Consider the following 143,568-nt stretch of genomic DNA (forward strand, 5'->3'; position numbering starts at 1 on the left):
AAAAAAAAAATCAACCTCGTAGATGATATAACAAGTTTGCCATTTCGATACTCAGGCTCCTTAGCATTCATCAAATGGTACGAGATAGCCGAAACGACAATCTCCTCAATATAATTGCTGAGAACGATTGCATCCGCCAAACAAATCGAGCCCAAATCATCACAATCGAGGTCGTTAGCAGCTAATACCTCACTAATATGATTTCTATTGTCCCGATATTTAATCATCTTCATATCTTCCTCCAGCTGTGACTTCCAGCTCACGAGACGAGTTTCATCTTCCGGTGGTTTTATTTCGATGTTGTAACAGAATACGGATGAAATTTTCTCGTCTAGTAATCTGTAGTCTTTTTCAGGGTCAACGATTCTTGATCCGAGAATAAGTATCGATCCGGATAATTTTTTCAGCATTTTCTGGAACATTATATATATCCTCTGTGATCTGCAGAGCAGTTTCTCGACGTCTCTCAGGTATAGTATAATGGGATTGGTTTTCGATACTTCAACGAGAACCTGTATTGTTGAGGGTAAAACGGTCATTGAAAAAAAAATTAGAAATCCATGCGTTTGTTATACATCGACGGAAAAGTTGTATATTACCTTGTAAAGTGTCTGCATGAAAAGCTTGTCGTCGAAACACCAGCTGCTTGCGCGCTTAAGCGGAGCTGCAAAAGTTGATAAACTTGAGTTTCTAAAAGTTTTAAATTATTATTATTATTATTATTATTAATAATTGGGCAAATTACGCCCACCCCCTGAGTTAAGCTCAAATTACGAAAACCCCCTTCTATTTGGGTAATTACAGCCACCCGCTCAACTATGTATTATCTTAAAAAAAAACCCACCCTCTACAGGTAAATTTAGGGATGTTAATTCGGTAAAAAAACCAAACCGAAATTTCGGTACGCCGACATTTCATACCGTTTACCGAACTGAATATACGATTTGGTTCAGTAAATAACCGAATTACGTAAATTATATTGAAAATATTTTAGAGGGGGTCGTTGTAATTACCTAAACAAGAGGGTTTTTTTGTAATTTGACCATACCTCAGGGGGATGGCCGTAATTTGCCCTTATTTATATTTGAGGAAATTTGATTTAAAATCATTATTTTATTCAAAAACCTGAAGATGTAGGTGTACTTGTTGAAGCAAGATCGTCGATGTTTGCTGCGGCAGATGCATTTCTCCGCAGCTTTGAAGGATTATGTCCTTCTTGTCCCCTGCACATATACATACACATATATATATATATATATATATATATAAGCACGCTATCGCTGTCAAATTTTTCCGTTGATTTGTTTCATAATTTAGAAGTTTGTTATCCACTAATTTCGAAGGAACCATTTCTTGTGATAATTTATAAAATATATGCTTGTGAGCGTAGATATGAAAGAATCATCGAGCAATAAGCAAATACATTCAATAATGATTACTCACATTGATCCAAGATCGACTCCGCTGCTTTGCCTGCGTAGTGTTCCTGCAAAAAAAAAAAAAGATAAAGAGAAATATATGTGGAAAATGGTATAATTAACTGCACGCAATGGGGCCAAAAAAAAATTAATAAAAAAGAAAAGGAGAAATTCGATCATACCTATACTTTCCTCCTTAGGCTGAAGTATTGAAAATGATCCCAGTAATTCCGACATTCGGCCCAATGTTGTTTCAGATATAGACCTTTTAAAAGACTATTTACAAAAACATATTGTTAGCAAAAAAAAAAAGAAAAAAAAAGATAACCCGTACTAGTAGAAAATTGGCTTTTTACTACGACCATTAACCGTAGCAAAATGTACCAAATTCGTAGTAAAAAGGCTTTTGTTACGAATTTGCCCCGCAACATATACGGGCGTGACAAAAACATTGCTATGGTAAATGGCCGTAGCAAATATTTTTTTGCTACGGTAAATCCTAGCATTTACTACGACTCCAAGATTGTCCCGTAGTATAAGGTATCTTTTGTTACGGCTTTTTACCGTAGCAAAAAAATTCGTAGGAAAAAACCATTTTTCTACTAGTGCCGGTAAATAAAATGGCTCGAAAACGAAAGAAATTTGTTGCCTACTTACAGTTTCTTTAGAACATCCATACTTGCTCTGAATCTGTTCAAAACCAGCCAATCAGAATTCTTACTACAACGAATATACGAAAAAAATGACAGGAAAAATTGCACTACTTGTTGACTTGCCTTTAAAGAAAAATCGGTTACATCTAACAACAACAAATTGGCTTCAAAATAATGAGCTAAAGCCTTGGCAAGCATTTGTTGATACAGCTCTGCAAGAAACGTGAAACGTAACAAGTTATCGTAAAATCCATAAAACGTAAAACAAGACAAAACACGTTAAATAAGAACAACTTAAGCAACTTTACTACCTGCAGGACCAGAAAGCAAAATTGTTCGACTTGCAGGAGATAGATTCCTTGTGTGCTTACAGAAATCGCCTTTCTTCAAATGAACAAATGCAGCACTTGTTAACAGCACCCTCGTCTGTTCGCTGTTTTAATTTTGATAAATAAGAAATCAGTGATAATTATTTAAAAGAAATACACTGGTTTATTTAAAAAAAAAATAGTAATAATTATAAGCGCAAATTACGACCACTCCTAAGGTTATAAAGTCAAATTACGAAAAAACTCTCCTGTTTGCATAATTACAAACACACGTCAACTAGGTATTATCTTACGAACAAAATCCCATCAATTGATAAATTTAGGGGCGTTCATTGTTTAAAATTATACATAAATTGCGGTACGCCTAATTCATACCGCTTAGCATTTGGTTCGATAAATAACATAATTAACAAAATTTTATTAAAAATATTTAAAATTTGATTGTTTTGATTTTTATTAATTAATTTTAGTTTATATATATATATATATATATATATATATATATATATATATATATATATATATATATATATATATATATAAGATAAACCTGAATACCTCATGAAATTAACGGTTCGATAATCGGCGTATACGAATTTTCGTTAGGTTCGATTCGATTAGTTCACCGACTGAACAAACACCCCTACGTAAACTTGATATTGTAAGAGTGAACGTATTAAGATAATAGATAGTTGAGTTGAGAGGGGGTTTTGTAGTTATACAAATAAGAGGTTTTTTTTTTTAATTATATCTTCCATTAGGGGAGACCGTAATTTGGCTTAATTATAATGAACTTAATTAATTACCTTAGATAGTAAGGGAATTGATCGAAGGTGATATTGCTATCCCTTCCATTGGCGATCATGAGGCTTAGCATCTCCTCCTCCATCGTCTTAGCTGAAACGCCGCCGCCCATAATTGAAGCGCCGCCGCCGCCGGCCCATTTTCCGACGGCCTGTGTCCCCGTCGCCAATCCAAACCCCACTCCCACTCCTATCCCCACTCCCAACGCCGACATCAACATATGCTTTGATTCCATATATTTCTCCTCTTAATTAATTTATCTCTCGCGCGCGTGCGAAACTTTTCTGGCCGACGGTGGTTCAGGGCGGCGGAATCGTGAAACGAGAGCGGCGGTGGTCGGCGGTGATGGTTAATTGTTCTACTGCGCTGAGTTCCCTTCCCGCTTTATCCGGCCTCGTTTTGCTGAAATTTTTGAAGGGGCGGGGGACAGGAGTGGGGCCCACGGTAACTGCATGGACGACACGTGGCGTTATGGCGGCTTAGGGCGTAGGTAGGGCTTACCATGGGACCGCATGTACGGTAGTGATACTATGCGGCAGCTGCATAGTGGGGACTGGTGCGCCGAGAAGGGCAGCCAATCAGGTTTGAGTATTAACTCAGTGAGTGCAACTGGAAGTGCCCCTTAATTTGTTTAATGACGAATGTGTCCCTTATCTTTAACAAACATGGGGTTGTCTACGGTCCGAGAGGGTTGTACTTCTCGGACCGTAATCAACCAATAAGAATGTGCCACGTAGGATTAGTACGTACCTAGTAAAAAAAAGTACGACCCCTAGGATACACGTAAAATTACATAAAAACCCTTTTAATTAAACTTAAAATTTTAATTAGAAAATCAATAATTTAAAATTTAATTACAGATTAAAAAAATTAAAATCATATTACGTTTATTCTTCCTGAACTTTAAATCCTAATCTTCCCTAATTATTTTTTCTATTCATCATCGTCGATCTTCTGAAAAAAATTATCATCACCATCATCAAGTCTTTTAATATTCATCAAACGGAAATATTATATCTAGATAAATGAAAAAAGAACAATAATCCTTCCTTCGATCTAATCTTTATTCTTCTTCTTCGTTTAAACCCTTGGCTTTGTTCTCCTGGAATTCGTCCCACTATTTATTTTTTCTGGCAAAATTCTTAGGAGTAAATTATCCTGGGAACCCTTACCCTTCATACATGATCTACCGAGTCGAGGCGCGGCGTGTAAGTGTAAGTATCGTAATTTTGTATTACGATACTTGATTTCTAGCCCCACCCAGGTACTGTGATTGAGGCTCTGAATTCTATTGCAGAATTCATAACCTATGGTACTCGCATAATTTTAGTTGTGGCAAAATATTGCCAAGTGTGAAGTTAAAGTAAAGTTTTTGTTTATTTTTTATTTTTTATTTTTTATTTTTAACTATATTAAATCTTTCTCTTGCATTTTAAAATTTCAAGATACATATTTTTTATGCTTTGTTTATAGAATGTGAATGTGAATGCAATTATTTACTATTAATGTATCAATTATTTATATTCTGTTATGTAACTTACATAATATTTCCACAGTCCATGTTCAGAACACTCATGTTCAAGAAGGTTATGCCAAATTTGACGAGTCTCCTTCCTCGAAAAGACTTGGAATACGTTGATATGATAAAAAGTGACAACTTCTTTCAATTGGCCCGGTTAGAGCAATATTCTTGTGCTATAGAGTTGGAGAAAAAATCTCGATATATAGGACAATCCGATGATTTTTTCTGATATTAAAGCTCATTGTGAAGAAGCTAAATCAGCTTAAATCAGCAGAATATCTAAGCTGGAGCAGGGTGTGCTGCATTGGTATATTATCTAGTATTAGTAGACTAAATTTGATAGTGTTTCATAAGAATATCCATAAATCTTATATGACATCTTACACATATTTGCAAATCAAATAATAGGCGTACACATATTTATGAACATTCGATCCTTTTAACTACAATACATATCTATTATGATTAATAAACCACGACGAGCCTTCAGTAAAATCAGAGCTTTTAGAATTGAACAGAGTAGTTAAATCCATATATTTCTTCATCTATGAGAATAACAAAGTCTCAAACCTTCAACCATGTTACAAAGCTAATAAAAAAAACAAGCATGTTCTCTAATAAGGTATATGCTCTTAAATCTTAGCTAAATTTGAATTTTCACTGTAATATCTCACAATGCGTCATCTAACTCTGCCTCTTCCTCCCTCCAACTGTTACGCGTAAAAAATATATAGTATTAATTTCATTTAGTCTTCTATGTTCCAGTTTAAATCCTGATATATCATCAAGCTGCAATGGAAGATAGATTCTGATCTGAAATATCGAATAAAAAACAGACAATAAACTTAAATTTATGGCATTTGAAATCCATTTTTCAGTACTATCATGTTCGAAGGCAAAACATGATTTTCCAAAAATGAAGCATTAGATCCAAATGGGCGTCACGATAATAGAATATTCGTATGTACATAGTTACAACTGACTGATACAGTTACAACTGACTGATACAGTGCTACAAACTCGAGTAAATATTAAAATTAATAATTTTAGGTTGATAAGTCATAGCTGAAAGGCAACATTAACGACTTTACTTGGAACAAAGATGTAATTTCAATGAGACATTCCAATATCTCAATGAACACTATCACTGTGCGATCTCATCTTGAATGACAATAAGCTCTTCTTTATCATGCCAACAAGCCTTCATTTGAATCATTTTCATAAGGAACGCTATCTGCCGGTACTCCGCCTTTTCTTTCTGAACTGCATAGCAAATTACAACATTAAGGATGTTATTTTCAATGACTTGAGGGAATATATATATATATATATATATATATATATATATATATATATATATATAGAGAGAGAGAGAGAGAGAGAGAGAGAGAGAGAGAGAGAGATAAACAATGACACTACAACGTTAAGGATGTCAGATATTTCAAAGTGTAAAGACAAGAAAAACTTACTTTAAGATCAAAGTGAAATGGATTATGTCCAATGTTTACAGATACCCTGCCACAATGAGATCAACAATATCAACATTCAACCACAAGAATAAGTACTCAGTCCCTCAATCACGTATGACGATTATACCTATTTTCTACAGAAGAAACACTTTTTTCTAAATAAGAATCATATACTTTTTACACAAGTAAATCCTTTGGTTCATTAATCAGTGACAATTTCGTAATCTCTTGATCCCACGATGCAGGTTTCTTGCCGCTCTCCAGAGATCCTCAGGTATTGCCACACCGTCCTCCACCACAAAAGGCGGCGCCGGCGACCATTCTGCCCTGTTGGTAGATAGGGTTACAACTTTTCCGCCATTCCCACCTGAAGTGAGTAGTGGTAGATTGCGTTCCATTTATCCGGCCCACCCCGGCGAGAGATGAAGTCACGAAAACAAAAAATATTCTTCTTAATCTCGATCGGAAAGATTTTGGTCTTGGGGAAGAACATTTGGGAGGTTTTGATTTTATTTGGGGTATAATTTTGTTAATTGATTATGGTTATTGTAATATTTGTTTAATGGATATATTAATTTTAATTTATTGATTTGAGTTTATAAGGTTAATTTTGTAATTTACAGAAAATACGATGCGTGTACGATGGTGTACGATGTGTTTTTACTGTGTTCGTACTTTTATTTCAAACACCCTAGTGTCGTACTAGGTTGTATTGGATCGTACAAGAAAATCAATGGATGAGATTAAAATTTAATTATTTTGAACGCACAAGATTAAATATTTTACGGTCCGAGAAGTACAACCCTCTCGGACCCTAGACAACCCAAACAAACATTGCATTCCGGATCCGGACAGAAGATATTCTATTTCTGGGTAATTGTTCACTGAACTTCGTAGTTTGTGTTTCTTAAAATAGAATTTCTAATATTATTTTCTTATAAAATTATAAAAAAAAATTAGGTTGGGATCGAGATTAGTTATTATTAATTAAACAATAGGACTTCCAGACATGGTTGGACGTTGTAAGATTCAATGATACAATTGGATTTCATTATTCATTCTTGTATTGACTAATCTTATCACAAGATGAAACCTAAGAAAATTGATAGTGAAAAATTAATAAGAAGGGTTTTTATAGTCATTTTATTAGACATTTTTACTACTCCCTCTGTCCCATATTATATGTCTTTTTAGAGAGTTTTTCTTGTCCCAAATTATTTGTCATTTTAGATTTTCAATGCATCATTAATTGCACTATTTTCAATTTTACCCTTTATAACTCCTAATTAGTTAGTTGTAAAACAATTAATATCAAGGATATATTAGTATTTTCCTATACTTTTTACTATAATCGATACACATTTATTGATTTTCTTAATATGTGTGAAACAACCCAAAACGTCATTTAAATTGGGACGGAGGGAGTAACATTTATGCATAATTATTAACTTTCTTAATACATGTGCATTAGATGAAAACGGCAAATACAATAGGAAAGAATGAGTATAATTTTATGTTTTACTTTTTGGCTCTTTGGTAAATCAAAGGCGAGTCTTAAATGTGTGTCAGATGCTACACATGATTCTTTACAACGGATGTATTTAAACTGTAGATATGATTATTGAACTATCCACTAAACACATATACACATAGAGGTGTATATAATTATGTGATGATGCTAAAGATAGATCACTTATTGAGAGTTGAAATATGATAAGTTGGAAGAGCAGAGTGGATCACTGGTTCACGAGCTTAATGACCTTGAGATACTTGTGATCACAGAACACGTAAACTAAGCCGGGGGTTGATCCGGCGGAAGCCCCTCCGATGCTCCAGTCAGACGTACTGATAGTATAAATGGTCCAGGGAATACATGTTGTAGTATTGCTCAGTTAATAGGACGTACCTTAAGGAATGAGTTCAAACCTTTATTTATAGCTTAGTTGAGATTGTCGGGCCCAAACCTTACTTGAAGGTGATTGGGCCTCGGTGATAATGGTCTTCGATATTGGGCTCGTGGCCCAGTAGGTAAAGAAATTGTAGGCCCATTGGGTTGACCCAATTAGGCATATCATTAAGGCCCCCACTCTCGAGTCGATGTGGGGGCCATGTCGAAATGGGTTCTCGATCATGTCGAGAGTAAAAATTGTAGTGGTCGTTATTGGGCATATGGCCTGATGGTGTGCGAAAAGGCATTGGAGCGTGTGTCAGAGGGGCGTGAAGGCGCGTTGGTGCGTAGCGCGACCAAGTTGTCGCGTTGTAAGTTACTTGAGTTGTCAGTGTTATTCCGCGACGATGTAGTAGCAAATTATCTCCTCATGAGAGTTGTCTCGCGATAATGTAGTAGCACGGATCAAGTAATCTCCTAGTAGGAGTTATTATTTATTGACATTGTCAATGTTTCGACGCGTTGCTGGTATGTGTTTACATATAGCCTTGTGCGTGATGTACTTGAGGAGGGGATCAAGCTCTCAAGATTTTTTTATGGGAATCGTGTCCCTTGTTAGACCTCGTAGGTTGTAACTATGTTTGAACTGTGGCCACGTTTTAACGAAGGACCCGTCAAAAACAAGTAGAGAAATTTGAGTAATCAAGCTGGTCAGGCTATATAGATTCCCATAATATCTCTAAGTGTTTCTAAGGTTGTAATCGTGTTAACTTGAGCTTGCGATTGTGTAGTGAATTGCGAGCGAGTTGTCTCCTCGAGAGAGTTTTCTTGCAGCGAAGTTATAGGAGCATTGGATGACGCGCGACTGAGAAGCGTGCGGATTGAGGTCTCTCTGAGTGAGTTGCCTCCTCGTGGGAGTTGTCTCGCAGCGAGTCTTATTATCGAGCGATGTGGCTGCACGTGGGACTTGCCTTCCAACAAATTTGTAGTGCTGAGCGAGTTGGCTCCTCGTGGGATTTGTCTTGCTGCGGGTTGTGGTACCGAGTGAGTTGGCTCCTCGTGGCAGTTGTCTCGTTGCGGGTTCGTAGTACCGAACGAGTTGGCTCCTCGTGGGAGTTGTCTCGCTACGAGTTCGAAGTACCGAGCGGGTTGGCTCCTCGTGGAAGTTGTCTCGTTGCGGGTTCGTAATACCGAGGGAAGTGGCTCCTCGTGGGAGTTGTCTCGCCGCGGGTTTGTATCACCGTGGGAGTTGGCTCCTCGTGGGAGTTGCATCACAACGGAGGTATAGGAGCGTTGGATGACGCGCGACTGAGGAGCGTGCGGATTGAGGTCGCTCTGAGCGAGTTGTCTCCTCGTGGGAGTTGTCTCGCAGCGAAGTTGAAGGAGCGTTGGAATACGCTCGACTGAGGAGCGTGTGGATTGAGGTCGCTCTGAGCGAGTTGTCTCCTCGTGGGAGTTGTCTCGCAGCGAGTCTTATTATCGAGCGAGGTGGCTCCACGTGAGACTTGTCTTGCAACAGATTTGTAGTGCCGAGCGAGTTGTCTCCTCGTGGGAGTTGTCTCGCTGCGGTCTCGTAGTACCGAGGGAGTTGGCTCCTCGTGGGAGTTGTCTCGCAACGTGTTCGTCGGATCGAGCGAGTTGTCTCCTCGTACCCGCGGATCGAGGCGTGCCTTTTACAGATGTGCGATGCCCCAAGCGCGCATGTTGTGCACGCGCTGCATCCATTTTTCTTTTAGTTTTATTTTTTTTTCTCTTTTTTTCTCCCAGCGCGCGTGCTTTGTCAGCACTTTTTTTTTTTTATATTTCGACGCGCGCGCGCCCCGAGAATAAGGATGCGTGTGGCTTGGAGGGCGATGGCGCGGCTTGGCTTAATCATTCTCTTTTTTTTTTTTTTTTCTTCTTTTTCTTTTCGGGCTGACGTGCGCACGATTCTGGGCGTGTGTACGCCACGTGTGCGTGCTGTGCACGCGCTAGTCTTTTTTTTTTATTTTTTTTTATGTCTACCCTTTGGGATAATTTTCCATTTTGTTTTGGGGGCACTATAAACCCCCAGGGAGTTGATAACCCTTGGCGAACGAAATGTTTTGGGGCACTATAAACCCCTAGGGAGTCGATAACCCTTGGCGAATGAAATGTTTTGGGGGCACTGTAAACCCCTAGGGAGTCGATACCCCTTGGCGAACAAAATGTTTTGGGGGTACTATAAACCCCGAGGGAGTCGATAACCCTTGGCGAACGAAATGTTTTGGGGTACTATAAACCCCAGGGAGTCAATAACCCTTGGCGAAAGAAATGTTTTGGGGGCATTGTACACCCCTAGGGAGTCGATAACCCTTGGCGAAAGCAATGTTTTGGGAGCACTGTACACCCCTAGGGAGTCGATAACCCTTGGCGAACGAAATGTTTTGGGGGTACTATAAACCCAAGGGAGTCGATAACCCTTGGCGAAAGAAATGTTTTGGGGGCACTGTATACCCCAGGGAGTCGATAACCCTTCTAGTGTTGAAGGGCCTCCTCGGTTGTCTGAACCGATCGAGAGGCGGGAAGAAGTGAATCCTATTGAGGATCTAGTGGGACATCCGAGAAATTTCTCGTGGTGAATCCCGAGCACGAGGAGGAGGAAGTGGCAAACCAGAACCTCCAGTCTCAAGGTCATCGTGCGCGCTACGTGATTATGTCTGTCTTCCCACAAACGGCGCCAAAATGATGATGCTAAACATAGATCACCTTAGAGTGTTGAAATAGGATGAGGTGGAAGAGCAGAGTGGATCACTGGCTCACGAGCTTGATGACCTTGAGATACCTGCGATCACAGAACACGTAAACTAAGTCGGGGGTTGATTCGGCGGAAACCCCTCCGACGCTCAAGTCAGACGTGCGGATAGTATAAATGGTCCAGAGAATACATATTGTAGTATTGCTCAGTTAATAGGACGTACCTTAAGGAATGAGTTCAAACTTTTATTTATAACTTAGTTGAGATTGTCGGACCTAAACCTTACTTAAGGTGATTGGGCCTCGGTGATAATGGTCTTCGATATTGGGCTCGTGGTCCAGTAGGTAAAGAAATTATAGACCCATTGGATTGACCCAGTTAGACATATCATTATGTATACAATTCAAATTCACTAAATATAAATAACCAGGTGTAACATCTAATTTTCCTTCGTTTGAATAACTCGGTCTAGCGATATTAGTGGAGGATGGTGGAGGCAATGCATGGGCTTCAGTGACTCAATTTCCTTTTTCTTTTTCCTTTTCTTTTTCCCTGGAATTAAAAGGCAATATTACAGATCACACCATCTAAGTTGGCCTATTTTCAGTTCAGCCCCAATTTCTTTTTCACATTTCAGTCTAACAAGTCACTAACTTTCAAATACTTCAACATCTAGTCCAAAAAAATGCAAAACGCGAATAAATTCGGGCCAAACAAAATAAATGCCAACTTCGAGGGTAAAAATCTGCAATTTCTCCACAGAAGCAAAAAAAAAAAAACGACTACGAAAAATCGCAGTTTCAAATAATAAGGGTATATATGAAAAATCAGAGTACAAAACTTCTCATAAATGATAACAATTGCACAATATGTAATTTTTAGAGCACAAAAAAAATGGCTAGTAAATTTGCATCCGCTATAGACAAGATGACGACGACGAAGAAGAAGAATAACATGTACGATTTACTCCGGTTAGGTAAACGGGTAAATAAAAGAATCCACCATATTTAATTTCTATTTCCGGCGTCTATTTGTGACTATCTCCGGATTGCCTTTCCTCATCATTGCCACAAACTCGTCATAGTTTATCTTCCCATCCTGCCATACAAACATAACACATTCATTACAACAATTGCATCGGCTTAGTGTCTAGGGGGGGCCATGGCCCCCACCACCGCTTCTCATAAACCTAGTATCTTACACATAAATTTGCTACATTCAACTAGCATAAATTTTGCACCATTTTCTCTTCTTTCTTTTTCCTTTATAGTAGTTACGCACGCGTGTGTGTGTCTATATATATATATGGAGACTATATAAAGGGAAACGAAAGCATTTACATGGTCGGTGTCTACTTCAGCAAGGATTTCCTTAATCGTATTAGGGTCGCCGCCCATATTGTATTCCTTCAAGGCATGTTCCAATTCTTCCATTGTGATGTACCTAATTAAATTCCAACGGCAAATTTCGTAAGCAAGAAGCATGGAATATATATATAGGCAAATTAGGACCACCCCTGAGTTATGGTCAAATTACGAAAACCCCCCTCCTGTTTGGGTAATTACAGCCAAACCCCTCAACTATGTATTATCTTACGAAAAACCCCCTCCAAAGATAAATATAGGGATTTTAAGTCGGTAAAACCAAACCGAAATTTCGGCACGCCAACAGTTCATACCGTTAACCGAACTGAATATACGATTTGGTTCGGTAAATAACCGAACTACATAAATTTTATGTAAAAATATTTAAAATGAGGGGTGGCTATAATTACCCAAACACGAGGGGGTTTTCGTAATTTGGCCATGCCTCAGGGGGTGGCCGTAATTATATATATATATATATATATATATATATATATATATATATATATATATATATATATATATATATATATATATGTGTGTGTGTGTGTGTGTGTGTGTGTGTGTTTGCGCGAGCCCCAAAAAAAAGAAAGAAAGAAAAAACGAGTTGTACCCGCTCTTATCCTTGTCAAAATATTCAAAGGCTTTGTACAAATGGTCTTCTCTGTCCATTCGGTTCATGTGCATCGTAGCCGTTATAAATTCAATGTAATCGATTGTCCCGTTTCCATCCACATCAGCCTGCACAATTAACCAGATAAATATAGTAAACTACACATTTATAAATAAATAAAAATAAATATAATAACAATAATCGGGATCAAAAGGTATTATATTTAATTTGTACCGCATCCATTAATTGGCGCACTTCTGCTTCAGAAAGCTTGGTGCCGAGCTTCGGTAGGCCAGCTTTGAGCTCTTCGTACGTAATAGTTCCACTGTTATCCGTATCCATGGATTTGAACATTTCCTTCAATCCTATGATTTCTTCTTCAGACAGACTTTCCGCAATCACCTATTTAAAAACCCCCACAAAGTTATTAGAAGAATTCCGTTCCTTGAATAATTCCCGATTAAATATTATAAAAAAAGAAAAAGAAAATCTGACCTTAAGAGCAACTTTCTTGAGCTTATTCATTGCACGGAACTGCTTCATTCTAGTCAAGACAGCAATATCGAGAGGCTTATCCGAAGCATCTCCGTCTTCTCGCATCCATGGATGGTCTGAATATGAAAATATTGCATATAAGTGTGTGTGTGTGTGTGTGTGTGTGTGTGTGTGTGTGTGGCATAATATATTAGCCATACATGACATGGCTCTAACAAGAAACTAAAAAATCGAGACAAACATACTCAAGACTTCAACAGCAGTAAATCGATCTTTAGGGTTCGACTGAAGCATCTTCTTCACGAGATCTTTGGCGCTACTCGATATTGACGGCCAAGGATCAGAAGCAAAATCAAGGTGCCCACGAAGAACAGCATCAAATATTCCCTGCTCATTATCTGAAATTAATAAAGGAAATAAATAAATAAAGACTGTTATTAGCACATCATAATTCGATTATGGATCGTTACAAAATCGAGAGTTGCAAGATCAAGACAATACCTCCCCAGAAAGGCGGCACCCCACTGAGCAAAATGTACAAGATAACTCCAGCACTCCAAATATCGGCTTCGGCACTATAATTCCGACGCAATACTTCTGGAGCAACATAGTACGCACTGCCAACTAGATCTCGGAATACTTCTCCTGTAATAATATGTGAATCTGTGAGCATAGACAATCATTTCGTTCTCGAGACACTATACTTAGATACATCGGTCTTCCTAAGGTTAAATTCGTAATTATTCACAATGTCCAAACAAACAGCATACTAATACTCTATGTAGCACGGACACGGAAACGGTGATACGGGGAAACGGACACGGGGAAACAGCATATCCCAAAAATGGGGATACGGGAGTTTTGGGGTACCTGTAATTATTACAACTATAGGGGTGTTTTATGTAAATATGCTATATAAACATATATAAGTTTTTATTTATATATTTCCATACAAACATATTCAAAGTAAATTTTACTATCAATCGGTAATTGATCATTAAATTGTGCAAATAATTACGGAAGAAACAAAAATATTAGAAAATTTGCTATTCAAACATGTTTCTAACTTTTTTAGAAATTGCAAAATGGCCCTAAGGTGTCCGAAACACAGAAGCGTTAAGAAGTTGAAGTTTATGTGCTACATAGCTAATACTATTAGTTCTCGATTTGAATTAATACCAATGTTATTGTGATGGAACTTGAAATCCACTCTATCATTTGAAAACATTCAATCCATTAATTGCACACAAAATTTCGACAGTTTCCGCTTTTTATACCATGTCAAATATGTGAATTTCACATTAGGCGATACGAACATACACTAAACTATAGCCCGGTACAAAAGCGCAGAAAGGGCACGCTTTAGTTTATTGCATTTAACACAAAAACAAGAACCGTTTGAATCAAGAAACGAGAGTGACAAACGATATTGTTCTCCGATATTTATTTTCCTTATAATTAATCAGAAAAAAAAATGACACGAAATCTTATTCACATTTTCGGGTTTCGATGCCTCGATTCCTGCTTTAACCGTTATGATTTTCGACAACACGATTCAATCAATCACATGAAAGGGGAAAATAATGAAACACAGAAGAACAAAGTTGTCTCACAAATTTCAATTAATGATTTTTCAGACCAATTCCACACAAAAAAAAACATAAGAAATTCAATTAAAATATTAAAAGAACTAATTAATTAAAATAAAAAATAAATAAATTACCTGGCTTAAAAAACACAGACAATCCGAAATCAGTAGCCTTGAGCGGCGAATCCTCATCTTTACTGAGAAGCAAGAAATTCTCAGGCTTCAAATCCCTATGCATAACCCCCATCGAGTGACACGCGTGCACCACCGTCACAATCTGCCGGCACAAACCCGCCGCCGCCCGCTCCGAGTAATGCCCCTTGGCGATGATCCGATCGAAGAGCTCGCCGCCGGCGCAGAGCTCCATCACGAGGTGCACGTTGTTCCGATCCTCGAACACCTCCTTCAGCTCCACGATATTCCGGTGGCCGGTGAGGTGGTGCATGATCTGGACCTCGCGGCGGACGTCGGCGACGTCGTCGGCGGTCACGAGCTTCCGGGTGGCGATTGACTTGCACGCGAACGCCTCGCGCGTGGTGCGTCTGGTCACGAGGTGGGTCACGCCGAACTGGCCCCGGCCGAGCTCCCGCCCGAAGGTGTAGACGGAGTGGACATCGGCCATGGGGCGGCCGAGGATGCGGCCGTTGCCGGTGGGAAGTGGCCGTCGCGGCGGTGGATCCGCATCGGAGGGGAGGATGGTGATGTGGGACTCACCTCCACCAACACCTCCCCCGCCGCCGCCGTTGGGTTGAGAAGGGGGCGGAGGTCTGGTGGTGGTGGGTGGGGGATTCGAGGTATAGCCGCTGCTACAGTTACCCATTTTTTTGGTTTGGATTTCTTTCTTCTGACTGCAGAGTCAAAACTGTATGGGTTTTTTTTCTTTTTTTCTGTCTGAAAATAGAAAATGACTGAATTGACCTTCATGTGAAATGACCGTATTGACCTTGGACATGTGATTGTGTGTTGACTTGTGGTCAACATTGATTCGTATTCGTGATTCCCTTGTGATTATTTAAGACATTTATTGAAGAGTTAAGTATCAAATATCTCCCTTTATTAGTAAGCCAACAAATTGCTATTTATTTTAGATATCAAATATCTTCCTTTACTGGAGTAAGTTATGATTCAGTTACCTGAATTAATATATTACCTTGTAATATTTCTCAATATATAATTAATGTAAATCAACTCATGGATTATGGAGGTTTTCTATTACTTCTCGACTCTAATAATATGTATTCTAATTCTGTTCCAAACAATTAAAAAATTGGTAAATTATGGCCACCCTTTGAGGTAAGGTCAAATTACGTAAAAAATCATTTATATTTGGGTAATTGCAACCATCCCTCAACTATGAATCTTTTTACATGTCTACTATTGCGGTGTCAAATTTAGTAAAATCTTATAGATTATGTTGAATATTCTCCAATTTGTACTCTTTTACCCCATTCGAGCTCCATATTTTGAAATAAGATGCTCAATTGTGTCTTTTGGCTTGTAAATATCAGATTGTGGTGCATCAGAAATCGCATTTTTGCAACAAAAACGTAACGAGTACAAACTAGAGAATATTATGTTGGATTTGACACTACAAGGATGGAAGTGTAAGAAGATCATAGTTCAGGGGGTGATTGTAATTATTCAAACATGAGAGAATTTTTTCATAATTTGACATTAGGTCAGGAGATGGCCGTAATTTACCCATTGGAAAGTTAATATATATAGGCCATACATCTAGCTCATTGAATCATATCGATTTAAATTTATTAGTGTTTAAAAATAAGTTATTTATTAGTGTTTAAAAACAAGTTATTTATTAGTTAATTCTTTATGCTATACCAACTCTCATCATCATTAGAAGGGTTGGTACATATGCTCTACTATTAGATTCGAAGTCTAGGATTCGAATCCTCAATTATATTTCCGTCTTTGCCCTTTTCCTTTTTGTTTTTTCGTTTTTTCACTTTTCTTTTTCGTTTATAACTTTATGATATATATATATATATATATAAATGAGTTGGTTCCATATTTTGTCAATGTGCGAATATACAAAATATAATATAGCTGATTCTTTAATTACAGCCACTCTTCAATGAGTGTACTCAAAGCATAGTATCCTTTTATTATTTGACTATTGATGTAATCGCCTTTCTGCTCACGGTTAAGAAAACTTGCTAAGTGTCACCTTCAATGTGTAAGCATTTCTCGCAATGAAAAATTCCACTTATATTGAAGAAAACATGTACTAAACCCCCTATGTTACTAAAGCATTGTTAATTATTAATGAAATAAGGGTGCATTTGGATGGAGGGATTTGGGGGAGGGATTTCAAATCCATAATAACAAATCCATCGGACTTGTTTGGATTGAGGGATTTGGAGATGGATTTCAAATCCCCACCCCTTCTTTTTAGTTGATTTTGGAGCAATAGTGATGGATTTCAAATCACCCCAAAATTGGAGTCATTTCAAATCCATTCTCCAAATCAAATCCCTCCCCAAATCCCTCCATCCAAATGGACCCTAAGGGTTTCATGCAATATTAAATAAAACACAGGAGGATTTGGTGTTAATTATTAATGGAATAAGGGTCCATTTGGATGGAGGGATTTGGGGAGGGATTTGATTTGGAGAATGGATTTGAAATGACTCCAATTTTGGGGTGATTTGAAATCCATCACTATTGCTCCAAAATCAACTAAAAAGAAGGGGTGGGGATTTGAAATCCATCTCCAAATCCCTCAATCCAAACAAGTCCGAGGGATTTGTTATTATGGATTTGAAATCCCTCCCCCAAATCCCTCCATCCAAATGCACCCTAAGGGTTTCGTGCAATATTAAATAAAACACAAGAGGATTTGGTACATATTTTTCATAACACTGGTGTTTTTATGTAGACCTCATATGTACACCTCCTAATAAGATGCTTAAGAATGTAAAATTAAAAGTAAATTTCGATATTTTAATATTTATGTATAAGTCCCTGATAGACTGTCAGTAAAAGTGTGAAAAAAGGCCCATTTCAATTTCCAGATAAAGTAGGGGGCAGAAAGTAATAATGTATTTTTAAAGGGGTAAAAAGGCCCTCCTCAAGATTTGAGGCAAACAACAAAATTAAGATGCAAAAACAAAATTGCGTCTGCCGGGAGTCGAACCCGGGTCTATTGCTTGGAAGGCAATTATCCTAACCGTTGGACTACAAACGCTGATTGATAAGAAATTCTGAACATAATGTTTATATATTATTATTTTGGACTGTAGGTAATGTGATAAACTTGAGAGAGAATTACAACCACCCACGAGGTAAGGTCAAATTACGAAAAACTCCATTCTGTTTGGTTAATTACAGCCACCCCTCAACTATGAATCTTCTTACATGTCCACCCTTGCGGTGTCAAATTTAGGGGAATTTTCTAGATTATATAGAATATTCTCAAGTTTGTACCTATTTAATCACACTGGAGCTCAACATTTTGAATTAAGATGATCATAAGATGTGTTTTTCTTGGCTTGTAGCCTTATATATATATATATATATATATATATATATATATATATATATATATATATATATATATATATATATATATATATATATATATATATATCAAATTAAGATTATAATTTGGGTTTTTGACTAGGAAAGAAAAATCTATAGGACCTATGCCTATATATTTTCAAAACTAAGGGGTTATCCCTCATAAACTTCATTTTTGCACAAAATGAGTACAAACTAGAGAACATTCCACAAAATCCAGAAAATTATGTTGAATTTGATACTATAAGGATGGACGTGCAAAAAGATTCATAATGTAAGGATAGTAGTAATTATCTAAACATGTAGATTTTTTCATAATTTGACCTTATCTCAAAGGAGTGGCCGTAATTTACACTAAAATTAATTCATACATCTGTATAAGAAAAACATATGAATGTGGAGACATCCCAGGCTTCTTAAGAATTAATCAATTTATTCATAAACTAACTAACTAATATATATATATATATATATATATATATATATATATATATATATATATATATATATATATATATATATATATAATATATGTATGTATGTATATTCTTCCAAATGGTAAAACTGTATGCGTTGAAAAATTAAACCTAAACAATAAGAAAATTTCCATTTACAATGCAGGATGGATGGTGAAAAAGGTCTGAAGAAAAGTGAGACAAAGAAGAAAAGTAGCTGCAAGCAACGCAACAACAGTCCACGGGCTTCGAAATCGGGTGTGAATCAAATCAGCCATCCAAGTCTTGGCCTTGCTCCGACAATGCTCCTCGATTTCCCGCCTCACTTCTTTAAATATATCCAAATTATCGAGCCCAAAAGTGTCCACACCTTTAAATTCCTCCAAAAGTTGTTCGTGGTTTTGAAACTTATTGATCAAAATTCCCTTCTCTTGTAGCTCCTTCACATCCGCGGGGCTTTCAATTAACGATTTCATGAAATTTGCGTACGAAAGGACCTCGAATCCAGTTTCCGAACCCGGAGACATTTCGTACGCTATCATGTTGGATAGAAATACAAAGGAAATGGACGAAACTACCCTTGCCGGGATATGAAGCCGGCCTGATAAGGGACCGGACTCAAAATGTATGTCGGTGACGGAATACGAAGAACTGGCCTCGAATTCAACGCCCTTTTCTTTAAGCTCCGTCACCGAGCGAAATGTTTGGTTGAAGTTATGCTCGTCGTCGATTTGTGTGAATTTGATGCCTGAGAGTTTTGTTGGAGTGTAGTTTTGTTCTACTATAAGCAATTTGCGGCAAGCTTCGAGGAGGTGAAGAGGCTCTTCCTCCTCCTCGACTGCTGCCGCCAGCGGGGGAATGCAGCTTCTATCGCCAGTGCTGAATTCCCCCGCCATTAACCAATTCGAGAACTTGTGGAGTAGTTCTTCCCCTAATTCTTCCCCGTGCTGTACATTGATTATCATTTTTATAACCTGCAAACCATGACAGAAAAATTAAATCAATAAGATATAAAACTCAGTCCGAGCTCGAATCGATTAAATCAACATGAAGTTGATAAAATATCAAATTAATCGAGTTTAATACAGTTTGTTCTACCTGAATTTGTCAACTATTTGATTTTTTTTTATGTTTTTTGGTGTAACTTTAGCCGTATAATTTTTTTCTCATATTAAGGTGGTGTTTGCAAAAGTTTTTTCAAAGTGATTATGAGCTTTTTTTTGCTCATAATCTGTTTTCAGGTGTTTGCAAAATTAACTTTTGTTTTTTCTTCTCTTAATATAATCTGTTTTAAACTATTTTTTTAAAAGTAACCATAACCCTGTTTTTTCTATTTAAGTTCATTTTTTGGAATATTTACAAACACCTTCAACTTTTAAAAATAAGCATTTAAAACTGACTTAACTCACAATCACTAACTTCTACTTTTAAATAATCATTTGCAAATATCACTTTAGCATTTCTGGCCAAAATTAATTACTCTTTTTTCAAATATTAATGATAGATTAATGAAATGAGCAAGAAAAAAATGAACAATGTACAAAGGGTAATTTGGTCAAACAAATAATATTTTTCCCAAAACATCCAATTTAATGTTTTTTTTTAATTGGTGTGCGTCAACACCGCCAAAGAAACTAAATTCAAACGATCCAAACAATTTTATACATTTGACTCAATTTATTCAAAGCCTATTTGAAATGGGATTAACTTGAATTAGATTCGATTAAAACTCGTTCGAACTGCATTCGTATGCACTAATCAAATTAAATTCAAGAATTATCTCGATTTCGAATATTAATAGTACTCGATTTGAATACCTGAAGCGGGATTTGATTCTCGAGCAACATTACATCTCGAATTACGAACCACAGGCTGGCAAGGCCACGGCAAAGTTGCCAATCGGCGAAAAAGCTTTCGTCTCCGGCGAGGCCATCCACCAGAGATACTACGAAGCAAGCATCTAGAAGAATCATCAGAGCCAGTGCCCTATCATCGTACTTTTCGACGCAATTCAAATCGGCGTAGCAATCCCTAATTTCGTCGATCTTCTCGACAACTTTGTTGTAGAGAGAGGTTTTCTTCGCTGAGTCGCCGGAAGTCAGCCGGTCCAGGAATCTGTACTTGACCTCGTCGGCGGCGAGCAGATCCGGCCGGCCGTGGTGGTAAGGGCCGAGCGACACTATCGTTGGATCGTATGCGCTCCGCTGGAGCTGCAGTGGCCGTCTGTGGATCTGGCGGCGCCGCCGCCGTGAACCGTCGTATCTTTTGCATAGCTCCGGTATTTCTACAAACACCGCATTTTTAGATTCATCACTGTTCATTGTCAATTCTGGAAACGAAAACAGAAATCAGATTCTTTTATTATTTCAATAGATTTTTTACTATTTATTGGAGAGTTGAACTGTTGTCGGAATATAATATTGGCAGCGGCAATTTGGTAATTAAAAACGATCAAATATTGAATTAATTTACTGAACACCATCTAATTTGATACTTAATCTATGCATCACGGAAACTTCAAATTTGATACTAAAGAGCCTAACAATTGGAAGCCACAAAGTCCCAATGATCTCAATAGCTTTATGTTCGATATTAGTAGAGTAGAATAATTTGGTGAGTATTTGGAGTCAAACATATGCATGTAAGTATAATTTTTTTTCTATCTTTAATTTACAAATATTGGATGCTTGAAGCAATTGAATGATTTGTGGTTTTTGGCTATGGTCAGTGACTAAGTGCTTTTGAATTTTGAGCTTGCGAATGCCTAAGAATTTTCATTGTAATTACAAGCTCTGAAAACGTGAAGTTGGTCATTAATCTATATGATGAGATGCGGTAGTTGAGTTATTTGCTTACGATTAGATTTTGCTTGAGGACAAGCAAAAGTTCAAGTTTAGGGGTGTGTTGAGTGTAAATTTTACGCTCAATACGTTTACTCTACGTGGATCTTTTGTTTAGATTTAATTATATTTGTGCTTTTAATTGATTGATTTTGTGTTTTATAGGTGAAAACGAGAATTATGTGTCCATGAAGGAAAAAAGATCAAAAATAAACGAAAAGGTTGCAAATAAGGAAATAAATCGAATTGGAAGAAGGAATCTCGCCACTGCTTTGGCACTGTCCACCATTTCGAGCATATTTCTCTCATACGAACTCCAAATCAGCTGATTTTGGCGGCATTGGAAAGCTAATTTCAAGGGCTACAATTCTTATTCACGCAACATTCCAAAATTCGGAATCGAACATGGCGAAAATCGAAGAACAAATCCTGATGGAGGAAAGTGGCGGAAATTGATTCCTACTAGGTTTCTACTACTTCCTTATAAAGAAAAGCCTATAAAAGCAACAAGTCTCTACACCATAAGCACGAAATTATACTCCACAAAACGGGAGGAACGAAGATCAACGAAGACTCAAGCATAGTTTTTCTTATTTAATTTATTTCTTTTATTTTCTTTATCATAAGAATCACGAGTAACTAAGTCTTTAGTTTCTAGGATTTTATTTGGAACCCTATGTGGGATTTATGAACCCAATTCTATGATTTTATGCAAGTTTTAATTTCGGATTATTTCTTCTACTTGTTTTATTAAGTGCATGAACTTGATCACCTTATGTGCTTTTATGTTATTGTTAATCGCATGAATCGGAAGATCGGGTTAATAATTAGAACTGTGGTAGAAGAGCCTTTGTGGTATTAACATAGGAATATAGTTAATCTCTTAGGTAGCCATTATTGAGATTTGTGCTTAATGATGTGTTCTAGAATTAATTGCATAGGAATATAGTAATTGAATCTAGAGGATTAGAATCGTAATACACGTGGAAGTGGGTTATGATTATTTTAGCATCTCAAGTTAATAATCCGGGTTAATTGCTTGCATAATTGAAGGAATTGGGGGAGTAATAATCACATAGGGGGAAGAATAAAATCCTAAGCTTGTTTACTTTGATTAACTTCGTTTTTAATTGCTTTCTTGTTTTTGCTTGCTTTTTAATTTAGTTAATTCTCTCAAAATTCGACTGTGTAGGGTGTGCTTGAAAACAATTGGTAGAATTTAGCGTCTAGGATTAGATAATTAAATATTCTATGTGGGATCGATACTTGGACTTAAAAATCCACTTTATTACTTGTACGATACGTGCACTTGCGTGTAGGTATTTCAACCAACAAGTTTTTGGCGCCGTTGCCGGGGAATATTTTAATTATTTATTTTATTCTAGCTTTAAATTTGAACAATTTTCACGATTCACCCAAGTTAATTTTTATTTTTATTTTAATTTTTCGTTTTATTTTTTTTTAATATTTTTTCTCTTTGGTTACATGTCAGGGTATAATTTCCGTGCACCTCAAACGGGAAATGAATGGCGTCCGTCTGGCGAATACCTCCAAAACACCTATGATATGCCATTATTTTGTTCAATATGTGGTGGAGATCATTAAACTAACCAATGTTGATATGCACCGAAAGCGAATAATTTTATAGATAATACCAACGGCGGTTATTGGAACACATACACCAACACGTACGAGCGGAGCATTCCAAGCCAAGATTTCCACAATTTTCAACATCGAGAGCCGCAATTTGATGATTTTCAAACCTATTATGCAAGGCCACGAGAACCCACTATTGAGGAGTGTTATAGGAAATCCATCCTTGAAGATTTTATGAAATCCACTCAAGAATCTATCCAAATACTGGAAATAATGTTTGAAGAGATCAAGTTCAAGATGTCTGTTGAAAATATTCCAGACGATATCGAGAATGGTTGCAACAAAGAAAATCTGTCTGAAACTTGTAGTGAGAAAAATCCTTTAGACCTAGAAAATAGTGTCGATGAGAGGGAAAAAGAACTTACGAAGACGCTGAAGGATGATGAATATGAGAATGCAATCGAGCTCAACTCCAAAGATGTGTCGGAACAAGAGAAGAAAGAGATAGATGTGGTTAGTGCAAATATTCAAATTGAGGATATTATTGTTGTTCATGACGTGGCTTTGAAGGCATCAATAGAGGTTGATGAGAAGACGAATGTGTTTGAAGAGGAGGTTATACGCGGACGTTAGGTTTTTGTGTACCGATTTGAGGGAGCGGGTGATGAAGATCCCATCTTGGCTTCGTACCGATTGATTACAACCAAGAAAGATTACAAGCTAAAGTGGACTCTGACATATTGCAATCCTATCCCTGTATCGGTTGCAATTGAAGTGACAAAGCTCATGGATGGATGCGCAATCTACAAGGCTTTGGATTGGACATAACAATTTCAAGAAGAATGTCCGGCTGAAGACTTAAAATTTAGCGCTTCTCGGGAGGCAACCCGAGCATTTATCGTTTTCTTTTTCTCATATTTTTTTTCGTATTTTTAGTTGTTTTTTATTTTCTTAGAATATATATAAGCGTGCAATCTAATAATCTAATCATGTTTGAATTTTTAGGTCAAAAAACGGACACAAAAAGCCCAGACGTCCGTCCGAAAATCAAGCCAAAACCCCAGACGACCGTCCGGAGAAGTTACAACGAGTTCTGAACCTACTGTTTGTGGGACGGCCGTCCCAAAAACAGTGCAAAAAGTGGGACGGCCGTCCAGAACATCCCTGATAAAAAAAAAAAAAAAAGGTGTTTGCTTGAAAGAGGAAAAGATGGAGGGGTGCAACACGTGGAGGACGTTTCGACGAATCAAGGTGAATTCTATCCTTAAACTTCGTTTTAATTATATTGAGGACAATGTAAATTTTAAGTTAGGGGGTGCAAAAACACTTTTTATGTACTTTATATGTTTTAGATTGCATGCTTTAGGATTATTCTTTTTCTTTTTAGTCGTTTTCGTTTATTTGTTGTTTTCTTAAAAAAAAAAATTTGCTTGAGTCGAATGCATCGATGATTTATGATGATGAGAGATGATCAATGTTTGATGATGAGATTGATTGTTTTGTGTGATAAGGATTAGATGTTTGTTTAGCTTTCGATTCAACGGAACTTAGAAGCGAATTATGTTGGGGATCGTGCATGTATATGCAGCGGAATTTAAAATTTTTAGATCGAACTAGTTTCGATTACATGCATAAACTAATCACATAGTCAACTTACTTTAACGCTTCTGCCATACACATGGTAATTATCGATTTTTTATCAAAGCATGTAAAACCGAAAAATATAAAACATGCTTGTTCACACAATTTCATAAATCATGATAACAATTAATTCACAACATCAACATGCTCGCAAGTAAATCATAAATCCAAATTTATAATATATTACGAGAGATTTCGGTTTACCTCTTGAAGGGTGGGATTTCGACGAATCGAAATCTAGAACCGAACACATACAAACTGCGAATTACCAATCCTCGGGGCTGCAACTCACGGGTGGAGCAAGCTGGTCCAGCAGATGGCAGACACGGTGGCGGCGCGTGCGACTCACGCGAAATGCGCGTGCTGCGTAATGGCGGCGCGTGCGACTTCGGCGGCGGGGCAGCGGTCTTCCTCTCCTCCAATCAGGTTTCACCTCGTATATTTTGACCCACTCGAACTACAGCACTAGATGTAAACGAGTTAGATAAACAACAAAGAATAAACGAAGGAGAAGAGAGGAGAAAACCGGCGACAAGCGGCGGCGATCGGCGGGGCAGCAGCGGCCGAGAGAGCTGGGCGGCTAGGGCGGACGGCTAGGGTTTTTGTGTGTAAAAATCTGACCTCAAACTCTCTTATGAGGTCTATTTATACTAGGGTTCGCAACCCTAATAGGCTTAAGTCATTGGGCCTGACCCATTGATCCATTAACCCATCGCCTTGTCGTCCTCGTTTCTCACAAACGATCGTTTCACAAAAATATAACAAAATTATATTTGTGACGAGCTCAAAGTCCTCGTCGATACGAGTGTCTCTTCGAAATTTCCAATTTCCAAAAGTGGAACTTCTAATTCAGTGGACCTGCTAAATCGGGAAACTTCCCAATTTAGAAAGTTCACTAAATTCCGCATGTCTCTTTCTCTACGTTCATTCCAATTCGTAATCCACAATTACGAATCTTGGAGTCAATCATATTGACATCCAATCGTTCAAAGATTAACATATTAATCTATGCTTGTTGTTTATCAAGGATCTATATTACACGAGAAGTGTGACCCTCAATGGTTCAGGTGTATGCTAGCCGTGGGCTCACAACTCCTTGTGATTCGAACAACACATTGTTCTTATATGAACTCCTCCCAAGAGTCCCGATTAAAGTAAAACTCATTTTACTTAATCGCCGATCAAATCGGTGCCCAACGAATCAAGATTGGCGCCTAGTAGCTACCCATCATGATTCCCTAGATACAAGTGAAGTGCCTGCAAGAACCTTATGATATAGTTAGCGTACAGTACGATCCCTTCGCAGCACATGTCCCGATTGAACTAGAGGCATTGGTTCACCGAGACCTCTTATAAAGTTCAATAACCGTGCGAACGTTCTAGGTATTATAAATCCGTTCGTGCGTGACTTAGGGAAACACATTTCCCTAATCACCCCACTATCAACTCTGGAAAGAGATTCCTTGGATTATAAACTGTTAGAACACACAGGACATCCATGACTACTCAAGCGCTCGAATCCCCTACTACAATGCACAGACTTCACACTAGATTTCGGATTGCACGAACGTTGGCCCTTGGAGTGGTCCGCTGTGGGATTCAGAGACAGGTCACGATACAATCGGTCCTCTAGTGAAGTCACGGTGATGTCTGGGTCTTAAGGACTAATGGTGTACAACTATATCTTAGAAACCTATTACTCGATGAATGAGAACCACTTATAGATTTCTAGGGCCAGGGAGTTCAGTGAACTCATCTAGTATGAGCACCCACTCAAGTATGCCGATGTCACAACACCGAGGGCTGATGAGACGCAGTACACATACACTAAGTGCTAGTCTCAAAAGGGAAAGGCCGGTATCCTCATTATTGGCGTAACCCATCGACTAGGAACAAGGTTTAACAGTTACATTACATTGCTGAGTTATCTCATGATTCTACTAGATCAACTCACAGTAATAGAGTAACTCGTTATCTATGCTACTTACATGGGATAAGAGATATAGAATGCCAAATGAAATATTTTATTATTACGAACGAAAAACGATTGTTTTATTACAAAAAAAGAGAAAGACCACAGCCATAAGTTGGCTTGTTGGTCACCTACTCTAACAATCTCCCACTTGACCTAAAGCCAACTACTCATAAATCTAAGTCCCATCGACTCTCTATGTCTCTCGTGGACTGATCCTGACAATGGCTTGGTGAAGGGATCTGCAATATTGTCCTCCGAGGTGACTCTGTCTAGCTTGACTTCACCTCTCTCTATGATCTCTCGGATCACATGGTATTTTCTCAACACGTGCTTCGACTTCTGATGAGCTCTTGGTTCCTTAGCTTGCGCTACGGCTCCGTTGTTATCGCAGTACAGTTGTACTGGATCGCTAGCGTTCGGAAATACACTCAACTCTTGGATGAATTTCCTAATCCATGACCCTTCCTTTGAAGCATCTGATGCTGCAATATATTCAGCCTCGGTGGTGGAATCATCCGTCGTGCCTTGTTTGGAACTCTTCCAACACACGGCACCCCCGTTGACTTTGAATATATACCCCGAGTTTGACTTCGAGTCAGCCACGTCTGATTGAAAACTAGAATCCGTGAAGCCTTCTAATTTCAACTCGGTATCCCCATAGACGAAAAACAAATCTCGAGTTCTTCGCAAGTACTTGAGAATGTCCTTCACAACCTTCCAATGGGTTGGGCCGGGGTCGGACTGATATCTGCTTGTGACGCTCACAGCATACGCAATATCAGGTCGTGTACATAGCATGCCATACATTATGCTTCATATAGCGGATGCATAAGGTGTCCTTTTCATTTCCACGATTTCCTTTTGCGTTTGAGGACACATGGATTTCGAGAGACGAACCCCATGGGACATTGGCAAGAATCCCTTCTTGGATTCTTCCATGCTAAACCGTTTAAGAACGGTGTCTATGTATATGGATTGGGACAAGCCAAGTAATCTCCTCGATCTATCTCTATAGATCCGTATTCCCAATACGTAGGATGCTTCTCCCAAATCCTTCATCGAGAAACGTGTGGATAACCATACTTTAGTTGACTGTAACATCCCTACATCATTCCCAATGAGTAGTATGTCATCAACATAAAGTACAAGGAAAGTCACTGCACTTCCACTAACCTTCTTGTAGACACAAGGTTCCTCCGGGTTTTTCACAAATTCAAACTCTTTGATAGTTGTGTCGAATCTTTTGTTCCAACTACGGGATGCTTGTTTCAATCCATAAATGGATCGCTGGAGTTTGCAAACCTTTTGCTCATCTCCAGAAGATATGAAGCCTTCCGGCTGTAAATTTCTTCCTCAATGTCCCCATTAAGGAAAGCGGTCTTCACATCCATTTGCCATATCTCGTAGTCATACCACGCAGAGATGGCCAGCAAAATCCTAATGGACTTAAGCATAGCAACTGGAGAGAAGGTTTCCTCATAGTCAACTCCTTGCTTTTGAGTATAACCCTTCGCTACCAATCTAACCTTGTAGGTCGATACCTTTCCATCTACTCCAATTTTCTTCTTATAGATCCACTTGCAGCCTATGGGAACGATTCCCTCGGGTGGATCTACCAAGGTCCATACCTTGTTGGAGTACATAGAGTCCATTTCGGATTTCATGGCATTAAGCCAATGTCCCTTGTCTGTATCCGATACAGCTTCGTTGAAAGTTCTAGGATCACATCCTTGGTCAACTTCATCAACAAGGAATAACCTATCGGGCGCTCTCCGAACTCTTTCGGATCTACGCAGCGACGGTTCAGGAGGTATATTAGTGGTTTGTTGAATTGGTTCATTATCTGATTGTTGTGCTTGAACTTCAGATTGTGGTTCTCGAACTTCTTCGAGATCAACTACACTGCCCTTTCTATCCGATAGAAATTCCTTCTCAAGGAACACGGCATTTCTCGAGACGAACACCTTTGCCTCGGAAACATAGTAGAATTCGTATCCCATGGAATCCTCGGGATACCCCACAAAATAGCATAAGTCGGATTTTCTATCCAACTTATCTCCCACTAGCCGCTTCACGTAAGCGGGACAACCCCATATCCTAATATGTTTAAACGTGGGTTTCCTGGAGTGCCAAAGTTCATAAGGCGTGGAGTTAACTGCTTTGGTATTAACCCTATTCAGCAAATACACGGCAGTTAGGAGTGCATGACCCCACAGGTATGCCGGTAGCTCGGTGAACCCCATCATAGATCGAACCATGTCTAACAGTGTTCGATTCCGACGTTCGGAAACTCCATTAAGTTGAGGAGTTCCAGGAGGAGTCCATTGAGACAGAATCCCATTCTCTTTAAGATAGTCTATAAACTCATAGAGTCCATTTCGGATTTCACTTGGAATCCTGATCTACCAAGCCAATTCTTATTTACGCAACATTTCAAAATTAGGGAATCGAACATGACGAAAATCGAAGAACAAATCCTGATGGAGGAAAGTGGCGGAAATGATTCCTATTAGGTTTTCACTACTTCCTTATCAAGAAAAGCCTATAAAAGCAACAAGTTCTACACCATAAGCACGAAATTATACTCCACAAAACGGGAGGAACGAAGACCAACGAAGACTCAAGCATAGTTTTTCTTATTTAATTTATTTCTTTTATTTTATTTATCATAAGAATCACGAGTAACTAAGTCTTTAGTTTCTAGGATTTTATTTGGAACCCTATGTGGGATTTATGAACCCAATTCTATGATTTTATGCAAGTTTTAATTTCGGATTATTTCTTCTATTTGTTTTATTAAGTGCATGAACTTGATCGCCTTATGTGCTTTTATGTTATTGTTAATCGCATGAATCGGAAGATCGGGTTAATAATTAGAACTGTGGTAGAAGAGCCTTTGTGGTATTAACATATGAATATAGTTAATCTCTTAGGTAGCCATTATTGAGATTTGTGCTTAATGATGTGTTCTAAAATTAATTGCATAGGAATATAGTAATTGAATCTTGAGGATTAGAATCGTAATACACACGGAAGTGGGTTATGATTATTTTAACATCTCAAGTTAATAATCCGGGTTAATTGATTGCATAATTGAAGGAATTGGGGGAGTAATAATCACATAGGGGGAAGAATAAAATCCTAGGCTTGTTTACTTTGATTAACTTCGTTTTTAATTGTTTTTTTGTTTTTGCTTGCTTTTTAATTTAGTAAATTCTCTCAAAATTCGACTGTGTAGGGTGGGCTTGAAAACAATTGGTAGAATTTAGGGTCTAGGATTAGATAATTAAATATTCTTTGTGGGATCGATACTTGGACTTAAAAATCCACTTTATTACTTGTACGATACGTGCACTTGCGTGTAGGTATTTCAACCAATAGTTTGCCCAAGTTTTCGTATTCCCATTTTTGAAACATACCGTTCCCCGTATTTATTTCCTCGAATCTGTACTTCGCCCCGCAAATTAGGTATGATTACATATAGATCATCATATTATAGAAGCTTACAACCGGGGATGTATGCTGATCCGTCTGAAGAACCTGACTTCCTTCTACTGGGAGTACTGCAAAAACCTGTAGAAAAGGAAAAGTCGGACTGATGTCGGAGTTAGCACTCCAACCATCAAAATCGGCCAATATGGTTCTAATAGAGGATTCTTATATATCATCACTTTAAAGTGAGTGTTTGGATATATATAACAATGTACCGACTTTTGGCCTGATGTGTGCCTTCCTTTTATAGTGACAGAGGACGTCCCTCCAACATCAGGGTTGAGGCCTCTTTGTGTCTGTGCTTACCTTTTTTCCGGGTGGCTCGGGTCATGATTATCTTTGTGGAAATCAAAGCCCCTACTTTCTGCCGGTTTAATGGGGCAAGACCTTATACCTACCTCCTCTGTCTTTCGGCCGCTCTCGGTCATCGGCGCATTTAATGCCTTTTTAGTGCATTAAAATCGCCGCTGGAGACATTCTGGATAAATGTCAGAGCGCATTTAATACGCCCTGGCGTACCCACCTCGACCTCCTTACCCCTCATTAAGGTAGCTCCGAGCATAGCCTATCCTACTTCGGGAGCATCCTGGGTAGAGTCACCTCCCGAGCCTTCGTTCGCTATCATCCTGGGTCTCAGAGGGGTTCGCTTCTGACCATCATCCCTCGGGGTTGGGCTTGGTGGTGGGCTCTTGTTGGGCCTTATTAATGGGCCTCCATCGCAGTGGATCAATTGATCTCTTATCAGCCCGAATCATATACAACGAAATACAAACAGTATTTTTTTTTATTTTTTTAATAATTAAAAGATCCATTAAAAGAAAGAATGAAAAGAGCATACAATCGGGGAGCCCCGTCACAAAACCAAGAAATAGGAATAGAGTTAACATCAATAGATCACAAACAAGAACATGAGAAAGCCCAAGTGGCTAGGTACGGAAAAAAATAAACGTTTCGTGGAGATTCGATTTATTTCCTAGGATGGATGGTGAAATAGGTCTGCATAAACGCGAGACAAATAAGAAACATTGCACCGAGCAATGCAGCAATGGTCCACGGGCTACGAAATTGGGTGTTTCTCAAATCAGCCATCCAAGTCTTGGTCCTGCTCCGGCAATGCTTCTCTATTTGCTGCCTAACTTCTTTGAATATATCCAAATTATCGAGCCCGAAAGTGTCCAATGCCTTAATTTCTTCCAAAAGTTGTTCGTTGTTTTGGAACTTATTGATCAAAATACCCTTCTCCTGTAGCTCCTTCACATCGGCGGGGCCCTCGATCAACGATTTCATGAAAGTTGTGTAAGAGAGAACCTCGAATCCAGTTTCTGAGCCCGGAGACATTTCGTAGGCTATCATGTTTGACATGCATGCAAAGGCATTGGACGACACTATTCGGGCCGGAATATGGAGGCGTCCTGAGATGGCCCCGGACTCGAATTTGATGCCCCTAACGGAATGCGAAGAACTAGGCATGAAGTTGATGCCCTTTTCTTTTAGATACGTCACCGAACGAAATGTTTGGTTGAAGTTATGAACATGAACATCGTGTTGAGTCAATTTGATGCCGGAAATCGTAGTGGATAAAGTTTTATTTTGTTCTATTAGAAGCAATTCGCGGCAAGCTTCGAGGAGGTGAAGAGGTTCTTCTTCACCGTTTGTTGTCGTTGGGGGAATGCATTTTCTGCCGCCGGTCCTGAATTCCCCCGACATCAACCAGGTCATGAACTTTTGGAGTAATTCTTCCCCTAATTCGTCTCCATATTGTGATTTAATTATCATCTTTATAACCTGCAAAAATTAAATCAAGCTACTTGATATTCGATCTGAGGTTGATAGATTGCTGAGCTCGACTGTATTAGAAACAAAAAATGAGAATAAATTTATAATATACGAGATCAAATAATTGCCTCTAGATAGACTAACATTAGTTCAAAAGTTTAAGTTGTTAATAAGGTGAATCGTTTAATATTTATATCTCCAACATTATCTGATTTCAGTTAAAACAAAGGTTTTAAAAAGCACGAGGCGGGTCGGTGGCGGTTGAGCCGTCTCATGATTAATCGGCAACAAATTGAATTAAAACAATTTTTTCAATGTAATATATTTCCAAATATTATTTATAAATATTCAACATATATGAAAATATATTTCTTATCTCATTATTTATATATCATAATTATAGAACAATATAATACAAGAAAAATTCATTTTTACCCATTTTTGACCCATTGACCAGCCTCGACCCGCTACAAACTGTCTATACAAATAAAAAATCGTTTTTTCAAACATTTACAAGAAAATGGGTAAAGGTTAAGGATTTTTACCCTCGATCAATTTTTGGAACACTAGCTGAATGAATAATTAAATTAAACCAACATTAATAAAGAAAATTTCATACATTTGATTTGACTCAATTTATTCAGACTCCACATGAGATGGCAATTTATCAAATTAAATACAGACAACTTCGAACAATCATATGTTCACTTTATTCCATAATAACTGTAATTTTTTTAAATATTTTGTCGTATATTATCTGGATTTATTCTATGTTACATCAGGTGAAATATACCGGGAAGATTTATTCTATGTTACATCAGGTGAAATATACTCACAAACACACACACCCACATTAGTATGTGTAGATCAATGGTAAAAAAACACCCAGTGTAGTCTTCACCGAGTGTAGCATAAAAATAACATATTATCCGTCACTTTAGATTCTCAATGCTGCATTAAATGCATTTTTTTTTTCTTTCTGTTTAAACCTTATTAATTCGACTTTAAGTATTAATCCCCTCTCACATCATTAAACGATTAAGGTTATTTTAGTCTTTTAGTGCACGCATTTTTTATCCTGAAATCAATACTCATTAATTGAGAATCTTAATACTTTTGTACAAAGCTGAGAAACGACAATTAATTAGGAACGACGTATTTGACTACGTACCTGAAGTGGGATTTGGTTCTCGAGCAATATTATATCTCGAATTATGAACCATAGGTTGCCCCCGCCGAAGCAAAACTGCCAATCGGCGAAAAAGTCATCATCTCCGGCGATGCCATTCACGAGGGACACTACGAAAGAAGCGTCTAGAAGGATCATCAGAGCCAGCGCCCTATCATCGTACCTTTCGACGCACTCAAAATCGGCGTAACTATATCTGATCTCGTCGATTTTCTCCAGAACTCTGTTGTAGAGCGAGATTTTCTTCGCGGAGTCGCCGGAGGTCAGCCGGTCCAGGAATCTGTGCTTGACCTCGTCGGCGTCGCGTAGCTCCGGCCGGCCGTGGTGGTAGGGGCCGAGAGACACGATCGCCGGATCGTACACGCTCCGCTGGAGATGCAGTGGCCGCCTGTGTATCTGGCGCCGCCGCCGCCGTGAGCCGTCGTATCTTTTGCATAGCTCCTCGGGTAATGTACCGTTCGTATCATTATATATATCGTTCTCCATTGCCCGATTCTGGAGACGAAAGAGAAAATCAATTTACTATTTATAGACGGAGGGAGAAGAGAGATTAATATAATCTGGCAGCTGCCATTTGAATTATATTGAACTATTTCTCCCACTGGAATTATTAAGAAAAGAAAACAAAAGTCTTTTTAAAATCTGGAAATGCTACCTAAGAAAGAAATTGGGTTTTAGCTCTTGCCACCCTTGTGTAATTAGCAAAAACCCCCCTATAACACTTAGTGACGAATGACGATAACGGCCCTACGAGCCATTATATATAGGGGTGGATTTTTTTTACCAAATTGCCCTACCAACCCGTTACCCTACGGAGCCCTACTGATTCTCTACAGAAATATTTTTACCGAATTATTACCGTATCCTACCGAAATGTTTTGGTAGGGCAACGACACTCAATATTATTAAAATGGTATTGCCTTACCGTATCGAAATATTATTAATAAATAAAATTTGTTTTAATAATTAATTTATCTTATTAATAAAAGTAAGGTTGCTCCTGCTAAACCCTAGGAAATTTTTCCCTCTCATTTATAATTTTCATTTATTTATTTAATTATTTATTTTTATTATTTATTTTCATTTAATATATTATTAATAAAAGTATGGTTGCTTCTGCTAAACTCTAGGAAAATTTTTCCCCTCATTTGATAGTTATAATTTTCATTTATTTATTTAATTATCATTTTACTTACTATTAATTTGATGGGAAAATTATTTAATTGTTTTGAAAAACATTTGGTTCTTATCTTATTAATAAAATTAAAGTTGCTCTCTTATTAATAAAGGTAAGGTTGCTTCTGTTAAATTCTATGAAATTTTTCCGTTCATTTGATAGTTATAAATTATAATTATCATTTTATTCAAAAAACATAATTATAATTATCATTTATTGAATTAATTTATTTTATTATATTACTATATTTAATATAATCAAGTTTAATAAATCTGTTAAGTATCCAGACATTTTCGCCCCAAATTTACGTATCTTTTCCGACCAAAATTGTCATTTTTACTTAATATTAATTTGTTGGAAAAATTATTTAATTGTTTAGAAAAATATTTGGTTCTTATCTTACTAATAAAAGTAAAGTGACTCCTGATAAACTCTTGAGATTTAATGGCATCATTGATTTACAGTAAATTTATTGAGGCCTGTTAGGGTGATAAAGAAGAAGATTCGTCAAACTTCAACATTAACTATGATAAAGTAAATATACAACCATATTACATCAAAAATATAAAGTTAAATTAATAAATATGGCAAAAAAAAATATAAAGTTAAATTAATGAATTGAATCTTCAATTTTGTCGTTTAAATTGAACTTTACTTTGTATTAATTTTACTTCAATCCCGTGCATCGCACGGGCCAAAAATCTAGTTATATATAAAAAGTGAACATAGTATCCTAACTAACTACTATTAGTTAAAATTAATTATACTCTTTAGGTATGTCAAAAATATTTTAAATTGCTTTCATTAATAATGATATAATTGATGTTAAAAGTTTTTATGTTATAATTTTATTTACGAAATATTTCATATTAGGTAAATTAAGAACATATATTTAGAATACTTATATCATAAATACTAGTTTTGAACATTTCAAACATGTATATTCCTTGAATTGCTTTGAAAAAATGATTTTCAATTTAGATTTAAATAGTAGGTAACATAGATTCGTAATTACCATTACCATATCCTACCGTACCGAAATATTGGTATGCCGAGATCGGTATACCAAAGTTTTTAGTAGGGTAATTGTAATGGATTTCATAATACCAAAAATTCGGTAATGGTAGTAATTTGAAGGGTTTGGTACGGTTGCCCTACCAAATCCACCCCTATTATATGCGACTCTAGGAATGTATTTATTGATGTGAAATACCCACTAACCCAAGTACCCTTTAATTTTTTTTTCTGGTTTATTTATATTTTATATCTATAATTTTTTTTAATTGAAATATGTGTAAGGGTAATTTTGTCTTTTCATCTAAGTCAACAGTTAAATTTGATATAAAAGGCGGTGTGCAAAATAAAACACGAACGTGTGAAAATAAGGCACTAATTTGTTTTATCAAAAGAGGTGTTTTTGCACTTTCGAATGTGCTGATAACTCAAGAAATTGATGATAACTAATAATTAATTAATCGATTAATTAATTAATAACAACAAACTAAATTATTATAACAACGACTATAAATTTGTTCGGTGGGCATTTTACATGCCAACTATATGTTTAACTAAGGAGCTAGATGCTGTCAATATTAATAAAGATATATAGTATATACACTAAACTAAAGCTAGTAATTTTTTATTTTTATTTATTTATTTATTTTTTTAAATCTTTTTTTTTTTGTGTGCATATTATGTCTAGTAGCATAATATAAATAACCAATAAAAAATTTGAAATATTAATGTATATCTCAAGTTTTTTTAAACAAATGTTAAAGAAATATGTAATAAATTGAATAAAATAAAGATTTTAAATTTAATATTTTGTAAACTAAGTTTTAAAATTATAAATAGAATTTCTTTTTCCAAACAATAGAAGAATATTTTTTTTAAAACAATAGAAAAATTAATTTACACAAAAAATATAAGTATATATACAAAAATAATAATAAAAAATGGCCCCCTAAGATATTTGGCCCCTGAACGTGGGCCCTGCTCGCTCCACCCCAGGACCGGCCCTAGTTATTATGTGTAGATTAATAGTGCAAAATCACCCAATGTATTTCAACGAGTATAGCATACATAAAACCACAAAGCGAACAACAAAGATATTATTATATAGCAAGCGGTAGCACCATCATGGAGACAACTAAAATAAAAACTGAAGTTTAATTTGTTGTTAAATGTTACTAATCAATAAAATTAATCATCACTTTTCCATACAACTAATTATTTTGCATATAAAACATAACAAAGTCGTAGCAATTTTTTTTATCACCAAATAATCGATCCGAGATGTAAGACTTTTACTTGGTACATTCAACATTAGGTTTGATTGGTGGAGTAAAATAATGTTTTGATTTGGTATTTTGCACCATGAGAAAACCACTAAAAAGATGAAGTTGCCTCATTAATTTTTGAAAGGGCAAATTACGGCCATCCGAGGTATGACCAAATTACGAAAATAACCATCTTGTGTGGGTAATTATAGCCATCCCCCTTCTTTTAAATATTTTTACATAAAATTTATGTAATTCGGTTATTTACCGAACCAAATTGTATATTTAGTTCGATAAACGGTATGAAATTTTGGCGTACAGAAATTTCCGTTCGGTTTTACCGAATTAACACCCCTAAATTTACCTTTAGAAGAATCTTTTTGTAGGATAATACATAGTTGAGGGGTGACTTTATTTACCCAAACATGAGGGGAGTTTTCTTAATTTGACCATAACTCTGCAGGGGGTTGCCATAATTTGCCGATTTTAAAAAATTCAAATTTGGGATACAATTTGAATAATTTATTGTGTTTGAGGGTGCAAAATACTATTAAATATATTTTTCTGGGGTGCAAAGCACCAAAGTATTATATCTTAAGGGTGCAATTCCAAAAATCCTATGAGATTAAGGATGAAATCAACTTATCTCAACATTGGTTTTCTATAAATATGTGTTATCATTCGCATAGCAAGACAATTAATTAAGCACACAATGCCAAACACACAATAACCTTACATAATTAACATATGCTACTAATTAATGAATTAATTATAGCATTCATACAACTTGATATCCATTTGCAAAAACGAAAATAAAAATCACCCTCAACTTCACCCGTCTTGAAAGTAGCAATCCCCCTCGCCATGAAGAAATCTCCGGTCCCACCCACAACCGAGAGGTCTCGTGTTTTCTCGGGCAGTGGGTCCGCCCCCATAATATTCAAATTCCCCTTATATTGCGTCGTATTGAATATCACGGTGTAGGCAAACCATGCACTATAAGTTTTTTTTTCGGTCGTAGAAATGAAACCCTTGTGCCCTAGCGGCCTCGGGCAACCGAAGATGGCCGTTTTCGGTCAACGGGTCGTCGAAAACCACCATTATGTAAATATATGTTTTTAACCGTACCGCTTTAATTTTTTACTTCTTCATATGTTTTTGTAAATTTATATTGTATTTTCGTATAACTTTTTTATTACAGTATGAAATAATACTGCTAAAATTTATACCATTTCAATGAAGAATTATAAATACTTACTTATTTTAACAATTTAGTGTAAACATTTCTAAACAATTCAGGAGCGCTGCCCCGAACTACCAAAATTTTCTACCTACCTCTGACGGTATTATTTCCGAAAAAATTGCCCCCTTATATATTGTTCCGGATCCGCCCCTCGACGTATATATTGCATGCCCTCTTGTCTTGTTTGATGTCTTCAATAATAACCTAGAAAATCAGTTATGTCTTTTGAGGGGAAAATAAAAATGCATACATTATTGTTTTTAACTCTCTCTTCCAAAGCGTATTTGTCCCAATTGGTGTCGCTATTCATAGCTCACCATTGCGGTGTCAGATTTAGTGGGATCTTCTAGATTATGTGGAATATTCTCCAGTTTGTACCCGTTTTACCACACTCGAGCTCCAAAATTTGAAACAAGATGATCATAAGATGTGTCTTTTACCTTGTAAATATCAGATTGTGGTGCATCAGAAACACTGCATTTGTACACAGAACGAGTACAAACTAGAGAACATTCCCTAAAATCTAAGAGATTCTGCTAGTGGATAATTGTAATTACTCAAACAAGAAAGGTTTTTCCGTAACTTGATCTTACATCAAGAAATAAAAAGCATGGCCTCTTTTTTCCTCTTGTAGATGTAATTTAATTACATTAGAAAACATATGGCAAACTGATATATTGCAACACTGTTACTTGGGCAACTTTTGGCTCTACAAATTACAAATTATGGCAGAAGAATTAATGGCATGAAACATTATTATTAGTAATCTACATATCTGCATCTACACCATCATTCCCTTAAACATCTAACCTAATCGTAGTCCTCATCCGTCGTATCCCCATCCTTCAACGAAGCCAGAGAATCTCCGGTCAGGCTGCTCCGGTACTGCTGCACCACCAACACCGACGCCGTTATCTTCATCTCCGGCGAGATCAACAAGTTTCCGACGGGCCCCAGTTCCGGGCACTCGCTCTTCTGGCCAATCGCCGCCACCAACTGCCCCTCCGGCATCCTCCCCACCAAAAACAAATTGCACCGATTGTTAAACCCCTGAACCACACCGACAGCCTCCGCCACGTCACTCACTACAACCTCCTCGTACTCGATCGAACCGTCCTCCGACACCTTCTCCTTAAACTCCTCAAGAAAACCTAAATCCTCGTCCGCCAAACCTTCCGGCAGATTCTCATCGTTAATATCGACACGAACACTATCTCCAACAACCTTCCGGTCCAAAATAAATCGAACGGCATTCAGACGAATACCGTTATGCTCCGCCATGAGTGCGCCGTATGAAAAGGCCTCACGGTCATCATGCCCTCCGAAGAAAAACGCCGTTACAGTGTAATTAACGTTACTCGCCGATACATGTGAATTTCCACCCAACCCTCGATCGACCAAGATTCCGACGGAGCATGGGGAATGTTCTAGAACCTTCCGGTTGACGTGTCGGAAATCGGCCCGTGTAGTCTCCAAATGCCCGTCGAACCTTTGGTGCTTGTGGAAAGGAAGGATTATTATGGCAGCCCTTTTCGAGTCTGCACTCGTGCATATATCCTCGTGCATTGATGACATAGGCGAGATGGCGGTTGTCGGCCGGATCGACACCTGGCTGAGGTGGTGGAAGGCTTCGAAGGCAACTACTATTTGATTCGAATCGGAGGTGTTCGATTTGTTCCAAAACGGGAGCCCGTTTTTTCTGGCCTTGTGGACCATTAATATAGCGGAGGATCTTTCGGAGAGCTCCATCAGGTGCATTGCGTATACACGAAGACCACCCTTTTTACCGGTCCCACGTGAGGCTTCGATTAGATTCATTAACGTGGGGATGTTTCTTGTGCTGTGGAAACATGCCAGCATTCTGATTTGAGTGTTGGCTTCTTTTCTTTGTATGGTTCTGTATTTGTATTCGAATTTCGCCATTTGAGCTGGCTTGTATATTGCCATGACAATCGGTGTCGTTAGAAATGTCGTGAATAAAGCCATCAAAACCATGATGGCGAACGTTTGATCATTCAAAACCTACAAATTCAAACGAAAAAATTAAATGAAAAATTAAGAGAGCAAAAAAGAAGGTAACTTGATATTAATTTACCCCTCGATCTCTTCCAATATTGAGTACGATGAGTTCGACCAAGCCTTTAGTGTTCATCAAGAAACCTAGGGTTAGTGCCTCTTTAAACGGAACCTTACACAACAGAGAGACTAAAACAGTGCCGACAATCTTTCCGAAACAAGCTGTGAATATGACCAAAGCAAGTAGGCCCCACGATTGGGCTCCTTGAATGGTGGCCACATCTGTTTTCAACCCACTCGAGACGAAGTATAGAGGAAGAAAAAGACCCGAAACAAGATCCTCCACTTTCTCCACAAGTGCTCCGGCAAACGCACCTTCCTTTGGAACAAGAACCCCCACCACAAACGCACCGAAAAGCGCGTGTATTCCGATCGTGTCGGTGACAAAACCAGCCGCCAGAACTGCCGCCAGTGTGGCGCAAATGTATATCTCGTCCACCGGCTCACCTTGAGGGCATCTTCGAGCAATCCATTTGAATAGACGAGGAGCAATCAATATGCAGGCAGCTATAAAACCGAAGCCACATAAAAAAACCCATAAAGAAACTAAGGGAGAACGGCCAACGCCAGATAAGGCAATAGCTAGTGCGAGTAGAATCCATGCTGCCACGTCATTGACCGCAGCTGCTGACATGGCCATTCGCCCTACATCTGTGGTTAAGAGTTTGAGTTCGGCTAAAATACGAGCTAAAACTGGGAAGGCGGTTATAGAGAGGGCGACTCCCATGAATACTAAAAACGGGCCTTCGTTTACACCTTTGGAGATAGTTGCTCTGAGTACGATTGAGGTGCCGACACCTAGTGCGAACGGGAGGCTGATTCCGGCGAGGGCGATGCTTAGTGCTTTTTTACCGGTTTGGCGGAGGGATTTCGGGTCGAGTTCGAGGCCGACTAAGAATAAGAAGAAGAGGAGCCCGAGGTTTGCTAAGGTATCTAGTACAGTAAGACTTCGGGCGGGGAAAATAGCTTGAAGATATTTATGGTTTCTGCCTAATGCTGATGGACCAAGTAGAACTCCTCCCTGCCAAAGGTAATCAGTTATCAATCTTTCAAAAATTCAAAGATTAATTAACGACGTCGAAAAAATGCAGGAATCAAAGAGATATTCAACTGTGTCGTAAATCACGAAAAAAAATTCGAAATTCAAAGATGAATCACCATCTTCAACTAAAAAAAAAGGTAAACATAAGAGAACCAGTAAAAAGATAACAATGAAATTTATATACGATTTTTTGTACTTGAATAAAACAACAACGGCGAAAAGGAAACTCACGATGATCTCGGCGATGACACGTGGCTGTCTTAGCGGCCTGAGAATATATGCTAGTACTCGAGTCAGAACCACCACAAGGCATATCTGTACAATTAGTAGTGGAAGTGCGAAATGGAGAGGATTATCCCCTTGAAAGACCCCATTTGAGGCGGCCTTCATCGGTGGCGGGCATTTCGCTGTTGCATTCGAAGCCATGTTGAAGCACAACCACCCCGAAAGTGAAAAAGAAAAAAACGAAACCGCTTATCTCAATTCGATACCTGCATCATACAATCGCTAAACGTTAGTAAAACTCGACTATCTTATATACTTTTGACAAGTAAAAGAAGCTAGAAATAGAGGTGGAAACCAAACCAATCTACTCAATTCGAGACCGTTCGTTAAAAGCTCGTTTTGTTAACATAAAAATGAACGAAAATCAAGCTAGTCGAGCTCGATTCGTATTAGGTTCAATTAGAGGTCGTTCGATCTCGACTTGATTTCTTATCAATCCCAACTCAAACACAATTTTGAAAGCTTAATAAAAACAAACAAGTCGAACAACCATGTGTTCGGCTCGATTTATTGATTCGTTTACACCCGTAACTAGTAAGATTGCAATAAAACAAAGACTGAACCGAAGAAAAACTTGGGTTCCTTATGACAAAAAAATAACATGGTTGGTCCAATAAAATTCTACAATAATATATTCTGAATATACACCTAACTTACTCATCTTAAACAGATGCTACAGAGAGAGAGAGAGAGAGAGAGAGAGAGAGAGAGAGAGAGAGAGAGAGAGAGAGAGAGAGAGAGAGAGAGAGAGCAGGGTAACTACAGTTAGCAACAGAGCAATTTGATTAGCTTTCATATCTTCCAACAAATATTACCAATCAATTACCTTAATTTTCCCTTTGGCTGAAAGAGAACCTGATTTTTTTTAAGGGGAAACAGACAGAATGAAGATCATAGAACTATATTCACCACATCACAATATGGTTTCTACTGTTTAATTACGACAAGACAAAATAAAATAAATAAATAATTAAGATAAATATTTTTTGTTGTTCTCTAACTAAATCTGTAAAAAATCTCCATTGTTGACCGCCGAAGAAGTGAATATATATATATATATATATATATATATATATATATATATATATGTATATATAGTTTCATATACACGTTGTCCTTTCCAACATAAACCCTTATTATAGTTTTCTAGCGTAACTCGCCACCTGTTGCGCCGACCTTTCGTTTCTGTGCGTTCCCAAATTCCAACGCGAAAATCATTTAAGGATCGGCCTTCCAAAAGACGCTAATGCCCCTTACTCCCCCAATCAATTTCCCCCAAAATAAAAAACAAATAAAAAATCGAAGCTTTGCACCAAATCTAGGTCTCCGTTAACATAATCATCCCTCCTACAAATCCAAATTTCTGCAATTTTTTTACGTGTATTGTGTGTGTGTTTTGGTAATCATGCATATCAACTTTGTCATACACGTAATGTATAAAACATGTGTGAGAGTGTGTGTGTGTGTGTGTGAGAGAGAGAGAGAGAGAGAGAGAGAGAGAGAGAGAGAGAGAGAGAGAGAGAGAGAGAGAGAGAGAGAGAGACCTGATTCCCTGAATATAGCGGTGGTAGAACGGTGGTAGAAAGATGTGGGGGAATGCTTGGCCATCACCGCAGCACCGATTCGCAAACCCCTATTAAATGAACTGCCATTATTTTCTGCATTCAGAATTCTCGAAATTCTTAGAAATAGGATGAGAGAGAGAGAGAGAGAGAGGTGTTTAAAGGGGAAGAAGAGACAAAATAGAGAGAGAGAGAGAGAGAGAGAGAGAGAGAGAGAGGAGAGAGAGAGAGAGAGAGAGAGAGAGAGAGAGAGAGAGAGAAATTTGGCCGGCATATAGATTTGAAATTGCGCCGGGAAGGGGCTAAATTGTTGAACCTATTTATAGGACCGGGATACTTTTGCTCTGCCAATAATGCCCTTGTAACTTGCTTGAACTACTACATTTTTTTTTTGGTTAGGATTCAATTCTAAATTATGAAGCTAAAATATTTAGATTTATGATAATAAACTTATGGGTAAATTACAGCCAAATCTATCATCATGAGGTAAGATTAAATTATGAGAAAATTCATCTTTGTGGGCTAAGTACAATCACTCACCTCAATTATGTATAATATTATGAAATTGCCCTGATCCGGGTGGTAAATTTAACACCGTAAAAGTGGATGTGTATAACATTATATAGTTGAGTGGATGATTGTGATTATCCGAATAAAAAAAATCTCGTAATTTGATCTTATCTCAGAAGAGTGATCGTAATTTGATCTATAAATAAAATTACTATGTAATATAAGTTAATATATTAATATAATATGAAGCAAGTAAGCAACGTCATGATTTGGAAGATTTGTATTAGTGAGTACGTAGTGACCATAAAAATGTTCTACTTGTTAAAGGTTATTTTAAACATTTGACGAGCTCTTAAATCTTATAAATTGTTTTAAGCGTTGATAAGTTATTACGTTTTATTTCTAAAATTAATTTTTGAAGTGCTTAATAAGTTTATACGTTGTTTTTACGGGTTTTTCAAATTTTAGATAAAAATGTGGGGTATGGGTTAAAAAAGACCTTATAAGCTCTTCAGAAGCTTATTTTTAAAAAAATTAAGATCTTTTTGGAGAAAAAAAATTAACAAAACTTTGAAAGAGTTTATAAGCTTTTAAATATTTTATAAATTATTTTTAACAACTTATAATCTTACTCAAACACGCTCTTAAGTCTTTATTTAAGTACCTAACTAATTATCTAACTATATTGTACTTGCCACCCTTGAAAATTAAACATTTATTTAAGTACCTAACTAATTAACTAATTATATTGTACTTGGCCATCCCTTGGAAATTAAACCTAACATTGTTATGCAACTTTTATTAAATCATCTACTAAGAAATAGAAAAGGATACAAGTACAAAATTAGTGCCTATTTAATAGGCACTATTGATCATTGACATAATAAGCTCCTATGAAACTTCAAACAAATAAGATATATTTAGATATGAATTGGTTATTGTGGAAATTGGAAAGGAATTTCGAATTCCACTTATTTCGATCCAAAAGTTTTGGTCTTGAAATAATATTTTTCATTCTGAATTTTGAAAGTTTTGATTTCCGTTTTTACTATTTCTTTTTTAAATATAATTGGAATGCTTATTAGATTCCGATTTCCGATCATATTTTAATTTTCAAATATATTTCGATTTTTTTTTCTTTTCTGAAAATGCACATAATATCAATAGGTGACTTAAAAATGTTTACTTTTCAAACTTTAAATCCCTATTTCACATTTTTCATTTTGAAATAATTTCCCATTTTACTTTAATATATATAGAAGCCAAGTCAACAACTATTGCAACTCGTGAAAAAAAGAGGTCTTTAAGAAGAAAGCATTGAACATATACCATTGAAGTTCATATTCTCCTTGTGAACATAGCTTTCACCACTTGTTAGGTTTTGACACCCATGATTTTACATGTTGCTTTTAGGACTTATTTTGCCCTATCTTTGCTATTTGAGTATATTTGTATGGTAGTGTTTACATCTTTGAAGAAATCCCCTTTTGAAATTTTCGGGTCTAAATTAGAGTGACTGATAAAAGTCAATCGAATAAACGAAATATCCTTATTCCAGTAAGCTACACCGTAAAAACTCACCACTTTAGGATTTAAGTGTTAAAAAAAATGTGGGGTTCTGTCAATTTTAATAGGGCACATTATGGCCACCCTTAAAATGGGATTCAATTACGAAAAGACCCCTCATGTTTGAGTTATTACAACCACCCATCAATTATATTTTTACTTACACGCCCACTCTTTTGGTATCAAATTTACATATTGAATGAGGAGTTTTTTTCGTAAAAATATATACTCAAAACAAGATAATCTTTTTCATAATTTTATCTTACCTCAGGGTGGCCTCAATTTACTCATTTTAATAATACAGAGAACTAAACAATTTGATACAACACAAAATTACTAAATACAATAAATTTGTTATTTAACATACAAAGTTTGAAAAAGAAAATCAAAGGAAAAGTTTTGTTAAATAATGCCTAGTGGTAATATAACGTAGTAGGGTAAATTAGACTTACACCCCTGAGGTATGCTAAAATAATTTTAAGGTTCATATGGTATTAGTTACATTCATGCCCTTGAAATAATTATTGGAGCCAAGATTTCATGTTCTGGGGACCGATATCGATATGCACTATGTTTGTTTCACGCATGGCCGTTAATGCTACTATAGACAAAAAATTATAAATCTTATATAAAATAATAAGGATTTAAGAAATGTTATGAGAACCATGTCATCCCCTAGCTCTATGTTGTCTCCACCACCGCTTGAAACTAATGGTCATTTAGAACTTTAACGGAATAACTTTTCCAATGCATTATTACATTAGGGTTTTTAACACTATTTCAGGGGTGATTACGATTACCGATACTACAGAGAACTTAAAGTTATTTTAATATGTCTCACGGTTATAGGTGTAATTTACCCTGAAAAGCATATTAGATAACCTTTTAAGGTATGGAAGCAACGAACAAACACATGTAGTATTTCTCTTGGTAATAAATGAACAAACAAACATATCACGTGTGTGGTCAAATAAGCTAACACGACTTATTTGGAGGGTTCAAAGTAAATTTCAACAATCTTAATTCAAACTCAAGCTTGAATTTGCCACTAATGTTTCATTAATCGACACGTCAATTTGTGAACGCTTGAGTAATTAAGGTTTAATTTTTAAATTTTGATTATTAGTATTATCATTATTTTGTTACTATAAGATGGCGTACGGTCTATATCTGCAAAAACTCTTTCGAATCACTATTCCTTTGATTATAAGAAAAGCCCACCGAACGCCAGTTTTTCGTCGGAGATGGTGAGTTGACTGGACGGGAAGTATGTAAGAATAAGAGATAATCTAAAAAAGAGTGTATTATTAATTGTATTATTGTGATTTGCCCAAAAAACTTAACCCTAACTAGGTTGTTGTATTCATTGTATTTATATAGGGGATTTCTAAATAGACATTTCTTATCTTATAGCCCCTCAATTGGTTCAAGATTTGATCATGATTATACAATTGTGGCCTGAGATCTTTTATTTACTTAATCTATTTATGGAGAAAATCCTTATATTGAAAACAATCTTGAATTCAGGTCCCCATCTACCGCGTTCCCTTCTTCTTCTTTCTATTAAACGTATCAAGAACAGTTCCCCAAGGTCAATGGTCTTCAGCTCTTAGTTCGCCGATGCAGTACTTGTACTGTACGGTTTTCTGTAGGTGGATTTTCGACTTACTGAGCTTGTGACTTATTGGACCTTCAACCCATTAATTTAAATATGAAGAGTTCGGCCCATTAGTACATAATTGAACCCATCACTATATATTATTATTGAGAAAATTATAGTTTTCACCCCTCAAGTTTGCACTAATTTCACATTTGGTCTCCTTTATTTACAAAAAAATACATTTTGTCTCTCATGTTTCAATAATTTGACATTTTTTGCCATTTTCATCAATTTACCATTAGTACTTCAATTAAGGCAGTGATGTGCACACGCTTGATTCCATTAGTACTAACGGAAAATTGATGGAAATGACCAAAACTGTCAAATTATTGTAACATAAGGGACGTAATGTGTTTTTTGTGAATATGGGGGACCAAATGTGAAATCGGTGCAAATTTGAGGTACGAAAACTGTACTTTTCCCTATTATTATTACATGACAAGTTTGAAACATTGTTTGTAAAAAAATCTGATATTACTCAAGTTTGAAGCAAACACATATGAGAAAATTCGAAAGTGTATGCAATTTGGTCTTAAATTAAACGACCGGCCTAATTAACCGATTAGTAACTTCCTTAAACGGTTTTCGTTATTCTGACGACCTCTAACTGCTTGTAACTCGGTTGTTTCTGCATTGTTCGATTTTGATCACATCATCGAGAACACGAAGGAGGGCTCTCTTTGCTTCGGATCGCCTTCGATAATCGACATCGTTTTTTCGTCTAAATCAATCACAGCTGTGCATAGTGTGTACAGTAATGGACCTATATATATAAGTATAAATAATAATTAAAACCAGCAAAAAATATGTACAATTTAATTTTATTTATTTCACATACCTGTCATGTAAATAGGGTATTTTTTGTGATTATTATTGTCACCAAGAAGTGAGAGAAACTCACTTCTTGATCCCTTGGGCAGCATAGCAGCTCTCGTTTGCCGACTCAATGAGTTCTCGTCTCGTTCCTGTACGTGTGTGATTATGTGTAGATTTACGTTTATTTGCAGAGTTTTCGATTGTATCTAAAACGGGATGATGCCGAAAAAAAAATGAAAAAAAAAAAATTCCCCTGCCTGGTGAACTTCAAGATGAAGGTACATATTGGCGTGGAAAAAAGGCTCCGGTCCCACTTCGTGAACGGAATATCGATTTCCTGATGCTGTTTCGACGTTCAAGATTCTGCGTGTTCTGACGTCGATTAGATTGTAGCTGTGTCCTACGGAAGCTTCCGACGAATAAATCCTCTAAATTAGAGCAAGCACACACAAAATCTTGCATTAGTAATCTTGTTATTTCGATACGTAAAAATTTCAAAGTTACGACGACAGAATCGAAACGTAACTGCTAAGGCATCGTCAATGCTTTGTGCTTCAAGCAAATCCCTTGAGATAAAGTTTCTGCCTATTGCCCCAGCTGCAATCTCATGCTTACAAGGTGGAACCGAATTCAGCGTGAACGCCTGCACAAAATTACGATTTTATCCTTTACCCCGGCTCCTCTCTTCGATGCCATCTTCCTATATTCTACTACTAAATCGACGGTTTATTGCATTTAGCACCCCTCTTTACTCTAATTGTCAGAAAAATCCCCATGTTAGAAATATTAGCGAAACCCCCCTTAAAAAATGCACCGCCATTATTTATAACACGACGAGTTTTTTTTTAGCAAATTGGTGTAAATTCACCGTTACGTAAATGCAATTAACTCATTAAAATCGGAACCTAGAGCATCGGATTCATTTTACTTATATATGCGTGCAATTTAAAAGTACGACGAAAGGAATACCAGTCCACAACTATTGAACCCGAAAGCGCAGCTCGGTAACTCTCCTGCATACGTGTAAGCGGTGAACGACACCCCGTTCGACAAAATTCCCTTAATCAAATATCTGCAATAAAAAAAAAATCCATTTTTTTCGTACTTCGTTATTTTCGCATCGTAACTTAATAAAAAAAAGAACGACGCGCTAGACGATAATTATATATATATATATATATATATATATATATATATATATATATATATATATATATATATATATATATATATATATATATATATATAATATGCATACGTATGGCCCACAAGGGCGACATTCGCATCCTCGTTATGCGCTGCAACAGCCATTGATTCACTAACAACAAGAACATCCGAACAATCGTCGTTAGTTTCATCGTACGCCAAATTATTATTTTCTTCCTTCGGAATAAACGGAAGTATCTCCTTCCTAAAATTCAGCAGCATTATCTACATAAAGAATAAATAAAAGCATTAATTCCACACAAACTATAAAGACAATTAATTAAGATTTGTCCGAAAAGTTATTTACTCGCCTCGAGAAAAGACGAGCGGCTTCCTTCGGCGGTTCCTCGGAGTTCATCCCAGTAATCAGGGTACTTTTCCATGTTTGTTTCTGATAAGGATTTGAGGAGTGGCTTTGAGTTTGGTGAGTGTGCAAATGGGAGAAGCTGTTTTTGTAAAACGAGGTCGTTTTCGAGTCGGCTTTTTATTTGTTTCGAGAATTTTTGGCCGATTAATAATCCCATTTCGTAGCCATTTTCACAGGGGCCAACTTCAAATATTTCTAACATTTTTGTTGCCATGTTATTGTTCATGTTCAACATTTTTTTGTTTAACTGTTTTTTTCTAATAAGATTGTGTGTGTGTGTGTGTGTGTGTGTGTTTTCTGAAGGGAGAAAAGTTGTTTGTTTTGTTTTGCACCTTATCTTCCTGTGAAAAATCGTGTTCTGTTCAGAAGATTAGTCGTGTTTTACCTTTTATTGATGGCTAATTCAGATTTTTTTTTGGGTAAAAATTACAACCACCCCTTAATTTACCACAAAACCCCTCATTTTTCTATAATTACTCCACCCCTTGCAATTTGTAGATTTCTTACATTGACACCCTTTTGTAGGGGGCGGATGTAAGATATTTACAAATTACAGGGTACAGATGTAATTTTTCAAATATAAGAAGTTTTTTAGTAAATATACTTTACCTCAGGAGTTGATTGTAATTACCTTTTTCTTTTAGTGTTTAAGTTTTTTTTTTTATTTTTCATTGTTTTCTTTTTCTCAAGGTAATTATACTTTTTTTTCATCAATTTATCTTCAATTTCAAAATATATTTATTGGTAACAACAATTTCGTGATGAAAATCAAGAAGTTTTTTTTTCTTTTCGTAAAACTATTTCAGATAGATGTTGACATGTTGTTATATAACCGATAGGATAGCCGAAAAATTACTTCCACGTGTCTGGGGTAGTTGAAGAGTAAATGACCGTCTATCGACATCGAAATGAACTCCCAAACTTAAAAAAAATTCAGAGCGTATTCAAGAGTGATTAAATATGGTGGTGTTTGCAAAAGCATTTTGAAAGTGATTATGAGTTTTTTTTGCTCATAATCTGTTTTCAGGTGTTTGCAAAATCAACTTTTGTTTTTTCTTCGCTTAAAATAATATGCTTTAAACTATTTTTTTTAAAAACACCCATAACTCTGCTTTTTCTATTTAAGTTCATTTTCTGGAATAATTGCAAACATCCCCAACTTTTAGAAATAAGCACTTAAAACTGGTTTAACTCACAATCACTAACTTCTGTTTTTAAATAATTATTTGCAAACACCACCTAAATACTTACGCTTTAGGTTAATTAATCTCACTTTTAATTTATTTTTATAATAAAATAATCATAATTAATCTTTGTTGATGTGTTTATAAGTGGTTACAACTCAACTCATATATGAGCAATAAGAAATGTGACACGAGAAGGAAATACTTGGAGAATTTAAATTCAAGGACAATTGGACACACAACTATCGTGTGGAATGAAGTTGTTTGTTTTCATTTATAAAATAACAAATTGTAGATTGAACTCTTTCTATTTCAATTACAAAATTAGATTATCACACATTATAAAACTTAATTTCCTCTCATCTTAAAAAACCAATTGAGGCTTGGAAATATTCCAAAATTTTTGAAAATGCAAAACTTAGGACATAAAAATAAAGGGTGTTATCTAAAATTTAGCTGACACTAGTATTCTTTTTCCGTACGATCCACGAAATATCATTTCAAAATTGAAAAAGAAAAGATCAATTTAATAGATGACAGTAATGTAATAGTTATACTAATAAATGAAAGAAATTGCAGAAATAAGAGATAATGGTTGAAAAGTTAGAGCTAGATCTAGGGGTAGAATTCGTTTTAAGGATTAGTAGTGAATTATGACTGAATAACAATCTGCTAAATATGCTATGAAAAATAGGCTATAAATTAGGAGTCGGAAATTGGAGATGAAATTAGTATAAAAAAATTATAAAATAATTACAAAAATGCCAGTGAAGTTTCTCAGATTGTCCTAGCGATTATTACTTTTCTATATAAGATTTCATGTTACTAATATATACAGTAGAACCTCGATAAATCAATAATTTCGTTTAAATAATAATATTTTTCGATCCCAATTTGAAAACAACACGTTAAAAAACTATATCATTAAATTAATAGAATTTGGTTGGTCTCGACCGTAAATTTATATATATTTAACTATATTTAGTATTCGCTATCTAATTATGTAGTTAAATATATGTTAGTTGCACTTGCATCCAAAACTAATCCAATCATAATCCCAACTAATATTCACCTAAAGTAGCAAAGCCCTAAACAAAAATACAGCCCGGCCCGAAAACCAAAAAAGGTAAATATATATATATATATTAATATATTTCATTCATTTGATTCATTCAAATATTTAAAATTAAAAATCTTCAGAAAAAATAGAAATGATCTGAAAACAGTTCAATAAATATCAATCAAAAGATAAAACCCCAAATCCGAATTTCCCCTTTCTCCACAAAAAAAAAAAAGAAAACTTTCCGTTACTTCTTCTCCCTTGTAATCTTCTCCCCTTCCTTACGAAACCCTTGTTATAATCAAACGATATATATATATATATATATATATATAAATTGGGGGGAAAATTGGAGTTTGTTTGAATCCAAGAACGATTTCAATGGAGTCGGATACCTCGCCGGATACGGGCTCACCCGTATCTTCATCGGACTTTGGGTTTGCTTTCAACGACGTCAATTTCTCGGATAGGCTTCTGCGGATCGAGATCCTACCCGACTTGCCCGGATCCAAACCCGACGCGGATGACAGCCTCGCCGATTGGGCGCGTAATAGGAAGCGCCGCCGCGACGACCAGCTCACAAATGCTGTTGGTATGAGTTTTATTTGTGGATAAATTATTGTGAAAATGAGGTTTTATATTTGTCCATTTGTTTTAATTTTTTGTTGTTCTGTGTTTTTTTTTTGTGGTTTTAGGTTTAAATTTGTTTTGGGGGGTTTCTGCTTGATTTCGTTTTGATGGGAATTAGTTAGGGTTCGTGATTTTGTGGCTCTGGTCTCGACAGGGGATTGGGATATGGGTTTTAAAAAATTAAATTAAATAATTTAAACTACCAATTTTTGGTTTTAGGTTTGTTTGTAAAATCTAATTTACATTTTGTTGCTAATTTAACATGAAATTATTTTAAGTCTGATCAATTGTCACTCCTATGGACACGAGCTGTATGCCAATTTCGTTTACATTTTTTTTTAACTTTGCAGAACTGGCGGATCAACGTGAAGAGCAGATTTTGAATGGCAATATGCCTGATTTGGAAGATGGTGTTACTTACGAAAATCAAGAAGAAGTTGTTGCGATGGTTGAGGAGTTACCCGTAGGTGGAGAAATCGCAACAGATCAATCTGGTAAGTTTAGTATAACTGTGCTTAGAGTGGCTTTATTAAGGGTCTAATCTTGTATTGCTCCTTAAAGATTATTTAATGTAACAAGCTCGAAAAAGTAATCAGTCTTCATCTAGAACCTTCGAATAGCAAAAGAATAGATGGATGCGTATCCTATCCAATCTATCCCATTTAAGGCGATAGGACACGATAGACAATATAATCCGAATTTATCAAACCCTATTTTAGTGCAAACTCAACCCCTATTATTACACATTCCTATGAAGGATATTACCCAATACAAGATTTCTACGATTTATAAGATAATCACATGTTATATTATCACGGACAATGTAATTCCAAACAATCGAATGAATCTTATAAATCCCTACTAAACGAGGCTTTAATGTATTACTTTACATTTGAGAGTTTGATTTTTGGGTTCATGATTCTAGAACTAGAAATGTTAATTTGAAAATGTTATAGGTCATGAAGCTGCCCAAAGAAATGAAGCATCCTCTAGCATGGACTATTTGACAGTTCAAGTTAAGACTATACACATCAGCTCTCCAATTTTGGCAGCAAAGAGTCCGTTTTTCTACAAGGTATGCCGTCTTAAATGTAATTTTTTTGCTTCTATTGCCAATTTACCACTATATTGATTTGTATTCCAATGTTTCATTTGTTTTGAAGTTGTTCTCAAATGGTATGAGAGAGTCAGAGCAGCGACATGTAACCCTACGGATCCAAGCCTCAGGTAAACATGATAGTGCTGGTTTTTCTTTTTTTTGGGGGGGTCAAAATTTTGCCAAATATCAATTATTCTTTTTAGTACGTTTTGAATATCACTATTCTTTTTACCGAAGTGTTTTCTGTATTTTTTTGTTCGTAAATTGCTTTATTTTTACAAGGGCTCTTAGACATGGCATTTACAAGTATTTTTCTTCTGCTTTTTACATGTTATGAAATCATCGTCATAGAGAAATGTGCCTTATACATGAATGCTTAGCTTTATATATATTATTATATGTATAACATATATACATATGATTGCTTATTTGAATGAAAAGATTCAACTGATAATAGTTTGTTTCCCAACTTTGGTGAACAGAGGAAGCTGCTCTCTTGGATTTGCTGAACTTTATGTACAGCAATACTTTACCCAGAACTACACCGACTGCTTTACTGGACGTGTTAATGGCTGCTGACAAATTTGAGGTTGCCTCATGCATGAGGTACTGTAGCCGATTATTACGCAACTTACCAATGACGTGTGAATCAGCGTTGCTTTATTTGGATCTTCCTTCGACTATTTTAATGGCCGATACAGTTCAGCCACTCACAGACGCCGCCAAGCAGTTCCTTGCTGCACGCTTCAAGGATATAAGCAAGTGAGTACTTATGTTTATCTATTGGTATAAACTTATAAGAGTGAAGAAAGAAAATTTTGTTTTTCTTCCTTGTATAGATTAGCTAATGATCTTTTAAACTCCTTTCATAGATTTCAAGAAGAGGTGTTGAACTTGCCTTTAGCCGGAATCGAAGCAGTTCTATACAGTGACGACTTGCAGGTAGCTTCGGAAGATGCCGTTTACGATTTCGTCCTCAAGTGGGCCCGCGTGCATTACCCAAAACTCGAAGAAAGAAAAGAGATACTAAGCAACCGCCTGCTCCGTTTCGTTCGTTTTCCGTGCATGACATGCAGAAAGCTGAAAAAGGTGCTAACTTGCACTGACATAGATCAAGAACTTGCTTCCAAAGTAGTTATGGACGCTCTCTTCTTCAAGGCAGAAGCGCCCTACCGCCAGCGTTCCCTCGTCGCGGAGGAGACCAAAGCCTCCTTCCGTCGCTTCGTGGAGCGGGCCTACAAATACCGGCCTGTTAAAGTGGTTGAATTCGATTCGCCACGTCAGCAGTGCGTCGTTTATCTTGATTTGAAAAGGGAGGAGTGTGTGCAGCTGTTTCCTGCGGGTAGGGTCTACTCGCAGGCTTTCCATTTGGGCGGGCAGGGTTTTTTCCTTTCGGGTCATTGTAATATGGATCAGCAGAGTTCGTTTCATTGTTTCGGGATGTTTCTGGGTATGCAAGAGAAGGGTTCGGTTGCTTTTACGGTCGACTATGAATTTGCTTCGAGGACTAGCCCTTCTGAGGATTTTGTGAGCAAGTATAAAGGGAACTACACGTTCACTGGAGGGAAGGCTGTTGGGTACCGTAATCTGTTTGGTACACCATGGACCGCGTTTATAGCCGATGATAGCCCTTACTTCATTAACGGTGTTCTCCATTTGAGGGCTGAGCTGACCATCAAGAAATGAAATGAATTCTCGAAGAAAATGTGTTTCGTGTGTAGCTTTTCAAATGGCGGAATTATTAGAGTAGTGGAACTAAAGTCGAATGGCTATAATGTTTGTATTAGTTGAGGGGCCAAGCAAGTTCTTTTCTTGACTATCAAATACTCAAGGAACTATGTACATACTTATCGATCTATCTATCGATGTGTTTGATATTTCCGCATGTTTCTTATGTCCAACTTTTGTTGGATAGTTTTGCTGCTTTTTTTTTTATTTTGTTTCATATAAGTTGAAGAAAATGAATATGGTTTTTATGCAATTGCCGAACGCACCCATAACTCAATAACCGGTCCCAAAAGAGAACTAGTGAATACATTCAGAAAACACAAGACCCGTAAAAAAAGTTTCTAAATCGACAAAATTTCGTGTTTGGAGAAGAGAAGAACTGCATTCTTTCTTGTTCTTAGAACATGGCATCAAGATTTACATCGGACGTATGCCGATCAACAATAACATGTATGCAGTTATAGTTAATATCAGCTGAAACTTCAGGTTCCTAATGGGAGCAAGGTGTTTCTTGCAGCAAAGTGGTCAATGAAAAATATATATGGGACCGAATGAAAGTATATTTTTCGTACTGTCCTAAGTATATAAATGATACAACACTCGTAATTCGAAACCGTAATTCGAAACCAGTATAGACATGAGCATCAATCAACATGACAATAAAAGGCTAAAACATAAACATCATAGAATGCCAAACAGATCACAAAGGACAGCCCGTATAGAATAATATCGTTCGAAAAGGCATTCCCATCTTATTTAACTGCATACACAAACAATGCAGAACCCCTACAAAAGTAATTTCTTTTTTCGAACAACGAAATCCTCATCAACTCAAATTTCAAATTAAAAACCCTTCAAGAAAATAACCGAAACTCAAAACAATAAGAAATAACCAAATCATACCATCTCGATACATAAATAGCACTCCCCACCTACAGTTTGGCATTTCTAGCAAGCTTGGACCACTCTGTATGGTACGCCCCCGGCAGATCAATTCTCTCGTAGGTATGCGCACCGAAATAGTCCCTCTGCGCCTGCACAAGATTCGCAGGGAGTCTCCCGCGCCTGTACGTATCGAAATACTGCAAACTCGCAGACATTCCGGGTACGCTAACCCCCTTCTGTATAGCCACCCCGACAACTCTCCTCCATGCCGATTGCCTCTGCACCATTTCCCGAGCGAATTCGGGGTCGACCAACAAGTTAGCCAATCCCGGATTCCTCTGATAAGCCTGCTTAATCCTATCCAAGAAAACCGCCCGGATAATACAACCTCCTTTCCAAATCCTAGCCAACTCCCCCAAATTCAAACCCCAACCCTTCTCCATACTCTTTGCCCTCAACAAGTTCATCCCTTGTGCGTAGCTGCAAATTTTCGACGCGTAGAGCGCTTGCCTAACATCGTCGATCAATCTTTTCTTGTCCACGTCGCCCACATTTTCGATCTCCTCTTTCAACCCTTCGTTCTTGAAAATCTCTGATGCAGCTTCTCTCTCCTCCTTCAAGCCGCTCATGTACCGACTGTCCAGTGAGGCGGCGATCGTGGGGGCGGCGATTGAGAGCTCGGCCGCTTGCTGCACGGTCCATTTTCCGGTACCCTTCATCCCGGTTTTGTCCAGGATTTTGTCCACTAAATGCCCGTTGCCCGTTTCGAGATCTTTCACCTTGAAAATATCGGTCGTGATCTCGATCAAGAAACTCTCGAGTTCGCCGCGGTTCCACTCCTCGAAAATCTCTGCCAGCTCATCGTTGCTCAAGCCCCCAACGTTTTTCAACACATCGTAGGCTTCCGAAATCAGCTGCATATCGCCGTACTCGATTCCGTTGTGCACCATTTTGACGAAATTGCCGGACCCTCCTTCGCCGATGTAGGTGACGCAGGGGCCGTCGTCCACCTGGGCGGCGACCTTGTCGAGGATGCCGTGGATGTTGAGGTAGGCGCGGTGGGAGCCGCCGGGCATGAGGGAGGGTCCGTTACGGGCGCCGTCCTCGCCGCCGGAGACGCCCATCCCGAGGTAGAGGAGGCCGTTGGCGGAGGCGTCGACGATGCGGCGCTCGGTGTTCTCGTACCACTCGTTGCCGCCGTCGATGATGGTGTCGCCGGGCTCCATGTGGGCGGAGAGGGCGGCGATGGTCTGGTCGACGGGGGCGCCGGCCTTGACGAGGATGATGATTGAGCGGGGCTTCTTGATCGAGAGGACGAAGTCTTTGGGGTTGTAGTGGCCGGTGAGTGGGAGCTGGCCTTCACGGTGGGCCCGATCTAGGGTTTCGTCGACTTTGGAGATTGTGCGGTTGTAGACGGAGATTGGGAACCCTTTCTCGGCGATGTTGAGGGCGAGGTTTTGGCCCATCACGGCGAGCCCGGCGAGGCCGATTTGGGATAGCGCGGCGGACTCCATTGTTGATTTTTCCTGCTGCGCTGTGCTACCTTAAAAATCCGATCTTGAATTTTGCAGAGTGTAAGGGTTTCAGGGGAGAGTTACAGTGGTGAAGTTTTAGATATATAATACCAAACTTGGATCGTCGTTGGCCACTTGAAATGACGAGAATACCCTTCCACGTTAATTTTGTATTATTGGGGATAAAATAATAGAAAATGCTATTTGCGGTCACAAAATTGCTATTCGCGGTTTCTAACAAAAACCCCCAAAACTTTTAAAAATATCAAAAAACCCCCCAAAACTGCAAATAGCAAAAAAAAAAAAGAACAAAAAATTCGAAAATTCGAAATCAAGCTTGAAGAAGGGTTGGGCTTCGATTTTTTGACGTAATTTCGACTCTTTTATGTGTAATATGCATTGGGTAGGTCGATTACGGAACCAATTTCATGTTAAAAAGCCCTACAAATCGATTTGTAGGGCTTTTTTTTCCGCAAAAAAATGGTCGAACGCCCAAGATAGGCGCCCAAGGCGTGTACGAACGCCCGTTCTGGGCGTTCGTACACGCCTTGGGCGCCCATCTTGGGCGTTCGACAATTTAAAAAAAAAAAAAAAAAAAAAAAAAAAAAAAAAGAAATTTTGCACTGGACGCCCAACTCGGGCGCCCAAATGCAGCTTGCACGCCCAACTTGGGCGTGCACTGCATTAATGGGCGCCCAAGTTGGGCTTTTAGGCGTTTTGGGGGGGGTTTTGGATTTTTTTGGAAAGTTTTGGGGTTTTAGTGAAATAAAATGTTTTTTTCGGGGGTTTTGTCAAAAACCGCAAATAGCAATTTTCAAACCGCAAAAAGCAATTATATATGGTCAAATAAATCATTTAGTTTACTTTTTAATTGGAAATATATATTCTAATTTTGATTCAATAATCTTATTCATATTAAATTCTAAAAATTCGATTTTCGATGTTTTCGACTTTTATTTTGGATCTGAGTCTGAATACATATGAGATTTCAATTTCCGATATGATTTGAATATTCGAAACTAACTCTACAAATTATAGTTATAATACCAATTTATGATGTATTTTATGCTATATGTGAATAAAATGATTTAGAATTTCCCGATTTTCAGCGATTTCGACCCAAAAATTCAAACTTTGGAATAAATATTTTCATTTCAAAATTACAAAATTTCGATTTCCAATATTTTCGAATGTAAAATTAGACTTTGTTTTTCATTTACGAATTACTTATTTTTTTCGAAAGTAACAATTACGATAGAATCGATTTCCACCTATAAATATATATATTTATTTATTTATGTAAATGTTTAAATGATGGGATTGTGGTGGGTATAAAAGTCATTTAGCATGAGTGGTTATAGTATTGTTAAATAAAAAGCCCATGGGGTTAGGGTGGCGGACTCGTCGAGGGAGTGAAAGGGTGGTGACTTGAGCTACCAACGAGGGGTTGTCTTTATTTGAGGACGATAATCTCTATGTGCCCTGCAAACGTCGTCGTTTCTGTAATAGAATTGGGGCATGTTTGGTTAGTGGCTAAATGAAAAATGTATTATCTATGTTATAGACAAATGAATTGTGGGGTTATAAATTTAGATTATTAAAATAATAATAAAATAAAGTCAAAAAGATACCCTCATAAAATAATAAAAAATAGAGTATGATTAGCATATGTTGTTGCTTAGAAGGAGTAAAAAAATTTTTATTCATTTTAGGGACCTAATATATATATATATATATATATATATATATATATATATATATATATATATATATATATATAATCATTGTTATTGTATCGGAAAATATTGTTGTATCGGTTTTCTTCTTATACTGTACTTTTCCCTTTATTGTATCGTATCGTAAGATATTTGATTAATTATTGAAAATAGTATAGAATATATATTATATAATAAAAATACAATAAACATGTAAAACTTAGTGTTTTAAAAATCAAACTGTTCATTTAGAATAGATCTAAATTAAAGTTTTAACATTAAATTGTTAATTAGGACAACAATAATAGTTTTTAAAAATGATATTGTTGGTTTTATTACCTTTGCTAATGTGAATTGATTTTGTTTTATGTTATGTTGAACAATTTTTTTTTTTTTTATTGATTGGGAGAACAATAAAATTTATCTGAATTTTTTTTTTTTGGTTTTCCCTTAACTGGAAAAATAAAAATAAAAAAACACACAATTGTTATTAACAAAAAATGTGCTGAAATCGCAGAAATCATCTCTAAATGTGAGAAAAATTGACAAATCACCCCCAAAACAAATATCATAAATATCGTATCGTATCGCGATATTGAGCCCGATATTTGATTACAATCGATACATATGTCGGATTATATCGTTTCCAAAGAAATCGTATTGCATCGTGATTCATATTCGGTATCGAACATTTTAATAAATACCGAACACTTAAAAAACAAGAAGCATCAAGTCTCACCACATCTTATTCTCTAACATTGATGTTATATGACTTTACTATTGATGTGGTATGTTTGGCTAATAATAGAAAAAAAGGGAAAGGTGTGGGTTTTAGACGAAGGAAGTCCAAAGAAAAAGCCCACGTAATCCTAGAGTGAGAGTGCCGAGGAAGTATGTCCCGACATTAGCACTCCGACGGTCAAATTAGGAGAAATCGTGGGGAAAATTACGCGTATAGAATAGAGTAGAGTGCTTAATTATTTACGGTATCAGTCGTGTTATTCCTTGGTCTTGGAGGTTGTATTTATACATGCCTGATGCCTCATGAGTGGGCTGGTGGGTTCCCTTTCTGGCTCTGGTCATAATCACACGGGGGCATGTTGTGATTACTCCCCATCCCGTCCTTTAAGAGTCGATCGATTCAAACCGGAAGGGTTCGCAAGTGTGATCACCTCTTCTTTTGGATGTCAAGTAGGTCTCTCCATAGTTCGTAACACTTTGCAGGCTTTCCGTATTTTCCTAGTCACATCCGCTTTCCAGACTACATTATATGAGCTATTGGTTAGCTTAATAAGCCAAATAGAAGTGGGTCTAAGCTTTATTTATGATTTCGTTGTTGTGGGCTTTCCAGGGCAAAACAGCCGTATAAACTACTATTATTCATCATAGTAGTATATTATTAATTGTTAGGAACATTTGCTTATCAGATACAGAGCATAATTCGATCAAAAATAAAGAACTCTTCAAAGTTTAGTATTGATACGGATTCAATTGCCCTGTTCCGGATAAACGGGCCATAGAAATAATCGAAGTAAAGGTCATAAGCATATTTACTTTACTTTCTTCAGGTAACCTATCACTACTCCGGGTGGGCAAGGATTGATAGCGTGAGACGCTTCCTGGCCCAAAGTCAAGAATGTAGGCAAAAAGTCTGCCTCATGGCAAGGACTTATAAAACGCCCACTTATAATGCGAATATGAGCGACGTAAATGCAGGCCCGATCGTCAAACCCACACGAAACTAATTATGCTGATCAGCTCGTAGTCCATTGCTCAACCTATCCTCGAGGAAATAATCCTGACATCGAGGGTCACATCACTCACACATGCACCCCCAGTGATGGTGAATTGTGAGTCCTACGACCTCACTTCTGGAGCAAATATAAATACTATATTGTGACCAATATTGTGGTATCGAGAGAAGGTTGAGATTACATAGACACATTCATTTTACATATTGTCTACTTTCTTTTCGTATTATTTCCTTTACTCCAACTAACTTGATCGTTGGAATGCTAAAATTTATCCGACACTCTTTTAAGCATGCTCTCTGGGAATTCGGTTTCATCGGAGGACATTGATTGGGTTGTTATCTCTAGGTTTTCGGTTTCATCGGAGGACACTGGGTTGGCAAATTATAGCCATCATTTGAAGTAATGTCAAATTACGAAAAACCCCTCATAGTTGGGTAATTACAACCACCCCTAAACTATGAATCTTCTTACACGTGCACTCTCATGGTGTCAAATTCAACAGAATCTTCTAGATTTTGTGGAATGTTCTCTAATTTGTACTTATTTTGTGCAAATGAATCACAATATGATATTTACAAGCCAAGAGACACATCTAATGATCAATTTATTTCAAAATGTGGAGCTCAAATGACGTAAAACAAGTATAAACTGGAGAATATTCCACGTAATCTAGAAGATTCTACTAGATTTGACACTACAATGATAGACGTGTAAGAAGATTCATAGTTGATCGAAAAATTATAATTACCCAAACATGAGAGGTTCTTTCGTAATTTAACCTTAACTTAGAGGATGACCGTAATTTACACTATATTTTTTAATGGGCCATTTAGGCTACATTAAAAGGGGAAAAAATATAGGAAATGATCCACCCCTTGAGGGCATTTTGGTCAATTTATGTAGAAATATATATAAACAGAAAAAGGGCGCCTCTTCTTTTCATCCAAAAAAGAGTTAAATAGCAATTTTCATCGCAGTGAAATCCACTAATAGCAGTAATATTTGCGTAAACCCACAATAAATCAATTTCATTAACAACTCATAATCCACCAATTCATTTTTACCGTGTGTTAAAAAAGAGTCTATCTCACTACAAAATTCACCTAACAAAACAAATCTACTTTTTTTTTTTAATATATATAAATAAATGTAGATTACAAAATATAGCTCCGTTAAACGACGTCGTAAAAGCAGGCGGCGATGGGTAGCCGGGGATCGAATCACCGCCCGTCGTCGGCGTCGAGATTCGAGAACCGGATTTCGTTCCTGATGCTCTCAATGTTTGCTACCATGGCTTCCTTTTACGTTGCCGGCCGGTACATTCAACTCTCAATTTTTTTTATTTTTTTTTGAATTTATTTTAAGAAAAACGATTTTGATGAATGAATTCGTGCAGATTGTGGCAAGACGCAGGGAACAGAGTTTACTTAATTAACGAGCTTGATAAGAGAACCGGCCAGGTATAATTCATTTCCTATTAATTTCCGATTTTTTTTTTTATTTAAATTGTTTCTCAGCTGAATTCGAGCTTATTAGCAGTTGCTGTGTAAATGTATTAAGATGACGAAGAAGAAGAAGCAGAAAGGGGAAAATGTTAGGTTTAATTTTAATTTAAATTGACATTACTGTTGTATCTTTGTATGCCAGGGGAAATCTTCCATTTCAGTCGACGACACATTGAAAATCATTACTTGCAGGTATAATGCGTGGAATACATCTGGTTATTTACGTTGGGTGAATTTGAACCGTAGATTTAGGCATAATCACTCATACACGCATGTGTATGTGTCCTTAGTGGGTAGTTATTTAATCAAATCTACGGTTCAAATCCAACAGGCGTAGCATCTAACTCCCCGTAGTGGTGTGTGTGTGTGTATGTGTGCGTGAGTGCGAATGTGTGTGTGGGAGTGAGTGCCAGTGCCTGTGCCAGTGCGTGTGTGTGTGTGAGTGTGTGCGAATGTGTGTGTGTGAGTGTGAGTGTGTGCGTGTGTGTGTGTGTGTGTGTTTTCGCTTTGTGGTTCATTGAATATCAATTTAGATCTGCATATATTCTATTTTATTTAATTAGGGAACGCCAGAAGAAACTAGACGCACTTCACATCGATCTTGAAAAGGCTAAGCAAGAAGGATTTACGCCTAAGCATCTCTCGGAAGACGGTGGGCCCGCAAAGAAAAAACTATTGGTTGTCATAGGTATACTCACTATGTTTGGACGCAAGAATAACCGAGACGCTATTCGTAAGGCATGGATGCCCACCGGTACGTAATTATCGAATTAGGAACACTATTTTTTTACAGTTTTGCTTAATTAATCAAGAGTTTAATTAATGTAGGTGATGCTCTGAAGAAACTCGAGGAAGAAAAAGGGATTGTCGTACGATTTGTAATAGGGAAAAGGTTTATTACACATTGGTGTTATGGAAACTGATTGAAGAATTATTTCTTTAGAGACGAATTGTTTCGACTGATTTTCCACATTAATGCAGTGCGAATAAAGGCGACAGTTCGGATAGAGAGATCGACAGTGAAAATAGGCAGACGAACGACTTCGTAATTCTTGTATGTTTTTTTTTTTTATTTTTTTGAGTTTCGAACGGCTAAGTTTAATTGGGGTTTTTAATTTCTTGCAATCGATGAAGAAAAATTCGTAAAATATTTTGTAATAAAAAGATTCCGTAAAATATGTCTGTATGTGCATTTGCACGTGTCGTTTTTCATCCGACATCTGTACATACATTTTTCCCACGTGTTACTACGTGGCATACGTGGTCTATGAGTCGATGAAATTATTTATTACAAATTTGTCGAAATTTGGAATCATTTTTTTTTATCATTGACAGGAAAATCACGTGGAGACAATTGAAGAGAGAGCAAAGAAGACGAAATTGTTCCTCATTCACGCCGTGGAGAACTGGGATGCTGCTTTTTATACTAAGCTTAGTGATGATGTATATGTTAATATCGGTACGTGGTTCCTTAATGCGTCGATGTTTAAGGTTTTCTCGTTTATTTATATTACTTACTATATATAGATGCAACGGGCTTCCTCGTTTGCAGATGCTCTTGGATCTGTGCTTGGAAGTAGCTTGGACAAGCCTCGTGTCTACATTGGTTGTATGAAGTCGGGAGAAGTTTTCTCTCAACCGTGAGTTATTCAGAAGCTAGTTGAGGTTTATTTTTTAAGGATTTAGTTATGAATTATTATTATTTTTTATTCTTTTTCTGGATCTGCAGGAAAGACAAGTGGTACGAACCTGATTGGTGGAAATTTGGAGATGGGAAGTCGTAAGTTATAGATGATTACTTTGCGTTTGTGGATTTGTTTCTTTGTTTTTCGTATCGGAGTAGTAGGAACTCGATTAAAAATAGAACTTTTGAAATGAGTCAAATTATGAATGCATGCATATCCATGTGACAGGAATCATTAATTGCAAGTAACTATAGAGTTTCGTTCGTTTTTTTCTTTTCTTTTTCTTCGGTTATTTATCGAACTGAAATCGAACTTTTCTCCCTAAATAGATACTTTCAGCACGCTTCGGGTGAGATATTTGCTATATCACAAGCACTGGCTCAGTTTATTTCAATCAACAGGTAAATATTATTTTCGCGACATTACTTCCTTAGTCAATTTTACGTCTCTACATCTGCCTCAATCGAATAAAATGATTCTTAATTTTTTTTTATATATAATTATCTTGCAGATTGGTCCTTCGTACGTATGCCCATGATGATGTCAGCATTGGATCTTGGTTCATTGGTCTTGATGTGAAGCATGTGGACGAAGAAAAGTTTTGCTGCACATCCCGTTCATCAGGTTTCCACTCATTACACGTTTCCCCGTTTTCTGTTAATCCAAATGCATTCTCGTATATTTTAATGGGTTTTTTTAGTATTGTTAACCGATTAATCATTTTAAAACAAGAATCGTATCACATTTGCAACGACTAAGTATTGAAATCGTATCTAAATTGATTTTTGCTCACAATTGCATTGTGTTTTTTGCAGGAGCCATTTGTGCATCTGCCTGATTTAGTTGTTGTGACGAACTCATCTTTCGGGTTTTCTTTTTTTTTTTTTTTTTTTTTTTTCTTTTTTTAATTCGAGTATTTAGATGGTGTTGAATCCAGATTCTCAGGTTATGGTTTGTAGTACTTTGGAGTAATGAATTTTGTGTATAGTTTTGGCTTTGCAGTTGGTTATGTCGGATTAATTTGGATTTTGATTGGATTAAGTTGACTTAACTGGTGGATTACTAGATTATTAAGTTTAAAATCATTAAAATCCGGTAATAAATAGGGTATTTCCAAAATGTTTATTTCAAGGAACTAAACACAAAAATAATTTAAAAAAAAAAAAAAAACAAAAAAATTATATCAGAGCCAGGTTTCGATCCTGGGACCTGTGGGTTATGGGCCCACCACGCTTCCGCTGCGCCACTCTGATTTGTTGATGATTCATGCGTCGAAATAAATATATTGCAATCGTTTAACCTCTGAAATTTGACTTCAACTTTTCAACCCCGGTCAAGCCAAATTAATCAATTATTTTATTTTCTTCTCATCCATTATTTTCATATATTGCAAATTTAAATAATTCTTTAAAGGTATTAGAAAACAAGAATTTAAACAAGAAAAACAAAGAAGGGAATATAAAATTAAAGTGTATTTATTTGTATTTTTTCTCGCGCAAAGTATTCCAAAAAAAAAAAGGAACAATGAAGTATTTTATTAGGTGTTACGTAAAATATATATTTTCTTTTTAATTTTTTTTAGAGAGACCGTAAAATCTATTCACATATATTAATTTTCTGCATATTTATGCATTTGCCTAAAACGGCAAATAAACGCATTGCTTGAATTTTTTTTATAGGGTCAACATGTGTAACATTTACACGTAGGGGTGAAAGTCGGATTGATCGATCGTTATTCGAAATTAGCCTTTTCGGATAATTTCCAAAAAGTTTGGAATTACCAAATCAATTTCAATTCCAACTTCAAAAATTTCGAAATTTAAAAATTCTTTCCAATTCCAAGAGGCTCAGAAATTTCGGAATTTTGAAAAAAATTCGGAAATCGGATAAGTTTTAAAATTTCAAAACTTAGTTGATTTTTTCTAAAAAAATCATTTTTTTCAAAAATAATAACATCCCCATCGATAAGTAAAATTAATAACTACTAAATTTTAGTTTAAAACAAATAAATAAAAATAAACTACACCATAATATCTAGTAAATTTCTAACAACAATTCCATATGCCTGAATCCTAAAATAAAATCAAGTTACTATTTCAGAAAAAAGAAATTATATAATATATTATTTATAGTTGTATTTTTTGGAAAAAAAATTAGAATTTTTCAAAATTAAATCAGATTAGAAATTGGAAATCCCTATTTTTTTTCCACATAATTCCAATTTTAATCCACAACGATCAGAAATTTCGGAAATCAGAATTTCGGAATGAAAAAAAGATAATCCAAAATCGTTCGGACGGAACCAGCGAAAAATAAAATTTCCGTTCCAACTTCTCTATATTCCCAATCTAGCCTAGGAGCTGACACGTGTCAGTTGAAGATGATAAGCACTATTTAGTGAAGTGAGTGGGTCCCACAACAAGCCCAAATTGGGTCCAATTTAATGTGTTCTCAAGTTACAAGACAGGGCCCTTAAGGCCCGCTTGTTTTTCGCGTGAGCTCGGGCCCACCTTGTCGACCAGAGGGGTGTATATGTAATGTTTTTTGACATGCGGGGTTCTAAGTGTAGTTTAGCCTAAGCTTGGGGAGATAAGTGTAAGTTACCGTAAATGTATAAAATGTTGAAATGAGCCAAATTATATGTATGAAACGTGTCGACACGTGATAAATTTTTCAAGTGTCCAGATATTCTTTTTTATTAATGTCAGATGGAATTAAATGTTTTATAAATTTTGTTGGGGATTTAAATTATGTTCAAAAATAGGAAAATTTGTGGGCGGTTTTAAGAAATTCGAATGAAAAAACTTATTAATGTATATATAAAAAATCGTATTGTGATTGGCGAAATTCGGAATTTCCATTGTCTAGTCATCTATAATAAAAATACATATTGACTAGGGGTGAAAGTCGGATGGATCGAATCGGAATTAGCCTTTTCGAAAAATTTCCAAAAAGTTTCGAAGTACAAAATTGATTCCAATTCCAATTCTAAAATTTTCGGAATCTAAAAATGCATTCCAATTCCAAAAGGCCCGGAAATTTCGGAATTTTGGAAAAAAATCGGAAATCACATAAGCTTAAAAATTTCAAAACTTCGCGATTTTTTTCTAAAATGTTCATAATTTTCCAAAAATAAGAACTAATAACTACTAAATTTCAGTTCAAAAAATAAATAAAAATAAAACACAACATAATATCTAATAAAACTTCTAACAACAATTCATTATGTCAAAATCCAAAAAAAAAAATTATAGATGTATTTTTAGGAAAAATAAATATTATATAATATTTATTATTTATAGGTATATTTTCGGAAAAAAATGGAATTTTTCGGAATTAATTTCGGAAATCAAATCGGAACGGCAATCGAAAATTCCAAATTTATTTTATACAATTCCAATTCCAATCCAAAAAAATCGGAAAAATTCGGAAATCGGAATTTTGGAAGTCGGAATGAAAAAAGTTATTCGAAAATCGGAACTTTTTGGATCGGAATCGGCGGAAATTGGAATTTGGAATTATTGACATTGATATTATAAGTGTAATTTTCAGGAAAAAAGATATAATTTTTGAAAATTAAGACCGGATTGGAAAAATTAGATATAATAAAAACACATTTATATTAAAAAAAAATATATATAAAAAAACCTAGTAGAGAGAAATGGGAAATATCTTTGGAATTTGGAATAAAAATACCATTCGAAAATAAAAGAAAAATATTCAACTGACGAAATTATTTTAATATCATAGTTTTAAAATAACAAATTACTCCCTCATTCCCTTTATATTTGACGTTTTGGCCATGAATTTTTTTTCCAATTTATTTGACGTTTTAAAATTCCAAAGCAAATTTATATTTTCCTTTCCATTTTCGCCCTTACTGTTAATTGCTCTAACTCTTCAGCTTCTAGGTAGCTTCTAGGTACCTATGGAATTAATGAATAATTATTTGGAGAGAGGAAAGGGTAATCTGGGGTATTTCTATCCAATTAAAGAATAATTAATGAGATTCTTCATTTTGTGTGAAAAATCCTAAAACGTCAAATATTAAGGGAAGGAAGGAGTACAACCTTATAAAATATTTAAAAAAAATATACATATTTGGAAAAAAAATAAATAAAATAATATATCAATCATCTCTTAATAACAAAACATCACTTTCCATTTTTTTAATATTACAAAAAGATAATTAAATAGGGAATTTTCCATTCTTTCCCAAGATATTGCCTGCAGATAAAAAATCAACAATAGTATAAACTTATAAATTATAATTAATAGTGCAGAGAAAAATAATTGAGTTCTTGAAAAACAGAGCAGCACGTGACTTCGCAATCCAACACCACACTTCCCCAGTTTTTGGTGGGCAGCAGAAATTTCAGAGTTCAATAAATAAATAAATACGATTTTTTTTTAATATTATATTAATATACGGTAAAGCTACCCGGCCAGAATCTGGCCGGCCAAAATGGGTAGTTTTGTAAATATAGAAAATTTTATTATATCTAATTACTAATATGCCCTTCAACTATAATAATAACTAATTCCAATTTGAACTTAACTTTTTTGTTTATCTCTCCTATTATAATTACTAGGATTCATAGTTTCAAAGTATTCAATCGGATTATAATTTACAATGATCAATAACGTCAATCAGATTACTTTATTCTAATTAATAATAATAATAATAATAATAATAATAATAATAATAATAATAATAATATGATATAATGATTGGGTTTTTATCTATCGTGAGAATGAGAAAGGTTATGTTAGAAAGGAAATTAGGAAGATAAATAAATGGAGCCAAAATCATCATTAAGGACATAAAGGTAAATAAATAAAAGAATAAGAAAAAAAATTAAATTCTGGCTGACCAGATTCTGGTCATTTAGCAAGGTCCATTAATATAATGCTTATTTATATAATTATATGATCACTTTGGGAAGAAAAAAAAAATATATATTCAACACTGAATGCAATAACAATTCTTAGTCAAAATTAAAAATAAAAAAAAAATAAAAAAATTTGCGAACCTTCCACAAACGAAGAATAAGAATTGTTTGTGATTTTGGGAATTTTTTTTCCAGCTTATTTGTCATTTTATAAATCCAAAAAAGCATTAATTGTATTTTTTTTTTAATTTTGCCGTTTATCGTTCTTAGTTAATTGTATTTTAGTGACTTTCTATATTTTTAATATGTCGGGTAAGAGAATGGTCGTTGAAATATGGGGTCTATTCTATACTACATCGGGTGAAATACATCCGGTAGATCTTACCATTTATATACACATACACACTTATATTGGTGTATATGTATCAACGATAAAAAATCACCTGGTGTGGTCTAATATACAATATACACACTTATTTTCACTATATTCGCATATTATTTTTCTACCACTCCGAGTTGCGACGGATTTGAATCGGTGCGCTAACGCAGAAAAACCCTTTATCAACGCTCCTTTTTGCAGGTATCTTAGTAGCACGCGGGCTTATTGTTTTGGCTTTTTTTCTAATTGAGGCCCATTCTACTTCTAAATATATGATTTAACCATTTGGACATATATATACACACACATTACCCGTATGTGCAATTGTTTTAATTAAGATGTATATATTATAAATTATAATCATATCATATTTCAAGAACAAAGCATTTCTTTAAATTAAAAGAAAAATGACAACTCCTTTGTCTCGAAAATTTTAAAAAAATTATTAAACGAAAAGAATAAAAATTCTATGTAGGCCACTAAAAAAATATAAAAATATAAAAAATAATGATTTAAACATCAAATTGAAATAAAAAAAAAATCGACAACAAATTGAGAAAAAGATTAGAACCACCAATTGTTTTCCGCAGTTTTAAGACGAACACAAAAAAATAATCTTGAACAATTTACTTTATGACGAATTTGTTTTGGAGAATCGTCCAAATTACAAAGTGGTGAAGTATAGTACAAATTGGTGAAAACACAAATCGGCAAATGATTGATATCTTTCTTTTTCTCTTGTTTCTTTCTCCAATTTGACCAAACCTCTTTAATTATGGCAAGTTTGTGACGGTGACAAATACCTCAATAAGATTGATTGGATACTTCGAGAAGTTCGTGAAACGTGGCGAATCCAAAAATTCATTAAACTGTGACAGAGTTACAAATGAATCGAGTCTGAGCCAAATATATGATTGTTTAAGTTTGTTTGAACTTTTATAAACACAAAAAAAAAAAAAAATAATGTATTTGAGCTTAGGTTGATAAGCAACCGATTCGCGTTCGAACATATTTTAATTGAGCCAAATACAATCAACCTCGATTCGCTTATTTAATGTTTTTATCAAAAAAATCATAGTCGTATCGAACTCCATACCTTATCGAACGAAAACGTTTTCAATCTTTGTTCGTTACGACAATAAACTAAGCTTAAACATGCTCTTAAAAAAACTATTTTGTATCGAGTATCGAGTGATTAAATTTAACTTATAATCGGAAATATAGAAGAAAATTTTATATTAAAACTATTAATTAATAATGACGTAATAATATTTGGAGTAATTTTGGACACTCTAAATTGGTTTATTTCAACAGAAAGACGATCTTCTTAGGGGCAAAGACTCTTAAAATCACGTTTCCCTCAAATCATGAAGTTAATCAAAGTGAATCAAAAACTACCGTTCATATCCTCCAAAAGTGTATTTGCAAAAGCAGATTTTCTTTTCCAATGATTGTTGTGTGTGAATTTGTGGGTGTGAGAGTGTATGTGTGTGTCACGGTGTATATGATAGTCGATTATTATTTGACGATGATGTCGACAGAGGAAGACGACGGTAATCGACGATGATGTCGACAGAGGAAGACGACGGCGGTTGCAGTGGGGGGAATACGATGGTGGTGTAGCGAATATATGGTTGAATCTAAAAATAGAAGAAAGAGGAGGAGGAGATGTGCTGGGGGATAAAGAGCAGGGGAATTCCGTCTAAAAAGGATAGAGGACTTTTAGCAAATTATAAAATTCGACCTTCCTGATTTGGGCTTTTGAGATTCTACACCGGGTGAAATACACCGGGTAGATCTTTACCATTCATATACACACACCCACATTGGTATGTGTAGATCAACGGTAAAAAATTACCCGGTGTAACCTTCACCGGGTGTAGGATAGATAAAACCGTAATTCGTATATCTAATGTTTCTAAACTATTAATATCCCCTCTCGACAATTTGGTTTATTACTTGGGCGGTAAATTGATCGAACAGTAACAAATTGAAAAATCGGTACGTGCTGAATACCGAATCGAAAATTTGGTTTGATATTCGGTATTTTTTTTTTTTAATTTCGGTATTCAATACGGTATACGTTATTGATGTCTGGTATATACCATACCGTACCGAATACCGAAATATGTAATATATATTTACTTTTTCTCTTTTATTTTAAATCATTTAAGGTTGTAACAAATTAAAAAAATACTTAAAGATTGATAATTTTTTTCATTGTTTACAAATTAGTATCTATTGCAAATCACATTTTTATTTTATTTTTGGGGCCCAATATTGAAATTTGAATGTCAAATTAAAGAATTAATTAGTTTAATTTTTTTTTAACTTTTTTTAAATAAGAAAATATATTTTCGGTTTTACCGGTACCGAATCGGAAAAACTGAATTAATTCAGTAAAAAACCGTATTGAACCGAATAATTTGGTTCGATAAATCAAATCTTTTTACCAAAATTTCGATTCAGTACGATTTACCGAATTAACACCCCTGCCGACAATACAAATCTACGGTTTTATCTATCCTACACCCGGTGAAGGTTACACCGGGTGGTTTTTAACCGTTGATCTACACACACCAATGTGGGTGTGTGTGTGTGTTTGTGTGTATATGAATGGTAAAAATCTACCCGGTGTATTTCACCCGGTGTAGGATCTCAAAAGCCTACGAATTACTCATAGTTTTGACAGAGCAATTATTACATCACTAAATAGTTATTGATGGTGGATATCAAAATCTTGGTGCAATCTTAACTATTGAATTAATTGTGAACGCCTCAATAATTAAGTTGAAATAATTAGGGTGTAAGTATTTATCATCCAATTTATTTGTGTTCTTGTCCGGTTTTCTTCTTAGGGAATGTTATAATTAATTTAGTAAATGTTTTCAAGAAAACAAAATTTTCTACTTCTTGGCAACAAAATTTAGTAATGTGTTGATTAATCCTAGTTCAAATTCTCTTGCCAACGGTCACTAGATTGAACTTGTCAGGCATGGTTAGTTTAGTGCGGTTTACATCTCTCGTGTAAATTACAAACTATTATATAAGACTGTAGTCTTACCCAATGCACCTATATAATTCAAATAATAATACTTAATATATTTCCACTTTCATTAGATGAAATAATTGAAAAATAATTCAAATAACTTATCAAAAATATTAATTAAAAAGTCAATGCAATATGTTAAATTTTAAATTTTATATTTCTTTGGTAGCAGAGATAACATAATAATCTAAATAATTAATAATTATTGGATCAAATAAAATTGAGAAGTAACTAAAGTTAAATTATCGGAAAAACAATGAAAAATAATATATATTATAATAGATAATGAAAATTAATGGTGTGGAAATTAAAAAAATAATTAATTATTTGGAATTCATTGATTTTGTTAAATATTTTCTTATTGTTCATTGATTTACTAAGATTTTTGTTCAATAATTTAATTCTTAGTTTTTTAAATTTTTATTATGTCCAACAACAATTAGATTTAAGGGTAAATTACACTTCCCCTCATACTTTGGCTCGATATTATTTTACTCCATTTTACTCTCGAATGCATCGATTTGCTCCATGTACTTGGATTTTTTTCTCAATGTGGACCTCGGTGTTAGTTGTCATATATTTAACCTTAAAATCGTTTGGTGTAAGCTCTGAAATTACAAAAACACCACCCCTCTCAGTTTAAATAATTATTAAAAATAAAAAATAAATTAAAAAATACAAATAATAAAAATTTCAAGAAATCCAGAAAGCATAGTCCACGATGGCAGCCACAATTTATTTTTAGTTTTTAATTTTTTTTTTTAAATTGAAAAAAAAATTAATAATTATTTAAACTTGGAGGGACGGTTTTTTTTATTTTGTAATTTTCAGACTTAGATCAAATGATGTTAAGGTCAAATATCTAAAAAAACTAACGAAGATGGTCATAGACATTTTTTCAAGTACGAGGTCAAATCGATGTAATTGAGATTAAAAGGGGGAAAGTGATATCGAATCAAGTACGACGGTGATTCTGGAATTTACCGTGCTTGATAATTTTTTTTTTAATTTTTGTCCTTTTAATTTGGAATGAACCGATAAAGTTGGAAACGGTGAGGCATATATTAAGAAGACACGTGTACAGTCTAGATTGATTCATGGAAGAGGTAGGAATGGACTTTTGAATGGCCATTCTTTTGCTATAAATACTTGTGGAAAAAAAAGTATTGTTAATATTAATGCATCAAACCCTATGTTGCCTGCCACGTTTAATACTGGCTATGTTGCAGTAAGAAAATATTATAAAAAAGAAAAAGAAAAAAAATTATTTAAATTAATCTAACAATAGTTTAAAAACAATATATTATTTTTCAACTAATAGCTGAAAAAATATTGCCACAGATTGAAGTGATAACAAACAAATAAAAAAACAGAAAACAAAATTAAAAAAAAATAAAAAGAAAAGAAATAGAAATAATAATAATAATAATAATAATTAGAAGAATAGGTAAATTATCATTTTAATTAAGGCCCGAACTAGATTGATTTTAGCCACCAACCAACCCATTAACAATCCATTTTTCCAGCCCGATAATAAATCTGCATGAGAAAAGATATTCATCTATAACATCGGTTGATGGTTTCTAATAAAATTAAAAATCGTTTAACAAAAATATATCATCCAACTGACTATATTAATAAAATTTTATTAAAATATAATTTTGCTTTCTCAATAAAGGGTGTGATTATTTGCAAGTGAGTAAAACTCCACGTAAAATATTAAAATTATTTCAACTGAGTCACAACTGAAACTTGCATATATCAACAAAAAAAATATCAATATATTTAGTAACTTAATTTCTTTTAAAGGACGAAAGTTGACATAAAGCTTTGCACGTAATTATATTTTTTGTTGAATTGTTATTAATTACTTTGAACTAATAAATAGTGAAGGTATAGCGTCATCTGTTAGAATTTGCATAGTACCCATTACGGAACCAATTATTCGATTGCCAACAGTACTAAAAAAGTTGAGTCAACAATAATTTTTAAATTTTAGCAAAATCAAGTTGTCGAATGCGTAGATTGTTACGTCGATAATCAGCCGACTCAACTCAATCACATCCCTAGTTATATAAGAAATGCAACAGCAGACGTTGTTGTCGTTCATCCCTCGAGTATAATAGAATTTGAATCTTTATAAAATAAAGTTGGATAAATAATTTCGTTTCATTTTGAGGTCTCAGAATAAATTACTACTCCCTCTGTCCCATATTATATGTCTTTTTAGAGAGTTTTTTTTGTCCAAAATTGTTTGTCATTTTAAAAGTTTTATAATAATAAAATGATGAAACGAAATTATATAGAAATTTATTAGTACACATCATTTTATTAGTACACATCATTTTATTTAATTAGTACACATCATTTTATTAGTACACATCATTTTATTAGTACACATCATTTTATTTAATTTCTATATAATTTCGTTTCATCCCTCGAGTATATAGAAATTAAATAAAATAAATGAAACTTTTAAAATGATGTGTACTAATAAGAAATATTTGTAATGTAAATATAAATAATTGAACAAAAAAAAAAAAAAGGTAACAGTAGCTCATGAGTCAGCACCCATAACGGTACCCAGCAATCCGGCGCGAAAATCAAGAGAAAATGACGAATCAGCCCCCCGCTTTTCTCCCTAAAAGAAGAGATTAATTAGCAAAGAAAAACAATAAATTAATTAGTAGTTAAGTGATTAGCCATGCCGTTAGAGATATGCGGTTAAAAAATCTTGGCAGTCAAAGATGGACTGACGAATTAGCACTCCTGACAAAAAGTTAACGGAACCGTCAGCCTCGCCGGTTATCACGTGACTTGAATCTCGTACACCGAGAAACGGTGTGAGATGGAGAATACCTTAATCAAAGGTCCCATCACATACGGCGGCAGGTTTAACAAGTCACTTAACCTTAATTAAAAGCGTCGTTAAGTGTAACTGTTAACCCAAAAAAAAAAAAAAAGGATTACTTCTAATAAATTGCAACAATTTTCATGCATGGGAAAAACAAAAACAACAATTAACTCTTTTTTTCTTTATTATATATTTGAATTCAAAGATTTGAAATGAATGTATTTTCAAATATTTTGAATTTGAAATAACTTGGATTTTAAGTTCATCACTATAAGTGGGCTCGTGAGCTCGGTGAACTTGAACTTCGTGCTCGAGCCCGAGTTTTCTGATCAGCTGTGCTCGTGAGCCTTTTTTTATTTAAGTTTTAGTTTTATTATAAGTCTAATTAATATACAATTAATAATAAATTCATATAAAAAATTAAAATATATATTAGAGTTCATTTTTTATTATAATTTATAATAATAAAACCTCATAATACACATTAAAAAAAATTCAAAAAAAACACACACACTCGAAGAGCCCGAGCTCATTAAATTGGACTCGAGCTTGAACTCGACTTCGCTAAAACAACCAAACTTCGCTCGAATTCGGCTTGTCTGCACCCCTTAACGATAAGATACAATGTGCTCAACAACTTAATTTATTCGAAAAAAATTAATTATTGACAATGATCCTTGCATGATTTTCAAATATGAATAGATACGTTTTGCCACTAGCTCTACATGATATAATTTTGTTAAAATTTGAACTTTGGATATACACTTAGTAGCCCATTAATTAACAATCTCTATGTTTAAATGATTTTTGTATAGGTTGATATAATGGTAGGATAATTCAATAGTCGGGCCGTTATTCATTTATTTCAATTTACTACTCATCATATCCCATTCACATCTCAAGTGCAACTACATAGAAAAACAGGTGTATGTAATATAATATACGTATGTACATTTATATACATTCAAATTATTATATCTTTAGACCTCGTTTGGTTAGGAAAATTACTTATTTATTAAATAACTCGATTTAGTTTAATGTTTAGTATTTCTAATAATTTATGGAGTTAACTGCAGCTATTCTAAAATTTATCATTTTTTTATCAAATTATCAATAAACAGTGTTTTAGCACACTATTTTTTAAGACTCGCTCCTGCAGTGATCGTTTATATTTTAACACGTCACAGTAAAACATCACTTCTGACACATTAATTATTACAATATGTTTTTTATACATAATTATTATATTTTTGCCATTTCACAATTTTAGTCTTTCAAATTTAAAGAATGGAACTTATAATATACCAAGTGTATCTCTACTTTTTTTATCAATAGTTTTAAAATTTGCTAAAATTTAGAATATAGCACATCTCTTGGAGATATTCTTATATTATCATAATTTATCTTACCTTCTTCTAGACATCTTTTTAATTGAATCATCCAAGTTCCAATAATTTCAATTAGATTTTATTAAATTATTTTGTTTTATTTTAGCAACCAAACACGGCTAAAAAATATAGTAATTTTGTTTTTTTTCTCAAAAACTTTTCAAAATAAAACACAATACGATGTGGATATTTATCAGAGAAATAAAAAAAAAAAAAAAAAAAAAAAAGTTAAATAATTAACCGATATCCACCGCGGCCAGAGGTAAACAAATATATTTCAGCCTCCACCTCAACACACACACACACACACGTACATTCACACACACTCTCTCACTCTCTCTCTTTCTCTCTCTAGCTCTTTATCCAAAGCCTTTCTTCTCTTCTGTCTAGAAAAACACACACACACACACACTATACAGTGTAAACAGTCACTCCTCCCGAAGAGAAGACTACTCAATTTTCCTCTCCTACACTTTCTTCCACCAAAATCTCCAAATCAAAAAAAAAAAAGCAGAGGAATCCATTTTTCCCCATCCGGGTTTTATTCTAAATATTCTGGATGATAAAGATTTTTGATTCCCCCCTCTCGCTCCTCCCACTTCTCACTTTCTCTCTCTAGAATTACACACACACACACACTGTGTGTGAGTGGTTTCTAAGCACTGGTACGGTACTACTGGTTTTCTCTTTTCTCTCTCTCTCTCTCTGTTTTCCACCAACTTTGTCTCTTCTCATCTTAATTAGTCTTCAAACTCTCTCTCTCTCTCTCTAGCTTTCTCTCTCTAAAACACACACACACACACACAGAGTGGTTCTTTTAAAGTATTACTTTCGTCAAACTTTCGTAATAATCTGAGATAATTTCCTTTTTTTCTTTGTCCGGAGACTTCTCTTTAACGTTGCTCTTTCTCTTTATTCTCAGAGAATCCTCTTTTTTCCTTCTCTCTATCAAATCCCTTTCGCTTTCAATGCGAATCTGAAAAGAAAGAAAAAAAAGAAACCCCTTCCCCCCTTTTTTCCCCCATGCTTCAACCAGAGGAACAAACCATGTTGTCCGGGAAGTTAGTCAAATACAGTGAACATTTGAGCCAGACAACGACCGTTATCAGGCCGGAATATTCTGTTTCCGGCGGAAGGAGGACTTTTCCGGCTGGGATGGCCGGAAGGACTGTACGGATTTCCGTTACTGATGCCGACGCCACCGACTCCTCCAGTGACGAAGAGGGACGGTGTTCTGCCAAGCGCCGACAGAGAGTCAGAAAATTTATTAACGAGGTCAGGATACAGCCCCCCTGCAGAGATTACGGTAACGGTAACGGTAACGGAAATGCTAACGGCGTGCCGTCTGTGAGTTTGGTGAAGCAGAGGAGGAAGAGCGGCGGCGGCGGAAGCGTAGAGAGCGCGGCGGAGGTGGGGAATGCTAGAAAGTTTCGCGGCGTGCGCCGTAGGCCGTGGGGCAAATGGGCGGCGGAGATTCGCGACCCCTCGCAACGTGCACGGCTGTGGCTGGGAACCTACAACACGGCGGAGGAGGCTGCCATGGTGTACGACCACGCGGCCATCAAGCTGCGTGGTCCAGACGCGCTCACTAATTTCTCCACTCCACCACCACCACCACAACCCACACCGCCGCCGCCGCCACTGAAGTACAACAACACAAGCTCAGGGTACAACTCCGGCGAAGACTCCCACAACAACATTGTCAAATCACCCAAGTCGGTCCTCCGGTTCGTCTCGGCCGCCGAGTCACAAGCCGACTCGTCAAACGACGCCGTTTCAGTGAATGATAAATGCGAATCTGATACTTCGATATTCCCGATGGATTTTTTCCGGGATTTCGAAAACCCGGTAACCGTACCCGACTTGTTTGACGGGGCGAGCTTTTCGGACAACATATTTGGTATGGATGTTGACTGCTGCGGCGATATGCTTATCGGGTCGGATACTGATTTGGGTTTCAGATTCGGATCGTCCAGCTGGCAGCCGGATTGTTTCCTACAAGACTTCGGTGACATATTCGGGTCGGATCCTCTAATTGCCCTTTGAGAACACCGAAACGACACCGTAATATGAAAAATCAGCACCAAAATCTTGCTGAGTTTTTCGCCAGTTTTGAGAATTAGCAGTAAATTAGAAACGCCTATATAGTATATCCTTAGCCATCTGCTGTTTTTTTTTTTTTTTTTTTTTTTTTTAATTTTATTTATCTGAGTTTATGTTTTGTTGATTATCAGCGGTAAATGAAATGATAAATTATTATTATTATTATTATTATTATTATAATAGTTATTATTTATTATTATAAGCTTCTGGTATTTTCGTAAATCTTTTTGTTTGTGGCTCACGCTTTAGTTAATTAGGCACACGTGAGATGCAAAGTTGAATTAGGTATATAAACAAATTCGAATAAAGGATTTATGTTGGCTTCTTTATAGTGTAGATAGATGTTGCATCAACCGGCGATTACAAATGGGATTAGTCTAATTTTGTACTTTACAATATTTTATATAATAAACTTCTTATATAATTAAATTCAAGCATATACCTATTAAAACCATATATATATTACCACTTAGTAGACATATATCTATATGTAGGTCCGGCAACTGAATCGGGTCTAACCGAAGCTCGAAGCTCGAGGGCTCCGCCCTATTATATTTGAACTGAATCTTAGTTTTTGACTTTTTGTGAGGTAAGCCAAGTTGGAGCTATTTTACTAAATCTAATTCGTTTATCAGTCGAGTTTGAGCCTAATAGCTCAACTCGAATAAGGTTGGTCCGATTGAGATAATAATTAAATAAATAGTATATTAATTAATTTTATGATATGTTTCGACGTCTAGAAAAGAGTTAGAAGTTCTAAACAAATTACATCCATTTGTTTTATATTTCTTTATTTTTGACTCGTGATGCATTTTTGGTCCTATAATTACTTCAGGATTTACCATTTGCGACGTTAAACGTCTTTTGTTTCAAGAAACGTTTTATTTTTATCGTATTTTGCTATTCATGAATATTCTACGTTTTGCTCTTTGAGGGCAAAGGTTAACTTTTTTTTTTTTGGAACACGTTCGGCTGCAAAATGGTAAAATATGTAATTTATACACTGTTCGATATAAGCCATAGATATAAACCCGAATATCGAAAAAATACATGAGTCAAATTTGAGCCTATAGCAATAAGGCGCAATGTCAAATGAGCGTGAATCTATAATAATGAGGTCCGATGTTATATAAGTTTGAGTCAACTCAAGCTCGACTCGCATTTCCCATATACCGATTGATAACCATAATTTCAAATTAATGTACTTAAAGAGTGGGCTTGCATTATCGCTAGAACTATTGAAAGTTGGCCAGTTCTTCTTTCTTTCTTTTTTATCTTTTTCTTTTTTATTTTTTTTTTTTTTTATTTTTTTATTTTATTACTTAGCACCTATTATAGGTGCAGATAAGTTACATCTTTTAGTTGGTGTTTCTTTGTTTAAAAAAAAAACTTCATTCAATTCCACGACCATATAATTATGTGCAATTATTTGACATGTACTTGTTCTTTGCCTTTCTTCACTAGACATTACAAATAATGTTATTTAATGTAATACGATTTTTTATTCCGTCTGCATGATTTGGTTGTACCATGAATCTGGCACTAGTGTACAACTCGGCTGGAAATAGACACTTGGCACAATTATATTTGACATCTATATGATAAAAGTTGTACATATTATTATTATTATTAATGTAACACTTACCCCTCATTAATGAATTTAATGGTAAAACTTTGATTTTGAATGATGTGGCATTTTTTCCTCCCAAATTGTCCTTCTAAGTTCTAACTATTATATTGATGCATATATAATAATATATTTTCAATAATATTTCAAAAACCAAATTTTATAAAATATAATAATTATTAAAAAAAATATTTTGATTTACGTTTAACTCCACATTTTAATTGCTATAGACCCTAATATAAATAAAAATCTCAATTATTTAAAAAATATATAAAATACGTTAAACATTTGCAAGAAAAAAATATTTTCAAGACTTAAACGTCTAACTTTTTTTATAATAATTATTGATTTGAAAATTTATTTCAGTTACTTAAATTTAAATTTCAATAAAAAAATATTGAAATATTTAGACGTTCAAATTATGATTCTTATTAACTTTTGAATACATTTTGTGATTCTCAAAGTAAAAAGTGCGGTGATTATATAAGAGTCATATACTCATTAAAATAACTATATAAACTAAAAAATCATAATTAAAATTCGAATAATTGTTAACTTTGTATTAGCTACAAATGAACATAAAGTAAAACAAAAATGAAACTAAATTTCAATGTTTTTCATTCGTAAATTTACAATACTGAAATAATAAAATCAAGTTGCCGAATTTTTTTATTATTACATATTCATTATTTATATAATGGCTAGAATGACATTTTGGGAAGAAAAAATTTCACATCATTCAAAGTCATATTTTTACTATTAAATTCATTAATGGGGGTAAGTGTTGCATTTGTAACTTTAAGGGGGTAAGTATTACCAACCCTATACTTTAAGGGTGCAAACTGTATTTAGCCCTATTTTATATCAAGCTCGAATAGCTCGACTTATAATTACATATATTATTATAGAATAAGGCATCGGTTGGTTGCTAAGACAAAATAATTTAATGAAAATCCAATTATTTTTATTGGACTTCGAGACGTCCAATAAAAATGCTACCTAAAAGGCAAGATAAGACAAGACGGTAACATAATATTTGTGGGTCGATCTGACAAGTTATTAAAGATAGTAGGATACTGAACATCAAACAAAGTTCAAGTATTTAGTTAATAATGATTAATCATTCTAACCAAAGAGGCCTAAGAAGATAATTAAATATTCTTAATGGAGTCTCCAAAATTCTATGAGAATGCATATTATTTAGAAATTCTAACAAAAAAAGTCAAGACGAGGTTAGTCAAGTTGAAGGGAAGGATTCGCTCGTTAACCTCCAAAATAGTTGAAATACATTGGGGGTCGCCCGAAGATTATATATCCTCCGATGCTCACTTCAGAAAACTATCACAATATAAGCAAATAACTTAACTAATTACCAAATATCACGTACTTTTATTATGAGAATGATAGTACATATTTATAGGTGGAGTTTGATGTGATTTTCTTGTTGAAAACCAATATGGGACAAGGTGATTTCATCCTTAATCTCGGGGGGTTAGGAAGAATATAATTTAAAGTGCTAATTGGGTTTTTCCCTCTAAATGGGACGAAACTCAATTAGTTATACACATTAGGCATCAATCGCCCACGTGGTAGAGACCTAAGTGTGAATGGTCACAATCGAATGTCATAGACATTTGTGTATGCAGAATGCACTACAAGACTAAGGTTGGCGCATTTTCTACCAATAATTAATTTTAGGACAATTAATAGTACATGGTGTCATACACATTGCAAATTCAAAGATTATTTTTTATTTTGTGATTTTAACTCTAGCTTTATTCCAATACTAAAAAAATAATGTTCACCCCACCAATAAAAAAACAAATGGCTCTATTCGAAAAGATATCTTGTAGAGCTCTACAATTATACATATAACATATGTAATGCAGAATTGCAATATATATTTTTGATACCCAAATAAGCACAAAAAGAAGAGGGTTTTGGCTGTATAATGCTGCTTGCCACTGTGGTTAAAAAAAAAATTCAGGTGGTCCACCTGTCCTGCGATGAGCTGTCAATTTACGGACGACATATATTTTTCGACAAACAATTTAATTTGGCTTTATTTGAACTCACGAATTCGGACAACTTTCGCTCTTACTATTAGATATAACATTATTAGACCTCGTTTGGATGACAAGATAAAATTAGTCAATGTAATTTAATCTGATAGTGGCAAGCAAATGAGGCGTTAGTATCTACAATAAGCATAAACACAAAATGGTTAGATGTGGACTGCATTGAATGAGTTAATTGTTCGAATAAATGCGTTGGGATATATAAAAGATTTATGTTGGATTTTGTGGTCCAACCATCACATTTAATACACACGGATTTCGTCATACTACAAATTCAATTGAGCTGCATTCTCTCCTGATGATGTGATTTGTATTAATAATAATAATAATAATAATAATAATAATAATAATAATAATAATAATAATAATAATAAACTATTAATTTTATGTTTTTTTTTGTTAATATTTGGAAAATTGACATTTTTTTTCTTTGTAGGGTCAAGGCGAATATGGACACTATACTAGTCTGTTACCCCCTTAATCGGTGATATCGGTAATGACTCGAGTGTGGCCGAGTCATGACCGATAAATGGTGCCAAGTGGGGATTGGCACAAGGCAGCCACACAACCGGCCAATGAGTGGTCGGGCGTTCGGCAAGCATTCGGGGTGCTTGGCCGAGAAAGTAAGGATCGGCTTGATTCAAGTGGGAACGGTGATCGAAAGTACTTGTGGCTGGTACGGGCGTTGCTCGGCAGCAATGCGGACAAACGTGGACAATAATCGGCATGCGGCCGATAACGTGGGCAAACGAACGTTCGAGGGAAATCGACCACGACTTGACAAGTGTGGGAAAAATTGGCAAGGCAGCCCGATGAGCGGGTGTGCCGATGACCGTGTGGGCAAAGAACTGGCAAGTAATCGGTAAAGGCAAGCAAACTTGCGGAAAAGGCAAGGCAGATGGGCTGCCTAGCAACCGGCCGGGCTGTTTGGGCCGTTTGGCGCGCACGGGCGCGCTCGGTCAAGTTGGGCTTCGGAAATCAGCCATTTGGGCGGATATGAGGGAAGTTACGGAGCGGTTGAGGCCTAAAAATGCAAGAAAACTGCCCCTTATTACTTGTAATAGTTAGCCAAGTGTCATGTTTGTATGTTGCCATGTGTCCTTAGGTAGTTTTGTGTGAAAACTACCTTTTCCTTGTATTTATTGGGCTATGAGTGCACAAATCCGAGGCATCTAGTATCATCTAGCATATGAGAGTTCAGATTGCAATTGTTGGGCAATTCTGAGTGAGGATTTTGTGTGTGCACCTTAGTCTCCTTTGTATTCGTTGTGGGAATTAATATAAAGGTTGGGCATTGCCCGTAAACGTGCTTGTGTGTTTGTTTTCCGCTGCATACTCTTGTGTTCGTTTACGTTGGCTTGAAAAGACTTGTGTTGTGCGTTTTGTGCGAAGAAAATCGTGAGGAAGGCTGACTGGTTTGGTGGGCAAATCAGGCCGTACGGAGGGAAAATTTCGGTGATAAATTAACCCCTGTAACAGTTGGTATCAGAGCCCGGTTCAAGGGTTCTGAACGTGTTGCTGTTCGGCATGGCTGAAGATTCTGGATCTTCGACAAATCCAAATCCTACTCGTGTGATGATGCTAGAGATGGAATCAAGGCTGCAACGTCTTGAAGCCTTGGTTGGGCCGCCCCTAGATCCAACGGATCCACCGATCTTACAAAGGCTCGCTGATGGGAAGCGAGACGATCGTTTGGCAAGATCGTTGGACGATCTGCCCCAATTCGTGGAGCCCAGATTCACGTCCGTTGCTGAGGACATGGGACTCCTCATTGATGCCGTTGAGACGAAGCTTGATGGGATGCTTACTGATTTGATGGTGCTTAAGAGGGCTGTTCGAAACGAAGGATCAAGTTCTGAGGGCAGAACATCGGGATCCAAAGTTCGTGTGCCGGAACCGACTTCGTTTGATGGTGTGCGCAGCGCCAAAGAAGTCGAAAACTTCGTGTGGGATATGGAGAATTACTTCGAGGCAGCGAAGGTTCCGGATCGCGAGAAAGTGACCATTACAAGTATGTATCTTGTGGGTGATGCAAAATTGTGGTGGCGTGCTCGTTTGTCAGACGATGCAAGTGCCAACCGAGTCAAGATCGAGACTTGGGAGGTGCTGAAACGGGAGTTGAAAGAGCAATTCCTACCTTGCAACGTGGGCTGGATTGCAAGGGAATCCCTTCGGCAATTGAAGCACAAGGGAACCGTGAGGGAGTATGTCAAGGAATTCAGTTCTCTGCTCCTTGACATACGAGACATGTCCGATGAAGATAAGTTATTCAACTTCATGGCTGGATTGCAGCCATGGGCCCAAACCGAGTTGCGGAGACAAGGTGTGAAGGATCTGCCAAGTGCTATCTCGGCAGCGGACCGACTTGTTGATTACAAGGTGATGGGGCCCGATGATTCCGATAAGGAAGGCTCGAAGAAGGATAAGTCCAAGGGAAAGAAGTTCGGTGGCAAGGGTGGCCGAAATTGGAAGCAAAAAGAGAACGGTGATGGCGAGGGATCCACGGCGCATGCCAAGACCGGTGGACAGCCCGTCGTCAACAAACAAAACCGTGGCTGTTTCCTATGTGATGGCAACCACCGAATGAGGGATTGTCCGAAGAGGAGCAAGTTGAATGCTTTGATGCGGGAGTCGGATAGTGAAGAGGATTCGGACGAGACGAGTCGTGCCAATCCGATTCAATTGTTGAGTGCTTTGGTCGTGGACAAGGCACCCAACGGCACCAAGGGCTTGATGTATGCTTCGGTGCTGATCAATGGCAAATAAGTGAATGCAATGGTTGACTCGGGAGCAACTCATAACTTCGTTGCCGAGAGAGAAGTCAAGAAGCTGGGCTTGACTCTCTCAAAACATGCAAGTCAAGTGAAGGCTGTAAATTCAGAAGCGGGGCCGGTGAAAGGCAGAACCGATGTCGATCTAGTGATCGGTTCTTGGAAAGGGCAGTGCGGGTTGACTGCCGTACCACTAGATGATTTCGACGTGATATTGGGGCAAGAGTTCCTACTTGCTGCCAAGGCTGCGGTGATACCGTTTCTCGGAGGGTTGATGATTATGGACGAAGAGTGTCCATGCTTCGTCGAATGCTCGTACGTGACGAAAGCAAAGGCGGGAAAGAAACCGGTGGCTATGTTGGCTGCAGTGCAATTGGAGGCAGAAGCGAACGACGAGAAGTCATCGAGCCAAATTGCAGCCGTTAGAAACAAGACGGTGGATTCTCGGGCTGGTTTGCTTGTACGTGCATTGCCGAGAAATGTGACGAGAGCCGAAGGCAAGTTAAGGTATTCATTTGGGCTTATGAATGGGCATTGTGGCCTTACTTTTGCTCTAAGTTTCTGCCGTGTGTGGCATAATTTGTAGGTTCGAAATGTGGTATTTTCTGAATTTATGTGGCATGTTGGTTTGTTATTGGGCTGGTTTCTGTTGTTGATGAAATGGAAGCCGTGCTTGGGTGATTTTCGTGGGCTGGAAGTCTCCTTTCTTGATTGGCTGGGCAATCGAGATAAAATACTAGTTGTGCCAAAAACTAGTATTTTCACTTGTGGTTGGGTGCTGCCGTTTGAACGTGGTTGGCGTTCGTTTTTCCGAGGGCTGAAAGAATTTTTGGGAAGTTCGTGGGATCAGACTTGGGAGTTGGGATTCGATGTGGTGCTGCTGATCAAGCACAATCGAAGACGGTGGCAAGACAAGTGGAAACGAGGGAAAGCTGAAGCCGATGGTGTCGGTTCGACGAGGGCATCGAACACCGTTGGTGGGGGAGGTCTGTTACCCCCTTAATCGGTGATATCGGTAATGACTCGAGTGTGGCCGAGTCATGACCGATAAATGGTGCCAAGTGGGGATTGGCACAAGGCAGCCACACAACCGGCCAATGAGTGGTCGGGCGTTCGGCAAGCATTCGGGGTGCTTGGCCGAGAAAGCAAGGATCGGCTTGATTCAAGTGGGAACGGTGATCGAAAGTACTTGTGGCTGGCACGGGCGTTGCTCGGCAGCAATGCGGACAAGCGTGGACAATAATCGCCACGCGGCCGATAACGTGGGCAAACGAACGTTCGAGGGAAATCGACCACGACTTGACAAGTGTGGGAAAAATTGGCAAGGCAAGCAAGGCAGCCCGATGAGCGGGTGTGCCGCTGACCGTGTGGGCAAAGAACTGGCAAGTAATCGGTAAAGGCAAGCAAACGTGCGGAAAAGGCAAGGCAGATGGGCTGCCTAGCAACCGGCCGGGCTGTTTGGGCCGTTTGGCGCGCACGGGCGCGCCCGGTCAAGTTGGGCTTCGGAAATCAGCCTTTTGGGCGGATTTGAGGGAAGTTACGGAGCGGTTGAGGCCTGGAAATGCAAGAAAACTGCCCCTTATTACTTGTAATAGTTAGCCAAGTGTCATGTTTGTATGCTGCCATGTGTCCTTAGGTAGTTTTGTGTGAAAACTACATTTTCCTTGTATTTATTGGGCTATGAGTGCACAAATCCGAGGCATCTAGTATCATCTAGCATATGAGAGTTCAGATTGCAATTGTTGGGCAATTCTGAGTGAGGATTTTGTGTGTGCACCTTAGTCTCCTTTGTATTCGTTGTGGGAATTAATATAAAGGTTGGGCATTGCCCGTAAACGTGCTTGTGTGTTTGTTTTCCGCTGCATACTCTTGTGTTCGTTTACGTTGGCTTGAAAAGACTTGTGTTGTGCGTTTTGTGCGAAGAAAATCGTGAGGAAGGCTGACTGGTTTGGTGGGCAAATCAGGCCGTACGGAGGGAAAAATTCGGTGATAAATTAACCCCTGTAACACTAGTCTATATGCACATAGGCCGCGTTTGGTTGTCAAGATACTTGTATATAACAATAATCATAATCAGAAAATCGATAGTAATTACCATAATTCGTACTAGGGGTGAAAGTTGGAACAAAATTTTCAATTTTCCACCGGTTCCAATCTGAAAGTTACGATTTTAGAACAACTATTTTCATTCCGATTTCCAATGTTTTTCAATTTCTAAGATTGAAATTGAAATTATATAAAAATTATTTGGATCCGGTCCATCGGACTTTGACTCTTAATTCGTGCACTAAGATAAATTAGGGTAAGTTCCCTATTACCTAAAAGTACAGGGACAGCAGTCCCACTTGACCCATCTCAATTTCCATCCATCACTGCAGCCTCTGTTAGCAAGGAACTGCTGTGGGGCGGCTAAATTGCACCTGCCATTTTTCCTTTTTGGAATTTGTCATTATATATATGGGTAAATTACAAACACCCCCTGAGGTATGGTCAAATTACAAAACCTCCCTCTTGTTTGGATAATTACATCTACCCCCCTCAACTATGATTTTTTCTTACACCTCCACCCTTATGGTGCCAAATTCAACATAATCATCTAGATTCCGTAAAATGTGCTCTAGTTTGTACTCGTTTTGTGTAAAAATACAGTTTCCGATGCACCACAAACTGATATATACAAACTAAAAATCACATATTATGATCATCTTGCTTCATAATGTAGAGTTTGAATGGGATAAAACGGGTACAAAAGTGATAATATTCCATATAATCTCGAAGATTCCACTAAATTTGATGAGTTGAGGGGGTGGTTGTAATTATCCAAACAAGAGGGGTGTTTTTGTAATTTGACCATACCTCAGGGGGGTCTTTGTAATTTACCCTTATATATATATATATATATATATATATATATATATATATATATATATATATATAGTTGGTGAGAAAAATAGGTAAAAATTAATTATACTTCAAAAAAATATTAAAAGTTCATTATTGTTCTCTCTACCATTTTATTCGTCTCTTTTGAGAAAATATATTTTCTTGTCTTTTTTTTTTCACAATTTGGTTACCTTTTGAAGTAATTAAATATTTTGATGAGTTTAGTAATATTATTTTTATATTCAATGTTGTTGGTATATATATATATATATATATATATATATATATATATATATATATATATATATATATATATATATATATATATATATATATATAAACTACGCAGAATTAAATAAAATTTAATTTAATAATAAAAACATTATTTTTAGTATAAATTATTTGACTTTTTTATTGCAAAATTTTAAATTCAACACTTAAGGAAGTAAATAATTCCATCCAATTTTTGACAACTTATACCATCTTTAATGTGTATTTAAATTTAATATTTATTCACAACATGAAAGAAAAATCAATACAAAAATAAGGCGTCATGTGTTAAAGCAAAAAAAAAAAAAAAAACCAAATTGAATTATTAAAAGTGGAGAGGAGGATAATTATATTATTTTAAAGTATAATTTCAGTATTTGAATCCCATTTGTAATTAAAATAAAAGTAAATAAATTGACACGTGGCAAGCAAGGGTTGATTGTGCAGGTTTAATAGTGTGTGGTGGTTGTAAGAGCATCTGAGTGGCATGACCGTGATGCTCCCGGTATGTAGAAATCTCTTTTGGGCCCACTGAATCTCACTCTGGCCAATTTCCCTTTTACTTGTCTCTATTTGCAAATTTTTATTTTCATTTTTATTTTTTAATATAATTATTATTTAATAATTTTAATTTTCCAATGTGTGGTTCCCTTATTAATGGCCTCTTGCCTCCCATGCTCTTTCTTGTGCCTCTTGTCAATAATCTTTCCTTACTCATCTCACAATTATCTCAATTTTCTTTTCTTATGCCCCGTTTGGTTGCCAATATAAGCTATAATTAACTAAATAGTTGGACTTAATTTGATGTTTGTTACTCGCCAGATTTATATAATCATGGCTCATCTTGCTTTCTAATGAGTTTTTTTTATTGGACGTTTCAAGCTCCAATAAAATAATTGGGTCTTATTAGATTATTTAATCTTCTCTTGGTTAATCTTATCTTGCCAACCAAACGGGGCCTTAGTATAGGAGATTATACGGTAACTGGTAAGGTATAGTTGGTCAGTATGTAAGATAAAATTAGTCAAGATAAAATTAAATAATCTAATGAAATATAATTATTTCATTGGACTTCAGTACGTCTGATAAAAAAATTCTTTAAAATGCAAGATAAATCATTATCACATAATATTTACAGATCGACCCAACAACTTATTAGCAATATCAAACATCAAACAAAATTCAATTATATAGTTAACAATAGCTAATCTACCCAGCCAAACGAGGTCTTAGCCTTGTCAGTTAGCAATCTATATATTTGATGGCCACAACTCTTCAAATGGGCTTCTTTATTGAAAAACTTAGGCCCAAAAATCAAAAACCAAAGTGGTGGCCCATAAAGGCCCATCTCCATAGAGTTCAAGCCCACAATGAGGCTATTGACTTCTATAAATATCTCTAATCCTCATAATTAGAGTTAAATCACTCTTAAATTTTTTAATTATTTTCAAAAAAAATTCTCACACCTTTAAAATGTAGAATTTTGACTTGAGCGCGGGAGAAATTTATAAGACCAAATATTGGCTTCTTGAAATTCTAGTGAATCTCACTTATCAGATTCCATTGTGGAAGTTTGGAAGATATCATTTTATCTAAAAAATTCACCATGATAGATTTCAAGTGAAATCATATAAGAAATGTACGTTTATCCAGGATATCTATATTATTGGTTGTGTATATATTCATTTAAAAAGAAAAACAAATTCCATGATTCAAACATATGATAAAAGAGATTAGCGGATCAGCCGATATTTAATATAAATCGGATTCCACTAATTTGTTGGCATGTGGCACTCTTAAGTCTTAACTCTTAATAAATCATGTTGATTCTAATTAGGGTTAGAGGGGTTATGTGTTCTGTTGAGGTTTTCATTTTCCTTTTTTTTTTCCAATTATTAGAATTCTAATTATATTTTAAAATCATTCACGTGTCAATCATTCTATGACATCCGATTTTCCTATTAATACAGACCATTCAGTCTAAATTTGCACCCAAAATAAAACAATAAATTGGCTATACATTATTCAAACTATGCGCCATTTTGATTTGTCAGAAAATAAAGCATAATTTTGCTAGTGTAAATTACGGTCAGCCCCATGAGGTAAGATTAAATTACAAAAATACCCTTTACGTGTGAAAAAAATTATAGCCATTTCCTAAACTATGTATCGTCTTAAACATCTACTCTTATAAAATTAAATTTATCTATTAAGTGAGGAATTTTTCCGCAAGACAATGCAGAGTTCATAGTTGATTGTAATTACTCAATGATAATGGTTTCTTTCGTAATTAACTTTATCTTAGGTTTTGGTTGTAATTTGCACAACGATATAAGATGTATATAAGTTTTTACAAGTACAATTAAACCTCTATAAATTAATACAGTCGAGACTAGAAAAAATCTATTAATTTAGCAATATTATTAAATTATCGATATTATTAAATTATCGAGTTAATAATTTAATATGTTTTCAGTGAGTCAGGACCGAAAAGAACTATTATTTAATTGATGTTATTAATTTATGGCAGTATCTTCTGCACAAGAATTGGATAGTTCACTTTAATTTTTCTTGTATATCTACAAGATTTATTTTCTCAAAAAAAAAAAAAATATCTACAAGATTTATTTTCTGATTTTCTTGAAGAAGAAGAAAAAGAAAACTAGGTAGCAAAAAAAAAAAAAAACTGTGGGCGTTCCACTTTGGTGGTCAGTGGAAATATTCAATTCCCTTTAACATTCCTAAAACCCCCAAATTAAAAAAATCATAAACCCTAGAAGGAAGAAAAAAAATAATGGAGAAATCGCAGCAGCAGGCTGTTTGCGGCACTGAAGCAATCGATCTGCTCAACTGCGTCGCTCAATCGCCTTACGATCAAGACAAATGCCTTTCCCTCCTTCAAGCTCTGCGTCAATGCGTCGTCGATCAGGTAAATTCCCCCAATCTGCATTTGTTTCATAGTTCCGCCAAATTCCGATGATTATTATTAATTTTTATTTTTTTTTTTATTTTGAATTTTCCCCCATTTGTTAACTCTAAATTCCAATTAGTATGTTTCTTGTGGTTGATTAGTTGCTACATTCTTTGGATTGTGACCTCATTAATCAGTTGCTGAGGGTTTTATGTCAGGATACAGATTTTACTTCTTCTGTGTGGTAAAAATCAATTTAGTTTACTAAATCTAGTGCAGATAAATATGTAATCTTGGCTGAAAACAAAATTATATTTATTCTTATGTACATGGAACCATGAAATTCAACTGGTTCGTGTTTCCCGCGGTTTTTAACTGGAGAAGACTAAGCTTTAGTTTGCTTTGCGGATGTTCGGATCACTTGATTTTTTACCGGGACTTTCGCTTGACTTGATGCCTATTCATATTGGTTCTAGAGTTGCCGATCGGGATGATCGAGTTTCACATTCGTAGATGGGGGTTGGATGGTAAATTATATTCTACACTTTTTTGGTCATCGTAAATTATTTCCGATTTTGTCCTAGTAAGGGAAAACTAAGTTTAGGGTATAGTTTTATCCGTTAGGCAGTCTTAACCGTAGTTGGTCACTAGTGATTTAGTGGGATCAATCATAGAAAGGCCTATTGGTTTGCCCTCGTCAAATATTTTTTATGAAAACAAGGTATGTTGTGTGATTCAATCAACTATTAGATTAGGTTACATCTTAAACTAGATCAATGAAAGTTTTGGGGATTAATCATTCTTTAACATACTACCCAATTAACTCTGGAATCTCAATCAACCCTTTGTTATGAATTCTCATGCACGTTAAGTTTGTTTACGAGAACTGGTCATACTAGAATCTTGATTTTTTACGACTTCAGCTTATATTATCTAACTTTGTATGTCAAAACTGAATTTAACATTTTCCGAATTTCTCTCTTTGAAATATTTTTTTTCCTTGTCAGAAAGTGAAGAAGTTCTCTCTGGCAGAACAGAGCAAGGAAAAAGCAGAATCAAGTGAAAAGAAGCAAATCTAATTATGTCGGGAGTTTGTATATCGAGTAATATTGGAGTATTCGTCTTGTTAATTGATAGCTAATTACTAGTTGAACTATATTTGTTGTATCCCGTAAAATTTTATTTCATCCCAGATTATACGGTCGAGATTTTGTGGCAAATGCAGCTCTTTAACTTTGGAAGCATGAAAATAGAAAACTTTCTGATGATACTTACATCATATTATCTTGATGCAGTTTGTTATTCTGCTCTGTAACATACATTTCTGCTATCATGTTTTTTTTTTTTTTTTTTTTTTTTCCATATATAGGAAAATATGATATGATTGCATTGAATATGCATTTATGTATATTTACTTATAAATGTGTTTGTTAGTAAATACATAAATTGTTTATTATCTTTCTTTTAATATTCAAATTCATCATTTCATAAAAAATGTTACAAAATAGGGTTTGTTTTATAATACAACAGTAGAACTTCATCGGGTTATATATATTAAAGGCCCGTTTGACTAAACTTTTTTTAATCAGTTGATAAGCTATTACATCTGATAAGTTGTTTTAATAGTTGAAAAACTGTTACTTCTTATTTTTAGAATTGATAGAGGTACATTTTTTAAAAGATCTTATTTACTTTCACTAACTTATTTTTTTAATTTGTAAGATATTTTTAAAGAAAATTACCAAACACTTTCAAAGAGCTTAAAAGGTATTTTAAACAACTTATAAGCTTAGTCAAACACACTCTAAATCCTATTTCCCTTGATCATTATCTTATAACTCTTGAACAGTTAAAAAAAATATATTTCGAATAACTTATTAATGAAATAGTATTGAACACTGCATATTTTGTCAGCTAAACATGTTTATTTCCTACACATATCTACATTTAGGATATTTATTGCCTATTTCTACCTACCTGCAATCCAATTCAAGAAACGTAAACATGAAACGAAATACCAATACATGTTGCCATTAAATAAATATGTCTGTTAAAAAAAATATTTGCAAGTAGTTTTATCAATACGGTAAGAGTAAATAAATCATCCAGCTTCAATGCATCCGAAATCAAAAGTCGAGGCCACACAATATGTTTCCTCTGAGCTAGATTCGTTTCCAGTTAATCAAAATCTTGAAAACCACGAAAACCGAACACGAAAAAATGAAAGTGATTAATTTAATTCTCCATTTTTACAAACTCAGAAATTCGACGGAGCATCAAAGGTGTGGATGAGATACGTGAGCACCAAAGCCAACACCATTAGCCCGTACGCAATGCCCTGGTCAATCGCAGTTCCTGGTCAACCCCAACGTACACTAATACATTAGCAAAAAGTTTACGAGTGCTGCATGCAAACTAGCAAAACATTTCACTGCCACTACTAGGTGTGTGAACCCGAGCATTGAGTTTAAGCAACGGGCGCCACATAACTAGACAAAATAAAGCAACTTCCAACTATTACGCTCCTATATATATCGAGGGAACAAAACGAATACATCATTCGGCAACACTTATAAAAATTAAGATGCAATAGTATTTAGAATAGACGTATAATTAAAAGCAGAAGTATACAATATTTGGATATGCTTAAGAAAACGGCTCAGCCGTTCAAAAAATTACCTTAACCAGTAAATGGAAAATGTAATAAAGAAGCAAAAGACATACAATACACCTATCCTCGGAATAATTTTCCAAAAGGTAACCGAAATTAGGAATATGAAGCATAGAAACATGCTATATTCGACGAATAAGTCCATTTTATATGATTTTTTTTCTTGGGACAAACACGAGTTCAATGTAAAGACCGGTTTAAATAACAACGACGACACAAATGGCTTATTGTTTGGATTGTATAGTTGTTTAATCAAAATCTTTCGATCGAAATTGTGTCTACGACACAAAAGACCGGTTTAAATACGGATTTCTCCATAGCTACTTGCTTTCCGTAATTTCACATTTTAACGATTCTTCGTGTTCCTTTTGCTTTTCATATATCCCTATTAGCCAAACAATTAAATTTCTTAAAGCTTATTAATCAATTAGGAATTATGAGATCATTATCGAAAAACCATTAAAACCAGAGCCAATCGAATCCTCTATTCCCAAAAGGAAAATATTTGTGGCTTCTAATTTGATTTGTTTTCATCCAAACAAGATTAAATTAGAAAAAAATAAATAAATACAAGATCTTATAATTTAGAACAAAAGGCAAACCCAAATCTTTCAAGCATTTCCTCGTCAACAATTTTTTTTTCTCAAACATTGCACAAAATTCAAGTATATTTCTCTCTAGAAAAAAAAAAGTCACATTTACGAACATTATAATCAAATTTTCCGAATCAAAAAAAAACTAACCGTCACTGGTGGGAGCAGGAGCGGGGGCAAAACCGCCATTGCCATGGCCGCGAACAACAGGAGCAAATATCGCAAAAACAAGGGCAAATGTGGCAAATAAGCCAAACGAAGGCTTGAAATTCAATGCCATTTTCTTATTTAATTTTATTTAATTTTGCCCCTCTCCCCTCGGCTCTCTCTCTCTTCTCTCTGGTAATTAGGGAACTGGATCCGTACAATGTGGGTTTCTTTCTCTCTCTATGTTTTTAGAGAGAGAGAGAGAGAGAGAGAGAGGGGAGAGAAGGAAGGAATAATAAGGCAATGCAAAATCTAGAGGAGTAATTGGGGTATTTATAAAGGAAATATGCCATTATTTATGTTTAGCAAATTGCGATTGTTTCTTTTTGGCACCGTAGATATTAAAGCTGATATCTATTTTCTAAATTAAATAATATTTGCATTTAATATCTTTAAGTTCTTAACTATATATAAATTATATAAAAAAAAAGGGTAAATAGCACTTAACCCCCTTGTGGTTTCACTATTTGGCACATGACCCCCTTGTAGTATCAAATTGGGCACATTACCCCTTTAAGGTTTGATTAAGTTAGCTTCTATTAACACCATTAACAGAAAACTTGAAACGACAATATTACCCCTTAAAATAAGGCAAAATCACATCGGCACCAACTGGTGGTTGGTTTCTAGAATTTCCATTTCTTCTCTTGTAATTTATTTATTGTAACTTAAAAATATGTACCGTTTCTACAATTCTAATTTTCAATTATTAAAATTTGAATTAAATGTAAAACTACAAATTTAATTCCGAACAATCTATTTATTTGCTGAAGTCCACTTCTAAAAAACAATTCTACGGATTTCAAATTTAACTGCCACTATTATTATTATTATTATTATTATTATTATTATTATTATTATTATTATTATTATTATTATTATTATTATTATTATTATTATTATTATTATTATTATTATTATTATTATTATTATTATTATTATTATTATTGGTTATTATTATTATTATTATTATTATTATTATTATTATTATTATTATTATTATTATTATTATTATTATTGGTTATTATTATTATTATTATTATTATTATTATTATTATTATTATTATTATTATATTTTTTTTTGATTTTGTTTTTTAAGTTTCAAAGTTTGAAAATCCTAAATATAATTTTTATTTTTCTGAAGCTTCCAAAGTTGGATGAATATATAAATTTCAAAAGTAATATTTAAATTAATTTCTTGAATTTCCAATTAAATCAAAAAAATTGTCCGAAAATGTGATATTTGAACTCACCAAACTCTATCCCTAATCATATATCATACACAATTAAAAAACAATAACAACCCAATTTCCACCTAAACAACAACCCTAAATTAGTTCCACAATTACAGACAATTACAAACCCGATATTAACTTTGTATTAGAAAGGAAAAGAAAAAGGAAATGAAAAACGAAAATGGAAAAACAAAGAGTGGGAGGGTGTATTAGTCTTCCTGATTAGGGTCTATTAGATATAACCCCCTTAGACATTCAAATAATAGGGGTAGACCTAAACTTAAATTTGTCATTTTGATAAAAACCCAAACTTTTCTAAATTACATAAGTACCCTCAATCAAATCCCACAAATCCCGTTACTTTACCTTTTGAAATAATATCAAATCCCACCATATTTTCCGTTAAAACACTATCCCCACAAACCCACTACCCCAAAATCTGCAAACCTCTCAAAACCAGAAATTTATACGGATCTCGCGGACGGTGCCGGGGGAATTAGATGAGGAAAGTACTTGCTCCTCGCCGGAGTCCGACGGAGACACCGTCCGATGTGGTGCAGCGTCGTAGCAATTTTCCGGCGCTGGATTTCGCACAACAGCCTTTTCTCGTCTTTTCGAAAGCATTCATTGGAGAACTCCCACCGATCAGGCATAACCTTCCCAAATCCCTAAAAATTCATCAGATAAGCAACTCAATCAATAACCGAAAAAAAAAAACCAAAATTCCTCGTTACAGATCGAAGGATTCGATTAGCAAAAGCTCACGTAAGTATTCAGTTGCCGAACGAAACTGGAGAAATTGTTGTGCTTGAAATACTTGGGCAGCAAATCTCTGGCAAACTCACGTAATTTGGCCCAACGAAACCGACAATATACTAATAAACTATCCCACTGATATAATTTGACTATGGATCTCGTTAATCGACTATGGGCCGCCGTCACTGCTCCAATCTAGGGTTACTCAAATCTAGGATTACTCAAATCTAGGGTTTTGATAATTCTTCGGCTCATAGTTGATTAACGAGATGCATAGTCGAATTACATCTGTGTTAATATACTATCCCATATCATTTAATAGACTATCCCACTGGTATAATTGTACTATGGATCTCGTTAATCGACTATGGGCCGAAGAATCATCAAAACCATAATAATAATAATAATAATAATAATAATAATAATAATAATAATAATAATAATAATAATAATAATAATAATAATAATAATAATATATATGGAAACTGAATAATATGTTTGTTTGAAATACTAATCAATTAGGGTAATTTTCCTTATTATATGAAAACGATTAGGGTAAATAATAATATATATGAAAAAATAATAATATAAATGGAAACTGAATAATATGTTTGTTTGAAATACTAATCAATTAGGGTAATTTTCCTTATATCATGTAATAGACTATCTTATTGATCTAATTCGACTATGGATCCCGTATTATTCAACCACATAGTATATTAATAATTTCAATATAGTACATTAATCTGTTATGATAGTATATTACGGTTATAGTAGTGATATGAAATTGTGTTACAAACAATACACCACTGAAATGACAAGAACATTGAGAACAAAACCAACGTAAAGTATACCAACATAACCAATAAAATAGTACATTAATAATCTCATAATTTCAATCTAGGGTTTTGATAAAATACTTAAAACACATCATAACACAATCAAACCAATATGTCGAGTTAAAAAACTCTAGTACATTAATAATCTCATAATAGTATAATAAAATGATAATGGTAGTTGTAGCAACAAATTCTTATCTGCGAATTTAACAAACAAGAAAATACTTGCACAAAGATAATTTATTGAATTAAAATAAAATATTGCGGGTTACAAACTCTAATTTAATCCTCTGATTATTCTCTCAAGAAAAATATATGATTGACTTTGAATTTCGGAGACGAGTCGTTGACTTGATCTTCTCCGAATTTGATTTGGATTTGAATAACGTCTTCCGAGGGTCTTGCGACTTGAATCTCGGATCGAACGCTGAACTTTGACGGATTTTGACTTGAAGATCTTGGAGTTCTTGATGGATTTGGCCCTTCAATCTTCCTTCGATCTTGATTTGATGTTAATAACGTTAATTCGAGGGTTTAGCACCGTAATCTCGAATTAAACGCTTTAACGCCTTGATTTGATGAAGAACACCTTCGATTTGATGAACTCCTTCGATTTGATGAAGAACGCCTTGAATTTGATGAAGAACGACTTGAATATTGTAGAGAGAATTTTCTCCTACGGTTTTTATTGAGTTGTTCTCTTGAATTGTGTAGGGAGGGTCCCTATTTATAGTGGTAGAATAAGAGTCCTACTTAAAGTCTACTTGATGACGTGGCGCGATTTGATTGGCTCTCTTTAAATTGATATTTATCTCTTATAACTTGGAAGAGAAGAAACAATCCTATTGGCCAATAATTAATTGATAATTATCTCCATGACTTATTTTGCAAGATAAATTATAATTTAATTTAGACACAATTTAATTGGCTAATTTAATTAACCAATTAATTAATTTTATGCGTCTACAAATGCCCCCTCGAGACTTGTTCACGGACAATGCATCTTGGAGTGGATGAGTCTCGATAATTGCTCAACTTCGATTGCAGCTTGATCTAGCAAAGAACATATATCTTTTGAAATCATGACTGAACTTAGAGAGATTCAAAGTTGCCTACGTACCCTATAAAGGGATCAAGTCATAACGTAGTTCAAAATATATCCTTTTGAGGGATGCCGTGCACAATTTATACTCATGTGGACAAGGAGAAATATTTACAGTTTAAGCTCGTACTGAAGGAGCATTTGACTTGAATTTGTAAATAGTTTATGCTCGTATCAAGGAGCCTTGACTTGATTTGAATATATAGATAGTTTATGCTCGTATCGAGGAGCCTTGACTTGATTTGGATATATAGATAGTTTATGCTCGTATCAAGAAGCTTTGATTTGACTTGGATATGTAGATAGTTTATGCTCGTATCAAGGAGCATTGATTTGATTTGGATATATAGATAGTTTATGCTCGTATCAAGGAGCCTTGATTTGACTTGGATATGTAGATAGTTTATGCTCGTATCAAGGAGCATTGATTTGATTTGGATATATAGATAGTTTATGCTCGTATCAAGGAGCATTGATTTGATTTGGATATATAGATAGTTTATGCTCGTATCAAGGAGCATTGACTTGACTTGGATATATAGATAGTTTATGCTCGTATCAAGGAGCCTTGATTTGACTTGGATATGTAGATAGTTTATGCTCGTATCAAGGAGCCTTGATTTGATTTGAACTTGTAGACATTTTAAACTCGTGTCATGGAGTACTTCATTTGATTTGGACATGTAGACCTTTTAAACTCGTGTCAAGGAGTACTTCATTTGGTTTGGACATGTAGACCTTTTAAACTCGTGTCAATGAGTGTTTCATTTGATTTGGACATGTAGACCTTTTAAACTCGTGTCAAGGAGTGTTTCACTTGATTTGGACTTGTAGACCTTTTAAACTCGTGTCAAGGAGTGCTTCATTTGATTTGGACATGTAGACCTTTTAAACTCGTGTCAAGGAGTGTTTCACTTGATTTGGACTTGTAGACCTTTTAAACTCGTGTCAAGGAGTGCTTCATTTGATTTGACTTGTCATATTGCATAGGGTGTTGGTTCCTCAAAAGACTTGTCCCCATCCTCATGATCTTCTTGTTCTTCTTCAATATGTTCTTCATTGAGCTGGTACGGCTTTTGGAATGGTGGTTCTTCAATTTGATTTGCATGTATGCTCAACTCCATATCATGTGCTCGAGTGGCCAACTCTTCAAAACTTTTAGGTTGAATTACTTGAAGGATATATCGGAGTCCCCATTGCATTCCTTGGATGCACAGTTCAATAGCTGATGTCTCAGACAGTCGATCCTTGCAATTAAGACTCAAATTTCTCCAACGGTTGATGTAGTCGATGACAGGTTCCTTCATCCACTGGCGGGAATTGGTGAGCTCAATCATGCTGACTGTTCTTCGAGTGCTGTAAAAGCGGTTGAGAAATTCTTCCTCTAAGTGCTTCCAACTATCGATGGAGTTTGCCCCCCCCAAATCAATGTACCAATCAAACGCATTGTCTTTGAGCGATCGGACGAATTGCTTGACGAGGTGATCTCCGTACGTCCCGGCATCATTGCAAGTCTCGACGAAGTGTGCCACATGTTGCTTGGGGTTGCCTTTGCCGTCAAATTGTTGAAACTTTGGAGGTATATAGCCCATTGGCATCCTTAGATCATCAATCCTTTGCGTGTATGGCTTGACATAGGTTGATGGAGACTTCGAGCTTCCTTCCAACTTGTCTTTGATGGTTCCACTGATCAGCGTTATCACTTGATCTACATGAATCATCCCTTCTGGAGAAACTTGAAGTTCTTGAGCTGGAGCCTTCTCGTTTTCAACTGGTTGTTGCTTTGTGGATGTCTCGACTTCATCTTGAACCTCTATCTGATTCTCCACAGCTTGACTAGCACCGTCTTTGTCCATCTTGTTGATCAACTCGGCAATTTGAGAATCTCGTTGTTGAACATGCTTTACGAGTCCCTCAATGGCCTTTGTCAAACTTGCAATTTGCTCCTCCATGGTTGTAGCGTTTGTTGTCATGACGGATGCCACCTCTGAGTAGCTTGATGTTGAACGAGGCGTGGGCTGTGAAATCTCTCGTTTTGAACCTTCCACGTCTGCGCTTGTGTCGACAAGAAGTGGTAAGCCTTTATGAATGGTTTGGGGCGTCGAGCTAGTCTCTGAGGATGCTTGCAGCTTCTTAGCCATACTGCTTGTGACTAAGCCCACGCTTGATGAATCCGAAGTAGCAGTCTTCATTGCGAACGTAGAGCAGTCACTGCAACACTTCGAGGATCTTCGAGAGAGAGAAGAGATGAGAGGTAGAGATGTCCCACCGGGCGTGCCAAAATTTGTAGCAACAAATTCTTATCTGCGAATTTAACAAACAAGAAAATACTTGCACAAAGATAATTTATTGAATTAAAATAAAATATTGTGGGTTACAAACTCTAATTTAATCCTCTGATTATTCTCTCAAGAAAAATATATGATTGACTTTGAATTTCGGAGACGAGTCGTTGACTTGATCTTCTCCGGATTTGATTTGGATTTGAATAACGTCTTCCGAGGGTCTTGCGACTTGAATCTCGGATCGAACGCTGAACTTTGACGGATTTGACTTGAAGATCTTGGAGTTCTTGATGGATTTGGCCCTTCAATCTTCCTTCGATCTTGATTTGATGTTAATAACGTTAATTCGAGGGTTTAGCACCGTAATCTCGAACTAAACGCTTTAACGCCTTGATTTGATGAAGAACACCTTCGATTTGATGAACTCCTTCGATTTGATGAAGAACACCTTGAATTTGATGAAGAACGACTTGAATATTGTAGAGAGAATTTTCTCCTACGGTTTTTATTGAGTTGTTCTCTTGAATTGTGTAGGGAGGGTCCCTATTTATAGTGGTAGAATAAGAGTCCTACTTAAAGTCTACTTGATGACGTGGCGCGATTTGATTGGCTCTCTTTAAATTGATATTTATCTCTTATAACTTGGAAGAGAAGAAACAATCCTATTGGCCAATAATTAATTGATAATTATCTCCATGACTTATTTTGCAAGATAAATTATAATTTAATTTAGACACAATTTAATTGGCTAATTTAATTAACCAATTAATTAATTTTATGCGTCTACAGTAGTATCATATGGTATTCATAATAGTATACTGTATTACAACGGTTTAGCACTTAACCGACGTTACCGAGCCATTACATCGTAAACACCTCTTTATAGCAACCAACCCACCAAACCTCGAAATCATGTCCTCATCGTCAGCCAAGATACATTCACCAACGCCTTCCAACCTATATGTCATGCTTATATCCCACCCATCGAGTTGTGGCCACTTTGAAATAACAAATGCAACCAATGAACCGCGAGTAAACCCATTCGAACACCTCTTTATAGCAACCAACCCACCAAATCTCAACAAAATCCGTACAAAATTCGCCACCGATAAAAACCTTGAATCATGATACGACATTAAAAATACAAAATACTAAAAAATATATTAATATGATCAAAAATAAACTTAAAATGCAAAATTCATACGATAACTTAAAAAAGACTACAAAGTATATTTTAATGTACTACCCAGCGTCCTAAAATCCGCTGTTATAAACAAATAAATCAACTATCGACCGGGATCAGACACATGAACTCCACGACCGCGGACAGTTATTTCAATTACTACGTAAACCAACTACGATGTTCAGATAAAATAACTCTGGTCCAATCTGCGTGAACAATCCTTATCTAACTCTGTCAATCCTCTTCCAAACAAACATCATCCGCCAAAATTAACGATGTATATATGACGGAATAATTTTGTTAAAAAACGTTCTACATAGTATAATCAAGTATCAATATTATACACGATTTGTATAACGGCCAATGATCTCACGTAATATTATTCCGTGATTTTAGGCAACGTATCAGCAAATCTCAAATCACATATTAAAGGAATTAAATGCCGTTTAAAAATAAACAGGGGTATTAAAGGAAAATTATATAATATATTTTGCCAAGTTGGCAAAATTGGGTCTATCTCAAAAAGTGGAAAAAAAATTGGATCTACCTCATTAGAAAATATGAACAAGGGGGTTATCCCTAATAAACCCTTCTGATTAATCTACATTGACTTGTCATTACAATCACTCGCTTTTATGATGGTGTGATGTACACGCACCGTTAAGTTGGAAGGAAAGAGTAACGGAGCTACCTCAATCAAACATCAAGGGGGTAATTTGCTAAAATTGATACCACGTGGGGGTCATCTGCCAAATGGTGAAACCACAAGGGGGTTAAGTGCTATTTACCCAAGAGTAGGTTTAAATTATGGAAACGATATAGTTAAAATTTAAGATCAATTGACTAAAATCTAAATCTTTTAAGAATAAATTTGATAAAAAAATAAAATAAAATAGAACTGGGTTTGCACTTAGTTTAGCTTACCTGCCTACGTATCCTCTTGAGGTGCAGATGAATCAAAGCCTACTTAGTTTCGGTTACTTTTTACCTTTGGACTTGATTTGTCTTTCCCAACTAACTTGTGTGTCGGAGTATCCACTCGGGGCTCAAGCCCGGGATATGATCAGGTCAACGTAGCTCTTTTTCTTATTTCGAGAAGAGCCCTTTTTCATAAGGGGTTAAATCAACCTCTATCAAAACGTAAAAAATCAAAACGTAAAAAATCGAGTCGAGTTGAGAAGTTGTAAATTTGTCATGGGTGAAAACTTGACAGACCTAGAATTCAACGTCCCAAATTGACTTATATTACCACATATACGGCACCATATTGGTGGAGCTCGATTTAACCCCATAAAAAGGGCTCTTGCCGAACATGCTCTCACCGGAAAATTAAAAAGATATCCGTTCATTTGAAACCCTGTGAATCTTAAAAAGATCACCGTTCACTTGAAACCCTGGGAATCAAGCCTAAGTGGATACTCCAACGCTCAAGTTAGTCGAGAAAAGACAACTCAAGAAAGAGAAAAAACGAGAAAGAACATAAGTCTTTCGAAAGTATAATTCCTCAAGATTTGATTTATTTCCACGTAAGATTATGTTGTTCACCGGAGATGTGTCCGTTAATAAAATCCAAACCCGTATATATTGTCAAGAGCAAGAGAAATAATTGATTCAATCTTATTAATTGATCTTTAATTTTATCATATAGGTATATATATAACTTTAAAAACACATAGAGCAAATAACAATAAATAAATAATTTTTAGAACTTAATAATTACATAAAGATTGTTCAATTAAACACTATATATAAAATATATATCAACTATATTAGAATTAATTCAGATGAAGATGACTTAATCAAAATATATATAATTCAGATCAGCCTCAATATATAACATCAAAGATCATCATATATATTAATTTGATTATAAACTAAAATAATAAACATGTTTAGATATCAAATTAACATCGTATATAACGATGATTTACCACGCTAAACAAACCATGCATGTATATCATATATATATATTCCGTCTTCATCTTCTCCGTATTCCACATCTCGGCCATCTACTTTTGTATAATTTTTTATAAAAATTATTAAAGGATGGCCGCGAAGGGGAAGACGGAGGTGACGAAGAAGAACAAGAAAAAACCCAAGCAATGGAAACCCTTTTGTTGTGTGCCTGCAGATTTAGTTTCAGGCTGATTTGTATGTATATAATTATTTATTTGTGGAGAAGAAGAATATATATAGAGGTTACATCTTTCGTGATTAACAAGTAACTGGTGACGTGGAAAGTTTTTATGTTGGTGAATTGGGTGTAGGAATTGCTAGCAAACACGTTTTTATATAAATATACGTTTAGAAAAATTGCAGATTCACTTTTTATCAATACGCAAAAGCCTTTAAAGAAAATCTCTATAGCCAAAAGAATAAATAAAAATTGGTGGAGCAGATAATTAATAAATAGGCAAATTATGGCCACTTCCTTAGGTATGACCAAATTACGAAAAAATCCCTCTTTGTTTGGGTAATTGCTGCCACCCCCTTAACTATGTATTATCTTATGAAAAATTCTCTCCATAGGTAAATTTAGGGATGTTAAATCAGTAAAATCGAACCGAAATATGAAGTAGGAGAATATGTAGGATCCAATATTTTATGAGTCCAGAATTCAGTTGATGCGTGGAGAGACTGTATTCGTGGAAACTGCCAAATTTATCGAGATTCTGATGAATTTAAAGTCGTGCTAAAGAACTATGTTATTGACAATATGCGATAATTTTCGTATACGAAGGAAGAATGATAGACATAAGATAATAGTTGATTGCAATTATGAAAAAGGCCAATGGTGATTTATACATCCTTGCATATGGCGGACAAATTATTTTGCATTTGGATCGGAACTGCAATCACATGTGGTGTGGGTAGAATCCGCACAAGCAGTTATCGGAAAGTTGATGCTAATTGGGTTTCGCATATTGAAAATGATAAATTAAGAGGACAACCACGGTACAAATCGATTCATATTGAAACTTTTTTTCTCAAAACACACTCTATTTAAGATTCAATTTCTTCTCGATCGTCGCTCTAGCCTTCTCAAAGCCATATATCCAATGGTGTTTCCAAATAACCACCATGCATATTGTTTGTGACATTTGCTTGACAATTTTAGAAAACAGGTACATATGTAGGCCATGAAATTATCCATCTATTAGCTAATATGACATTTAATTTAATTATGCGGTACTTACTTTAGGTACTGGCAAAGCACTACCAAATGCACAATAAATAATACTGGGTTGGGATTTTCAACAAATGTGCATACGCTTATACATATCAAGAGCATAGACAACATATTGATAGCATATTCCAGAATATCCGAAGATGAAGATCTACCGGTAGTAGAGAATAGAGATATTCATGATATCTTTCAGTTTCTCCTCTTCGAGGACTGCATAGAAACTCTTCATATTTTTATCTTTGTGATTTCATCCAATTCTAGCTGAGTTTGATGCTCTTTCATGGGGATCATGGTGTCGCTCAATCGAAAAAAACGAGGAAATTTTATTTACACTATTTTCAGTGGTAAGTCCGTGAATTTGTTCCAGGGTGGGTTTAATTTTTTGGGGATTCGGAAGCAGTGCCCCTAAATTTTTTTCAGGATTTTTTTTTGACAAAAGAAAAAAGGAAATGTAAAAAAATTTAGAGTTTTTTTTTTGTTTTGCATTAATTTGAATTTTGGATGGACTAATTAATAAAAATTGGGGCTTTTTTTATATTAATTTGAAATTTGGGTGGGCTAATTAATAAAAATTGGGGCTTTTCTTGCATTAATTTAAATTTTAGGTAGGCTAATTAATAAAGGTTGGGTGGGCTAAATAGATATATAGGTATAATATAGGGTAAAAAAATATAAATTGAGGAGGGCTTGAGACCACACCCTTGCCCATGGGTGGACTTAGGGATGGCAGCGGAGCGGGTACCCTCGAAAAAATGCAATACCAGAACCATTACCATTTAATATAGCTCAAACCATGATCATACCAAACTCTTTTAATAAGTTAATGGAAATACCAGAATCATTACCACGAATATCCGAGTACCCATTTATCATTTAAATTATGGTAATAAAAAATAATTTTAGGTCCGATAATATTTAAGTAACTCTCAGAAAAGAGGAAAAAATAAAATAAAAAAATAAATAAATTATACAAATATATCCTCCCTAAATTATTTAATACTTTCTTTAAAATTTTGCCAATTTTTTTATTCAAATTGTTTATATATATATATATATATATATATATATATATATATATATATATATATATATATATATATATATATATATATATATATATATATATATATATATATATATATACATATATATATATATATTCAATGGTCGGGTACCCATGACCGTAAAGGTAAAACCAGAACCATACCAAAATCATGACGGTTTTCTTTTCTTTTACCAAAACCATTATCAAACCCTAATGGTTTCGGTGAAAGGTTTTAAACGGAGCGGATACCCGCGGATAGCTAGCGGTTCGAGTTTTTTTGCCATCCCTAGGCGCCCATGACTATGTCGTGCCCCAAAAGAATGGATCATCTCATGCAGCCATACCAACAACCAAATGTAGCATCTGTTAAAATACGACACCTCTTCCTTCACTTACGCTCTCATTTCTTCTAGAATACACTCGTAGGCAGCCATCTCCATGCATATGATCCCAAGTTTTACAAATGATCCAGATACTAAAATATAAATTTCGAACATGTCTTGATAGGATTTGGGAATAAAAAAAAGACAATTACAAACAAACAATGTGCAACCTACATAAATCATCCACACAATTGTTATCTCCTGCATAATCTTCCAATTTTTTAGAAAATAAGTTACGTTCGGAGCCTGAGACGTTTCCACCGCATAGACAACTAATAGTGAATGAATTCATACTTAAAATTTATGTCAACTGGGTACCCAAATTTATGTCAACTGGGTACCCCTCATGGTGCAATCCAGAAAACTAATAAATGAAATTCTAAATTTTGAATATCAGGAAGAATTTCCATTTACCTTTTTTCTTTTTCATTTTGAAATTGGAATCGATTTTTCACCTTCAAATTAAGTACATGGAAAATCGGAGACTGGATTCTTGTACATGCTGTTAACACCGAAATTTTGGGGAAAAATCACCAACTAATGGCCAAATAGATCGATTATTAATTGGGTCTCAAATCAAAGTTCACAATATATTTGGACTTTACACATGTATTAAATGGTTTAATCCAAAATATAAGTAATAAATTCTTATTTTTTCGATTAGCTAATGGGGCCATACTTAGCCCAAATAAACCAAAACACAAAAAATAGTTGGTCTAATAAATGAGGGAATTCTAAATTGTAGCTAATTGAGAAAAGGAACATGCATGAAACTCTTATTCATATGCTTATTTTTAATAAATTTTAAGCATATGATTTAAGTATGAAACACGTGGATTATTTCCACATTTTGTTTTTAACTTTCCTATTTTCTAACTAAATTTTAATAATTGAATAAATAGTGTTTAGTGGGTTAAGTATAGTGCTTAGTGGGCTAAGTAGTGCTTAGTGGATTTAATTGTGGATATTATCCTAACTCCTTAAACTAACCCACTAACCCTTTTTCTTGAGTGCTCTTGTGGTTGGTTTTCTTGCAGATCATGGGCTGAGGAGTGGAAGCTTGAAATGTCTATAAATACCGATTTCAATACTCAATGATATTGATCGATTCTACGAAATAAAAAAAAACCGAGAGCTGAAGAGAATACGTAATTGTTTTAGTGTGGTTTTAGAATCGGTTGTTTGTACTCTTCATGAGTACATTCTTTACGTACTCTTCGTGAGTACATTCTTTACGTACTCCTTATGAGTACATTCTTTAGGTACTTCTCATAAGTACATTCTTTGTAGTCTAGATTGTTTAGTATACATGTTTCTAGACTTGGTTGTAAGAATGATCAAGATAGTGATTCATTCATAAGTTCTTTACGTACTCCTCACGAGTACATCTTTGAAATCTAGAATTTTTAATATTTTTCTTTTAGTATCTAGATTTGACTGTAAGAATGAATGATTCATTCATAAGGAAGAAGTTTCCGCACCTCTTCTGTTTGTATTCTTGGAATACTGATTTTAATATATATTTTTCCGTCCTGTATTATCTTTATATTTCCGCTGCATGTTTGTTCAAGTGTCATAACACTTAAGATAACACCTTTGTATTAAAGGAATTCGGGACCATAAATTCTTTCAAAGTAAACAAGAAAATTTAAGCAAATGCACATAATTAATAACCGGACCCGAGATCGAATTTTATCTTTCAAGGGCAGATAAACTAAAATATGTAAATTTGTGACAAATCTCGATACTACCACATACGGCGCCATATTGATGGACGCCATATTGATGGAGCTCAATTTAACCCCATAAAAAGGGATCTCACCGGAAAGTTTAAAAGATCTCCATTCACCTGAAATCCTGGGAATCGAGCCTAGGTGGACACTCCAACGGTCGAGTTAGTCGGGAAAGACAACTCAAGAAAGAGAAAAAACGTGAAAGATTATGTTGTTCAGCGGATATGTGTCCGTTAATAAAATCAAAATCCGTCTATATTTTCCAGAGCAAGAGAAATAATTGATTCAATCTTATTAATTATATTCAAGAATCAGGATCTTTAATTTATCATCATATAGCTAATATATAACTTGAATGAAATTATGATAATCTTTAAAAACACATAGAGCAAATAACAATAAATAAATAATTTTTAGAACTTAATAATTACATAAAGACTGTTCAATTAATACAGAAAGATAAAATAATTACAACTTCTATTTTCTTAGAAAACAAACGCTCTCCAATATATAATAAATATACATATATAGATCGTAATTAATTAAGATGAAGGTGAATTAATTAAAATATAATTCAGATCAGCCTCAATAACATCATATATAGTAATTAGATTATAAACTAAAATAATAAACATGTTTAGATATCAAATTAATATCGTATATAACGATGATTTACCAGGCTAAACAAACCATGCATCAAGTATTCAAAAGAAAACAAGAATAAAAACTCACCTAGCTATAAGAAGTCTTGTAGTTTCGTCGTTGTATATCATATATATATTCCGTTTTCATCTTCTCCGTATTCCACATCTCGGCCATCTACTTTTGTATATTTTTTTATAAAAAATATTAAAGGATGGCCGCGAAGGGGAAGACGGAGGTGACGAAGAAGAACAAGAAAAAACCCAAGCAATGGAAACCCTTAGCTTGTGAGGCTGATTTGTATGTATATAATTACTTATTTGTGGAGAAGAAGAATATATATAGAGGTTACATCTTTCGTGATTAACAAGTAACTGGTGACGTGGAGGGTTTTTATGTTAGTGAATTGGGTATAGGAATTTCTAGCAAACACGTTTTTATATAAATATACGTTTACAAAAATTGCAGATTCACTTTTTATAAATACGCAAAAGCCTTTATAGAGCCCGCATGGGTGTAGCTCAACTGGTTCCGGAGGTGGTAAGTTGGTGCAAGGTCCTAGGATTGAATCCTGGCAGCCGCAGTGTGGGAATTTCAACTCCAATGAGTTGGTTCCGTGGGCACCAGGTCCGGGTCCGCTACCTTAACGGTTGGTTCCTTGTGGGCACTAGGTCCGGGTCCGCTACCTTAACGGGCCGTTGAATTACCATGATTTACATTCCTCCATCAATCCTTGTCGGGCCAAGGGATGGGGGCCCTGGGGGCGAGGGATTTCGCCTTTGGTGCAAAAGCCTTTATAGAAAATCTCTATAGCCAAAAGAATAAATAAAAATTGATGGAGCAGATAATTAATAAATAGGGCAAATTACGGCCACCTCCCTGAGGTATGACGAAATTATAAAAAAAAAAATCCCCTCTTATGAAAAATTCTCTCTATAGGTAAATGAAGAAATATGAAGTAGGAGAATATGTAGGATTTGATGCATGGAGAGACAGTATTCGTGGAAACTGCCAAATTTATCGAGATTCTGATGAATTTAAAGTCGTGCTAAAGAACTATGTTATTGACAATATGCGATAATTTTCGTATACGAAGAATGATAGACATAAGATAATAGTTGATTGCAATTATGAAAAAGGCCAATGGTGATTTATACATCCTTGCATATGGCGGACAAATTATTTTGCATTTGGATCGGAACTGCAATCACATGTGGTGTGGGTAGAATCCGCACAAGCAGTTATCGGAAAGTTGATGCTAATTGGGTTTCGCATATTGAAAATGATAAATTAAGAGGACAACCACGGTACAAATCGATTCATATTGAAACTTTTTTTTCCTCAAAACACACTCTATTTAAGATTCACTTTCTTCTCGATCGTCGCTCTAGCCTTCTCAAAGCCATATATCCAATGGTGTTTCCAAATAACCACCATGCATATTGTTTGTGACATTTGCTTGACAATTTTAGAAAACAGGTACATATGTAGGCCATGAAATTATCCATCTATTAGCTAATATGACATTTAATTTAATTATGCGGTACTTAATTTAGGTACTGGCAAAGCACTACCAAATGCACAATAAATAATACTGGGTTGGAATTTTCAACAAATGTGCATACGCTTATACATATCAAGAGCATAGACAACATATTGATAGCATATTCCAGAATATCCGAAGATGAAGATCTACCGGTAGTAGAGATATTCATATATCTTTCAGTTTCTCCTCTTCGGGGACTGCATAGAAACTCTTCATATATTTGTCGTTGTGATTTCATCCAATTTTAGGTGAGTTTGATGCACTTTCACGAGGATCATGGTGTCGCTCCATCGGAAAATACGAGGAAATTTATTAATTTGAATTTTGGGTGGACTAATTATTAAAAATTGGGGCTTTTTTACATTAATTTGAATTTTGGGTGGGTTAATTAATAAAAATTGGGGCTGTTCTTGCATTTATTTAAATTTTGGGTGGGCTAATTAATAAAAGTTGGATGGGCTAAATAGATATATAGGTATAATATAGGGTAAAAACTATAAATTGAGGGGGGCTTGAGACCACCCTTGCCCAAGGGTGGACTCGCCCCTACTATGTCGTGCCCCGAAAGAAGGGATCATCTCATGCAGCCATACCAACAACCAAATGTTGCATCTGTTAAAATACGACACCTCTTCATTCACTTACGCTCTCATTTCTTCCAGAATACACTCGTAGGCAGCCATGTCCATGCATACGATCCCAAGTTTTACAAATGATCCAGGTACTGAAATATAAACTTCGAACATGTCTTGCTAGGATTTGAGAATAAAAGAGTAAAAGACAATTACAAAAAAACAGTGTGTACAACCTACATAAGTCATCCACACAATCGTTACCTCCTCCATAATTCTCCAACTTTTTAGAAAATAAGTTACGTTCAGAGCCTGAGATGTTTCCACCGCATAGACAATCAATAGTGAATGAAAATTCATTCTTAAAATTTATGTCAACTGGTTACCCCTCATGGTGCAATCCAGAAATATAAAAATGAAATTCTAAATTTTGAATATCACGAAGAATTTCCATTTACCTTTTTTCTTTTTAGTTTTAGAATCGGAATCGATTTTTCATCTCCAAATTAAATACAAAGGAAATCGGAGACTGGATGCTTGTACATGCGTGCTGTTGACACCGAAATTTCGGAAAACAAATCACCAATTAATGGCCGAATAGATCGAATATTAATCGGGTCTCAAATCAAAGTCCACAACATATTTGGGCTTTACACATGTGTTGAATGGTTTAATCCAAAAATAAGTAATAAATTATTATTTTTTGAATTAGCTAATGGGGCCCATACTTAGCCCAAATAAATCAAAAGACAAATATCCAAGTCCACCAGCCCATGGTACAAGTCGAAATCATAGCTCGTGTCTATAAAGGAAGGTCTTGGCTACACGCAAAAAAAAAAGACTCACACAGACACATATCGAGCTCTCAAGCTCACTTCTCGAGCCTCCGCCTCGAATTTTCTATTTTTCCTATCTCGTTTATATATTTTGCAGATTCAAAAAATTTGCGGTTAACACATGCTAAAGAGTACAAACACGTATGGTCTCGAAGTAATTTTCATAAAGGAGTGGTTCATATTTTTTCTAAATTAATTTAAAGGCCCTTATTAATCACTGAATTGCGAAATGGTCCCTCCTATTGATGTCTCATCAATAAGATTTCCTCGATTGCAAGGCAAAAAATAGTTGGTCTAATAAATGAGAGAATTCTAAATTGTAGCTAATTGAAACAAGGAATATGCATGAAACTCTTATTCATATGTTTATTTTTAATAAATTGTAAGCATGTGATTTAAGCAAACAAGAAAATTTAAGCAAATGCACGGAGTTAAATGATTCGAGATCGAATTTTATTTTTCAGGGGCAGATAGACTAAATTTTATTAACAATATTTTTCTATCACAGGAAAATCCAAGAAAAAAATTAAAAGAAAGTTTGACAAAACGTCATAAATACAAATACATGTCGAACAACAAATTGAAACATAGAAAGTTTGAAATACCAATTAATCAAATATAAATACATGTGGAATAACAAATTGAAACATAGAAAGTTTCTGATACCAATTAATCGTATATTTATTTGACCCATCGATATTAATATTTTTCATAATTTACAAAATATATCATAATATTATGTTATATATTATGAAAAAACATAGAAATATTTAGAACTAAAATTAGGTCGATTTTATATACCATTCTGATTATGTTCCAAATAATTATATACCATTCCGATTCCGTTCCAAATAAATTCATAAAAATAAAAAATTAGAGCTTCGAAAATCAGAATGAAAAATACGGTTTCAAATTTGGTATTTTCGCATCAAAATTGGCGGAATTCAGAAATTTCATTCTGGTTTTCCACCCATAGTAACAATATATTACTAAAATTAAAATACTATTGAAAATAAACCCAAAAACAACTTTAATTAAAAGTTCTATATTTCTACACAACAATATAACAAAAAATTCTCATATCCCATCGATGCTACACCGGGTAAAATAAATCAAGTATTTTTTCACCATAAGTGAACAATATATAAAATAAGTAATTAACACAATACATGATGTAGCATCATCAATCCCTAATCTCACCAAACAAAAAAAAAAACCTATTGAATTATTTTTTTTTTAATTATTTCTACTTAATTATAGCACACACAGACAGAAAATAATTAGGTTATTATAATTTTAATGATGATCTAATTAAGTTGGTCGGGCCAAAGAAATGCTCCCATGGCAAACTTCCTCTTGTGAAGAATATCTCCTCCAACGGGCAGCCCGTATTCTTTCAGCAGACCGTCGATTCGCCACTCGGGCATCTTCTCGTAGTCCGATTTGTTGTACCTCGGGTAGTGCAGTGGCATTTGAAAACAACCATTCAAATCCGCCTTCGTCGTCATCTGGTGGTGGCCGTTTGTCTTCAGACCTCCGTCGACGGCGGCGCGTATGGAAGAGTTATTAGGGCAAGCTGCTACGTTGCCCATACTCTCTCTCTCTCTCTCTCTCTCTCTCTCTCTCTCTCTTTGTATTTGCTTCGGTTTAATTTGAATGAAGCCCTATATAGTTGCCCTTTTTATAGGCCACCTTCTTTAATTTGTTTAGAGAATGTTTTACAGCTGGAGATTTCTTGAATAACGTGTTTTTTTTTTAATTTATTTATTTATGTATTTATATTGAATTAATCTGATTATATATATATTTGTACTATATAAAAACAAACTGAATATTCTACAAGCTTCCTTGTGTGACTGATTGATTGACATGTATATACATATTTTCTTGGGAAATTATTGCATGGTTAATTGGTTTCTTGCATATCAAGTTGGCCGAGATACGTGGAATATTTTCTTCCTTGTGTTTTCACAACTTGAATTGTTGTACCATAAATTCTAGTGGCGTCCTACTGACTAGCTATGATGCACGAAAACTTCTGTATACACGGGTTTTTACGTTTCGGAAATTATTTTAGAAATTGAAATGCTATGACACTAGTCGGAAGTGTTTCAGGGTTGTTTTCATAAATATTTTAAAGTTTCGGGGACGTTTCTGGTAATAAAAGAATTATCGCGCTTGAATTAGCATATATATATACCTAATAGGCTAATACTAATTAATCACATAATTATATTAATAACAAGGAGATTTTTTTTTTCTTTTTTGAATTAGATGGAATATCACAAGGGTTTCATTTCGAGAATGATCGTAAGTTCATCTTAAGAGAGCGACTTGTTCTGCACCTCAAATTTACGATCAATCATCACGATATATACAACACAGTCGTTCCAACATCTTGCCTTGAACTTGTATCTATTACATAGAGTTTCATCTTATTCTTTATATTTTTCAAAATCAAAAATACACCTTACAAGATATATATCTATAATTTTTAAAGTATAAAATGATTTATTGAAATAAATGAAGTCTTTTGAGAAATAAGACAAGAGGAGTGGCTTAAAAAAAGGATGCATTTAATTATTTTTTTTCCTAATGAAAAGGAAAGGATGTAGAAGACATTGATGTGCCAGACTTTTGTTCTTCCCATTAATTCTAATAATAAATGCACGTTCACTGTATCCATTTATGGTCTATCAGATGCTACATCCGATGAAAAATATCGGGTGATTTTGCATCGATTTAAACCATAATTATCCACTAAGATCAATAATGCAGAATCACACCGTGTATTTTATCAGGTGTAGTATTTACAAAACCTCCATTTAGTTACTTGATGAGTTGATAATTTGAATTCATTTTCTCATTTTCCTTTTTTTCTTTTTCCGAAATTCTGTTACAAATGGCAAAATATGGAAACTGATAATTTGAACCTGAATTTTTAACTCTAGTAGCCAAGAAGACTATGTAGGGGTGGAATATTTGGTATGGTTGTCTTCTCAACCTCCTTGTGTTGTTATCACTTATAATTATCGAGCTTTTAGTACGACAAAATTCACTGCGATTGTGCTACCAAACAAATTACCAAAAGAAATCAATAGATACAGTAGGGTAATGGTTATTACTAATTTATGTTGGACTACTACATAGCATAAATATATATCGAGATGTGATGAATGTCGTTTCAATTTTAACAATATTGTTTCGACTTCAAAAGTGAGTTTGACAACTCTTTAGGTTGGATTTGGCAAAACTCAAAATACGAAATTTGTATTTCTTTGATTTAGCTTTCTAGTCCAACTTGAATCACTAAGATTGGATGTTGGATGAGAAAGATATGAACGAATCAATGAACACTGCTCACAACTCTGATGTTTTGAGTTATCTAAAATTCAAAACGTATTTCATCCATGCGTAACTTTGTCATACGAAATTCAATGTATCGAATTCAATTTGGACTACAGTTTCTATTGTTCGAATTTTGCCAAAGTTAGACTACAAATAGATGAATATCACAATCGAAGTCAAAACAATATTCGTAAAACTGAATCGACGTCTAGCGTTTCAGATACGAGTATCATTGCGTGTGATGATTTGTGGGTCTAATCGTCTAAGGACTTTTCAAAATTTCCACCATAAATGTCCAGTTCAGACAAGCAACAAACTAAATTTCAAAAAAGGAAAAAAAAAAGAACAATTGCTATAAGGTTTTCTTCCACTTGTATACATGGAACAAGAATTTTAAGAGAGCAAATACAAACAGCTAATCCACAAATCTGGGTATATGTTAACCTTGCACATAAGTTATACACATTGGATACACAAAGAATGCTGCTAAAATAAATTGCCACCTCAATCACACAAAAACATTATTGCATGAACAATAAAATTCAATTGCAGCACTCGCATAAACTGGTGGTGGCCGGGCTAACAGAAGGAAGCTATTTACCAACTTTTGTAGAAACCGATAAATCACATAAAGCTCCTGCATCTGCACCTGCATCTTCTCGTTCGTCTTTCAGCAGTAAACTCAGAAGAACGTACTTTTTTTCCACAACCCAGCAAAAAAATACTAATCGTGTTACTCCTGTACATATGAGAGAAGAGTGTTTCTAAACGAGCTGGAGTAGTTTGATACACCCCGATGAATTGGCAGCGACCACCATGTTCGATTTACGTCTGAAGCAAACACTTGAAACAAATTGTCCGTTGTCATCTTCAGTATCTTTTCCGGTTACAGGATCGATCGAGCCGAATTTGTGGGCAGTAATTGGCATGGGCAGAGATTTGTGATACGCGTACACCTGCCAAATATATGTAAAAATGCAAAACTTGAGACTACATCATACGACATTTTTTCTCACTCCGTTTCTTTTTAAATGATTATAAAAGTATCGATAATTAAATTTTCATGCCAGCAAAATGAAAGATGTGCGAGTTAGAAGTGAAGATCACCTCGTTTGTCTCTGAACCACAAGTTATATATCCATCAGACACTGATAGGCCGACAAAGTTCTGCAAGAGTAGGAGCACAGAGTTAGGCAAGAAAGTTACGAATATGTAATAAATAAAGATAACTGCCACCTGTCACCAACTAACCTTCTCATTAGTATGCCCTCTAAGAGTTAAGACACAAGCATCTCTTGACAGACAATTGGAATCCGTCTTACTTAGATCCCAAATCTTGACCGTGTTGTCTGTAGACGCAGAAACGAGCGTTCCTGCATCCAAGAATTTTGCATAGCTAACAGCTTTGTCGTGGCCAGCCAATATGCACCAGGGTGTCGAGACGTTGCGAAGATCATAGCAATACGTCTTGTAATCGGCAGAGGTACAAGCCAACAGATGAGCCGAATGAGCTGAGAACTGTACGCTGCAGATATTTGCATTGTTCTTAATCGTGCATAAACTCTTTTTCTGCACAGAATGGCCAACAAAATAAAACATTAGCTGTATGTACCATGCAATAGTTACACAAAAGAAAAACGGCACCAATTCAAAGAGTAACTAGAAAAAGAATCATCAAGTTATAATCATATCAATTATTTCTCATCATGATTTGATTCTTGCCTAACCAGGTTCATGCATACCGATGCCCCCCTTAAATCCTAGTCAGACTAATTACAGTTTGCATTTCATCTCACACTTTTTACTCGAACAGAAGAAAAATAACTTCAATCCAGAAAATAGGGGAATAACAGAAGAAAAACTTTTAATAAGTCTAGAAGCATAAACTAGATAATTTGACCAGAAACGGCATATTACATCATTGATGCTCCAGATTTTCACCAAACGATCGTCACTGCCACTGGCTAGTTTCGTAGGATCAACACGCGAGAAATCAACAGACCAAGCCCTTTGACTGTGCTCAATGAACTGAGAAAACCCTCGACCAGTTGATGCATCCCATAACTGCAATCATTTAGTATATATATGTCAGCAACTCAAAGAGTACTATAAACAAATGAAAATTACCTATTGCAATATATTCAGTTAACCAATATTAGAAAGATGAGTGAAAAGATACAGACCTTGACTATGCCATCATAATCGGTCGAAGCGAGGTAATTTCTGATATAGCTATTCCAGCAAATGCAACTTATCTTTGATTCATTCGCCATTTCAACAACTGGGTAATGAATGTCGACAGAGTCGTTGAAAAGAGATTGGAACTCAAAAATCTTTATCTTCTTTGACACACCTCCTGCAGCTAGATAGTCTTCGTCACGGTCAAAACTGAGAGAGCATATCACGTTCGCCGAGTTGTTAAATTCTCCACTCCGCATTATTCCTTGTACTTTAAACTTGCTGTAGCGAGCGTATTTGCACAATCCATCAAAAAATCCCCCTAAACGATCTGCCGTACTGTACTTGTCTTCCTTTTCCATCGTGCCCCAGTTTTCACGACTTTTCAACAGTTCTCCATCCCTATGAGTGGCTAATTTTTTTTCTGACAGCTGAATGTTGGATCTCATGGAAAAGTAAGCATTTTCAAGTTGCTTGATATTACTGTTCAACCTTGTTTCTCTATCACTTAAAGGGGACATCTTTAAGAATGAATCTGCACTTGTATTTCCACCTTGGATATAGCTGCTCCCACGTGCAGTAAGAGAACCCTGAGCCGAGGAAGATAGAAGCAGTGATTTCTTAGGTCGCCGTTTCTCAATCTCTTGAATATCAGCTTCTATGCACTGGATTTGCTTCATTAGATCGGAAGCATCCTTTTGTTTTTGCTCATTTAGCGACAAAAGAAAGTACGACAACAGTTCTGACTCCCCATCTTCTTCATCATTAGACAAATTTACTTCACCTCCAGGTAATTCTTGAATTCCACTTATGAATTCAGATTGCAAAATGTCTCTGTTATTCAACAGTAATCATCAAAGTCATTAATTGCTACAACTCAAGTCTTAGAAATCAAGTTATATATATATATAAAAATCTTATGTACAAATATCTTTATCCACCTCAGTTATGACAGTCATTACTACATATGCGCAAGTCAACCTTATTTTCCCATAGCTAGTATTCACGGAATAAACGTTATCTAGGTTTACATTTGGTTCAGCTCATTTCTCATTAAATCTAATAACTTAACTAATAAATTAATTCAGTAATAAATTATTTGATGAAGTGACAAGGTAATACACTGCCGGAAAACAATTTCGGCACGTGATTATCAAAAACAATTTAAATATATTAGGAGAAAACACAAATTTGACTTTTCATTCTAATAGAAACAAATGAAACGTACAATGTTTTCGTATAATGTTTACTTTTTTATGTTTTCAAATTGTTCACACCCCAAAAATTGGCAGTACCGATTTTCATAGATATTTATTAACTAAAATTGGTTACTTTATATTTCCTTACACATTCTTTTCAGAACCAAAAACCAAAGCTCAATAGTACCAATATTCAAGTTCAGAAGTAGAGGAATATTCTGTTTCTACCTTTACTATTAAACTTTTCTATTGCTAGCAACACATACTTTTTACTAGTTCATTAGAACTCTTTTTAAAGGCATGCACTAGGTGTATGGCGCACATTGTCAACTGTGTTGTTCTGTTCTGTTAACTTCATAACCATGTTAACAGTTCCAAACCTCTAGACTATACCAGTTACTATCAGTTAACCAGACTAAAAGAAAATGGGGATTAGTATGACAAAACTTTCTATACAAAAATTTAAAAACCATGAAAATACCTGGTTGTTGGGCGTGATGAAGGTTCGGGATGAAGTAACCAAAGGCAAAACCCAGCTTCCTTGGGATTCTCTGAAAGAAAACTAGGTGGAAGAATCCTATGGCGTAAATCAAGCATTGCAGCAGCATGAGATCTTCCAGAATCAAATGACCCAAGTAACTGAAAATACCAAATGCACAAACTGTCAGTTTAAGTATCTTACTGCGAGAAAAGCTAAAAACAAGGTGAAATTGTAGAAACTAGAATGAGATTTGTGCTATTCACCAAAATAAACTTCTAAAAGTATGAGAAATACATATATCCACTTAATATTTGTTTAGTATTTGGCAAATCGGACTTACTCAATGGGGTATTGTAAAACAAATACAATCCTCAAGGGGATATTTGTTGTCATTTAGAGACATAGAGTGGTTTATTTCAGTAGGCCAAGTCACAAGGATTATGTAAATTACCCAAGGACGGAATGGATTTACTTGAGTAATTTAACGCTATTCTTTGCATACATAAAAGCATAAAAATGTAATCGTTAACAACTTAAAAGGTAGGACAGCAGTTCAAAGTCTTAATGAAGAACCAACCTGCAACTAGTACAACTCTCCTAGACTTTATTCTACATCCCAGTAACTACTCAATACAGACCAATCAAGATCTATCTCGTAATGAAACAAATACATTGTAATTTTCAACTACAGAAACAATTTCGTTAAAGAAAGGGAAAAGTAAGGCTCTAAGTCCTTCAAATCTTAATTTGCAATATGTTTTAGAAGTAAAAAAGGAAAGGGTCAAGCAATTACAACTTAAAATGAAGGAAAAAGGATATATTACTGGTTAGTGGAATCCCAGATGAAATAAAAACATCAAGAAGTTGTCTGAATAAAAATGTCAATTGTTTGCCAAGTCGTTAAGTTCTTCTAGACGGTAACTCACTTATATGTAGACTGGATGATCAGAAGATAATGTCACTAAACTGAGAAATTCTCATCTTAAAAGCAATCAATTCCATGCAAGTATATAATGATTACACATTTTGGCTTATCACATCCAACATTTGCTTTCACTAAGCATTAATTCATTGAGACTTCAGGACTGAAGGGAAAATCACTTGGATAAAAATTAATGACAAACCTCAAACAGAAGAACCCCCAACGAGTAGATATTTGATGCAGAAGTGCAGCCCTTCTCGTTGAACAGCTCAGGGCTGGAATACCACTTCTCTTCCAACATAACACTCACAGAGCCCTGCAATGTCTGTGACGAATTATGCACACTATGGCCAGGCAATCTGCTGTGGTTCTTGATATCTGGCTTAGGATTGTGCCTTTCATCTAAATCATTGCTAGGATCCAGAGATTCAGCAGTATCTAAGTTGGAAACGTTTGGGAATGCTGATCTAATGCCAGACCTTGATGGAAATTGGGGCCACCTTTGCATAAACTTCATATTTTCACCTAATTTCTGCTTCTTCAAAGAGTGGTTTTCCAAGGGAAGCATGCTTTGTTGCATTGGTCTCTTCTCAATTCTTTTATGATTTGATACGCGGACATTTTGATCTTTAACATTTTCCGTGACTGATGCACGAGATCCTAGATACATGACCTGGTAAGATCCCGACAACTTGAAGCAAGAGGGCCTCAAGTCTTGAAGGCAAACTCCATGAGAATGTGAGAAATCCACAAGATCGAGCACCTGCTTAAATATATGCATTTTCTGGACTTTATTTACCTTCTTTCCGCCACCTTCCAGCCACTCTCTTAAACTTATTCCATCACTAATACTTCTAGAACTAAAAGCAACGCATGGTTCAGAAACAGGCTTTGAAGTCAAACCTAATGAGGCAACAGAATTTCGCGAACCACCAAAACCAGACTTAGGATGATGGTCCTGGTTCCCAGACTCGGAGCCAGATCCTCTGCCAGCTTGGCGTTTATGTAATACTCCTTTGTCTTTCAATGTACTCTTAACGAAGTATTCCGAAAACCCAGATTTTGATAGAACTTTTGTCCGGATGCCTCCAGAAGGATACAAAATATCACCCGAAGAACCTTTATCGTCATTGCTCAATAAATTTTCTGACGGAGCATTATGAATATGGTTTTGCGTCGGCGGATTTTCCTCTACTAACCCACGAAAGAAATTGTTGTCCCTGTCCTCCCATGCACTTGAGTTTGCCTGACCTTTTCCTTTGTACCCAGTTTGTCCATGAAGATTGTTAGCACCTGATCCACCAGCTATCTGATACAAGTTCTGCCACTGGTTTCGCCTAGTTTGCATCCGCTCGATGTTGTTAGAAGCACCCATTATACTCGACTTATCCCCATCGTAATTTCTCAGTGTCAATTCCTCAACCATGATTCCAGCATCATCCATACAGTGAGGACTGGCACTTGCATGTTCAGAAGAACCAATTCTATCCAGATCTTTCACATCCAAAACATCTGAAAATCGATTTCTCGACTTGTCAGGATAATCGACCGTTCCAGGTGTAACCATTTCATTTGATTGAAGCATGTCGGGGATCCCAGATTTAAATAAGAACTCGTTATCCTTTTTTAGAATATGTGTGCCGTTAACAGGTTCAGCCACCTCGTCGCCTATTGCTTCGTCCATACTATGTTAGATATTCTCATTTATTGAATAAGTTACTTCTCGCTGTAAATAAAGCTTGCATTGTTAGGATACAAATAAATAGAATAGACTTAATTTAGGCAAATGAAAATAATGATGATAAATTCAAGAAAATAGACAATATTATTGACAACGCTAGTACTTACAACTGTTAGAAAGCTAGAAAAACTGATGATAAAGGAATTAGTTTAGTCGACTGCTAAAAACAGCATACAACCCGACCCAAAGGGAATTAAACCCTTGACCTAATACAACCCACCCCACCCCAATACCACTCAGGCAAAGCCCTCTCAGTTTAGTGTAGTCAACTTTTTATTATGATTATGTGTAATTGCATAGTTTAATTTTCTGATTTGTAACTTCAGATTATAGGGATTAACAACTTCGATAAGTCAACCTACAAATTTGGTTCCGGGCTTATTTCGATCGAACTTCTCATTTGTTTCCTAAAATGAAGTGAGAAGGAGCTATTCCTACAATCTCTTTGTTCATCACATCAAAGCCCAAATCCTCGTCAGAACCAATTCTAACAATAAATCCCCATAATCCAGTGCCTAGGTACAATACTCAACACCAAAACTCAACTCATTCACTCTCTCCGACAATAAGTACTTTCCAGATAACCCATTGTAAGCTCAACGGAATTTAGTCCAGAGATTGGTTCCAGTTCATCTTCCTCGTTCAAATATATAGAAGGGTTTGCACATGCAGAATGAGCCAGGTCAGTGGAATCTTGTTACACAAAGGAGCAAGAAACATCGGTCAATTGCACAAGCAGAAAACGCCACTCGTACGGCTATGGTTATACTTATTTTCTCACTCTAATTTGAATAAATTAACAACCGATAAGCATGTAACGAGAACAGTTCATTCTTTAAACAACAAATGCATGTTCAAAAATCAAACTAGCACTAGAAACCACAAAAATAAACAGGAAACAGCAGTTTTACTGCAAACTGAGTTTACCTGTAGATTGATTGAAGCATGTTAGGTAGCAAATTAATCAGATTCCAGAATATGACCAAAATAATGGAAAATAATAAAAAATAAAAATAAAAAATGATAGCAAAAATCAGAAATCCCAGACTCAGAGTTCATTCCCGATTACCAATTGAAAACGATACACATCGTAACAAGATAGCCCCACTAACTCTACTGTGCATATTCCGATTCAGAGAAACAAAAAAGGGCAAAATAAAATAGCAAAAATTCAGCAATTAATTCATATACCAAAGCAAAAAATCTGACAATCAGAGCAAATAAAACAAATAATAAACGAAAATTGAAGGTAAGGTTTCAGAAATTCGGTAGAGGCGTACCTAAATGGTGTGAAGAAGGATGGTGTAGAGAGAGAAAGAGAAGAGTGAATTAAGAGAGAGGAAGGGGAAAAGGGGGGAAATTGTGAGCCATGGAAATAAAATAAAATTAAAAATAAAAAAAAGTCTGACAAATGATAAAAAGATTTTAGGGGTGGGGTTTGTTGCTTTTTGTGATGGGAGAGACTCTAACAAATCTATGCTACTTTCTTCATAAATATCTATTATTATTACATTTATACTTTTAAAAATTAATACGATCGAGATTAACAAAATTTTATTAATTTAGCGAAGTATTAGATTAACGAACTAATAATTTAGTAGGTTTTTGTTGAGTCGGGACGAGAAGAGTTTATTATTTAAGCAAGGTTATTAAGTTATCGAGGTTCTATTGTATTATATATTTGCACTTTCGCTGGAAATTGGAACGTTCGAATTCGATCGAGTTTTGTTTGTAATTTTCCAACTTTTAAATTAATATTTTACTTCCGGATCCGGTGATTTTTGATTTCAAAATTTTCCAAAATTTTATCGGAATTGAAAATTCTAATTTTTAATATATAAAAAAAGAAGTACATTTATAATGTGAGTTTTATTATGATTTTCACATTGTAGGTGAATAGAATTGAAATTTTGGGTTTCTTTCAACTCCAATCGAAAATTTGGATTTGGAAAAAAAATATTTTCGTTCCAATTTCTGAAATTGTTATTTCATATTGTTTTCTTTTTTTTGTTTTGAACGAAATTGATTTTTTTTTTTTAATTTCAGAGAAAGAAATATAATTTTGATGAATGTGACATACACAAACACTAATCTGGATAATTAGGAATTTAGGATTTCTTAATCTCAGATTAAGGTTGTCCCAGTTATTACTTACCGCCACCAATTAATAATTTATTTACTATTTGAGTTTTCCCAAGTTGCTATTAAATTTCATTTGATTCATTGCACTTGTTATTTCTTTACGAGTCATTTGATTTATTATTAAATTATTATTATTATTAAATAATAATAGATTGTTTGTTCTTTTCTCCAGATTATATTATTTTGATAACATTTATTAAAAAAAAAAAAGAAAAAAAAAAGAGATTATTTGTTGTGAATGTATGGCAGGAATGGATTGTGGTGGCAGTAAATTATCCACGTCGACAAAACGTATAGTAAAATAATCCCATGTCAGCTCACGTGCCCACTTATGGGGCCAACTCTACCACTCGCCCAACCATTGGTTGGTTTTGTTGCCACGTCACTCTTGGTGGAACACTAGTAAACAACTGGGCAATAAACCAATAATAGCCTTCATCCCGACTGGCGGCTTTTTTTCAAATTAATTTGCTTTCTTATTTATTTATTTGCTTAATTCCACTTTGCACCCTTAAAATATAGTAATTTGGAACTTTATCCCCTTACAAAAATTAATAGTCCTCGAAACACAAATAAATCATTCACAATAAACCCTCGAAATTTGAATATTTAAAAATTAATGAAATTAAATTTCTATTTTGTTGGTTTTTTATTTCTCGGGTACAAAATAACAAATTAAATTGTTATTTTTTTCTACCTCCGACCTAATTTGGAGCGTACATGTGGGTGTGTGTGACTATGTGCAGATTAACCATTAATAACCACCCGGTATATTTCACCCCGGTGTAACATCAAATAAACCCCTTTCAAATCACCATTTTCATTCACCGGACCCTAAGTTATAAAATTCAATAAACCGGCCCACCGTCACTTATACTTTCGAGTTTCGACCATGGCTGCCTCTCTCTCGTCATCAATCATAGTAACATCAAACACCCCCATGCCGTTAGTTTTTTTTTCCTAATTCCGTTGGTCAAACATTTTGACCGGCTATTGCTAAGAGTTGTTGGCTTTTTTTGGACAAAAATACCCAAAAAATCTCTATACATAGGTTACATAGTTTTGGCTAATTTTTACCAGATTTTTTGCTCTTTTCAACCTTTTTTTTTTCACTTTATTCAGTCATTTTTTTTTACTCTTTTCAGTTTTTTTCTCTTCTCTTTATGCATAAAAAATGAAAGGTCGAATCAATAAGAATGAAGCTTTGCAGATCATGAATGCAAAACCCACAAAAAAAAAAAAAACTAAAAATCCCTGAAATCTAGAAGAAACCCTAAATTTGAAATAAAACCTTACGAAAGAATTGCTAAATTAAAAACAAAGCTTTCATATTATAATGGTAAAACCCAAAAAAAAATTGAAAACCCCTAAAATCAAACACTAAAATCGACAAAAAAAATCCTAATTTAAATGAAAGCTAAAAATCGTTAACAATCCACAAAAATAAACTTTAAAAAAATAGGGATTATATCATTAATAAAGCAGGGTAAAAGAGTCATTTCTCGCTCAAATTTAACACCGTTACAAGTTTGACCGTTGACCGTCAAAAATAGGAGGTGCATTTGATGTTTTATATACTTTAAGAGTGTAAATGATGCATTTCGCATAGTACATGGGTGCATAATGAATTTTTCCCTATTATTTATTACCTGAGTACATAAATCAAAATAACGTATGCAATTTTCATATATTTTAAAGTTGGCAGCTGCAAAAGAGTCAAAATATATTCATCTATATTTACCAGCAAAACAAAGAAAATCTATTTCAGCTACACATATCACTAAATGCCATATTCTTGCTAATCAAGAATTACGAGTGCCATATAAAAGACGAACAAAAAAAAAAATTACGTTGAAAAGTCGAACTATGTTCGGGTGAAAAAAGGGTCCTTTGCAGAGCAATATATCTCAAATAGCTTCTCACTGTAAGTTACAGAAAGCCTTCGACACTGGCTTATCACCTCTGCCCGCTCGTTTTTCACTTCAGAAACTGATTTTCTTAGCCTCATCTTCTTATCACCATCAATTAGATACTCCGCCAAAGCTCGTCCGCTGAATAATATTTCGAATATATACATACAGTTAGCTCTAAAAAAAACCCGACTAAAAAGGTGTAGGAGAACACAAAAGGGCACATATGAACCAAAACAGCAATTTTTTTAAGCAACATAATCATAAAAATGCATGATGATAAATTGCGTACCTACGGAAGGAACACAGAACGAACGAATCGGAATTCGAACTGAAAATACTCAAATAAGAAAGTATTTTCTATTCCCAACTTTTTTAAATCCATTAATAAATTAAAACGGAATTTCTTGATTCTACGTTTATAATTTTGTGGAAATGTTTGGAATTATGTACAAGTACAAGCTTTCTACTATTTGTATGCTAAAAGTGTGTGTGTGCGCGCGCGCGCGCGTGTGTGTGTGTGTGTGTGTGTGTGTGTGTAATATTAATATTAATATTAAATGTCGTTTTCCCAAAAATAAAACAAACAGAATTTTTTGAAATTATTCTTCAGAAATCAAAATCAGAATGGAAATAGGAATTTTCAAAAAAAGGTTATATATAATCGAATCCCTATCCATAATTTTTTTGGAAAGAAATTGGAAATGGAATCCAAACTTTCGAGAATAATCAAATAAAAGTCGAAGTAAGAAACCATTTCTCATTCCGAGCTTTTTAGAATCCAAAAATCCATTCCGACTCTGAAAACTTAAGAAATTAAAACGGAATTCCTGGAAATCATGATATGTTTATGATACGTGGTATTGTATCCAAGTCTCGATAAGATACAAGTACAACCTTTTTAATACTTAGATATGCAATAATACTAATATTATACATGTATTTTTTTCAAACACACACAACAACAACAAAAAAAAAAAAAAAAACCAAAATATTGAAGCTATTTTTCGGAAAAAAATATTTTGGAAAAAATCGGAAACGAAATTTCGGAACTGTAATGAAAAACATTACTCCAAAGTCGAAAACCACATACCTAATTAAATCATCGGGTTTGACAGTATTGGACAGCTTCGAACGTTTGGTGGTCGGTTGGCTCGAAAAGAATTGCTGTCTATAAAGAGCACAAACACCATTCATGCAAAGCTCCTCATCTTCTTGTAAGGCGTTAATCATTTCAGCTTCAAGCATAAATTTCCGACCGACTTTTTCACTCTGACGAGTTGCAACAACTTTTTCGCTTTGAAGAGTTGCATCAAGATTTTCACTTTGAATTGTCGCAACAAGTTTTTCAATGCACGAATCCGAGTCCGATTCATCTTCTGAATCGGTAGAAGAAGACTCATCATCGACCAACCGACTAATCTTACATGAAGAAATTTCAGAATCACGTGCTCCAATTTTATCAAGAGTTGATTCGCGGATTCCACTACGTACGTTTCGTTTCCTCTTTGTGCCTGTATTTAATGGAGAATCCTCTTTGTTATATGTTCTGTTTAGTTTTTTTGACCGGCTAGTTTGAACAGATTTCTCGAAAATTATCTCGTTTTCAGCTGCATTTTCACCTATAAGTACTGTATCTGAAGTATGGGCTGCTCCAGTGGGGCCCGTTTCACTGTCACTATCGGATAGCTCAATGATATCCAATTTACTCAAATGCCCTGCATGTGAAGCTGCAGCATATGCACATATATAACTTGTGAGAGTCGGTGGAGTTTAAGGCTTAAAAATGGAAGACATTTTATTACGGGCAAAAAATAAGTAAGGATAAAAAGATTTAAAGTTGAGAGACAAAAACGGAGTCCGACGATCGTTTTATCTGTTCAGGATAAACAATTTTCATTTGTTCACAAATAAAAATGATTTTTTTTAATGAACGGTCGGTAGTATTTAAATTTTCAGCCAAAGCCGATAACTGTTAACCACTTGGAGGCGAATTTGCACTCAAGAATTACGATTATGAAATCGACTACTGCAGAAATTTATGATTATGAAATCGACTATTGCGGAAATTAATAAACAGAGCAAATCAATTCAGTCCAATTCTTGACAAAGATATACGTTCTAACCATGATCAACGAAATAAAAATAATAACGGAGTAAACCCAAAGAAGGTTTTTGCCACGAAGATACTTATGGAACTAACATATCTCCTGTCGCATTATATATTTTGAATTTTGATTATTTGAGTCAAAATCTAATCCAGCTCATCGAAATTCACCGAGAACAATTGAATTTAGGTAATATTTTATTGTTTAAATACTAGCATACCCTCTTAAAACTACAAGCCGACTAATACGTCACACTTTATTCATATGATTTATACAAAGCACCATTCACTATGCACATCTCGAATTATAAAAAAGTAACGGCTAGTAGAAGTCGGTAGAACTCAAATTAGTAAGCTGAATAAAACAGCATATACTGCAAGATACCTGAACCATGTGGGCCCCCATTAGCTTCATTTTCGAGATCAATAACATTTTTCTGTTCTTGAGGAGAATTGAAACCAGAGTGAGAAACGGGGGATTTCTGAACCTGATTTGAGCAACCATCTTTTGTCGGATAATCGACCGATTTTCTGCCACCTGTAAAACCATGCATATGTGTCATTAATCTTTATTAAATATCACATGTATCTATAGTTAGTTACCATTTTTATATCAAATAAACTATCAATAAATTTAGCGAGGTTAACACATTAGTACCATTTTTATCATCACGAAAATTGAAATTTTCCTCCTCCTTTATAGCGGCAGATTTCTCAACATCCTCCACAAAATTCTTGAGATCTTCAACCTTCACATTGAAAATACTCGAAAGCGCTTCCTCGATTTTCATAATCCTCGGCTCCAACTCATCAAGCTTGCTCTTGTAAGCTTCACACTCCATATCGGATTCCAGTTTCTTTTTCATCAACTCATCCATTTCTCGTTTCGCCTCCACATTTTGCCGCCTCAACTCCGCTGCAACCTCTTTAGCATCCAATTTCTCCTTCCTCAAACCCGCGATCTCCTCTCCCATTTTCAACAATGCTTCGTCTATCTTAGAATTACACGCAGAGACCTCGTTGTACATATTCTCCACCTTTATTTGCCGATTGCTCGAGACCCCTTTTTTCTCCTTCAGTTTCTTGATTGTCCGTTTCAATTCCTCGCACTCCTTAAGGCTCCTCTCCAATTTCTCCTCAGTTTTCAAATTTTTGAGGTACGTCAAACTATGAGTTTTCTCCAATAAACGGAGCTCTTCTTTGATCAAATCGCGATCCTTCACGAGGTTTTCCATCTCAACTTTCGTCTTTTTCTCACGGTCCATCAATACATTACGGACATCATCGTAATCGCACTCGCGAAAAGAGTGCCTAATGAAATTGATTAGCTCCGGAATGGGCAAACTTTCGGTAATTGCGGAAACGGATCTTCGTAAACCTGATGAACTCATTTTTGTTTTCGTTTCCCCAAACAATTTTCAGCACCGCCCCTGAGAAATTCTTCTTCGAAGAGGTTTTTGCTAACTCATTTGATTATTATCCTACATGCAACAAAAAAATAGGGTTTTTTGAAGGCCGGAACTCGAAAAACAACTAAACATAACCCCTTTTCACTATTTTCTTCGACAGAATTTAAAATAAAATAATTAAAATAAAGCTTCGCGAACCTTACCGTCACCTTCTGAGACGAAATTCTGGAATAGAATCACAGAAATCCTGGAAATAGGGTTGCTTTTCCGTTTTCTCCTTCCGATTACGAGGCGGCTACGATTACCGTTTAAGGAAAATTTAGCTTCTTTACGATGCCGTTTTACAGACGAAAGAATTTATTAAAAAAAAAAATTTGAAAGTGAAACAAGGAAAACAATGGGGGCTCTGCGCCCGGCTGTAAAGTGATCAATTCTTATGAGACGGCGGTGCAAATGGGTTGATTTTACTTGTTAGGCCACCGTCTGCAAAATTGAGTTTGTTTTTGAAGTGTTTGTAGAAATGTTTGAGAGAAGAGAGAAGAGAGAGAGAGGAGAGAGAGAGAGTGACGAAAGAGGAAGGAATTGCAGACTGCGAAAAAAGTAGTGCCAAAGAGTGTGTCGTTTGGGTTGGTATGGTAATGGTACTCCCTCCTCCGTTTCGAGTCCAGTTCATTTATTTATTTATTTAATAAACGAGAATCCAATTCAAATTTCAGTATTAAATTTTAGGGTAAATTACAATCACACCCCCAGAGTATGATCAAATTATGAAAAACAAAACATACCCTCATGTCTGCATAATTAAATATACCCCTCAACTAAATTCATCTAGATTCCCTCATGTTAAATTCATCTAGATTCCGTAAATGCATTCTAGTTTGTGCAAAAATGCAGTTTCTGATGGACCACAATCTGATATATACAAGCCAAAAAACACATCTTATGATCATCTTGCTTCAAAATATGGAGCTCGAATGGGATAAAACGGGTACAAAATGGTCCATATAATCTAGAAGATTCCACTAAATTTGACACCGCAATGGTGGGCGTATAAGAAGATTTATAGTTGAGGGGTGGTTGTAATTACCCAAACAGAAGGCGAGTTTTTGTAACTTGACCATACCTCGGGGAGGTAGTTGTAATTTACCCTAAATTTTATGGCAAATTACTGCTGCCCCTGGGGTAATGTCAAAATACGAAGAAACCCCCCCTCATATTTGGGTAATTACAACCATACTCTAAAATATGAATTTACGCGGCAACTCTTGAGGTGTTGAATTTAGTGGAATATTCTTCATTTCACCGTTTTACCCCATTCGAACTTCACATTTTGAAACAAGACGATCATCCATAAGATGTGTCTCTTGACTTGTAAATATCAGATTTAGTGCATTATAAACTGCATTTTTGTACAAAACGAGTACAAACTACAGATTATTCTACGGAATGTAGAAGATTTTGTTGAATTTGACACCATAAGAGTGGACATGTAAGAAGATTTATAGTTGAGGTGGGTGGTTGTAATTACAAGATGGGTGTTTCGTAATTTGACCTTACCTCAAAGGGTGACCCTAATTACCCTAAATTTTATTGTTTAAAGGTTAGTAAGAGTGAATTTTATTGATTAATATCGAATTAGATTGGATTGGATTGGATTAATTCTCTATTAGTTAATTAATTAATAATATGTCGTTCTTTAGATTACATGTCGCATTAAATTTTGTTAGATTATGTTATTATATGTGAATTGTCTATAGAGTTTTTTTTTTTTATGGGTCATTAGCAATAAACCCCTCATATAGATAATAAATGGTGATATGTCTACCTCTCAATCTTTCTTTGTGATAGTCTCCTAGAATTTGTATTCCCAATTGCACCCTTATGTCAATTAGGATAATTAGTCTCAATTATTCCTTTTTTCTCTCTTTCCATAACAATAATCTAATTTCTAAAAACCTCCTTCTAAATTCCTAAAAATCTCCTTCCAAATTCCTAAAAATTTGCTACCAAATCAAAAAAAATATTTTTTTTTATTTTTTATTATTTTCGGATTTTTTAGCCATTTTTCATTTATTTTTATTTTTTAATAAGAAAAATTTAATTTTTTTTTAAATTTTTTTTAAACAAAAAATTGAATTTTTTTTTCTTGACAGATTTACAACTCCGAATATGACTATAATTAAACATGACTATATGTGACTATATAGACATATTCTTTCTTTATATTGCATTTTTTTATATTTTCAACTTAAAAATTTCGATTATATAATGTGGTATAGTCATGTTTACCAAATTATATAAAACAAAGAAGATTCCCCTATTGTTTACGAAAACAATCCAATCAAAATTCACACAAAAAATACCAATTTTGAATCTAGTTATTCGAATATGACTACAGTCATATTCAACAATAGTCGTATTCGAATATGACTACAATCATATTCGAAAAATACATAAATATGACTATAGTCATATTCGAACATGACTATAGTCCTGTTACGAAAAAAAAAATCGAAAAATACATAAAGATAGAAAAATAACGAAAGAGAGTCATGGGGAGTCGACGACAACGGCGATGGTGGCGGTGGTGAAGTAAAGAGAGTGAGAGAGGCGGCGACGGTGGTGGTGGTGGGGGATAAATTTGGAAAAAAAATAAAAAAAAATGAGAAAGATAACGAAAAAGAGAGAAAGAGTCTTACGTGGAAACGAATGAGGAGGCGGCGGCAACGAGCATGGTTGTGTACAAATTTATGTGGAGACGATGGTGGTGTAAAGAGAGAGAAATCGAGAGAAACAACGAACACGAGAAATAAATAAATCACTAATCGAGTGAATCAACAATAGTCATATTCGAACCAGAGTAGTCACGTTGATGTTGTTGTTTCAGATTTGAAGAGAAAAAAAAAAAGAAAAAAAGAAAAAAACCTGGGGAGGCGACGACAACGACGGTGAATGACAGAGAGAGTGGGGACGTGGCTACGGTGGCGGTGGTGGTCAAATCTGGGAAAAAGAAAAAATTGAGAAATCGAGAGAAAAGGATAAAGGGAAATCTCCATGTAACGCATCCGACGAAGGGCGGCGACGATGTTGGGGAGGCACCGCCACCACCACTTGTACGGAGGAGGGCCTCCTGCATTAGGTTTCGGTCGATCGGAGGTTGAAAGGTATTTTTTACTCCGACGGTGACGAGTGCACGAACAACGATGGCTATGGTGAGTGGACTACGACGGTGGTGTGAAAACGACGAAGGAGGGCGCTGCGGTACAGATCTGGAGAAAGACAGAAAAAAGAAAAAAAAAAAAAAAAAAGAAGAAGAAGATGATGATACATCGAGAACGAGAGAGAGGGGGGAGGGAAAGAGTGAAATAAATTATATCACGTTAAAAACCTAATCACATAAGGGCACTTTAGTCTTATCATGTCTGGTTAGGGGTGTCTCACTAATTAAGAATGAAACTTGGGTGTAGGCAAAAGTCTCTAATAGTTAATTGGGTTTAGTTCAAAATATTTTCAATTTGAGGGGGTATTGCATATTTCCCCTTTTTTTTTAAACGAAGTTATTGGTTTAAGGATAAAATTGTAATTTTCTTTTTTAGTCACTCATATAAAATTAATGCAAGAAGAAGGGGTGCTACTAATTTCACGACACGATAACACTTAATTGCAGAATTCCACTTTAGTAGCTTGAGCAATGTTGAATCTTACCGACCAAACATCTCATTAACTCATACTATTTGGTCAATCTAACCTAATACTAACAAGCAAACGAGCCCTAAAGTTAATAAGATATGTTACAAAATTCAGTTCAAATAGACAAGTATGAGTAAATTCAAATTCAGATAATAATGTAACAGAGCTAATGCATGTTTTAATTATAAAAAAAAATGGCATCTAATATTAAATTCTAACATATTTAGTACCCAGATTCGAGCAATAACAAGATTAATTCAATTAAATAAAAAAAATAAAAATCAATTCATTAGAAATTTATGATTATATAAATAGATTATTTCAATTCAGAATCATTAACTTCAATCTTCACTTAAAGTTAACCAAATTCTACAATTTAAGACATACTTTTCCAAATATATATATACGTGTTCTTTTAATGTTAGAGTTTTGTACGTCGCAAAATCATGTTTTAATGTTTTACTTTCACATGTATCATATGAGTATACGAAAGACCAACATTTTCAGAACCAAACCGGACCGAACCTAAAATAATATACAATAAACGCAGATAATAATGTAACAGAGCTAATGTCTGAAAGGAAACAACAAGCTACCTAAATCGCGAGCTTTGACAGGTTGATTTTTTTGTCAAATTTCGACACAAGCGTGTCAAAATATGAACAAAATTTGACATTTTAGTGTCGAAAAATGCTACAAAATCGATAAGAACCTGTCGATTTGTTTACAATTTTCTATCTAAACATGTCGAAAATAATAAATAAAAAAAATCGACAGGTTCTTGTCGAAAAACAACTTCGTCAAAATAAAACAAAAATTTGACCAGTTCAACCAAAATCACTGCCACCAACCAACAAATAACAACAATTCAATGCTCAACATCAGTTGTTATATTATCGAATAATCGTGCTACATCTTATACTTTCGAAAAGCTATTGTGATAGAAGTGATCATCACAAACATCTCCATCATTAAAATAGTGGTTTTTTCTACGACGTCTACTCCTAGGGGTCGATCCGTATTTGGGAGATCTCGATCCAAATTGCCGTCTCTCTCTCCAATTCGAAACCCCTTTGGAATAGAAGTCGTCACCATAAACATCTTCATCGTGATTAAAATAGTGGTCTTCCAATTCTTCATCATTATGTTCGTAATATTCGAGATTATCAGCAAAGTCGTTGGTGGTGCAACGACTTATAATTGGAACATAAGGTCGAACGTTGAAGACCTCGCTCGGGTTGCTAGAAGTCGGGATGTGCATGGCGATCGGTTTGGGTGCTTCGTATCGAAAATAAATAAACCATCAAGCATGGTTGGTAAAAATAGAATATAAATAAATTAATTAATTAATTAATTAATTAATTAATTAGTTAGTTACCTATTCCTTCCATTTTCTGGTTACAAGCAACCAATATTTTCTCGGGCCTCAAATCATCAATCTCCTTCTTCATTTTCACAAGTGTTGTATCCAAGCATTTGAATCTCTCTTGATAAACTCCGACGAATCGCTCATTTTCGATGTTTTTGTTCTTCAACTCGTTATTTTTCTGCTTTAAATCGAGGATTAGCATATCCTTTGCGGTCGTCTCCTCAACCAGCCTCTTATTCGTCTTGTTCAATTGCTCGCACTTTTTGTCACTCCACTGCAACTTCACCTCTAGTTCCCACTTTTCGATTTTCGCCTTCTTTTTACATTCACGAAAAGATTGCCTGATGAGTTTCATCAGTTCTCGAACGGGTAATCCTTCGGTAGCTGATGAACATGAACTAGAGCTTTCGGAATCTGATGAACTCATTTTTTTTTTTTTATTTCTTCTTCCTCAAAATGGCTTCTTATTTAAAACTTTGTAGAGAAGGGATTTGATTGTGCTTAATAAATAAGCATGCATGAAGATAAAGGGACAAAACGATGGTTTTAATTGGGAACTGTTGACATGTCTTCTTCTGTCAATTTAAGTCTTTTCAAATGCCCATGCAGAATTGATAAATGGAATGCACGTGGATTTGTAAAACCTACACCTCGTGAAATACACTAGGTACATTTAAATCGTAAATCTACACATAATAACACACATATGTATGTTTATGTGTGCTTAGTGGGTACTCCCTCTGTCCCATATTATATGTCTTTCTAGGGAGTTTTTTTTGTCCAAAATTATTTGTCATTTTAGATTTTCAATGAAGCATTAATTGCATTATTTTCAATTTTACCCTTAATCACTACTAATTAATTAGTTGAGAATCAATTAATGTCAAGGATATTTTTGTAATTTTATATGTTCTTTTACGATAATCTATGTACATTTATTGATTTTCTTAATATGTGCAAAACAACCCAAAACCACATTTAAATTGGGACGGAGGGAGTAATTATTTATATAAATTTACGGTTTAAAATCATATGGTGTATTTCACCAAGTGTAGGATCTAAAAATGCAAGGCATGTCAATAAATGTGTGTACTTTGGGTAGTATGGTAATACTCCCTCCACCATTTCGAGTCCAATTTCAAATTTCAGTATTAAATTTCAGGTCAAATTACGGTCACCCCTGAGGTAATATTAAATTACGAAAAATTTCTCTCATGTTTGGGTAATTACAATTTACAACCATCCTCTCAAATATGAATTTTCTTACATGTTAACTCTTGCGGTGTCAAATTAAGTGGAATTTTCTAAATTATGTGGATTATTCTACAATTTGTACCATTTTACCCCATTCGAGCTGCACATTTTGAAACAAGATAATCATAAAATGTGTCTCTTGGCTTGTAAATATTATATTGCGGTGCATCAGAAACTGCATTCTTGTACAAAACGAGTATAAACTAGAGAACAAAATCTATAAGATGTTGTTGATTTGACATCATAACGGTGGACGTGTAAGAAAATTCATAGTTGAGTGAGGTGGTTGTAATTACCCAAACAAGAGGGATTTTTTCGTAATTTGACCTTAACCTCATGGATGACCGTAATTTACCCTAGTTTTAAATAAAACTTAATCGTCAATCTTTAAAGCATTGTTCTTTTAAGTTTATTTGGCTTTGGAATTATAGCCACATGCCCACAAATAGGAGTGATAAAACGGGCCGAGTCGGCTCAACAAAAGCTCGAACTCGAGCTCTAGCTCACGAGTTTGAGCTTCGGACGTACTCGAGCTTGAGCCCAATATATAGTTGTTCGATAGCTCGCGAACCGGCTCGCGAGTTGGTTTTATATAACTACAGTTCATTATTTACTTTATAACTTTTTTTCATTATACTATAAATAATTTTTAATAATAAAATTAATAATTAATAATTTAAAAAGAAAACTCAAAATGAGCTCGAGCCTGCCAAAGCAGACGAGCTCAGCTCGTTCACACCCCTAGCCACAAATCCAATTGTATGCAAAACAAATTAAGCATGCATGTAATATTTAACTCTAGATTTACACACAATCACACACATAAACATGTGTAAAACGTGTATTTGGATAGATACACGTTCGTGTATTGGTGGGATTACACATGGTGAAGTTCACCAAGCCATCTCTCTCTCTCTCTCTCTCTTCGATTCGAAAAGTTATTGTGATAGAAGTCATCGTCATAAACATCTTCATCGTTAAAATAGTTGTTTTTTTCTACTTCGTCTACTCCTAGGAGTTGAACCATATTTGGGAGATCTCGGTCGGCAATGCCGTCTCTCTCTAAGATTCGAAAACCTTTCTTCGTAATACAAGTCATCAGAAACATCTTCATCATGATTAATATAGTGATCTTCCAAATCTTCATAATATTTGAGATTATAATATTTGAGATTATCAGCAAAGTTGGTAGTGTAACAACTTATCGAAGACCTCGTTCGGGTGGGGCGCTCCACGGGGCTACTTTTATCGCTTTGGTTCGTAGGGGCAATTCTGTCCTTTTGCACGTAAACCGAAAGCATTGGGTGGGGGTCTAGCAGCCGGTTATGCACGACACGGTCAAGTGGATCCAAAAGAACCTTACTTCCTTAGGGGCAGTACCGTCTTTGCCACTGCTATGAATCATCGATTAGAAACTCAACCAAATTAAAATACGAGATATTTTTTTAACAAAATAGACTTGAATGGCAACAACCAAAATAATACTAAGATATTTCAAAAGATTGATTTGAATCATTTGAAATAAGCGCAACCAAAATACAATACTAGGCCAAAACGATACGCAACCAAAATACGAAACAACTAGGCCAACATTTGGTCCGATATTGTTAAAGGCAGTTGAGAGTAAACTAAAATTCAACTACTAATCAAAATCAACCAAACGATTCTGATGTGATGCTTAGTTTTCCGCGATCGAGTGCTTCAAGGTGCTCCCGTGTTTGACCATGGTCCGATAGTCAACACGTCTTGCTGGCAAAGGTGCAGGGCGTTTATACAATATCAGATCCCTAGAGTTCTTCGCCTCGTGTGTTCGTTTAATAGAGCGTTCTATTATACAAACAATCCCGTCGAAACAGTCGTACCATTCGCAGTAAGTTTGGGGTTGATCCAACGGCTTCAGAAGGAAGTTCTTCAGTTTCAGAGTTCTCGTCGAAACAATCGTACGCTTTCTGATTCTTATCTATCTTAGCATACACCTTCCGATATTGCCTCACCACCTCGTGATTAGCAAGATAATGCTTCAGCCAATCGTCAAGTCGTTCCTTTTCCAACTCGTTCTTCTTTGCCACCTCATCGTCGTGCTTCTTCACCACCCCATCGTCGTATGCCACCTCATCATCATCTAGCCAATCATCATCATCGTCGTCATCGTCATCATCATCCATCACATCACCATGATAATCATCGTCTACTGTCTCGTCGTACTCGTCATCAGTTATCATGACATCATAACCGTCATCATCATCGGGTTCTCCGTCGGGGAATATTATCTCGGAAACATTAACGTAGACCGACAAATCCCTTTTCAATTAGTCAACTACATCTTTGTATTCATTCTGATACTTTTCCATTACAATAATAAACTCGTCGTCGGAGCATTCTAATTCGGCGGCACTACGTCCATCTTCCACCTGAATTGTTCATTCCACTTCAAACATTAGTGTGTGTGTGTGTGTCTATATATATATATATATATTATCAAAGAATGAATAAATTGTTCAGATCCGTCAGAGTTAGAACATGAAAAATAACTATAGCATAAAATTATACTTAAAGAACACCGAATTCAAACGCAAGAATACAGATATTCAGATTACAAATAACTTGAAAAAAGAACGTATATATATATATATATATATATATATATATATATATATATATATATATATATATATATATATATATATATATATATATATATATATATATATATATGTAACACACCGCCGCCAAGATCTTTCCGGGCGTATACAATTATCTTTCAGACGAAGAAACACACAAAAAAGTATAGATCAATACATAGATACAGAAACAAGTAAAAAAAAAAACTGACCAAGAACCCTAATTCTGGAGCACAAAATTCGTCCGAAGATGATTAGTTAAGCATGTTAGACTTACAGGAAATGACTGAAATACCCCTACTTAAACATACAATAAATGAATAGAAGTGAGCTAATTGCAAATACCTCCCGTGGAATCTCTAATTGACAAACACCTCAAACAAAAAAAAAAATAAAAATTAAATTACAACTATCCCTGATGTATGATCAAATTACGAAATCTCCTTCATGTTTGGGTAATTACAATTACCCTCAAAACTTCAGTCTTTAGCTATAAATCTTCTTACACGTCCACCCTTGCGGTGTCAAATTTAGAGGGTGTTTGGCTAAGCTTATAAGATGTTAAAAAGAGCTTATAAGATGTTTTAGAGCTTATAAGTTCTTCCAAAGTGTTTGGTAAATTTTTAAAGAAAGATCTTATTTTTTTTAAAAATAAGCTGTTGGAGAGGAAATAAGATCTTTTTAAATAAGTACCTCTACCCTACCTTTTTATTTAAGATCTTATAATGAGTAAAAAAAATGAAATAAGCTGATTATCCAAACACTCTAAAAATTAATCCTAAAAATAAGATGTAACAGCTTATCAGCTCTAAAAACATCTTATCAGACGTAAGAGCTTATCAGCTGTTTAAAATAAGCTTAGCCAAACACCCTCTTAGTACCATCTTCTAGATTAAGGGGTGGAAATTGGAACAAAATTTCATCTTATTGACCTTTATTTTGGATTCTTGCATTTGGTCGGAAATTACGAAAATATTAGGAAATAAAATCTTAAAATTACCATTATTTCCGATTTTGGAACAAAAAATTAAGAATTAATGCAATTTCCGAAAATTCCTAAATTCCGCCAATTCCGAGGTATTCCGAAATTGGAATGGATTTTGAAATTCCGATTTTTTTGGAACGGAAATTGGAACCTATTTTAAACTTCCGAAAAAAATAGGAAAATTTTCAAAAAAAATATTACCGATCCACTCCGTCCGATTTCCACCCCTATCTAGATTATATGAAATATTCTCAATTTTGTACCCATTCGAGCTCCACATTTTGAAACAAGATGATCATAAGATGTATTTTTGGCGTGTATATATCAGATTGTGATACATCATAAACTGCATTTTTTGCACAAAACATATACAAAGTAGAGAACATTCCACGAAATCTAGAATATTATATTGAATTTGACATCACAATGATGGACATGTAAGAAGATTCATAGTTGAGGGGTAGATGTAATTATCATAACATGAGGAGTTTATTTTCATAATTTGACCATACCCAGAGGTGGTTGTAATTTACCAAAAAAAAAACTCACCAACGCATGCCTGTAAAATTAAATTCGAAGCTCACTACACTTACGCTTTTGGAGATTGACTGAAAGTGAATTGACAAAAATGCCTAAGCAATTTTTCAACAATTAGTAAAGTATATCTAATTTATATGCATTGTACGTATTTATTTCTTAAAATTTTCTAAACTCTGTAATTAATTTAACTACACCAAATTGTATAAACATTATTTATTATTAATTATGTAATTATTAAAAATAAAATATAAACAAGAATTAAACATGTAATGTTATATTAAAAAAATATATGTTTTGTAATTTTTTTTTATTTTACATGAAGACAAAAAAAAAGGAAAAAAAATAAATAAGTCATCTTCTTCCCCACCCCACCCCACCCCACCCTTATTTTGCAATTTTGAAAATTTAAAAAATTACGATTTGGTTCTATAAATTTAAGTTATTTATAATTTAATCACTCAGTTTGTTTTATTTCTACATAGGTATCTTAGACATTTCACCCTAAAATAGCCTAAAAATTCATCGCCGGCGAGTGCATTGACTTCGGTTACATAGGGAGGCGTTGGTGAATTTTTTTTCTTTTGTAGGGATATGTGTCAATTAGAGATTTCAGAGTCAATTAAAAATTTCGCAAGGGTGGTATTTACAAATCCCGTTTCATTATGATACTCTAATGTCGGAAACAAATCCCGTTTCAATTCGTCTAGTATATCTTTGCATTCATTATGATACTCTAACATTGCAATTCGAAACATTGTGTCGGAGCATTTTATGTCGGAGCAGTCTTCCTCTGCCCATAATAAGTCCATCTTCCACCTGAATTGTTCATTATATTCCACTTCAAAAATTAGAGTAATCAAACAAAACCTCATCGTTTTGTTCCTAATAACCCTAATTCCATTCCTAATAACCCTAATTCCATCACTAATAAGATCTTTCCGGGCGTATACTCAGATGAATAAACACTTCTGGCCACTATTTTGTAGTTGTATATTCTCAAAATCATGTACTTCTCCTGATTTGAGATTTTATTTTTTGTTAATTGAATATATATATTTTATATGGAGTGATCTTTCAGGCTTCAGCTGATTCCTCTGTATTGTGTACAATTTGCCCTATATATGATTTTTTTTAGGTTAAGTCCTTTTGATTTTCGATGGTATGTGTGGTAATATGGAATCTAATCAATTGAATGACAGAGAAGATGACAAAAAATAATAGGAATAACATACCGATGAAGATTGATTGGTTTTTGTATCCCTTTACTTTGTTTTCTAAACTCAAGTGGAATAAAGAAATACTACTTTGGTCCAATAATCCATAAATAAGAATACGTAATTAAAGATACGATAAGCATCCAATATCTCATTACATAGTCTTCATCTATTTAGCATTTAATAAAATCATACACTACAAAAACAACTCTTGAAGCTTCGGCTAATTGTAAATTATCAATACCACCGTGACATTTGTTTGTATTTTTTAATCAAAGCTCGTGAGGTTTAAATTTGAAGAATAAATATTCATGAATATAGGAATGGAGGAATCAGATGGAACAACAGTGAAGTAGATAAATGTTTTCTTGAAGCATATATCCAAGAAGTTGCTCTAAATGGTAAAGAAGGAGGTAGTCTGAAGTCAGAATCTTGAGCCACAATTATGAACACTTTGAAGAAAAATCATAACTTTGTTGTTTGTCAAACACAAATGAAGAATCAATATGACTACTTAAAACAAAAGTATCAAGCTTGGTTGCCGTTAACTATGAAAACAGGCAATATTTACAATCATGCCACCAACACCATCAACATGACAAAGGAAGAGTGGACAAAGTATATAAATGTTTATTGTTTAGGTTTTTATTGGTTTATCTAAATTTTATTAGTAATTATAAGATTTTATTAAGAATTATAATTTGATACTTCAATACAGGCTCATCCTAAGGCAAAGAGTTTAAGACTTGCACATCTACCTTATCATGACCTTTGTAGAGCACTATTCGACGGTGCCACTACTACTGGTGTTCATTCTTGGGGACCTAGTTTCCAAGATTAAAATCCTGGTGTTACCTCATTTTCTTCGAGTAATGTTCGGAATGTGGAACAAAGAGACATATTACTTATTGTGATGAAGATGGAAATTTTAGGGATACCAGATGGACTCAGACTAATGATTTCGCCCATCGGTCTCAATGAGAAAAGCCTAAAAAGAAAAAGAAAAATTGTCAACCCTCTCCCGGTGATAATAATTTAATAATGAGATGTCAGCATCTTTGAAGTTTATGATTAAAAATAATAGTGGACCTTCAGTTACACATTGTATTGCTAAATTGGATGAACTTGAATGGGATAAAAAAAACATCTTATATGTTTCAGCTATTGTAATCTTTGGCAGTTGTGCAGGACATATATAGAGAAGCTTGGATGACGCTTCCTAAGGATAATGTCGGAGTTCTGAAAACATGGATTAAAAGAATTGGACAAAGTACGGGATTTTAATTTTAACTTGCAATGGCTTATGTATCAAATTTTAAGAATTTAGTAGTATTTATTTATGACGATGGATTTGTTTTAAGTTTCGTAAGTTATTGCAAACTTTTTATGTTATTAATTAGTTTCAATTTTAGTATCAGACTTGTTTAGTTGGTACTTTTTATAATAATAGACTTGTTTTACATTTACCTTGTGAATTAAGTTCTCTTTATGATTCAATATTTTGCTAACAATAGTTTACATTGCTCAGAAAATTCGGGAATATAATGTTTGCTCTAAAAACCTATAGTCTTCTATTGTATATCCTGGATTAATAATTATTCTACAATGGTGGACTTGTACTTGAAGAATCTAAATCTATAATCGAGAAACTTAGTGAGAAAAGAAGAAGACCTCCATGTGGATGTTCTTGTACCACAGTTGGTCCACCCTCGGCGCGGTCCCACACGTTCCGAGCGTTATTAACGAACTTGTTCTTCATTTCGAAATCGGCGTACTTCAACCACAATGTGTGGTCTCGATAATCGACCTCCAACGCTCGCTCCCACACCGACCTCGAACGAGCAAAATCCTTCTGTGATTCCTCTCACTTGGCATACTTCACCCACACGCTTTTATTCCTTCGCACCCTTCAGATTAAATCCTCGTACTCTTTTCTTTTGCGGAGACGGTAATCTCCTAGCTCGGCGGAGTCGGTGATTTTCTGTTTGGGTGGCCGGATTTCGGCTTCTTGGCGTTCACGACCCTCGCGGAGTATTTGCTCGGCGGTGATCTGAACCGGAGCGGCGGTCTTGTTCTTCACGCGCGTCGGCCCCGGCAGCTTCACTTCGGTTTCTTTCTTGGTGAGGTAGCCCAGATTCAGGTTGAACTCGGATTAGGGTTTGGAATTGGATATATATAATTTGGGGCAAATCGTTGCAGATACAGGTTAGGGTTTTCGAATCGGAAAAAGGAAGATGATAGAATAATAGTAATTTATTCGACTAAATATATGTACAAATAGTTCCTAATTAACGTTTTCAAAAACAAAAAAATAAGGCAAATTGCGGCCACCTATCATCTACTCCCAAATTACGAAACAACCCCTCTTATTTGGGTAATTACAGTTACTCTTTCTTTTAAATATTACTAGCATTTTCCCCCGTGTGATGCACGGGATATTATTTAAATAGTAAAAATAAATAAATCAATTTAATACATAATAAGAAAATATAGCACACTAATAAAGTAAAATTTAATAATGTAGTATTAT

At 35.2% G+C, this 143,568-nt stretch overlaps 14 protein-coding genes, 1 long non-coding RNA gene, 2 other non-coding genes and 1 pseudogene across 22 annotated transcripts in view; 4 read left to right on the forward strand and 14 right to left on the reverse strand.

Annotated features, from left to right (window-relative positions):
- Window positions 1-3,607, reverse strand: part of DAA1 (P-loop containing nucleoside triphosphate hydrolases superfamily protein) — a 6,663-nt gene extending 3,056 nt beyond the window's left edge. Inside the window, exons 1-9 of one of the 2 annotated variants that reach the window (XM_088817807.1) lie at window positions 3,207-3,607; window positions 2,383-2,504; window positions 2,195-2,283; window positions 2,076-2,108; window positions 1,601-1,694; window positions 1,444-1,486; window positions 1,126-1,223; window positions 600-664; window positions 16-512 (exon numbers count right to left, since the gene is read on the reverse strand). In XM_088817807.1, coding sequence (XP_088673933.1) covers window positions 16-512; window positions 600-664; window positions 1,126-1,223; window positions 1,444-1,486; window positions 1,601-1,694; window positions 2,076-2,108; window positions 2,195-2,283; window positions 2,383-2,504; window positions 3,207-3,439 — 1,274 coding nt within the window. In that variant the 5' untranslated portion in view covers window positions 3,440-3,607. The remainder of the gene's footprint in view (window positions 1-15; window positions 513-599; window positions 665-1,125; window positions 1,224-1,443; window positions 1,487-1,600; window positions 1,695-2,075; window positions 2,109-2,194; window positions 2,284-2,382; window positions 2,505-3,206) is intronic. The other variant, XM_088817808.1, reaches the window with a different exon arrangement.
- Window positions 3,608-11,582: 7,975 nt separating this feature from the next.
- On the reverse strand, window positions 11,583-15,752 carry LOC105955072 (calcium-dependent protein kinase 1-like). Its single transcript, XM_088817810.1, has 8 exons — window positions 14,995-15,752; window positions 13,773-13,916; window positions 13,517-13,669; window positions 13,272-13,387; window positions 13,011-13,178; window positions 12,777-12,904; window positions 12,140-12,242; window positions 11,583-11,897 (listed from the first exon to the last, which is right to left on the reverse strand). Exons 1-8 carry the CDS (start codon window positions 15,677-15,679, stop codon window positions 11,814-11,816), a joined length of 1,581 nt encoding a protein of 526 aa, XP_088673936.1. The 5' UTR covers window positions 15,680-15,752; the 3' UTR covers window positions 11,583-11,813.
- A 2,240-nt stretch (window positions 15,753-17,992) lies between these two features.
- Window positions 17,993-18,064, reverse strand: TRNAG-UCC (transfer RNA glycine (anticodon UCC)). Its single transcript has one exon. It is a non-coding gene; the product is annotated as a tRNA-Gly (tRNA).
- An 888-nt stretch (window positions 18,065-18,952) lies between these two features.
- LOC105955070 (UPF0481 protein At3g47200-like) lies at window positions 18,953-21,225 on the reverse strand. Its single transcript, XM_088817811.1, has 2 exons — window positions 20,669-21,225; window positions 18,953-19,825 (listed from the first exon to the last, which is right to left on the reverse strand). Exons 1-2 carry the CDS (start codon window positions 21,170-21,172, stop codon window positions 19,007-19,009), a joined length of 1,323 nt encoding a protein of 440 aa, XP_088673937.1. The 5' UTR covers window positions 21,173-21,225; the 3' UTR covers window positions 18,953-19,006.
- LOC148770775 (uncharacterized) lies at window positions 20,990-22,423 on the forward strand. Its single transcript, XR_016031148.1, has 2 exons — window positions 20,990-21,129; window positions 21,857-22,423. It is a non-coding gene; the product is annotated as an uncharacterized LOC148770775 (long non-coding RNA).
- Window positions 22,424-31,226: 8,803 nt separating this feature from the next.
- LOC148770776 (UPF0481 protein At3g47200-like) lies at window positions 31,227-33,958 on the reverse strand. Its single transcript, XM_088817812.1, has 2 exons — window positions 33,343-33,958; window positions 31,227-32,180 (listed from the first exon to the last, which is right to left on the reverse strand). The coding sequence occupies exons 1-2, from the start codon at window positions 33,844-33,846 to the stop codon at window positions 31,362-31,364; spliced, it is 1,323 nt and encodes a 440-aa protein (XP_088673938.1). The 5' UTR covers window positions 33,847-33,958; the 3' UTR covers window positions 31,227-31,361.
- Window positions 33,959-37,506: 3,548 nt separating this feature from the next.
- LOC148770777 (dirigent protein 5-like) lies at window positions 37,507-37,917 on the reverse strand (annotated as a pseudogene).
- A 713-nt stretch (window positions 37,918-38,630) lies between these two features.
- On the reverse strand, window positions 38,631-43,320 carry LOC105955131 (cation/H(+) antiporter 18). The gene is made up of 4 exons (XM_012978833.2): window positions 43,007-43,320; window positions 41,409-41,668; window positions 40,155-41,156; window positions 38,631-40,081 (listed from the first exon to the last, which is right to left on the reverse strand). The coding sequence occupies exons 2-4, from the start codon at window positions 41,601-41,603 to the stop codon at window positions 38,870-38,872; spliced, it is 2,409 nt and encodes an 802-aa protein (XP_012834287.2). The 5' UTR covers window positions 41,604-41,668; window positions 43,007-43,320; the 3' UTR covers window positions 38,631-38,869.
- A 3,835-nt stretch (window positions 43,321-47,155) lies between these two features.
- LOC105955094 (hypothetical protein) lies at window positions 47,156-49,466 on the reverse strand. Its single transcript, XM_012978791.2, has 7 exons — window positions 49,094-49,466; window positions 48,835-49,007; window positions 48,546-48,648; window positions 48,103-48,219; window positions 47,834-48,004; window positions 47,599-47,725; window positions 47,156-47,523 (listed from the first exon to the last, which is right to left on the reverse strand). Exons 1-7 carry the CDS (start codon window positions 49,382-49,384, stop codon window positions 47,408-47,410), a joined length of 1,098 nt encoding a protein of 365 aa, XP_012834245.2. The 5' UTR covers window positions 49,385-49,466; the 3' UTR covers window positions 47,156-47,407.
- Window positions 49,467-51,498: 2,032 nt separating this feature from the next.
- Window positions 51,499-55,007, forward strand: LOC105955130 (BTB/POZ domain-containing protein POB1). The gene is made up of 6 exons (XM_012978832.2): window positions 51,499-51,985; window positions 52,374-52,517; window positions 52,980-53,098; window positions 53,187-53,250; window positions 53,605-53,884; window positions 53,995-55,007. The coding sequence occupies exons 1-6, from the start codon at window positions 51,775-51,777 to the stop codon at window positions 54,806-54,808; spliced, it is 1,632 nt and encodes a 543-aa protein (XP_012834286.1). The 5' UTR covers window positions 51,499-51,774; the 3' UTR covers window positions 54,809-55,007.
- Window positions 55,008-55,550: 543 nt separating this feature from the next.
- On the reverse strand, window positions 55,551-57,362 carry LOC105955129 (6-phosphogluconate dehydrogenase, decarboxylating 3, chloroplastic-like). Its single transcript, XM_012978831.2, has one exon. It carries the CDS (start codon window positions 57,247-57,249, stop codon window positions 55,783-55,785), a length of 1,467 nt encoding a protein of 488 aa, XP_012834285.2. The 5' UTR covers window positions 57,250-57,362; the 3' UTR covers window positions 55,551-55,782.
- A 4,297-nt stretch (window positions 57,363-61,659) lies between these two features.
- On the forward strand, window positions 61,660-64,909 carry LOC105955128 (hydroxyproline O-galactosyltransferase HPGT1). Its single transcript, XM_012978830.2, has 12 exons — window positions 61,660-62,034; window positions 62,115-62,178; window positions 62,366-62,415; window positions 62,787-62,977; window positions 63,052-63,115; window positions 63,205-63,277; window positions 63,559-63,682; window positions 63,776-63,863; window positions 63,953-64,003; window positions 64,238-64,309; window positions 64,420-64,532; window positions 64,724-64,909. The coding sequence occupies exons 1-12, from the start codon at window positions 61,919-61,921 to the stop codon at window positions 64,744-64,746; spliced, it is 1,029 nt and encodes a 342-aa protein (XP_012834284.1). The 5' UTR covers window positions 61,660-61,918; the 3' UTR covers window positions 64,747-64,909.
- Window positions 64,910-65,089: 180 nt separating this feature from the next.
- Window positions 65,090-65,161, reverse strand: TRNAM-CAU (transfer RNA methionine (anticodon CAU)). Its single transcript has one exon. It is a non-coding gene; the product is annotated as a tRNA-Met (tRNA).
- An 11,557-nt stretch (window positions 65,162-76,718) lies between these two features.
- On the forward strand, window positions 76,719-78,735 carry LOC105955093 (ethylene-responsive transcription factor CRF2). The gene is made up of 2 exons (XM_012978790.2): window positions 76,719-77,135; window positions 77,393-78,735. Exon 2 carries the CDS (start codon window positions 77,494-77,496, stop codon window positions 78,514-78,516), a length of 1,023 nt encoding a protein of 340 aa, XP_012834244.2. The 5' UTR covers window positions 76,719-77,135; window positions 77,393-77,493; the 3' UTR covers window positions 78,517-78,735.
- Window positions 78,736-92,962: 14,227 nt separating this feature from the next.
- LOC105955092 (arabinogalactan protein 41-like) lies at window positions 92,963-94,873 on the reverse strand. The gene is made up of 2 exons (XM_088817813.1): window positions 94,528-94,873; window positions 92,963-93,468 (listed from the first exon to the last, which is right to left on the reverse strand). Exons 1-2 carry the CDS (start codon window positions 94,655-94,657, stop codon window positions 93,371-93,373), a joined length of 228 nt encoding a protein of 75 aa, XP_088673939.1. The 5' UTR covers window positions 94,658-94,873; the 3' UTR covers window positions 92,963-93,370.
- Window positions 94,874-112,957: 18,084 nt separating this feature from the next.
- LOC105955091 (hypothetical protein) lies at window positions 112,958-113,686 on the reverse strand. Its single transcript, XM_012978789.2, has one exon. The coding sequence runs from the start codon at window positions 113,518-113,520 to the stop codon at window positions 113,236-113,238; it is 285 nt and encodes a 94-aa protein (XP_012834243.1). The 5' UTR covers window positions 113,521-113,686; the 3' UTR covers window positions 112,958-113,235.
- Window positions 113,687-115,625: 1,939 nt separating this feature from the next.
- Window positions 115,626-123,278, reverse strand: SPA2 (SPA1-related 2). Of its 5 annotated transcripts, none has more exons than XM_012978828.2 (8): window positions 123,078-123,278; window positions 120,259-121,782; window positions 119,135-119,292; window positions 117,460-118,288; window positions 117,194-117,340; window positions 116,528-116,845; window positions 116,384-116,443; window positions 115,626-116,232 (listed from the first exon to the last, which is right to left on the reverse strand). In XM_012978828.2, exons 2-8 carry the CDS (start codon window positions 121,738-121,740, stop codon window positions 116,041-116,043), a joined length of 3,186 nt encoding a protein of 1,061 aa, XP_012834282.2. In that variant the 5' UTR covers window positions 121,741-121,782; window positions 123,078-123,278; the 3' UTR covers window positions 115,626-116,040. The 5 variants fall into 5 exon arrangements, with proteins under 5 accessions (XP_012834282.2, XP_088673941.1, XP_088673943.1 ...); XM_088817815.1 differs by lacking the exon at window positions 123,078-123,278 and adding an exon at window positions 122,725-123,075; XM_088817817.1 differs by lacking the exon at window positions 123,078-123,278 and adding an exon at window positions 122,989-123,048.
- A 2,319-nt stretch (window positions 123,279-125,597) lies between these two features.
- LOC105955125 (uncharacterized) lies at window positions 125,598-130,025 on the reverse strand. Its single transcript, XM_012978827.2, has 5 exons — window positions 129,569-130,025; window positions 128,615-129,437; window positions 128,342-128,494; window positions 126,943-127,579; window positions 125,598-125,990 (listed from the first exon to the last, which is right to left on the reverse strand). The coding sequence occupies exons 2-5, from the start codon at window positions 129,345-129,347 to the stop codon at window positions 125,804-125,806; spliced, it is 1,710 nt and encodes a 569-aa protein (XP_012834281.2). The 5' UTR covers window positions 129,348-129,437; window positions 129,569-130,025; the 3' UTR covers window positions 125,598-125,803.
- Window positions 130,026-143,568: the final 13,543 nt, after the last annotated feature.

Source organism: Erythranthe guttata, chromosome 5 (assembly GCF_056151865.1).
Source record: "Erythranthe guttata isolate IM_541 chromosome 5, IM_541, whole genome shotgun sequence".
Lineage (NCBI taxonomy): Eukaryota > Viridiplantae > Streptophyta > Magnoliopsida > Lamiales > Phrymaceae > Erythranthe > Erythranthe guttata.

Excerpts from the sequence above, each read along its gene's own strand:
- LOC105955072 (XM_088817810.1), bottom strand. The coding sequence starts at position 15,679 with ATGGGTAACTGTAGCAGCGGCTATACCTCGAATCCCCCACCCACCACC. Across the intron at positions 12,905-13,010 it reads TGCGCCAATTAATGGATGCG|GCTGATGTGGATGGAAACGG; the intron begins GTACAAATTAAA and ends TTAATTGTGCAG. Across the intron at positions 11,898-12,139 it reads CTGAAGTAGACACCGACCAT|GATGGGAAGATAAACTATGA; the intron begins GTAAATGCTTTC and ends TTTGTATGGCAG.
- LOC105955070 (XM_088817811.1), bottom strand. The coding sequence starts at position 21,172 with ATGAACAGTGATGAATCTAAAAATGCGGTGTTTGTAGAAATACCGGAG. Across the intron at positions 19,826-20,668 it reads AGAATCAAATCCCGCTTCAG|GTTATAAAAATGATAATCAA; the intron begins GTATTCAAATCG and ends CATGGTTTGCAG.
- LOC148770776 (XM_088817812.1), bottom strand. The coding sequence starts at position 33,846 with ATGGAGAACGATATATATAATGATACGAACGGTACATTACCCGAGGAG. Across the intron at positions 32,181-33,342 it reads AGAACCAAATCCCACTTCAG|GTTATAAAGATGATAATTAA; the intron begins GTACGTAGTCAA and ends TAATTTTTGCAG.
- LOC105955131 (XM_012978833.2), bottom strand. The coding sequence starts at position 41,603 with ATGGCTTCGAATGCAACAGCGAAATGCCCGCCACCGATGAAGGCCGCC. Across the intron at positions 41,157-41,408 it reads GTGTCATCGCCGAGATCATC|GGAGGAGTTCTACTTGGTCC; the intron begins GTGAGTTTCCTT and ends TACCTTTGGCAG. Across the intron at positions 40,082-40,154 it reads ATATTGGAAGAGATCGAGGG|GTTTTGAATGATCAAACGTT; the intron begins GTAAATTAATAT and ends TTGAATTTGTAG.
- LOC105955094 (XM_012978791.2), bottom strand. The coding sequence starts at position 49,384 with ATGTTGAACATGAACAATAACATGGCAACAAAAATGTTAGAAATATTT. Across the intron at positions 48,220-48,545 it reads GGTTCAATAGTTGTGGACTG|GCGTTCACGCTGAATTCGGT; the intron begins GTATTCCTTTCG and ends AATTTTGTGCAG. Across the intron at positions 47,524-47,598 it reads ATACCCTATTTACATGACAG|GTCCATTACTGTACACACTA; the intron begins GTATGTGAAATA and ends TTATATATATAG.
- LOC105955130 (XM_012978832.2), top strand. The coding sequence starts at position 51,775 with ATGGAGTCGGATACCTCGCCGGATACGGGCTCACCCGTATCTTCATCG. Across the intron at positions 53,099-53,186 it reads AGAGTCCGTTTTTCTACAAG|TTGTTCTCAAATGGTATGAG; the intron begins GTATGCCGTCTT and ends TTTGTTTTGAAG. Across the intron at positions 53,251-53,604 it reads CCTACGGATCCAAGCCTCAG|AGGAAGCTGCTCTCTTGGAT; the intron begins GTAAACATGATA and ends TTTGGTGAACAG.
- LOC105955129 (XM_012978831.2), bottom strand. The coding sequence starts at position 57,249 with ATGGAGTCCGCCGCGCTATCCCAAATCGGCCTCGCCGGGCTCGCCGTG.
- LOC105955128 (XM_012978830.2), top strand. The coding sequence starts at position 61,919 with ATGGGTAGCCGGGGATCGAATCACCGCCCGTCGTCGGCGTCGAGATTC. Across the intron at positions 63,683-63,775 it reads TGATGTATATGTTAATATCG|ATGCTCTTGGATCTGTGCTT; the intron begins GTACGTGGTTCC and ends CCTCGTTTGCAG. Across the intron at positions 63,864-63,952 it reads GGAGAAGTTTTCTCTCAACC|GAAAGACAAGTGGTACGAAC; the intron begins GTGAGTTATTCA and ends CTGGATCTGCAG.
- LOC105955093 (XM_012978790.2), top strand. The coding sequence starts at position 77,494 with ATGCTTCAACCAGAGGAACAAACCATGTTGTCCGGGAAGTTAGTCAAA.
- LOC105955092 (XM_088817813.1), bottom strand. The coding sequence starts at position 94,657 with ATGGCATTGAATTTCAAGCCTTCGTTTGGCTTATTTGCCACATTTGCC. Across the intron at positions 93,469-94,527 it reads TCCTGCTCCCACCAGTGACG|GAACTGCGATTGACCAGGGC; the intron begins GTTAGTTTTTTT and ends GGGGTTGACCAG.
- LOC105955091 (XM_012978789.2), bottom strand. The coding sequence starts at position 113,520 with ATGGGCAACGTAGCAGCTTGCCCTAATAACTCTTCCATACGCGCCGCC.
- SPA2 (XM_012978828.2), bottom strand. The coding sequence starts at position 121,740 with ATGGACGAAGCAATAGGCGACGAGGTGGCTGAACCTGTTAACGGCACA. Across the intron at positions 119,293-120,258 it reads TGGGGGTTCTTCTGTTTGAG|TTACTTGGGTCATTTGATTC; the intron begins GTTTGTCATTAA and ends TGGTATTTTCAG. Across the intron at positions 116,846-117,193 it reads AAATCTGGAGCATCAATGAT|AAAAAGAGTTTATGCACGAT; the intron begins GTAATATGCCGT and ends CATTCTGTGCAG.
- LOC105955125 (XM_012978827.2), bottom strand. The coding sequence starts at position 129,347 with ATGAGTTCATCAGGTTTACGAAGATCCGTTTCCGCAATTACCGAAAGT. Across the intron at positions 127,580-128,341 it reads TGGGGGCCCACATGGTTCAG|CTTCACATGCAGGGCATTTG; the intron begins GTATCTTGCAGT and ends CATATGCTGCAG. Across the intron at positions 125,991-126,942 it reads AAACCCGATGATTTAATTAG|CGGACGAGCTTTGGCGGAGT; the intron begins GTATGTGGTTTT and ends AATATTATTCAG.